We start from the raw sequence: 113,961 nt of genomic DNA on the forward strand, positions 1-113,961 counted from the left end.
TCAGTTCTCTGGTATCTATATTAGCAGACTAGCTTCAACTGCTATTTTCCCCTTTAAAATCATCATAGAATTTAGTATTTTATGAAAAGTGTCAGACAGGCCCTCCCTGAACACTGAACTTACCTATAGAACAGATGCCGCATAGTAGACAATAGTAGTACAGGCTTATCCCATGGCATCTTGGCAAAGGCCGCAGCCTTGTTCTTGTAGTCCAGTCTTTAGCCCCATTCATTTCTTGGTCTCTTAGATGCATCTGCTAATGAGGGGCCCAACTAGTGTCAACTATAATGTGGACAAACATTAAAATAATCCGTGGTTTCAATCTAGTTTAGTATCTTATATAACTATCAACAAAAGTGGTCAGGTGCTGCCAAGTTCTATTAAAACGTAGAGAAATCAAATGACTTCCCTCAGAAAAACTCGCTCAGCCCAAAACAGCCATATCCTCCCCTTCCCCCCCCATGTCAAAAACCATCCAAAAACTAATGGGACCTTGGTTAGATTTGACACAGTTACCTAAACATAAAAGACCCTAAGAGCCCGTACCAAGCCCACATTATCCTGTCTCAAGCCAAATGCTGCTATTTGAGTCACGGCAGGGAGAAGTTATATAAAATAGTTGGCTATTGCTCTGCACTAATAAAAATAGACTAGCAGACCTTTCAGAAAGAAGGACTCCTTTCCCTTTTTATGCTGATATTTTGATATATTATGATATCTATATGGCTAGTGATCATAGTTCTTCAAGAAGGTTTATTTGTTAAGTTTTGGATTGATTTGTTGAAACACTCCTCACTCCTTTCTATACCATTTGCAAAACCAACTCTGCAGCAGAACATTAGCGCATGGCATGAGACCCTGAAAGTGACTAAAAAGGTCAGGAAGGAGGCTGTTTCAGTAATCAATGTGGAATACAAAGAAGGCTCAAATAAGAGATTTGGCTGTGGGGATGAAAAGAAATGATGGATCTTGGTGATGTTGAGACGGAAGCAGCAGCAGGATTTGGTGACCTTCTGAACATGGTGCAGAAGACATCTCTTTCACAGGATGTTTGGAACGGGCTGATGGTTTTCTTCCCATAGTGACAGAGGGGTACAAAGGAGCTTTTTTCTTTTTTTGTAGGTGTTGGGAGCAGAGCTCCTTTTGAATTATCATTTGAATGCTGCTGGGTTTGATAGGGGGTGTTTGTTTGGATTTTTATTTTTTGTAATATTAATTATGTGTCAGAGTTTTGTATAGACATCTTTTCATTGTGTAAAACCAAAATAAGTAAGTCAAGATTTAGCGATAGCCTGGATTGTGGAGCAAAGGAGAAGGAGTCAAAGTTAACTCCCATATTGAGGGTTTGAACAACAGGGAGGACCATTGACAGAAGAGGGAGAAACAGAGAAGGTTTAGGAGGGATGATTACAAGTTCTGTTTTGGCCACGTTTAATGGAGCCCTGAACCTGATTCAATCTCTGGGTGCTATTGGCCTATATTAAAACACACACACTGCACAAGGGCCAAGTGGTATTCTCCCCTTATAGCAAACTCTCACTGGAAATTCTGGATTTTCAGAGCTGTCACTTTAGTTTGCTTTAAGACAGTGTCCCTCTTTTGGTAACATGAGGTCTGATTTTCAGAAGTGCTGAGCTTCTAACTGAAGTCAGCACCTCTAGACATCATTCCCCAATCTGCTTCAGAAGGTAACAAGTTGAGAGAGATCCCCTGTTTCCTTTCAGCCTGTAAGTCTGCTTGAGAGATTTAGGGGCCTCGTTTAATCAATCATCTTGCAAATTTAAAACCTCTGTGGTTTTAATCCTGGCAGCCCTCTCAATCCTCCCTTCCCCGGCAAATGAGACGCTCTTCCAGGAAAAGGAACCGTAGAGCTGGATGGATTTCAAGACCCTAACCTGAGTGTTTGAGCTTAAAGAATGTAAAAGCCTAACTTGGCCCTTAGAATGGAAGGCTACATTTCCTTCCAGGATGAGAAAGGATCATGTTCTGGCTGTTGCATTACACTCTAATGTCTCTTTGGCCTTTGCCTTAATCAAGTCACATTGGTCATCTTAGGAGGTCTGCAGACCCTGTCAGGTCCAAGTGATGAATGTTAACCTTCAACTTTTCAAGATTTTCCTTGCTGGCTGTTGAAATGCTTTCAAAGTTTAATATTTAAAAAAAACCCACAAGTACTCAGGTTTCTTAGACATGCTTCAGCTCATCTGCAGATATACTCAACATCTGTCCATGCGTTTATGCAATGCTCAGTGGCTCACATAAATTCAGAGTTAATTACCTGCTGTCCTAGGCTGAACTTAATTTTTCATATAGCAAGCTAAACTGGGTCTTTTGTGCCACGGATATGAAAGAATAGGTGACTATCTGTGCTTTATCAGCAACAATGAATGTGAACCGGACTGTGCAGTATAAAAGGATTGCGAATGCAGGCAACGATTTATTTATACACACACACATTTCTAAACATAACGGCTTTCACAGGATTGTCCCATCAAAAATGTGTGTGTGTGTTTTCCAGATGGGGCGATATGTGGTTACCTGGACATGACTGCTATTTATATTGCATTACTGTGTGATTAAAAACTGATTGTAGATATGTTTGGCCATTAGAGCTGTGCAAAGCATTTGAAACAAAACAGGAAACCATGTTGCTTGCATGGTTTCATATTGTTAGTCAGGCTGAGAAAACCTGAGCTGATTTATGATTTCCTATTAAAATCAGGTGAAACTCATTTTTAGAAATGGGCTTAAACTAGAAAGTTTAGAAAAGTCTGGGTTTGGATCTAAAGGTTGAGGTGTTTGGAATGGGGATTTTGGTTCATATCTGTCTCTACCCATTTGGCATGGTCTCACCTTGTAGGAGCTGGATTTTATAATGTACTATGAGAATTAATGTATGATTTGATTTCATCTTGTCAGCCACCCTTTTTGAATAGCAGAAAGGAATAACAGACCAGAACAATCCTTATGACTAATTATGGTCATCCTTTTGTTTTAGAATAAGTTATAAAGCTACTATGGTTTCCTATATGTATTACAAATTAGGAAGTAAGAGACAGATTCTCTATTGTGTCTATGTTAAGTAGATTAGAGGAACATTGCAGGACTGGGTCTCAATGTAAATTGTCTTGGTTATTGATTGTAAAACTTAGCAAGGTTTAATTTGCAATGCCCTTTTGCTCAATATAAAATACTACTGTTTGTATTCTCAATCTGTTTGTGTGAATGAGGAATGTATGCATCAGGAAAAGATAAGGTGTGAAGGCCATTGTTATAGCCAGAGTCAAGGAAGGAGGAGTAAAGAAACTTAAACATCAAAGAATCATCAACGCGCATCCATAATAAAGGGCAGATTGACGACCCTGAGGTAAAGGCTGGCACCCCTACGGACAATTGATTAAATCGGAACAAAGGACAGGATGACCCTCTCGGAGGTGTATTGGAATGTTTACACCAATTAAGAAGTAACCGGTCACAAAGCGACACAGCAAAATCCATAGGTTTCAACAGAGAAGAAAACGTATAAGAACAGGATGCTTTGCCATAGGACTTTGGGTTCGTCTTGCCACACTCCAGGAGCATCGGATCGTGACTGATAGAACCCCGCTCCCCTCTGCGACCAATCTGGCTGGCCACTAGATTGATCCAGACTCTGGACTGGTAACTATAAACATCACTGCAGGACTGTGTGTGTGTGTGTGTGTGTGTGTGTGTGTGTGTGTGTGTGTGTGTGTGTGTGTGTGTGTGTGTGTGTGTGTGTGTGTGTGTGTGTGTGTGTGTGTGTGTGTGTGTGTGTGTGTGTGTGTGTGTGTGTGTCTCTCTAAAAAGCATATGCTAACTGTGGTATTCTCAATAAACACTGTGTATTTACCTTCCTCTATAAAGATCCCGTGTGCTTTGTATGAGCGTAACATCCTTACCACTCAGATGTTTTGATAGAGTTTTTCTGTAAGTTTTTGTATTTATTCAAACACAGAAATTTAAAGCAAAATTCAAGGTGTTGAGCCCTCCAAACTGAATCAAAGGAAGTATTTCCACAAATTCATGTGAATGTAAAGTTTTGCATGGCTCTACTAATTACTGGTTGACTATAATCTAATTAGGGATTTCTATTGCTTTTGCCTTGTGTCACTGCTGTTTGCTTGCTTTAAAAATAACAGTGCAGGTGTCCAGATTAGGTATTATGTTGAACAAGAACACACAGATCGTATGTGACCAACTGCAGTACAAAAGGATTTTGAATGCAGGCAACACTTTGTTTACATCCAACAGTTTCTAAGGGCTGAAAGCGTGAATGTGCCTAGGGCATCTAAGCAATAGATTAATAGTGTTGGCCTGTCACACTGAAACATGAAATTGCTGCACTCTGGACAGTAGCCAACCTTTTCCTGAAGTTATTTTGTTTGCCAAGTTCAATGAGTATATTTGAAAGATCACACGGAAAGTAATCCCGGTTTATTATGCAAACCTTTCTGTCACAGGGGCCTAAGTTTGGTCACAGTAGCTGAAGTTCGTGCAGTAAAAGTCTTGTGGGTATTTCTCCCTTGGCCTGCACTGAGGGCCAGCCAAAGTGCTTTTCACCACATGGTGATGAAAAGGAGGATCAAACAGCTCTCAAAGCAAAGCCTCTATCTGACTGGACCTTTCTATATATAGGGTAGTGGAATAAAAACCCTTGTGAACAGTATGCAATCTGCCTGCCTGGGACTAGGGGGATACAATCAATACCTAAAAGTGAGGGTATATATATTATAAGCAATTATAAATCATATCAGCTGCTATCTGATAACAAATTACTTTAGTCAGCCTGAGATGGGAACTGTCCCAAAATAAAAAATCCCTGAGAAAGAACTTTAAACAAAAGCAAGAGTGAGATTTCTAAACTTAGTTGTAAAATGTGTTGTAAAGGTCAGGTTCACAAGGAGCTCATGCCAAATCTCTAATGATGTGACATTTTTATGAGGCTGAAAAATAATATCTTGGCAGAAGGTAACTGGGTAATGTGAGAGGGGGGATTTGTTTAAATTAGACTGCATATTCTTTTTAAATTTCAAATTTAGTTCTTGATCCTGCCACACCTCACTCTGATGCAAAGTCCTTGCTCCTGTAAGTCGTACCATGGTGATCAGTGGAACTACTCCGCTAAGTAAAGGCTACTCACGTGAATAAGGCATTGCATAACTGGATCCTTATTTTTTTAACTTTATTTTCAAAGCCTGGTAATTTTTCCTACGGTATAGATAAAAGCAACCATCACATTTTAAGATAAGGTCTTACACACAGTGTCTATATAATGCACTAAGCTATGCACAGACAGAACTTTCAAGCTGCACAGTTAACCTTTTTTAAGGACAGGAAATGCAAAAGGCCAAAAATCTGCATAGTCATCTAGTCCGTGGCCAAAATCAGATTTGAATGTAGGGCCCAAAAGATGAATGACTAGTGTATGAAACCATAGCTGCAACTAGCATCTCTTCATTCTGTCCCCTAAATAATTTCGGGCCTATCTTGCACCACTGAATTCTATGAAATGTTTTCCCCCCTTCACTTGGGGGTAGGCTTGGGCCATCTTTAAACATATATTTTAAAAATATGCCCCATGTTGACCCCATTCTTGATACCAATAAACGTTTCTCTTGTTCAGATGCAGATTTTCGTACTTGGTGTTTTCCCCCAAAATCCTTCCTCCCCACACCAATTAAACAGGCAAGTGAAGGTCTAAGGAGGTTGGTCAAAAAATATAGTTGCAGCTGTGGCACTGGCAGCATGCCATGCAACCTCCTTTTAAATCTAACATTTCAGCACAAGCAGCAGTATCAGGCCTTTGACTAATGAACCTAGTGTTTGTGGCTCTGAATAGGGCTTGGAATAAAAAGCTTTGAAAGGTGGCTGTACCATTCCAAGACACCCTTTCATCTCGTCATTGGCTGCGTGGTCAGCTTCATTGCTGCACTAACTTGGGAAAGGAAAAACAAGGTAGTTTCAATAAGGCCTTCCTTCTCAAATTGGTGGTATTCCACATATTGCACTTGCCTAGCCACTACCTATTGATACATCAAGGTAAGACTGGAACGAAGAAGAAAAACTGCTAACACAGTAATATTTTATTAGAGATGAAAAAAATCCAGTTATAAAAACTAGAGATAGATCTGAACCAAATCTCGATTCTGAATACCCCTGCACCCACATGCCAATCTAAACTCTCAAGTTCAAAAACCAGGGAACTGTAATTGTTTTCTTCCATTGCTGTTTAGTTCGAGACCTGACTTATTAGGAAGACCCCCTATGCGGTGACATTAGGCAACGGAGGCTGTGTTCGCATTCTGGATATGTCTATACACCCTGTGGAACACAGGTGCTGGAACTAGGGGTACTGTCTTATCCCTGGGCTTGAAGAAATTTCCATCATATACAAGGTTTACAGTTTGGTTCGATGGCTCTCAGCACCCCCACTATACAAATTGTTCCAATGCCCCTGCTGTGGAAGCAAGCCTATCCCCCTCCCTACGCTTCAGAGCCTAAGCCGCAACTTCAAAGCATCCTCTACAGAGCTATTTTTAGAGCACTAGTGTGAGCCCACTAGCCCAAGTCTGTCAACCCAGGCTGGGAGGCTCACTTCCATGGTCTGTGTAGACATGCTTACTGGCGGCCAGAGAGAAGCACAGGACAGTGTCAATGAAGAATCCCTTTTATAGTCATTACAATTTCTTCTGTACTGTGACATGCTAGAGAAGCATTTCTAATAAGAATCCATCCAAACCTCTTTCCCAACCTTCCATCCTTTGTTTAGAAATGGCAGTGGGGAAATGGGGAGAAAAAGTTTGGTCAATTTCCCTTTGAAATCATTTTTCATTTTTGTATCCTCTGCATTTTCTGATGCCAGCCAAAACTGGAGATATACATGGAAAGTATGTGGAAAAGAGAAAACAGGTGGTCTGTCTTTATAAAGCTTCCAGCCCAACTTCTGAGATACAAGAGTTTTAAAATAAGCTTTGCATAAGAATCTGCCCATTTGGATGCTGGTCTGCCTAAGCTTTTGGAAGTTCACCAACCACAAAGTTTTAGGAATGTTGACTTCCAGAGCATTATTCAGGGAGGGATAGTGATCAACTTCCTGAGGAAGTGACTGATAAAACAGCTGCCCTGTTTTCTATTTACAAAGAAAATAAAAAAGTTTCAGAGGGATTCCCTACCCGATCCTTAGTAATTTTTTACACTTTTGCAGAGATAAACGAAGTACTGCAGCAGGACTGGAAATCCCTGTGAAGCCTGTCCAGAAAGCGTTAAGCATCCTGCAGGATAAATGTCCAGAACCAACTATTAGAGACATGTTAGAAAAGTGTGTGAATGGTAATTAGGGCCACTCCATGATAGATAGGCTAGAACTTTGAAATGCAAACCTGTATTGTTAGAGAATTGGAGGGGATACTAATTGTATGTGTGTACTTGTATCTTGTCAGATGTTAGCCATGTAAACAGACAGTTCCTGTCTGTCACTACAGCTATTGATTCAGAGATCAAAAGGAAATATTAACATTTAGATGAACTGTAAATATAGTAATATCACTGTATTCATCTCTCTCTGAAATGTATAGCAAATCACCTGAGAATGGTGGAAAACGGGCAATTGCCTTATGTTAATCTGTATAGCTAATTACCGGTGATGCTTAGGAAATAGACTTCCTTCAAAGTCTCCATAATTGCCTATTGTTCACCTGATAACTCTGAGCTGTCAAAGGAGGCCTGGAACTGTATAAAGATGCCTGGGGTCCCAATCCGTTTTATCTCAGACCTGCTTGATGCTTCATGCAGGGGAAGCTTAAGTCGTAAGGCTGAACTCTCCAGTGCTGAGCTGGATCACCCTGAATATGGACATTGGACTATAACTTGTGGACTAAATCTGAAAGAACTCTTTGCACCTACAAAGCTCACCATCTCTACTGTGAATCTGATCTCAGAAACTGTACTCATGTCTGATCTTTTAACCAATACTCACTTTCTCTCGCTTTTTTCTTTTTAAAGAAATTTTAGTTTAGTTAATAAGGATTGGCTGTAAGCGTATATTTGGATAAGATCTGAAATATTCATTAACCTGGGAGGTAATGTGTCTGAGCCTTTGGGATTGGTAGAACTTTTTGATACGATGAATAAGGTTTTCAGTAATCCTAATCATATTTGACCTGGGTGTCTGGGTGGAGGCCTGAGGCTGGGTTGCTTTAAGGGAACTGTGTTGTTGGCTTCTGGGTAACCAGTGAGGTATTGCAGAAGCTGTTTTGTGCTGGTTTGGTAAATCTAAGTATTGAACTATCCATCAGCTTTGGGGATTGTCTGCCCCATTCTTTGCAGTTCACCCTAATTAAGTAACTCCAATGTGGCTCCCTGGGACCCCGGTTACACCCCCATATCTGGTAAAAGAAATATCTGCAAAATAGAGAGAGTGAGGATCCCTGTTAGGGCAGAGTTACCTAAGAAAACATTACAGCTGCTTAAAGAAATGTTAAATGCAAGTCTGTCTGTCCTTCAGGCTGCTTTTATGAATGACAGTAAATCCTATTAAAACGTTAGAATGATTCTGTATGGAAAAGTGCAGTCAGATAAGAGCTTAATGTCTAATACCTCCTCCTACACTCTAATGCTATATTTAGCTTGAAAGAGGTTCCCAAAAGTAATTTAACTGCTTATACATGGCAGTGCTCCAGTGAAAAATTATTATTTTACAAGTGTTCCTCTGTTGCACATAATTGCCTCATTACACAAGGCTTCTTCAGTAAAGGCCTGATTCTGGAAGGTGCAAAGTCAATAGGAAATGAGGGTGTTCAGAACCCCTAAGCAAGTTGATTTTTGAATCTGGCAAAACAAAACAAAAAAATTTACATAATAGAAATGTACAGAAATTTCCCAACGATAGCCAGTCAAAGCTGGTTTCTGTCCACAGGAAATGCAAATCACTGTTATTAAATATCACCGCCACACTGAGCTAATATCCCTGTACATCTACTGCAACCATGTTGGAGGTGAATATGGGGAGGTGGCAATGATAACATGATCTTGAATAAAATGAAGCAGGTAGCAGGCAAGGTAGCAGGTAGCTAACAGTATATCCAGGGCTAGCTCCAGGTTTTTTGCCGCCCCAAGCAAAAAAACCCAAAAAACAACAAACCCCCCCCACACACACACCTCTGATAGTGCAACTGCCGAAGTAAAAAAAAAAAAAAAAAAACCCTCCCGGAATGCCGCCCCTGGAATTGTGCCGCCCCAAACACGTGCTTGGTTTGCTGGCACCTAGAGCAGGTCCTGAGTATATCCTCTTGTTTAGGCTGCATGGTCTAAGGAGCAGATGCAAAGGGAATATGACAGAGGAGAATGGTGTCACATCTTTTTTTCATTACAGATCAGAAGAGAATAAAAAATTATTATTATAAAAGTGGAGACAACCTGAAAGCAGTCCCTATTTTCATAAAATAACCATATAAGGGTAGGGAGACAATATATCCTATCAAATGCTTTTTAAAAATAGTGACAATTAATCAGATGGAACAGACAGGGAATCAAGTAACTCCAGCCACTAATATAAACGAACAGCTTCTCAAGTTAGATGATTTAGCCATATCAGATCTTATCATTTAGCTAGGCTAACATAACAAGTAGTCTGCATGTAGGAGAAACCTGGGACTTATCAACTATAAGATTAAATTCTCTCCCTTTACCTAGAAAGGGTGGTCATTCAAGGTTACAACAGAGGTAACTGAAGGAGCAGTGTGCAAAAACTTTCATAGCAGCTGCCTTAGTCTGTTAGGCAGGCTTTCTACTCCAGAGCAGATGGCTCTGACGCTGGCACAAAAGCCAACCAAACAAAACAAACATATGTACAAACATGGTCTCTCCCTCCCCCACCCCCCTGCCCTTCCACCCCAAATACATTAATGTTCTCTCAGCACATAAAAAACTAGACTTTCACAGAGACTTCTTTGGGTACTAGCATAGGGGAGGTTTTTCACATTCTGTCTTTTAGAGGATTTTGTTCCAAAGCTGTTACACTCAGGAATGACTTAATAAATGAACCTCTAAAAATTCTGTACCATCATGACATAGCTCAAAAAGAATTTAGGCATTTGTATACACAGAGCAGCCAGTTTTCACCATATTTTGCACAGGCTTTATTTCCAGATATTGTAACTTAGTATTATGGGACACAAAGTATTAGAGTAACTATTCCATTACAAACATTTACATTAAAAGAGCATTAAAACTGCAAATCAAAGCACACAAAAAATCAGGCAACAAAGTTAAAGTTGTCTTCAATCTGTCCCTTTACATACATACATATATGTACAATACTAGCCCCTCCATATATATATATAGTATTGTACATATATGTATGTATGTAAAGGGACAGATTGAAGACAACTTTAACTTTGTTGCCTGATTTTTTGTGTGCTTTGATTTGCAGTTTTAATGCTCTTTTAATGTAAATGTTTGTAATGGAATAGTTACTCTAATACTTTGTGTCCCATAATACTAAGTTACAATATCTGGAAATAAAGCCTGTGCAAAATATGGTGAAAACTGGCTGCTCTGTGTATACAAATGCCTAAATTCTTTTTGAGCTATGTCATGATGGTACAGAATTTTTAGAGGTTCATTTATTAAGTCATTCCTGAGTGTAACAGCTTTGGAACAAAATCCTCTAAAAGACAGAATGTGAAAAACCTCCCCTATGCTAGTACCATATATATATATATGGAGGGGCTAGTATTGTTTGAATGGGAAATTATTCCATTTTGATATTGCATTTATTCGCAGAACACAGTCATGTTTGCTAGAAGTTTTCTCCATCAATATAAGTCTGCTGCTGTTCTAGTGCTTCACCACCCTCCTAGCAAAATCTCCCAGACATGAATATTAACAACAGCTGACGTCGTATGGCGAACCACTTCTTGACTGGCCAGCTGGATATGTTAACTCATCACAATATGGATTATCTAATCTTTCATAAGGAAGTAGAATGACACAAATGAGACAAAGAATGTTTTGTGTCAAGAAAGCATAACAGTGTACCAGATGGGTTATTATAAATGTAACTAGGTTGTTTGTTATGTGTAAATGTAGCTAGGCTGTTTATTATGTGTATAGAAGTTCAACATTTTAACTTTTTGATGTGTCAGAGAAAGAGAAGGTAGGATTTAAAAAAAGTTAACATGCTCACTTTCTGATGTAAAATATAGGACAAAATTTTCAAAGCTGGATTCCTAAAATCATTCATATTCATATTTAGGCATCTAAATGCTAGTGGCCAGACTCTGAAGTGCTGAGCACCCACAAATCTCATTGAAGTCATGATGGGGCTATGCCCATTTACTGCAGTGGAGGATCTAACTCATTTACTTCAAGGGAGTTAGTTCTGATTTACCAATATGAAAGCAGAATCAGACCCCTAACATTCTGCTAAATATTTTGCTGACTAAGTGTGTCCAACTTTTTCTGTTATGAGTAAACAGGAGAAATGGGAGATAATATTCCTTTATAGACAAGCTGGCAATTCCCAAAAGCAAAGGAGAACTTCAGTTTCCAAACAATAAGAATGGAGAAACCCTTGGCAAGATTCACATTGACTGAGCAGTGTTAATACCAGTGAGCTGCTAAAAGTTCAGTACACGATCATAATTCCCCTCAATTGGAAACTGTGAGGACACCCCCATAAAACATGGGTAGGTAGAGTGAGAAGCTTGAAATTAAATACCCTCTAAAACCTGGTATCCTCCACATGGAAGTACATCATTGTTAATGTTGATGTGCTAGCTGGACTGGCTATATATAAAGGTATTATGTGGTGCTCAAACAGGTGTTTCTGGAAGGATAACATACATCTTTTATGGTACTTGGTGTAAATATCTATTACATAGTAAGTCAGAGCATTGGAAATAACTCTAATTAAGAAACTTGGGGGTAGAAAGAAAAGGGCAGAATTGTTGAGGTTCCCTATCAGTCCTAAAGCTAACTGCAGTTTTAAGTCACACAAAGCGTAGCACTTTGATCACATACATTTAAAAGACGAGGGTGGTGTGGTGCAGAGAATTTCATGTTAGCACATCACGCATTGTGGACTCTCTTAGGTACATGTTACAGTCTTGACCTTATGGTTAACAGTACTGCCAATGCCAAGCATTTAAAAATCATGTGTCTGGCCCCTAAAGATCATGAGATTTTTTAAAAAATAATAGAGTGGGGGTCCTTTTAGTTGTTCTCTGATGTTTGAGCCTTGAGAGTTCAAATTTTCATCCCTTTCTCTGCAACTGTGAAGGATAGAAATATATTTTTTATATGAAAGCTGAGATTTGTATCTAGTCACAGATTCCAGGTGCTGCGGCTTTAAGAAAAACACCAGTTATGGTGAGATTCACTCAGAGTTGGCAATATCAGCTTATAACTCATCTATGTTGCTCATACAGTGGTCGCCATTAAAAAAAAAACAACGTTTACCTACAGTTAGAATGAAGTGATGTCTGAGATCCACAGGGCTATCCCTACCCTAAGTACAAATTTGACCAAAGGTCCAAGTTTTTGTGAAAATGTTTGTTTAGCTGCAAAATATTCACAAAGCAAGTATGGGTAATGACCATAGGTCTAGTCATTGGTAAGTTTTTTCTGCAAGGTGCTGACATTACACAGTCCTTTTAATGCCTGCAAGGATGCTGCAAACTGTTTGAGGGACTCTCCTGACTTTGAAGCTCACTAGCTGAAAGTAAATCCTGTGGTGACCGGGCTCAAAGTACCCAGTTTTTCCCCTTATGCTGTTAGTCTATTCATATTTGCTGGCTGAGGTTCCTACATTGCATATACATCCTGAATCTCCTGATTATGACACACAACAGCTCGCACAGATATTTGTAACATCCTGTGGCCTGACCACCAGCAAAACGCTGCTAAGCGACACCCACCAGGACTAAGGTACTATACAAGGTCCCTTAGCACTACCAAGAAGTGGGACTGTAGCTGCAGAATTAAGTCTACTGTGCCGTTTCCACCTATATAACTGCCACCTGAGACTTGATCCTCATGTCACTAGATTGTGATATCACATTGTGCCCTCGTGTAGTGATTCAGTGTTACAGCATGATGACATTATGCCAATCCTCAAATGCATTTTTCACGGCTTTTTCAATCGCCTGCCCTGCTTGCAGTGATACATTCTTATCAAAGCAGAGCTATTGTCACATTAAAATAAGGTGGGGGGACAAAAACTATCCTCTTCTGGCAAACGTTACTCAAAACTAATAAAAATCATAGGATCATAGAAGATTAGGGTTGGAAGAGACCTCAGGAGGTCATCTAGTCCAATCCCCTGCTCAAAGCAGGGCCAACCCCAATTAAATCATCCCAGCCAGGGCTTTGTCAAGCTGGGCCTTAAAAACCAATAAGGATGGAGATTCCACCACCTCCCTACGTAACCTATTCCAGTGCTTCACTACCCTCCGAGTGAAATAGTGTTTCCTAATATCCAACCTAGACCTCCCCCACTGCAACTTGAGACCATTGCTGCTTGTTCTGTCATCTGCCACCACTGAGAACAGCCTAGCTTCATCCTCTTTGGAACCCCCTTCAGGTAGTTGAAGGCTGCTATCAAATCCCCCCTCACTTTTCTCTTCTGCAGACTAAATAAGCCCAGTTCCCTCAGCCTCTCCTCATAAGTCATGTGCCCCAGCCCCCTAATCATTTTCGTTGCCCTCTGCTGGACTCGCTCCAATTTATTCACATCCTTTCTGTAGTGGGGAACCCAAAACTGGATGCAGTACTCCAGATTTGGCCTCACCAGTGATGAATAAAGGAGAATAATCACTTCCCTCAATCTGCTGGCAATGCTTCTACTAATGCAGCCCAATATGCTGTTAGCCTTCTTGTCAACAAGGGTACACTGTTGACTCATATCCAGCTTCTTGTCCACTGTAATCCCCAGGTCCTTTTCTGCAGAACTACCGCTTAGCCAGTCGGCCCCCAGTCTGTAGCAGTGCATGGGATTCTTCCATCCTAAGTGCGGGACTCTGCACTTGTCCTTGTTGAACCTCAGATTTATTTTACCCCAATCCTCCAATTTGAGTAGGTCACTCTGGACTCTGTCCCTGCTCTCCAGCATATCTACGTCTCCCACCAGCTTAGTATCATCTGCAAACTTGCTGAGGGTGCAATCCATCCCATCATCCAGATCATTAATGAAGATGTTGAACAAAATCAACCCCAGGACTGACCCCTGGGGCACGCCGCTTAATACCAGCTGCCAACTAGACATGGAGCCATTGATCACTACCCGTTGAGCCAGAAGATGTAGCCAGCTTTCTATCCACCTTATAGTCCATTCATCCAATCCATACTTCTTTAACTTGCTGGCAAGATTACTGTGGAAGATCATATCAAAAGCTTTGCTAAAGTCAAGGTATATCCTGTCCACCCCTTCCCCATATCTACAGAGCCAGTTATCTCATCATAGAAGCCAATATAGCAGTGCACAGACAATCCAGGAAGTTTTTGGAGAGTGTTGGGGACAACTTCCTGGTGCAAGTGCTGGAGAAACCAACTAGGGGCCGTGCTCCTCTTGACCTGCTGCTCACAAACAGGGAAGAATTGGTAGGGGAAATAGAAGTGGGTGGCAACCTGGGCAGCAGTGACCATGAGAAGGTCGAGTTCAGGATCCTGACAAAAGGAAGGAAGGAGAGCAGCAGAATCCAGACTCTGAACTTCAGAAAAGCAGACTGACTCCCTCAGTGAACTGATGGGCAGGATCCCCTGGAAGGTTAATACGAAGGGGAAAGGAGTCCAGGAGAGCTGGCTGTATTTTAAAGAAGCCTTATTGAGGGCACAGGAACAAACCATCACCATGTGCAAAAAGAATAACAAATATGGCGGGTGACCAGCTTGGCTTAACAGAGAAATCTTCAGTGAGCTTAAACACAAAAAGGAAGCTTACAAGAAGTGGAAACTTGGACAGATGACTACGGAAGAGTATACAAATATTGCTCAAGCATGCAGGAGTGTAATCAGGAAGGCCAAAGCACAATTGAAGTTGCAGCTAGCAGGGGATGTGAAGGGTAACAAGAAGGGTTTCTGCAGGTATGTGAGCAACACATAGGTGGTCAGGGAAAGTGTGGGACCCCTACCGAATGGGGGAGGCATCTTAGTCACAGCTGATGTGGAAAAAGCTGAAGTACTCAATGCTTTTTTTAAGCTCTGTCTTCACAGACAAGGTCAGCTCCCAGACTGCTGCACTGGGCAGAACTGTATGGGGAGGAGGTGAGCAGCCCTTAGTGGTGAAAGAACAGGTTAAGGGCTATTTAGAAAAGCTGGACATGCACAAGTCCCTGGGGCCGGATGAGGGTGCTGAGGGAGTTGGCTGATGTGATTGCAGAACCATTGGCCATTATCTTTGAAAACTTGTGGTGATAGGGGGAGGCCCCGGACAATTGGAAAAAGGCAAATATAGTGCCCATCTTTAAAAAAAGGAAGAAGGAGAACCTTGAGAACTACAGATGGGTCAGCCTCATCTAAGTCCCCGGAAAAATCATGGAGCAGGTCCATTTTGGAATCCATTTTGAAGCACTTGGAGGAGAGAGAGGATCAGGAACAGTCACGTGGATGTGTCCACTTTCCTTTAGAACACACAGGACAACTTGCTCTTGCTTTGCTTCAACCAATGGGAACTGACTGACATAATTGTGATCTTACAAACATTTCTGTTTCTGCTAATAGGAGCTATATGCTAAACTTCCTGAGTAACTCCAGGATCGGTCTCATCTCTGAGTAATGCCCTCTTCCCTGAGGTGAGAAGTCTAACGGGAATTGCACTGTAGCAAGACACAGCCTCAAAAGCAGGCAACAATGGTCGTGGAGAGGGCCTGAGTAGGAAAACCAAGCAATGTGCTGATTCAATGCATCCCTCAGGCAGCCTCTGCAGACAGGATTCCTATGGAGCCACACACGCCTTGAAAATCTTCCCTAGTTCAGCATTGAAAATAGCCACCGCCCTCCTCTGGGGGTGAATACTTACTGGGGCACAACTGGCTCCTTGTGGCAGCAGATATGAATCAAGCCTAGAACAGGTGCTGAGCTCCCTCTCCATATATTAAAAAAGAGAATATTGCCCTTGGACAAAGCTGTTCTTAAAGAAAGAGAAGAAAAGATTTCTTGATGAGAAAGACATCTTTTCCTGGAGAGTACATTGGTACTGTATAATTGGAAAGCTATTTTAATTTATTTAAGCCCAGTTTAATCTCACATGCTATGTTAATACTGAATCATATGTACCATAGCCATAAAGCATTGTACAGTGTCCAGGTTTTGTCGTATGACTAGGATCAAAGAGTACAAAATTAACAGCATTAACACCACTGAAGAAGCATGAAGAACTTAACGTAGTCACATGACAGACCTTTCAGGAAGGATGTCAAAATGAAGTAATAAACCCTAATACGTGTGAAGCTTATAGATCTTTTTATACAGAGATATAGATCTCTTCACAATATAGCCATCAAAGACTCTTACGACTTTCACAGGAGAAGAAATGCTTAGCCTGAAAACTTTCACTGCTCATGATTTAATTTTTGTGCTAAATAAAACCCATGCTGTGATGCTACGCGCCATATTCTTCATAGAGATATGCTTATGGCGTAACTAAGAACTGTTTTATGCAAGTTGGGTCATGTGAGGTATCATTGGAAAGATTATGATTTGCTGAATGTGATTATCCAATTTGTATGCATATATGATTTCTGTATTTGAAGTTAGGAATATTGACTATGTAACAATTACAACTGTGTTTGCACCTGGGGAACACCCACCAGATAGTATGCAATCAGCCTGGAATGGGCCATTAGGGAGAACAATAGGACTTTGAAAATACTCCTTCCTGAGACATTTCCTGGGATGCTGCTTTGACACTGCAGGGTCATGTGATCATGTCACCTGGTACTGGACACCATCTTGGACTGCTGGTATTTTTCCATTAGGACGGGGTGGGGGTCAAACTGGGAAACAAAGGATTCCCACCATATGCAAATCCTATTTAAGGCTGGGGAGTCAATTAATCTAGGTTCTTCTCAACTGCCTCCCCACCCAAGGAAGACGACTACTGAAAACACCTGAAGAAATAAAAGAACTAAGCTGGAGTGGGGAGGGAGGAGAGACAGGGGTTGAACGCAGGCGAGAAAGGTCAGCCTGTGAAAGGAATACCTGGAGATTTAAGCTGCAAGCAGTATAGTTTCACTTCAAGAAACTCTGCAACCTGCACAAAACAACATTTAGGGTGAGAATTTGTTTTAACCAGTTAATTTAGTACAATAAGCTTAGTATAATAAGTATAATGCATGTTTTGTTTGATTTGCTCAGTAATCTGCCTTGATCTGTTTGCTGTCCCTTATGATCACTTAAAATCTACCTTTTGCAGTCAATAAACTTGTTTGTTTATTCTAAAACCAGTTTGTGTAATTCATAACTGGGGGGGTAGCAAAAAGCTGTGCATAGCTTCCTCCACATTGAGGGAGGGGGTGAATTTCATGAGCTTACGCTGTCTAGATTTCTATGCAGTGCAAGACAATATGATTTTGGGTTTGCATTCCAAAGGAGGTGCGCACTTGACTGCTGAGCAATCCCCAAGCTGAGTCTTCCCACACAGAGCAGATCACAGTGTCTGTGAATCTTTATGCAGCTGGGTGTTTCCCTACCTGTGTGTGTGTGCTGGAGTAGGCTTGAGGGCCATGCATAACAGGGCAGAGTGAGGGAGCCCAGGCTGGTGGAATGAGTGGGCTCAGTGGGACCCCAGTATATCAGGTGGCACCCAGTGGGGGGCAATCCATCACAGATGCATTCACTAAACTTTTACCCTTTCATCAGGTCTCACACGCAGCATATATATTTAGGGGTCTACCAAATTCATGGCCACAAGAGTGGGAGTTTTTCTATCCCAGACATGGGAATACACAGCGGCCTCTTGAAGAAGCATGCCCAGATACCAAATTCAAGTAAAAGCCGAGGGTAAACACAAAGGGTGAACCACAAAGCTCGGCCACCTGTCTGAGTTTTCACTCCTCTGAATTCATCATCCCTCTGACTGCTTGTGTACTGCATCCTATCAAACTTCTGCCCCCTCTGACTGCTGGGCTGCTAATTTAAAGCTCTTGTAACATTATTCAACAAGTGTGGAAGCTGTTCCCAATTCAGTATTTCTTCTCTCAAATCACAGAACCCCAGGACAGCTGGGACTATCACAAACATCCCCTGGAGTGTAAAACACTGCTGCTACTGAGTGTGTAAAAGCGGTCACAGTCCCCTTCATCTTACCATTATTTTCACTTGAAAACCACTTCCATACCTAACACAAATACGAACCAATAAGTGTCTAGGTGATGGAACCAATATACTGTATTGCAGTCAGTGAAAGGTGGTTGTTCAGACCAATCAGCTTCTCTTACTGGGTTCTGTACAGCCCACATCCATCTTCCTCACCTCTGCCATTCTGCTTATCTGCATTCAGTGGCCAAAATTCTTCCCTCAAATGCCAAGATGCTATTAAAGTCAATGGGATCCATTGATTGATTCAAGGGTTCATTTGGTCCCGACTGTCATACGAGCAATCAAGATTAAATCAAATCTACATTGATTAAAACAAGAGGCTTAGAAAAAGACTGGTGAAAATAGCATTTATAAGGAAGCAAACAGAGAGGCTACCAGCATGAACACTTACATTAAATACCAAGGCAAAACAATACTAGGTTTTGCAAGATTTCCTCAATAAAACTTTTCAGTCTTGTGGCACATGTAACAGAATGACAAGTTATCAGTCTTCCTCATGTTTCCTCCCTGGGACGGCTGCATAGCTGCACTTTGCTGCATCTGATCCTCAAGTCTTTCTAAAAATAAGTGCATCATTATTCAGTGCAGGATATTACAAAGTGCAGGATATTACAAAGCTTTTGCTTTTCTTGCTAAATATTACTGTTTTTCCACAATTGCACACACAACCTCCTCACCTCCTGGAAAAAAATAAGAAGGGCACTGAGTTCACTTTGTACAATATCATGGACTGCTCCAGGGGGAGGGATAGCTCAGTGGTTTGAGCATTGGCCTGCTAAACCCAGGGTTGTGAATTCAATCCTTGAGGGGACCACTTAGGGATCTGGGGCAAAATCAGTACTTGGTCCTGCTAGTGAAGGCAGGGGGCTAGACTCGATGACCTTTCAAGGTCCATTCTAGGAGATAGGATATCTACTTTAATTTAATTTATATACATTCTGGAGGATTTAGCTGCAAAAACAATGAACACACACCTCCACAGGTAGCTAAAGGCCCTTTGCACTCCAAGCTCCAGTTTACCTGAAGGCAGATTGGGGTTTGAGAAAAAGGACCTCCTGGCATTGTTTTGGTTTACCCAATTGTTTTGGATTTTAAAAAGTAAATGTCTCATCAAATCGTCTTCTCATCTAATGCTTACCCACCTTTGTAAAGTGCATTGAGATCTTCGTAGGAAAGTCATTATAATCATTTCCACAAGCACAGTAGGCAAACCCTTCAACATGCAAGTTTGTATTCTAACCCTTAATTTTACTCCTTTGTTCATCAGCTATTTCATGTACAGAGAATTCCAAATGGGGGACACAGGGCTTCAGGGCTCAGATTCCTCTGGGTATGATATCACCCTCTTCATGCCAATGTATAGCTATCAACTGCTGTCTGTGCCTTTCTAGTCTGAACTCCATGGAAAAATGATACACTGCTCTTTAAATATCATGCAAATTCCACCCTTGCAAAATTAAGCGAGACCATGGTCTAGAGGAATGAATGCATGGAACTGGGAACTCCTGAATTATAATCCTGTCTCTGCTACTGATTTGCTCTGTGGTCTTGGGCAAGCTTCTTCACCTCCCTTCCTCAGTTTCCCCATCTGGGGAAATGGGGATAATACTTACTAACTTCCCTTCCAGGGGGTATTATAAGCATTAGTTAGGTCCCACCTACATTAAGAGAAATCCATATTTAGTAATTTCTGAAATGTGGACATGCCCTTAAGGCTACTGTTTGCACAGCCAACATCACCATCAACTTTTGTCTCCTCCTTAGTCTTTTGGCTTCTTTCCTTGAGCTCACCCACTGCATCCTGATTGTAACGTAACTCCTTGGGACTGGACACCGTCACGCAAGCTCCTTGACTAAGACTGCATAGGAGGTGTATGTTTCAGAAACTCTTTACCCTTCTACACCTCCTGTTAGAGGTTAGAGTGTTTTCCTTCTCTGAGGGCAGGCTGTGTAAAATAACCCAGAAAACAAAAACAAGAGTTATTAGGAATACAGAAAAAATGGAATTAAAACCAAAGAAATGGTTAGCTTAAAAATCTCTAGATTTACCCTTTTCCTAAGGGAAACCAGATTAGCCTTTTTGATCTAAACTACCAAGAAAAAAAAGATAAGTCAATAGCTTTCATCCCTTGAAAGTAATCCCCACTGACCATGGCATTGCTAATCTGAGTGCCGCCCTCACTCAACCTACCTATCAAGCCTGCCCACCATCCCTTGCTTTCCAAATACATTTTCTCCAGCTCCCTCCACACACAAATGTTTGGGCTCAGGCAGGAGCCTGGGTTCTGGCAGGACCCTGTGAGGTGGGAGGGTCCCAGAGCACAGGCTGCAGCTCGCGCCCAAACATCTACACCGCAGCTAAACAGCCCCTTACCCCGAGTCCTACAAGCCTGAGTCAGCTGGCACAGGCCAGCCTTGGGTGTCTAATTGCAGTGTAGACATACCCATATATGGTCAATAAAAAGGGAAGTCCTTATTTTCCTTCTAGAAATGGTGAGTATTGTAGAGCCCCACTCCACATCAGAAACAAATACACCTGATATTTTAAATGTACGAATTGTATTTGGAACCCACAGATTTACATGTGTTTATAATTTTTATGAAATATATGTTGTCTTTGCTGATTTTACAGCTGAGATGGAGCAGCTCTTCCATGAGCCACAAATATTGAGTGCTATTTAAATATAGTCTGGACAAAGTACTAGATGGGACTAATGCAAGACTCGAAGTTCGCCCTTTTCCTGTCTGCCTCTAACCCCTCAACTCCATCCCTTGCCATCTCCATTCATTCCTCATTCAGTTTTCTGGCTTCTTTACACTCCTTTATTTACTTGCTCTCTACCAGATCTGACTTCTAAGTATCTGCCACATGTGTCTAAGTATCTGCAGCATGCCTTTGTATCCCTATGTTGGGGTGTGTGGGGGGAAATGAACAAGTTTTCCCTCAATCTTATTGGCCTCTCCAGCTATGTACCTGTCTCCCGCCTTTCATTAGCCTCTAAAATCCTGGAATGAGCTGGGCTATATATTCCAGCTGCTAGTTGTTTTCTCCTTCAGCATTCCTTGCTCGTCTGACTAGAGCCAGCTGAATATAATTTTTTTTCTTTGCTGAAAAATGGAGTTTTAATGACAGCAAAAATGTTCATGGAAAAATTTCAATATCATTACAATTTTTCATTTTTTGAAGATATTTCAACAATTTCTTTTTAAAAAGATGTTTTGTTTGAAATGGCCAACAAACAAACAAAAAAGGTGTCACTCAATTCTTTTTTAAATCTTTTGTTTTAACTTTTATTTCCTCTTTTTCAAATGAGAAAAAGTTAATAAAATAAAATAAAGGGGCAGGGGGAATTAAAAAGTGAGAGAAAGGAAGGGAACCCCCCCAAATTCTATTTTTTTCTAAATGTAATGAAAACTTCCATTTCATTTAAAAATTAGTTTAGAATTTTGTGGGGTTTTTTTTATGAATGTGGTCTTGGGAGCTCTGGATTGCTTGCTATAGAGGAGTGACTTATATTGGACTGGTCCAACCATCCAGACACCACAAAGTTTTATAATGCAACAGGGATCACATACAAGAACAGACCGTTATAGCCAGAGTTCATTGTATTATTTTAAAAGACAAAATAACAGTCACCATCTAATTCACCAAACAAGACAGAAAATTCTCCTTCTCCCTACTCCTAGTCATGTCTCATCACCTTACACAGCTCTGAATGCATGTGAAGTTTTTTGGAAGCTCAGAGCAATACAGTACACAAACCACAGATGTGAAATCAATAATAGGTTTGACAAATGTTTATATATGCTAGATTTTTTATATTGATTTTTTTCCCAGTTCACTGGACAGCAGGATGGGGAAACCTAGCTGCCTTATCATAACTCTGTAGGGTGACCAGACAGCAAGTGTGAAAATTCAGGACAGGAGGTGGGGGGGTAATAGGCACCTATATAAGACAAAAAAAAAACAAAATTGGGACTGCCCCATCTGGTCACCCTATAACTCTGCTCAGAGCACAACTGATAGCTGAAAACCTGTCTGTGTTTCTTCCACTCTAATATATATATATCCCAGTGGCAAGAAAAAGGAGGTGGCTTCATGCCAGTCAGACAAAAGTGTTGCCAAGAAAGACAATTCCTTCCCCCACACCCCCTCTGGCCTCAGATATCATGTGGTATCCCCAGTTGTAGTAGTATAAATCTTATCTTTAAATTTAGGTGATGGGCCATCCCAGCAACTTATCTAGGCAGCCTTCAAGAATTTCGCACGTGGGAGACAGGGGGTTCAGGATTTTCACTCAGCAGACTAGTCTTTAAGCAGAGCCTGGGACAGTTTGCAATTTTCTTTCACATCCTCCATAGCAACCAGCTGCAGATGGTCACCTGCTGTCTCAAAAGTAGTTTCTCTACCCACCTTCTTTAAAGTTATTGAATAAATCAAGCCAAATTTTCAAAATGACCTTCAAAGTTGCTCCAGAAAGTGTTTCATTTGTGCACACAAAATTTGCCTTTGTGGGTGCAAACCAACATGAGAGAGCTCAGAATTTATCATTAGAAATGCATTTGCTCAACTTGTCTGGGCAGAATTCTCTTTGCAAACAACGAGGACATAGGCAACATTTGTGCCTGCACTTTTGGAGGACGTTTCAAAATTGGGAGTATATATCTTTTTAATAATTAACTTTGCTAAAAAATAACACCAACTCCTTTGTTACATTGAGTAATTGTTCACTAAACTATTAAGAACAAAAACCCAACAGAACCTTGCGTGCTTAGTGATAGTGGAGGACAGCATTTCAGTTTTTTACCCAAGTCATTAAAGGAAATAATGAAACCTCCGGAATTCTCATGTTTGACAGTTTGAGTGTTTAAACTTTCACAAAACAACACTTGAGTCTTTAGTATTTATTTCCTTTGGGGACATACACCTCTACCCCGATATAACGCTGTCCTCGGGAGCCAAAAAATCTTATCGCGTTATAGGTGAAACCGCGTTATATCGAACTTGCTTTGATCCGCTGGAATGCGCAGCCCCGCCCTCCTGGAGTAAAAATTTGTGTTATATCGGTCGCATTATATTGGGGTAGAGGTAAATATATTGAGAACCCTGAAGCAGATATTTAACCAAAACCTTTACCAATAGAAAGTATAAGGGATCGTGGGGCATGGGGAGAGTTTGGGTTTTTCTTCAGTTGTATTATAAATTTTACATAACGCACATGCTGACTCCTAAGCCAGGGGTTCTCATAAGAACATAAGAACAACTGTACCAGGATAGACCAAAGGTCCATCTAGCCCAGTATCCCGTCTACCGACAGTGGCCAATGCCAAGTGCCCCAGAGGGAGTGGACCAACAGGCAATGATCAAGTGATCTCTCTCCTGCCATCCATCTCCATCCTCTGACAAACAGAGACTAGGGACACCATTCCTTACCCATCCTGGCTAATAGCCATTAATGGACTTAACCACCATGAATTTATCCAGTTCTCTTTTAAACGCTGTTATAGTCCTAGCCTTCACAACCTCCTCAGGTAAGGAGTTCCACAAGTTGACTGTGCGCTGCATGAAGAAGGACTTCCTTGTATTTGTTTTAAACCTGCTGCCTATTAATTTCATTTGGTGACCCCGAGTTCTTGTATTATGGGAATAAGTAAATAACTTTTCCTTATCCACTTTCTCCACATCACTCATGATTTTATATACCTCTATCATATCCCCCCTTAGTCTCCTCTTTTCCAAGCTGAAGAGTCCTAGCCTCTTTAATCTCTCCTCATATGACCCGTTCCAAACCCTTAATCATTTTAGTTGCCCTTTTCTGAACCTTTTCTAGTGCCAGTATATCTTTTTTTAGATGAGGAGACCACATCTGTATGCAGTATTCAAGATGTGGGCGTACCATCAATTTATATAAGGGCAATAATATATTCCCCGTCTTCTTCTCTATCCCCTTTTTAATGATCCCTAACATCCTGTTTGCTTTTTTGACCACCTCTGCACACTGCGTGGACATCTTCAGAGAACTATCCACGATGACTCCAAGATCTTTTTCCTGACTTCTTGTAGCTAAATTAGCCCCCATCATATTGTATGTATGGTTGGGGTTATTTTTTCCAATGTGCATTACTTGAAATTTAATGTGGATAAATGTAATTTGCCATTTTGTTGCCCAGTCACTTAGTTTTGTGAGATTTTTTTTGAAGTTCATCACAGTCTGCTTTGGTCTTAACTATCTTGAGCAGTTTAGTATCATCTGCAAACTTTGCCACCTCACTGTTTATCCCTTTCTCCAGATCATTTATAAATAAGTTGAATAGGATTGGTCCAAGCACTGACCCTTGGGGAACACTACTAGTTACCCCTCTCCATTCTGAGAATTTACCATTAATTCCTACCCTTTGTTCCCGGTCTTTTAACCAGTTCTCAGTCCATGAAAGGACCTTTCCTTTTATCCCTTGACAACTTAGTTTACATAAGAGCCTTTGGTGAGGGACCTTGTCAAAGGCTTTCTGGAAATCTAAGTACACTATGTCCACTGGATCCCCCTTGTCCACATGTTTGTTGACCCCTTCAAAGAACTCTAATAGATTAGTAAGACACGATTTCCCTTTACAGAAACCATATTGACTATTGCTCAACAGTTTATGTTTTTCTATGTGTCTGACAATTTTATTCTTAACTATTGTTTCGACTAATTTGCCCGGTACCGACGTTAGACTTACCGGTCTGTAATTGCCGGGATCACCTCTAGAGCCCTTTTTAAATATTGGCGTTACATTAGCTAACTTCCAGTCATTGGGTACAGAAGCCGATTTAAAGGACAGGTTACAAACCTTAGTTAACAGTTCCGCAACTTCACATTTGAGTTCTTTCAGAACTCTTGGGTGAATGCCATCTGGTCCCGGTGACTTGTTAATGTTAAGTTTATCAATTAATTCCAAAACCACCTCTAGTGACACTTCAATCTGTGACAGTTCCTCAGATTTGTCACCTACAAAAGCCGGCTCAGGCTTGGGAATCTCCCTAACATCCTCAGCCGTGAAGACTGAAGCAAAGAATCCATTTAGTTTCTCCGCAATGACTTTATCGTCTTTAAGCGCTCCTTTTGTATCTCGAGCATCAAGACAAATTTTTTGGTGGCCTCACAGTATGGCCACCAACTCTTGCTGGTGGCCATTCTAAATATTTTAGGAAAAATTTTCAAATAAATACATGTCAAAATCCTTGTCATTTATTTATTGCTAGTTTGTAAGTCTGCTGCTGTGAAAAATGATTTTTGTACGTTTGTTACTATCATTTTTCATAGCCTCCCAGGTAGCTAACAAGTCTCTGCTGTGAAAAGGGATATTAACTCTTTTCACAGCAGAATTACTCAGCCCCGGCAAGCCTGGGGACAAATTAAGCCCTCGATGGGGAGGTGGATGGATAGGCAGCAGGGGCCGGGGTGGTGATGAGCGATGGGGGAGGCAGCGGGGAGCCAGAGCCTGAAGCCTGAGGGATGGGGCCCCAGGAAGGAGCTTGAAGCCCCGGGGCTGTAGTCTGAACCCAGGAGATGGGGCCTTGCAGCCACGGGATGGGGCCAGAGCCTGAAGCCTGAAGCCCCATCAGCGGAGCCTACCACCCCACCATCCCAGGGCTGAAGCCCGAGCCCCACCACTCCTGGGAAGGTGGGGAACTCACAGGTTGCCTGCTCCTCCAGGGTTGTGCAAGATGTCTCCAGAGGGGGACAGGGCCCAACCCCTGCTGGCAGCCCCAGCAACCAACACCAAGGTGGCACATCCAGAAGCAACACGGAGGGGCAGCTGCTTTGCTCCCCCAATAACTGCCCAGGAGGCTGTGGCCACAAGAAAAGCCCCCGGTGGCCGCACTTGAGAAACGCTGTGCAGCTATATTAGCATTCAAGGACTTCTAAGCATTTAAAAAATATCAGTTCCAAGTCCCAGACATGAAACTACAGAATGCATAAATGATAAAGAACTCTGCAGAAATTAGTGGGCCACAAAATTCCTGTCTGACCATGGCTCTATCACTTAATCACCCTGCACTTCAGTTTCCCAATTTGTGAGGGGAAAGATAGTTTTGAGGCTAGAGCACAGGGTCTGGAGGTCAGGAGTTGGGTTTTGTGGACTTGACGCTAACTGGCTTTGAGTTCTTGACTACATAATTTAATCTCTCTCTATATCTCAACTTCCCTGTCTGGAACCCATCCCTCATGGACTGTTGTGGGGGTTCATTCATGTTTATAAAGCCCTTTGTCATTCTTGGGTTTACGGAGCTACTTGAGTGCAAAGTATTGTTATCAGTTGAGTCTATTAGACTGTTGCTGTGAGCAATGCTACAGCTAAAAGGACCGATTCAGCCCAAGTTTATCCTATCTTTCTTCAATGTAAACCTAGACACAAAGACCCAAGACAGGAAGTTCAGCAGGGGAAGAAATTGCAATTGCAGGAAACAGAGCTCCCCAGAAGAGGGGAGGTTGTGGCTTCTGTCCAATCATACTTACACTACATTCAGATATTTCAGTGAAGAATGTGCTCTATAATCTAGACAAACACGCTCATCGTTATAGTGTCTAGCGAGCATAATACATTTAGGCAGACAGATAGCCAGGGACAGGGGCGGCTCTATGTTTTTGCCGCCCCAAGCACAGCAGTCAGGCAGCTTTCAGCGACGCGGTCTGCTGGTCACGCGGATTCGGCGGCATGCCTGAGGGTGGTCCGCTGGTGCCATGCCTTCGGCGTCCCCGCCGCTGAATTGCCGCTGAAACCGCGGCACTGGCGGACCTGCCACAGGCATGCCACTGAGGGCGGCCTGACTGCTACCCTCACAGCGATCGGCAGGCTGCCCCCCGCGGCTTGCCATCCCAGGCATGCTCTTGGGGTGCTGGTGCCTGGAGCCGCCCCTGGCCAGAGAAGCCCAAAGAGCGAGCAGAGTTGCCAGGAAGGGCAAGTGGTCAAAGTAGCTGAGGAATGTGCTGATTCAGTGCATCCCTTTCAGCAGCGCCAAGAGTGGGGCTTCTATAGAGCTCAGGCCTAAAACTAAAGCTGCCCTTCCCACCCCACCAGAAACAGACAGGCAGAAGGGCTGGGGGCAACAGCACATTTCATCCACTGAGGCAAATCTATCTTGAGGCAGAAGTAGCCAAAGCTTCCGAGACTCTGGCTCCAGGTTGAGAAGGGCACACAAGTCTAAAATCCTCCTTTCAGACATTCAGCACCCACTGGAAATATTTTTTCTTTTAAGCTGAAACATCTCATACAGTAGAACCTCAGAGTTACAAAATGTAAACTACTAAAAAAAAAAAAAACACAAGGGGAAAGCAGCATTTTCCTTCTGCATAGTAAAGTTTCAAAGCTGCATTAAGTCAATGTTCAGTTATAATCTTTTGAAACAAACACCATAACGTTTTGTTCAGAGTTAACAAACAACCTCCATTCCAAGGTATTTGTAACTCTGAGGTTCTACTGCACTTGGTTTGGGCCCAAAGTTATTTATTTACCTAACATTTGAACAAACCTGGATCGTAACTTTTTGAATTACTATCTAAAATATAATACAAACCTATATAATAGGCACTTATATAAATGCATGTCTTATATAGTGATTTTCATCCACAGAGCTGTACAAACAAAGTAGATATTGCAATCCCCTTCTTACAGATGGGGAAACTCAGGCATGCAGAGGCAAAGTGACTTGCCCAAGGTCACCCAGTAATTAAAGATGGAATTAAAATCCAAGCCAATGCTCTGTCCACTAGGTCACACTGCTTTTCATACAAGATCTCAAGGTGCTTTAAAAAGGTGGGTAAGTATCATTACCCCATTTTAGATGGGGAAACTGAGGCATAGAAAGCTGAGGTGGTTTACACAGGAGTCCACCGGGAGCTGATGACAGAGCCCAGGAATAGAACCCAGCTCTCCAACTCCCACTAAAGTGCCCTGTCCACCACACTACGCTGCCTCCCAAAGGGCCTCATCCAACACCCACTGAAGTCAACAAGGGTCTTTCCACTGATTTTGGATTGGCCCTACATATTGAAGTTAGTGGTAGTTTGAAAGAAGCTGAACCTACAGTCCAGACTCCTTTCACTCCCATAGACAAATGACCATTTTCTTATCACCAGACTTTGAAGGAAACCATGAACATGAAAACATTCAAGAAAGAAAGGTCTGCAAGTCAGCTGCTACTCTGGTTTTTCATTTTTATTTGAAGGGAATAGAAGATTCAAAATAGATTAACAAGAAACTCCTCTCCAAATAGGATAATTTTAGTTGAGGTCATTGGGACCTGCAGGCCTGTCTAGACATGAACACGTACTAAGAGATCAGTTACCTTTGGTTACTGTAGGGAGCAGATGTCTAAACAAGACCGCTGTTAGTCAAACTGATTTAGATTGACTATCATTCTATCCAGCCTGCTTGGGTTTTGTAGGCATGTAACAGGCATAAGAGAACCTTCCTTCCAGCTGGTTTAGTGACACTTGAATTTGAGTAAAGGTCTTTGCCAATGGAGATTCTTTTAGTAATTTTCTCTCTTTTAGAATATTTGTTGGAGGAAAACAAATGGTGGATATGAAAATCATCTGAATTGCTGTAATTTTGCTGAGAAGCTTCACTCTGGATCTCTTCAGAACTATATAATCCCTACATACTCTGTTTCAATAGTACTTCAGTGTGGCAGACTAAAAATTCTGTAGCAGTTTTGGGTCATGTTCTCAAGGTTATTTTTCACAGTCTGGGGAGTTGGATTGTTTATTTGTAAATGAAGGCTTAGATTTTGGAGCACACTTTTGCAACAAGGGTGAGATTTTGTGGCCATGGAATTGATGAGGACATGGGCCTACTTACTGAACAAAACCTGCTTTAGTATTAATTATTATTATTAATAATCATTAGACAAGTTTAGGCCCTGTCTGCATTTCAAAAATAACCATGTTTAAACATAGCTGTGGCCAGTGTTATAATTAATGTTGATTTTCTTTGTAGATGGACAAAGATATGTTATAATCATATTTTAAACACTGCTACATACTTACATGCTGAAACATGGTTCTCCAACACAGTTATAACATGGGTTAATTTCTTCTGCTGCTCAAAGGAGGCAAAATTACACCAAGTTATAAAATAAAATAATAATAAAAAAAAAATAATGGAGATATCCTATCTCCTAGAACTGGAAGGGACCTTGAAAGGTCGTTGAGTCCAGCCTCCTGCCTTCACTAGCAGGACCAAGTACTGATTTTGCCCCAGATCCCTAAGTGGCCCCCCACAAGGATTGAACTCACAACCCTAGGATTAGCAAGCCAATGCTCAAACCACTGAGTTATCCCTCCCCCCCCAGCACAGTCTGGCCACAAATATGATTCCTAATCATGTTTAAACATTTTTTCATAGTGCAGTCAAGGCTGACTTAGATAAAGAGAGGGTGCAGTATTGCTTTTAAATCCAACAGAGCACTTTAGGCTGGATACTGTGACCAGCTGAGAATCTGACTCCCAGCAGGATTCTAACGGAAGGCCTGCGAATGTGAGAGCACTCAGCAACTCACAAGGAATGGAACATTGACTCTACTGACACTTGGGATAGACTCTCAAAGCTATGCAGGCCTTTAAGGCAGTACACATTGGCCTGGCTCATACAATAGTTTTGTGAGGACTCACTCTCTGTTAATTTGGGTGAACATTATTCACAACTGGTTTATTGGTACAGCACTGGGGTAAGCTCCAATAGGGGCTGGTTTTGTATATATATTCTTTTACTTGTTTGTATGTAAAAGCTGCTGCCTGTTCAAAGGATTCATTACGACACAAGTCTGAAGTTTTAGATCTAAGGAGACAACCTGTCCACAGTCACAGTTAGCTCTTGACTGATCCTTTTCACACTCGATTGCGCTTTCCAAATTGTTCTGCAGATACAAGAGCTCTATCCATAATTTCTTATTGAAGGCAACACACAATATGTTCCCTCAACTTTGCAACAGATTTCAATGTAACTAACTGGTAATTTTGATAGATGTTCCACTGTAAAATGCCAACACTGGCAAAATTTCTCTTTAAAGAAAAATGTATGTCCACTAAAGAAATATCTTGCTGGGCTTACTGAGCTGAGCATCAGAAATAAAATACTGAGACTCCTGAAACCACTGGTTCAGATCATCAGAGGGTTGATTCAGCCTTCATCCTTCTCAGGTGGCTGGACAGAGTTCTCTGCAATTTACCCTATGTGGATTCCTACAGATGAGACCTTAAAGTCCAAGGTTCTATCTGCTCTCTGTGAACTTTAAAGACCCCAGTGTGCTTTTTGTAACAGCAGTGTGCAAACTCCTCTTGGATAAATTTTCCCTTCTCTTTCCTCCCCCATTACCATTGTTCACCAGTTGCCTGCTTCTCTGCCACTCTCTCTCACACATCTATACAATTTTAAAGAATTATGCAATGCTGAGGCATTGAAAGGTTCTACAGATATGATAAGGTATTTCCTGAAGTCAAAGAGCTGTGTTTGCCAGCAGAAGAGCTAACATTCTCCCTGAATCTGATCCAAAAGTGTTCAGGAAAATATAATATTTTATGAATATGTATATTGTGGTAGCACGGGGAGGCCAACCAAATAGGGACCCCATTTTACTCGGTGATGCACAATCATGTAGTAAATGACAGTCCTTGCTGTGAAGAGCAGTTTTCACCCTTGCTCGCCCCCACAAAGTGAAACCTGATGGTTGTTTTACAGAGAACTGGCAAAGCCTGGAGGCTGGGTTGCTTCTTGAACTCGTTATAGCACACTGACAAAGCATCAGAGTCAAGCTGACATTTTCATCTTTGGCATTAAACAGAAAGCACACCCTAATCCAACTACACTCAATTTCTTCAGGCGCTTCTGAGAGTGCATCCCTACTTATGCACCAGCAAGCCACCTCCAACTCATTTTAGATTTGCACGTCTCTTTTTTCACAAACATGTTTAAAAATATATATTTACTATTTAAACAGCTTAATATCACCTGTGAAATATTTCACATATTAAATGCTGCCCAACTCCTACGGGCCCATGCTGTTTGTTACATCCAGATTGGATTACTGTAAATTTTTCATTTGTGGCTTTGCCAGGAACACTCTTACATGACTTGGGATCCATCCAGAATGTGACAGCCAGAATGACCTCTGCCACCTGAAGCAAACAGAAAATTTTACTGTATCCCCAGTTCCTTACAGTGGGTCTCCACTTCAGCTCAAAGTGATTGTAAAACTAGACTTTTAATTTACAAGGCTTCAATTTATTCAAATCCTTCTCAAAATTCCTACTAAATCAATGTCAAAACTGCCCTATATTTCAACAGTATAGGATCAGATCTAACCAGTTCACTGAGCTCACTTTGAGATTCAGATTTATGCTGAAGTATAAAAAGTTCCTAAATCACAATAATAGTTTTCATTCCTGTAGGACATTTTTTCTGAGACTCAAAGTACTGGGCAAATTACTTAATTAAACCTCATGACACCTCTGAGGCAGGTAGGAATCATAAGGGAGACAGATTAGTCTTGTGAGTAGAGAAGGGAATTAGCAAGTAAAATTCTATTCTTAGCTAGGCTACTTACTATTTGACTTTGGACAAATCACTCATCCTCACTGTGCTTGAGTTCATCCATCTCTAAAAATGCATATAACATTCACCCACCTCACCAGCACCTTGTGCAAACTAGTTAATGTCTGTAAAACGTTTTGAGATCCTGAGCTGAGACACATTATACCCAAATAAAACAAGGTGGACAGCATAGATTCTACAGGTATGTCCTGAAGAGCCAAGAGTCATCTCTGCTATCCTAAATGTGACTCGCCTCTACAGAGAGTGAGTGTGTGTGTGTTCGTTCGTGTTCATTACTAGTGCCCTGTTCCCAAGACTTTAGGGGTGATGAGATATTAGCAGGATCCTATGTTACTTACAGGAATGTTTGTCAAGGAATGTTTGTGCATGAAGCTCTTACAATATTTGAAATAAACGTATCTATGCACGGTGTCTAGTTTATACACCAGCTGACAAAATTTGCTTGGCTATGGGTATAACATCAGGACTTGTACAGATAGCAAACTCTCCTGGCTAATACATACACAAATCCATTCGGAGTCTCAGAAAAGCAACCCTTAATTCCCTGAAGCCAAATCAGGATACACCACCGTGATACACCAAATCAGGATACACCCAGGTCCCCTTAGAAAAACATGTTTGTTTGTGTCTAGAATCTTCCGTTTCTCAATCCTTCCGTATCCTTCAGCTCCAACCCTCAGAGCTTTATTCTAATCACATACGGATGAAGGAATACTTCACTGGTGAATCTATAGGGCTGGGGAATAGTCCTCTTTAAAGTCAATTTTATTGCTTATTGCACAGGAATACTTCTAGCTGAGCCATGATGAAGACTTTGTCTACACTGAGGATTTCAGTTATTAGCATTGCTGTATACAGTCATGGTTTAGAGCAGCTTTGCCTATCTACACTACTGGTTGCACCAAGGCAATTACACTAATTGCCGTAACTTGAGCAAACCCACTGTGTAGACACAAACTTGTAAACTGTTTTAAACAGAACAAGGAGATAAAACCCACTCCATTTTAGTTAATATAACCATGACTGCTACATTGCAAGTAGAATTAACTATATTCATCCCTTGTGAACTAAGTGACTTTAATTCCATTCCCAGGGATGAACTCTGGGACCATAAAATGGAGCCATTACAAAAAGCAGCATTGTCACTAACCAAAGCAGAGCTACTCTGCTATGTCACAGCAATGGTGACAAGGGCACATCAAAACCAAGTCTCCTGAGCTATCACGGTCTCATTTGAATCAGTTTGGGGATTTGTAAAATTGGATTTTTGTTTATCTGAACTGGTTTTGAAGGTCTAATTATAACTTTTGTGAAGAGGAGCAAGATTGCTACTATGAAAGGCGCTATATAAAAATAAAGGACTTGATGGACTGACATGCTGGCAGAGACCCAACATGTATATCACATGGGATTTGAGTGCAGCTGTTGTAGTCTGTGTTACAATAAATAACCATGAGAAGGTGCTTGGTCACAATAGATTTTCTGGGGGGAATACCACCTGCTGTGCCACTTGGTTACACAAATGTCTACAAATTGGTGTAGGAAAAGCGAAAAGTTGCAACAATCACATACTTTCAGTTTAAAACGTGAAGATGACACTATTAGCAGCATATATAGCTCATGTGCTAAGAAAGAATTGGATCAGTATATGTCACGATTGCCTACCTCTCCCACTCCACCAGCTATTCAAATAATGCCTCTGAGGTTGCTTAAATGTGTCCCTCTGCTCAACAAAAAGCAGTGCACTTGCTTCCTTCATTTATTGGGAGTTTTAATATTAACTGGCAAAGCACATTGTACACAGTAACGAAATGCATACTTCCTGCCTCTTCTCTTCAAAAGCAAAATCAATAGCAACTGCCAAGTAATAGACATGCAAGGATCATGCCGTGTAATTCTCACAGATGGCTGTCCTATTTAAGACTATACCTCTAGAGAGGATCTCTATTTATAACTAGCAGCCTGATAGGTGGTCAGTACAGGGTGTTAATGTGACAAAATACTGGTTTTTAGAGTCACCAAAATGCCTCAACTCAAATGGAAGATGAAACTGCCAATGGCTTGTAAATACATCACTCATATCATTTGCTGCTGAAGGACAGAGAGAAAAGGATCAATCAAAATACACGGCATGCAATGCATTAAACACAAATTGAGTTGAATAAAGTCTATGAAATATTTACAGTGAAACATTTGCATGCTGTATAAGATTAGGATCTTTTTCTTTTTAGAAGACTTTCATGCCAGAGGGCATTTGTACCTTTAAATAAGCAACTGGCAATGAACCGAGCTGTCAACACCACTTTGGAAAATGCCTTGTGTCCATAAATCTTGCTTGGTGCCTTCTGGGTTTCAATTACACAGATGTAAGCAGCACATTAACCCATGTCCCTCCAGAAGTGAGGAGGCATTTAAGCCAATATCATTGTCTTCGGAAATAAATTTACATCCTTTTTTTTTTTTAAACTCAGTTTATGAACAGTACTCTTTGATATAACATTGTAATTAATGTAAACCATTGAATGTTGCGGGATGTTACATTTGTTGACTAACCATAACTTTATTTAGGAAAAACAATCAGTCAGCACCTATTGCTCATGCAATTTGTCCCAGAGTTAAAAGTTCAATAAGCCAATGTTGCATAAAAAATAGGCCATGAAGTTTGATAACTTAAGTATATATTCTCTATGCTATTTGAACCTAGCCTTTGAAGTTGGAGAAAGGTAAGATCTGTCAGACTTCTCATGGATTTACAGATATGAGAATCTAGACTATGCCAATGAAACACAAGAGCCAAATTCTGCCTTCAGTTACATCCATGCAGCCATATGGACAGTACCTATTGAGCCTCTGGGGAGGGGTGGGCACAAGCCCAACCACATCTAAAGGCCCCCGCCAGCCTCAGGGGAGGAGCCACTGGACCCAAGCATCAAAACATTACAGGGGATAACAAATGAAAAACAGGGACAAGAGCGAGGGTCACAGGTTCAAAAGCAGGGATCCAGAGGGGGATACCGAGCACAGAATCCCAGTCAGCACCCACTGCCAGGGCCGGCTTTAGGCCGATTCAGCCGATTCGGCTGAATTGGGCCCCGCGCCAAGAGGGCCCCGCGCTGCAGCTGTTCACCCCGCCCACTTCCCCCTCCTCCCCTGCCCTGCACGCCCCACCCCCTCCCCTGCTTCCCGCGAATCAGAGATTCGCGGGAAGTCTGAGACTAAGCAGCAGGGGCGGGCCGGCCGGCAGCATGAGGTAAGCTGGGGTGGGGGCGGGAGAAGGGCTCCGGGGAGGCGCGGCCCGTTCCCGCAGGCCCCAGCACGGCCCCCGTGGCCCGGCTCCGGCCCGGTCCCCGCGGCTCGGGCCCCCCCATCCCCCCCCGTGGCGCGGCTCGGGGCCCCCTGGCCGCGCCGCGCGGCTCGGGGCCCCCCCGGTGGCGCGGTTCGGCTCGGGGCCCCCCCGGCGGCGCGGCTCGGGGCCCCCCCGGCGGCGCGGCTCGGCTCGGGGTCCCCTGCAGCGCGGCGCGGCTGGGCTCGGGGCCCCCCCGGCCCCCCTGCGGTGCGGCTGGGCTCGGGGCCCCCCGGCTCGGCTCGGGGCCCCCCCGGCCCCCCTGCGGCGTGGCTGGGCTCGGGGCCCCCCCGGCGGCTCGGGGCCCCCGGCGGCTCGGCTCGGGTCCCCCCCGGCCCCCCTGCGGCTCGGCTCGGGCCCCCCCCGGCGGCGCAGCTCGGCTCGGCTCGGGGCCCCCCCCCGGCGGCGCGGCTCGGCTCGGGTCCTGGGGGCGGGGCTTGCTGCAAGCCCCGCCCCCAGGAATCGGGCCCCGCTCTTGCTAAAGCCGGCCCTGCCCACTGCTCCTTGAAGGTATCCGGGGAACCAGTGGACACGGCCCAGATAGAACTCCATCCAGAGACATGACTTCAGGGAGGAGCAGAAATAGGCTCGGAAATAGAAGTTGCAGAGCACCTTCATGTCCCGCTTCTTTCTCCTGGTATGGTGGCTTGCCACCTTGGCCAATTCCAGGTGGAGATTAACAAGGATCTCATGACTTTGTGGGGCCATGGATAGGGTGTGCATAGATCAGGAGGTGTGGGGAAAAGTGCAGCCAGAAGGAGAAGGTTTTGGAGGAGCTGGAAAAGGGGCTGCAACCTGGTCACTCAATGTAGATGTGTGCCAGAGTCTCCCTCTCCACACAGAAGGGGCAGGTGTTGGGAGAGGTGATGAACCATGCCCCTTACACACCCATGCTCACAGCTCCATGAAGGAGCCACCAACTAATGTCCACGGCAGGCTGTAGGACCAGGGTGGAATATGGACTGGCCCACTGGGGCTCCTCTCCCTCCATCGGTGGTAGGAGGCTCCCACCATGGGGTGTCGGGGCAGGACACAAGGGTGAGGAAGCGAAGGGTGTGGCGCATGAGCACGTATGGATGTTTCCTAGGTGCGGTTCAGAGGTGGACCAGCTACATGTTGTGCTGCCGGCTCAGGTGATGTGAAGGGGGCAGCCGGGAAGGCCTGTGGGGCGGGGGCCTGATGATAAGGTCTGGAGAGCTGGGGCCATATGGATGGTAACTGCAGTAGCAGAGTTAATTAACCTACACATAAGATGAGCATCCCCATGCTAGAGACAATTACACATTTACTAAACTATTCTGCTACTAAAGAGAAGCTTCCTTTTACCTTATTTATCTTTAGGTCCCTCAGAATGCTCCACTTAATGTACTTATTTTAGGATTATGGTCTGATTCTGCAGCTGTTCCACATGGGTGACTCCTATTGACTTAATGGGAATTGCTCATGTAAGGGGGCTGCAGAATCAGATCCCAAGACTCTAATTTGTTCTTTTGGCAAAACTAAAGAAAGTTTCTCAAGCAGGCGTGAAACTGTTCAGAGCTTTACTTGTTTTCTATTTTAACAGTTTTACTCCATGATTTGAAATACTCTCAGAGCTAGTCTATAGAGACACTAAGTTCGCAGCAAGATGGGATGTAAATATTACCCTGCACTAACCTGCTGTGTACTATGTGGACCCTGCTGCTGTGCACTATAAGTTACCTGGTCAGTGTGCTTTAATCTACTCCTGTATCAAACCATTTTGAAGTCTAAACATGCATTTTATTTTCCTAGCAATTTTGTCTCTTTTTATCTTGCAAACAGACTTTTCCACTCAGTAATGCTGCTGGAGCTTGACATTAACAACCCATTTTTGTTTACTTTCTCAGGGGCTGGAGGGTGAGTGCCTTAACGCTGGCTTGGCAAAATTCAGTCTTTTTATATAATTTTGACAGATAAGAGTTTATTTTTTAATCAATTTAAATTTCCACAATTACAGGAAATTATGGGGGGGGGGGGTCAGACAATTATTCAATGTCAGTAGACATTAAGATTAGAAAAAGTTAAAGCTTTATAACTAATAAAACACAAATTGGTAGCATCCCATATCAAAATATACAAAGTAAATAACCTTAAAGCAAGCTCTAATAAGTTCTAAAGCAGCATTTTCTTATTTTGCCTATCAATTATCATTGATGGAAACATTTTTTTCCCATTGGTTTGTGTATGTACAGTGAAAGTGATGTTTACCAACATTTACCCATAAATATCTAATCTTTCTAAGCCTTGCTTAAGGTCTAATCCCTCTGTTGTATGCTCATCAGCATGATAAGAGGTGGTTAGTTAACCGTTTCAGAGCCAGTAGAGGGCACACAAAACTCCCATTAGCTTGTCTTCAACTATGTCTTAGATGTGCCAGAGACATTTCTCTTCAGCAGAATGATGGATTTGGGGAAAAAACAAACATCAAATCACCACCATGAGTGATCAGACCAGATTCTGTCCTCAGTTACACCCAGACAACCCTATTGAACTAATCAAGATTGCACAAGGATAGAGTTATATATTTAGAAGATATAGAATACTCACAAGTTATGGCAACTTCAGTGTATTTAAAACCTCAAATTTGATCTGACAGGGACAAATCTAGAGATGCAAAATTTTCAGATTTTGGCTCAGCCCCTATTTGAGCAAAACTTTCATAGACTGAGTAAAAACTGAGCAAGGACCTCATGACTCAGAAATATTTTTTTTATGTCAAGAAGTTTGTCTGGATGAAAACATTCCCTTTTGGTGTTTACAACCCAAATATTACTGCATTGTGCTAGTACAAGTGATCTTGAACCTGATGAGTCTACTTACATTGCTTAAGAGGAGTGAAATGAAAAAATAAACCAGCATAAATGGTGATAAGTACATTAGAGTTTTCAAATTCTCTCAGTTTCAATTATCTAAAGCATTATTAATAAGAGGCAATAAGTGGTTTTAAATGAGATTTTTAAATTGATAGTATCCCTTTAACATGTTTATTAGGTTAACAACTATATAAAGCAGATTCTACGTTGTATTACAGTCATAAGTCTACTGCAACTGAAGCCCACCTTTACAGCAGTATAAATGGGAGCAGAATGTATCTCCTAATTATTTCCTATTACATCCGTGAATGTTGATAAACTTCTATTATATATGTTTAATAATTAGTTGTTGTTCATTCTAAAGTTAACTGAAATTATTCCAAACAACTTTAAACAACTGTTTCATAAACTTTAAGGCCAGAAGGGACCATTATAATTGTCTAGTCTGAATTCCTGCATAACACAAGCCATAGACCCTCACCTAGTTAGCATACTTTTTAGAAAGACATCCAATCTTGAGGCAAAGACTTCAGGAGTCTATGGACCATGGGAGCTTCTAATTAGAGAGTATCTATCGGGATTTAAAGCCTGCCATAATTAGAGTCCCCTACTGCTGCATGGAATAACAATAAAAATACTTAAGACAGGAAACAAAGGGCACTGCTACTATGTTTATGGGGTGCATGATTCTCCCCTCCCCCCAATTTGCAGGCCAGCAGACTTTAAGTTTTGTTTTTCTTATGAGGTGAATGTGAAATATGCAAGTTCTACTCTGAGACAGAGGTTGTGTTGGGGGGTAGGGGAAAGTGTTTAAATTTCCATGGCTATAATTTCCATGGCTATTTGAGTATCAAAGGGGGAATTATTTAAGGGATCATTTCTGAGGAAAAAGAAACACTTATGAAGCTGAGCATATAGTGGGGACAGGGGAAAGAGGAGGGATGCAACCAAACTATGCCTTCATCATCAAAACAGTACCTTCTTTGGTTGTTTCTGTTGATGATGTTCATATGTTTGAACTATGCTTCAGGCTGACCAGTGAGCTAGAACATTACCCTTTCCTACCAGTCTTCTCCATACACTAATTGGTGAGTGGCAGCAGCTTATGTATCTGGGAATGAGGAATGAACCCTGACCCTAGAGCCTGTGGTATTCTGGGAAATGTAGTTTAGCAGTCACATGGCCTTTCAGTTCCTGGTGTGTCTGTAATTGGTTCAAGTGAAGAATGTGATTTTAAGAATTATTAGATGTAGTTGATTAGAGTGACAACCAATAGGCACTACATGCAAGTTTGTTTGTTTTTTCTGTATGAAGAGAAATTTACATGCCAAGTAGGAGGAAGCAACTTCTCTAAAATGAGCTGAGCTTGACAGCTAGGGAACATTCACCTACCAAGAGTAGGGTTACCATATGTCCGGATTTTCCCGGACATGTCCGGCTTTTTGGTGCTCAAATCCCCGTCTGGGGGGAATTGCCAAAAAGCCAAACATGTCCGGGAAAATGCCGGCATCCCTGCCCCAGTCCCCTGCTTACCTGAGTGGCTCCGGCAGGCTGCGAGCTGAGGTGTCGCGGGAGAATCCGCCTGCAGCTCCCCCCAGACATCTCAGCTGTGCAGCTGAAGAGCGGAGCTGCCCCAGTGCTACCGGCTTCACGGTTTGCCGGGCAGCCCCCAGATCCTACGCCTCCAGCTGGGCGCTTCCCCTCCCAGGCTCTGGCTGCGCTGGGAAAGCGCCCGGCCCGAGGCGCAGGGTCTGGAGGTCTGGGGGCTGCCCGGCAAACCGTGAAGCTGGTAGCACTCGGGCAGCCTTTTTCGCGTGGCTGGGAGGGAGGAGGAGGGGGAATGCGGGGCGCTCAGGGGAGGGGGCGGAGTTGGGGTGGGGACTTTGGGGAAGGGGCAGAGTTGGGGCGGGGCCAGGGGCGGGAAGGGGCAGGGCCAGGGTCCCATGGAGTGTCCTCTTTTTAAAAACCTTTAATATGGTAACCCTAACCAAGAGGCATTGCTGCATAGAACACAAGAGCTTATAAAAGCCTGTCTCAAGCTATGAGCATTGAGCTATGAGCTTTTATGCTGATTTGTGATACAGTTGGTAAAGCCCTTTAAAAGGCTTGTGATGGTTTGTTGTTTGGATTTTATTAAATTTCTTCTTTTAGTCTTTTTTCAACTAAAGAGAAATTTTTATTTGCACCTTTCTTTTTCTCAAAATGAGATAACCCAGCCATGGAGAAAAAAAGAAAAAAAAAAGAAATAAAAAGGTCATTTCAACCATCTCTGCAAACTTTGATAGAAGTAAGGAAGCTGGTAGGACAGGAAAGAAAAAAAATCAAGTTCAAAAGGACAATGAAGATGTCAAAAATATCTATGATTGCCTGAAAGAAATGTATGGATTACAGTTCCAGGCTCCCAAAGGAAATGTTATCTAGTGAACTTTTTAGTGGATAAAAAAGCTACAAAGATGTGCTGGGAAAAAGCATCTCCCACTATGACCAATATCAACCTATGGAAAGCTAACAAGCAAGCTCATTTGAACCAGCCAAAATGGTATCTGGGGCAGAATTTGTTTTGATATGAGATGTACAGTCAATGAGAGAAGGTGGCACATTGCAGGCAGAGAGAGCAAGAGTTATAGGTACAACCAGCAAACAATTCCTGCCTAACCCGTGGAAAATATTTCAGAGCATTAGCCATCACTGAGGTCACGAAAGTTCTTTCCTTCTAAAATGATTAATCTGTAACACAAAGAGCAACAAAGAAGTAGGCCTTCATTGCAAATCAAATAAATTGTTCTATACTAGTTTCATTTTAGTGCATATTTTATTTTTGAGAAATCAGTGCCAAGACAAAGAGCATGACCTTTTCATACACATGATATTTTGCTTTCACACGCAAATAGCAACCGTTGGGAGGATGTTTGCATATCTTTAATGTACAGCTTCTTAATATGGCAAAGCAAGCCCTGATGTGAAACGAAAGGAAGGTTGACAGAAGATGTAAGGATAAAGTCCCAAATCAACAAATGAGCAAGGCAGTCTAAAGGTAGGACACAGAGTGGGGCTCTGCAGAACCACCACTCAAAAATACAAAGGTCTGGTGAGTTTAACCAGGATACACTGGTAAATTCATAAGTTCAGGAACTGTTTGAGTTTGATGGGGGGGAGAAGAGGAAGGAAGTGTGGTGATCTCTAGAGTCACTGAATATGTAAATAGGCATAGTTGTCAACATTACGTATTTTTTTCCAAGGGATAATCCTCCAAATAAAATGGGATTCTGGGGGGGATTTGCAACTATTGGATGGTTGTGCCTGAATATATTCTGAATTTTTGGTTATATGCAACATAATATTAATAGGTTCACTTTTAAAATCAAGACTGGATGTTTTTCTGAAAGATCTGCTCTGGAATGAATTCAGGGAAGTTCTCTGGCCTGTGTTATAGAAGAGGACACAGTGTTCCCTTGTGGCCTATAATCTATGAATCTTTAGTTAGCAGGGCACCAAGCTGATCTTGCCAACCTTTCATGTTTGACCAATACACAGTAACAGCATGTGCTATTCACGTTACTGTGTATATCAGAAAAGTACATACCAGTTCTGCTCACTCTTTTAAGTATATACCACTCACTCAACAATGGGTATAAGGTGCAAATTTCAGACTGAGTGTATTACATTGAAGTATTTGCTACAAGCAATTTTTGGTTCGGTTGTGCATTTGAAATCTGTGTTAAACTTGTAAACTATCACTTAAAATTCTCTGGGGATTTCCTAGTCCTGCTTGTAGACTAAGGGGCTCTGCAGAGAAGTGTACAATCTGAGTCTATCAGCAGTCAGTTTGAAAGGAGCCAGCCTGCAGCAAGGTGGGTTAAGTTATGCCTCTCTGCCTTAAGAAGCAGCTTATTTTCTCTCTCTCTCTGTTTTTGATTCTTGTATGTAAAAGTTCTGTATTTTAAGAAATAAAGTACTACTACAATTCAGCCTCCCAGAAAGAGTATTTTATGCTTTTTGCTATTTTCTCTGTTTCTATATCATGAACATAACAGGTTCATTGAAAGATTTTCACATTAACAAAGTGGCGTAACAAAGACAAGAATTTGTCAGCATCTGCATATTCAAAGTGTATAAAATATAAGTGCATGAATAAAAACAGTTTAAAAAGCACTGAAAAAATACATAACACCCAGAAAATTCAGCAGAAACATTGCCTTAAACACATAAAAAGATGCACACGGTGCAGCCACTACACTGTAAAAATCATAAGAACATCCACGAAAACTAACAGCAGCTTTGAAAAACTGAACAAACATCAGCAATGGAGAAATGTTAAAGGTTCTTGGGCTTGATTAAACATCGGGTAGTTGATTTTCTGAAGCTATGAAAACCACATCCCATGAGGCTCAGTCCTCACACAACTCCCCTCACTCTGTGGCTCTCACTACTTGATATCGTCAATTTATCCAGCTACACACTCAACCCAGCAGAAGAGTCTGTCCTATCTCGGGGCCTCTCTTTTTGCCCCAGCACCCCCACGAACATGATACAGTTCTGCGGTGATCTGGAAGCCTACTTTCACCGCCTCCGCCTCAAAGAATACTTGATATTATCTTCTTGAGATGGAGGAGGCCTGATAATCTACTAAACCCACAGGGCCATTGACATCTTCAGGAGGCAATCAGCAGGCCTGCCCCTTTCTCTGCAGACTTCAGAGGATAAATCCCAAGACAAATCTGCTAACAGGTAGATGTGGAATTGTGTGTGGAGGAGAGACTTCAGGATAGCCCTGAGAAGATATATTGGTGATGGGTATGAATGGGGAAGGTAAGGAGGTAGCAGTAACAGGAAAAAAGACTGTTCCCTTTGTGCATCGCTGGGGATACACATCACGCAAATGTAGCAGTAATGATGGGCCGGAAGGAGATGAATCCAGACTATTTCCATCTCCCACCTCTCCCCAGAAACCACCTGACAGGACTTATTTACATTAGGAAATGTAAACTTGTAATTCATCACTGGACCAAAATAAGAACAGCCACACTGGGTCAGACGAAATGTCCGTCTAGCCAGTATCCTGTCTTCCCACAGTGGCCAATGCCAGATGCCCCAGAGGAAATGAATAGAACAGGTAATCATCAAGTCTCCTGTCGGCCGCCCATTCTCCACGGGTGGTAGTAACATTAGAAGATGTAGCATAGAGAGGCCTCAGGTGTTTTTACCACCACATCATACGTCCAAGCTCTGAGTGACATGATGGCTGGCATTACCCCCTGTGGAGCCACACTGGTAGTGAATTACATGTTCTAATTCCCTAATAAGCAGCCAGAGTGGGTCAGGTGCAGGTTATCAAGCTGTACCATTTGTAGTAAGTGAAGGCAACATAGTAAAGGCCTAATGAAGGCCCAGTATGAGGCCTGAACCAAACTAAAGTAATGGTCAAGGCTTTGCTAGCATAGAAAGCAAAGTTAAGCTGTGAGCAAAAGGCAGGCCCTGCTCACAGAAGTTGGCAAGGAAAGGGCTGATGTTGCAGAAATACATATTCATTTAGCATAGTTACAGTATAAACATGGTACCAAGACATACCATACCGGAACATTCCACAGATAACATGGAACAGGCCGACCCATCCCAATGACAGGGGCAAAAGGGTAAAATGATGGATAGAGTTGTTTTGATCGAACCAACAGGTACAAGGTGCGAGGCGGCACCTTACTGCATAGAGGGGTTGTACCTTGCTACGTAGAGGGGTTGCACCTCAATACGTCAGGAGTGATGTGTAACTTGTTTGTACCTGTGTATAAGAATGTGTCCCTTGGGTGGTGTCTTTGTCCGGCCACGGGGGCAGTGGAAAGTCCCGCCACTGAGCCGGGTCCTTGCCAAGAGGCATCTATTAGTAGTATGCCCGGTAGACTAAGTAATCTACGGGGAACTGCAATTGTGTCCGAGATTGCAATAAACCTGGCCGAGGTGCCTTTGTATCTTAGTAGACTCTGTGGTTATTGGGGATTCTCGTCGGGTCTGCTGTGTCAGCTATCTGCGCAGAGCTGGGGCAGCACACAGAGGGAACACACGCACGCAGCCGAGTGATATCAACAGGAGAAAACAGAAGCACCACACCGGTAGCCTCTCACAACACCATTGTCAAGGATAGTGCAGCCTGCATACATCCCCTGCACACTTGTCACTCACGGAAGGATTGTGTTTCTGAGGCACAGCCGCTTTGGGACCTCCCCCTGAAGCAGGGTGACTGTGTCCCACCCTCAGGGCAGCACTTAATTGGCACACTCTCTAAATCTAGACATTCTCTGAGCATGGATTCAAAACACTAATACACAGGCTAAGAAAGTAGCTAGCAATCTTATCATCGGATCTGCAAATGCTATCATTGGCATGTTACACTCATGTAAAAAAGGCATATTTACAGAGGAATTTAACTGTTGGTTTATTAAGCCTTAGATTTGCTGTCTGTGAATTTACCATCCCCTATAAAAGGCCAACCCCTTTTTTCACTGCAGAAAAAAAGTGTAATGCTTTTAAAACCAGTTTAAGGGCAACTGTAATTTATGCAGCAGTGTCAATCACAGCTGCTATGGGTAAGGAAAAGTGTGTCATTTTGTTATCAACATTTACATTAGCATGTTAAATAAAAGACTATTATGTGTAAACCAAGATTTTAACTCATTTTTATGACATCTGCAAACATTTATGTAATGTTTACAGATTATTATATGACACACTTACAAGTCAGATAAACATTGGGAAGCATGAGCTTACATTCACAATAGGAAAAAAAAATGTCAGGAAGGGCTGCATAATACAATAAGCCTGAATCTTTTCAGATGCATTTTTTTATATTTTGTTTCCAGTGGGAATGACACAATCACAAAAAGTTATAATTAAGTCGTGCAAAAATTTGGGACAGGATATTAAACTTTATGCTTTACGATTAAGCCAATCTCTATTAGAGACTGGAATGACACCTTAATATGCCATAATAATGGGGGGAGGGAAGAAGGAGGAGGCGAAATTACCCCCCATCTACCTACTGCAGGGTTCTTACATCTTCCTCTGAAACATCCAGGTACTGGCCACCTGTCAGAGATGGCCCTCAGGCCTGACCCAGTCTTGCAATTCCGCTGTCCTAAGAGCACAGTTTATAGAAAGCAGCCGAGCTGGGCCTAGGGTGACCAGATGTCCCGATTTTATAGGGACAGTCCCGATATTTGGGGCTTTTTCTGGTATAGGCTCCTATTACCCTCCACCCCCTGTCCCGATTTTTCACACTTGCTGTCTGGTCACCCTAGCTGGGCCACTGCCCATCCAAACCACAAACTATCTGAAAAATGATCTGTTCCATCAGGGAGACAACTCATTGGAGTCAGGGGAAGATCAATACTCCCTTTCCCAAACACAATGATTGCAACCGAGATCTACACGCTGAGCTAGGTAAACTGCACAATTGACAAGTACTGGACGTGTGTCTGTCACGTTAACTCAGCCTAGGACCAGCCTACCGCTTACTCGGTTCCTGGAGTGCGGAAGGGCCACTCCAGGTCTCCGACGGGGCGGTGTCACAGAAAATTAGGAGGCAGAGAAAAGGCTGTTTAGAGGCGGGGAGTTGCCTAGGCTTGCTCCTTAGCCACAAGCCTTCCTCCGCCTCCTCGGCTAGAGGCACAACACCTTCCACACAGGGCAGCGCAGCGCAGCGCAGCGCGCGCTGGCCGGGCCAGCTGCATTCCCCGGGCTCTTCCTTCTCTGCCCGCGCCTCGCAGGCGGCTTGGCAGGGTGGTTAGGTGCAGGGAGGGACCCGCTCTCACTTCCTCATTCGGCTCGCTCGCCCTGCAGCAGCAGGTTGCTGCTCTTGGGGAGCGTCTCCGCTGCCGCTGCCCGGGGAGCGGGAGCCGGGGCAGGGAGTCCCCTGTCTCTGCCTTCCCTTCCCGCGCGCGGCGGGGCGCGAGCAGCAGGTGGTGCGGATGGGAAAAGCAGAGCCGGGAGGAGGCGCGAAGATGAGCCGAGGCATGAGGGTCCTCCCTGAGGAGCAAGAAGAAGTGCTAGAGGAGCTGCAGAGCCTAGGGTAAGGGGCGGCACGGCCCTGGGCTTTCCCTGCACCCCGCGCCGTGGGGTCAAGCCAGTGTTTGAAGCCCTCCCCCCAGAAATCGCATTGCTGGCCCAGCTGGTACCTAGCTGCAGGTCACTCCTCCCTCCTGCTGGCATGTCGCCTCCCTTCCCTCTCGGCTTGGAAGCCGGAGGGAAAGCAGGAATCGCTCTGCATTGTGTGGATGGTGAGCAATCACAGGAATGCCCTGGGCTGCTTCTACGGTGGCAGCTGCAGGAGGGCGGATGGGTTTGGGACCTCCAGCCCAAAAAAACGGCTGTGATGGTTGTCCTCCTCCTTCCCCACCAGGAATGAGGAAGTTGTTGTCACCAGCTCTGGGTCTCTGCCTGTGTGCGGATCTCAGTGCAGCTGGGTGTATGTGTGTAGCGTCAGCCTGAAGGGATCATTGCAAGTGTCTCTTTGAGAATTTGCTGTTGTTTTTTAAAGAGGATGATCTGTTAAATCACCCAAAATGTGAATGAACAAAAAATGCAGAAAAGCCTGCAGGAAGCTTTATAGATTAAAGAGGGACGTTTCAGCAGCTGCTAGGATTTGAGTTTGTCTGCTGCTGCTGAATAGTCTTTGAGAGTTAGCATTTTTTCAGAACATTTTAACAGAATTATGATTTATTTATTTTGAATGCACAGTTGAAAAAAATAGGGCTTCCCTGACGTGAGGAGAGAAAAAAAACAACCCAATAATATGAGGGTTCTGAATTACTATTTGCTTGTGTTTGGTACCTTTGCTATTATCATTATGAACTGGGAGATAATAAAGAGTTAAAATGTGTCCTTATACCTGATCAGAAATGAGAAATATGACTGTACTAAAATGGTAGTAGCTGGCAAATTACACAGACCAAATGCTTGTTCTGCAACTACACCTGAGCCTCTAGTTAACTTTAAAGGAAGCTGTATGTATGCATCCCAGAGCAGAATTTGGCCTCCCTTGATATGGCCAAATTCTGTGCTGAGTTACACCCTTTGCAATTCCTTTAATTTCTAATAAGGTTGCATGGGGTGCCATTGACCACAGCATTTGGAGCAATGGTTCCTAGTGATTCTCAGTTCAGATTTGGTCTAATGTATGTGAAGGCTTAGAACTACGTTAGAGTCTAGATTTTGTAATATGTTTCTAGATTGTAATTCTTCAGGGAATTAGCATCCTTCATGTGTATCTTGGACTGCAGCAAATTCATTCTTGCACTTTGAATAACGTATTTCATAATTACGTATTTCTGTTGAAATCAGTTGCCACACAATGGTAAAAAGATATCTATCTAGATTCTTCCGCTGACTCCATCCATCATCATGGCCTAGATCCACTGCAATGCTGAGGCAGTTATGTTTGTAAATATAATGTTCAAAGGTCAAGAAATTAAAATTTAGTGGGATTCAAGGCTGGCTGAAGATTGCAAGTATCCCATTGATACCCAATATAGTCTATTCACAATTTAAATATTCTCCTACAGCACAATCCCAAAGGCAGTGTTTGTGCTGGCATTGCTGCCCCTACACACACGTCCCCACACTGACAACAGAAGGAGCAGCAGCAGAACAAAAGTGATGGAAACATGTTTTCAGTAGCTTCAGCAGGTCAAAACTTTACCCATCTTCCTGCAGTGTGGTTTATTCACCCAAATAACTCCTGCTGAAACACAAAATCCAGCCAAAGCCTTTTTCACCAGGCTCCCCAAGTTCCTATCCAAGGACTGCATAGCCCACCTCATCTCTAGAGTGTCACTCTTCTCTCCTTAATACCTGATTGAGTTAGCAAAATATCTGCAACAGGGAGTTCAGCAAAACAAGCATAACATTTTCCCCACTAGATCATCATCTGCTGATAGTGTTTGATTTCAGTCTTGTTACACAGTACTTCTGAAAACTTGTCAAATTGGGTGTCCAGAAATGGAGTCACTCAAAATTAACCACTGTTGAAAATGTTAGCTATACATACACATACACACACGAAAGTTTAAACTATGGGCCAGTTCCTTAAGCACTGCTGGTAATTAGTTGAGTGCATTTTGCAAGATCTGCCTACAGTGCTTTCATCATGCCAAGAAAGTGAAACTGACTAGGCTTGTGTCAGTTTCAGGCTGGCAGTATTGTTCTAGGCAAAAGCTGTGGATGGGAGCAACAGCATAGATGGGAGTGAGGAGGGGGAGAGAAGTCATGAAATTGAAGCAGAAGAGGCAAAGAAGGAAGGAGAAAATCACCAATAAAATCCCAGAAGCAGAAAGGCTGGGAGGGCATCTATAATTTCTGAGGAAGTTGGTGAAGATTAGAAGACCCACAAAGGAAAAAAATGCTTAATGTAAGGGTGGAGATTGTGTGTATTTCTTTTGATGACCAGTTTAATTAATGAAGTAAGTAAATTGGACACTCTGCAGAAACTCAGAATTAAAACCTCCTCCCAATAGATATTCCCCCCCATCCCCATTTGAAAGTGTATAGGCTGGAAGATTTGCTCATAGCAAAAGTGAAATGAAAGCACTGAGTAATGGTTCCCACAGCAACTGTAACTTATTTCTCTTTTTCATTTGTAATATTACTGGTCATGATGTTAAAGGTACACTTTAGCCATGTGCAGATAGGCTGAGTTGTAGCTACTGTGCGAATCATAACTTCTTATTACCTGACTTATTCATTTAGATCCCCATCCAGTAAGTTAGTCTGAGTAGGCAGAGACCTCTGCCCACGTGGGAATCCATCCTCAGAGACAATCTTGCAGAATCACAGCTGTAAATTTTCAACCATGACATAGCACATCAGGACATGCAGGTGAATGAAACATAGATGCAGGGATGGATTGAAAAGGAGAAGGGCTGCAACTTTATTTATTTTACTTTTAATTTTAATGGAAGGGGCTCTACCCCACCTACCCCCAAATACCAGGCATCTACTTGAGCGCAGTGCAATGTTAAAAGGCCCCTTGCCAAATAACCAATATTCAGGGATGGTCCCCTTCAGCCTAACTGCTAGGATTCAGCCCATCTCTGAATGCTCTCACCCTTCCCTTATGAGGGTGAACGAGGGTATACAGGAAGGGTACCTCAGTCTGAGAAGACAAAGTCTCCCCTTTTTTCTCCCGGTTAATAGGATTCACTAGTTATCTCTTGGGTCTGAGAGCTGGCTCCTTGAAGCCTCTCACCTACACTGGACATGGGGATCCATCCACATAGATCATCTTGCAAGCTCACATCCTTAAATTCTCACCTATAATGCAGGCTTTTTCGGTTAACATCAGTCTTTAGGACAAGGACAAATTACTACCCATACATTTGTGCAGTCCCTTGTGCAACAAAACTTGGAACCTTTTCGGGGCCTCTCAGCATTACTTTAATATAAGTAATGTAATTTTTTTAAATTGAAATTCTTTAAAGAAAAAATAGATAATGAGTGATCATACACTGAAAGAAATGCCTGTGCATTTACTCCAATGTGTAATATGAGAATCAAATGGGAAAATAACTAAAGGAAAAAATAAAAGGAAAGATGCTGGGACTTTTGTAATACGTTGGATTAGACCTGGCCTATATTAGAAGAGTTGGACCAGTGTAACAATTTAAAAATCAATCTAGTTACACCAGTGCAAACTCCTACTATAGATACATCTAAACAAGTTTAAGACTTGGTTTAGTTTAAATTCCATAACCCTTTTTTGTTTCCTTAGGGTGTATAAAGGAGGCCTGAATGGTTGGTTGTCTTTTTGTTCATTTACTTGAAATGTTTTTGTCTGCTTGTTGTTATTTATATCAAAAATGTCAATTCTGGTCTTCCCTTGATTTGCTGGAGGCCTTGTTGGGGTACTATGAGATGTTTATTGTGAGTTCTGTCACACCTTAATTGAAGAGGTGGAAGGGTTAGATTGAATTGAAACAAAAAGGAGGAAGGTCAAGAGGAGAAAAAGTGAAGTTTTAACTGTTCCTTTCGATCAAGTGCCAGTCTGCTCTTTAAGCAATGGTTTGTGGCCTTTCAGCTATTTTTAACCCATTTTCTACTATAAAAGCTAAAACTGAGTTGTTCATTATTCCACTTGTTTTTTTAATAGAAGAAAGTGAGTGGAAACTGGCTTTTAGGCCATAAACTGCTGTTGAAAAGGCAGCTAGACATTTGGGCCACAGGACAGGGGAGCTAGGAACACAAATACCCCAGGAACTTTGGAAAAATAAGTTAATGTTAGAAGAAAATTAAAAAATATATATATAATTAGAATAGTTTAGAACAGGTGTTTATAACCTTTTCCCTACTATTTTGTATCAGCTTTTGAGTAGAAACTAGTTTTCATAGTAGAAGGATACACACTGCATAAACACCACTTAAGTAATGTGTTTTTTAAATTAACTGTAAAGTCAATGAGCCTCAGCTAATAGCACAAAATCATTATAGGTTACTGGCAAACTTTTGGGGTTGTTGAAGGCACCTGGATGCACTTGGGACCAAGCAATAGTGGCTCATTGCTAAACTGAAAGCCATTAGACATAAGGCACACTACACCTCCAAAAGAGGTGTGCAATTCATGTGCCAGTGAAGAAACTGCACCAGACATACATTCTGCTTCACTGTACAGAAACAAAGAAGTTAGAGAGGCTTTGAAGAAGTAGCCATCAGAAATGGGAAACCATGTCAATTGAAGTGTGAGGAAAAAATTTCTTCATGTTTGAGACAAAGGAGAGAGAGGCTACAGGAAATGCCTTATGTGTCACCCTGCCATCAAATCAGAAGCGGACAGGAACGTAAAATGACTGCAATAACTAGAACCCATGCAATCCATGGTGAAATCCTTCTCTAGACACTCAGAATAATGCCGTAACTTCAAGTACTCTGTGCACTAATTTTGACAACACTTGTTTGTATTGCTGTTGTGTCAAAACATTGAAACCAATGTTTGCAAAAAGCACCTTTTCCCTCCCACCTCTGACATAACTCAAAAACATATATCACTCAAAATGTCAACAATCAGGAGGTAACATTTTTTCCCTGAAAATTTTAAACAGATAATCTCAAGCAATGTAAATCTAGTTCTTTGGGGTCTGACTGCAGATTTTCCTCAGATTGGGTTATTTTTCTCCAGAATCTCAGTTTTCTTTCTAGAGACATATTTTTACTCTTTCTAATTGGGAAGTTTTCAAATCAAAACCAGAAACTAGCCATGCCTCACTCTTCTTTCTTTTGTTTAGCCACTATACAGTCTTGGAGAACCCCACCACCACAAGAAGTTTTTCCTCTTCGCATTCTCTTCCCTTTGGCCACCCAGTCTTGGGGGTGGGAGTGGGGGTGGAAGGATGATGGCCAGTGTAGGCAGTAAATGTTTGGAGCTCTTTTGATAGCCAAGAGTTTTTGGGGGTCAGATAATTATGAATCAAGTGTGAAAACTCAAATGTTGCTAACGCCACAAGGAAGGCGTTTGGTGCACTGAGAAGGTGTCTGGCAAAAGGAGCGAAAAGGAAAAAGCTGGAACATCCTGAATAGCCTAAGAGATTGGAGTCATCAGTTAAAACACTCTTCCCTGAAATTACTAAAAAGATTAAAATTGAAATTCACTGAGAGATACACAGAGGTGCCTGCAAAAGATTGTTAGTGAGACTTCTTACTGACAAAGGGGCGAAAAAAGGCAATTTTTAAAAATTCTGTATTTGGTTGCTCCTAGGATCTACTTAGTTATAGTGTTTATAGCTGTTTCTGTTCATATATGCTAACTTCTATTTGTGTTGCGATTAGAAACACGTTTGATGCAATCATGGGGCATAGGGGAATTCCATCCTCTTGTAATCCACAGATTTGCGCAAGAGAGTAGAATGTGGATCAGCTTGTCATCTGAGAAGCAAGAGGCCAGTTCTGCAATGTAATTTCAATAAGTATTAATTGCAGTGCTACTGGTTCATTTTCTGTTCTTTCTGATATGGAGGTGACAGCAATATTGTGTAATATTTTGAAGTGTTTTTCTGTACATGCCAAGAGTTTCTTTTTTGTAATGTGTATACAGTTCATCTCTTGTTTTTCCACACTGATGGGTTTTGTACATACTTAAGTAGTACGCTATGTTATATTGAACAACATATTTCTTTAGGTAGAAGGAGGGAGGAAACTAGACCATATTCAGGCCTTTATACTGTAGTGATACATTTTTATTATGTACTCTGACAGAGTGATGAGCACAGGTTAAATGCTTAGGGTCCTGTTCTAGCCTCCTGTATCTGTTTAACCAAGGTCAGAATTAGACCCTTAGGGAAATAGATTATTATATTAGAAAGCAGATGAGGATCTAAAGATGAAGGAAAGGAAATTGGAGACACACAGAAATAGCTAGTCAGTTGAGAGAAGGGGAAGAGAAAACGGAAGTGAGAGTGGAAGAGAATAAAGAAGCGGAAGGAGAAAAAGAATACAGCTAGAAAAGACGTAAGCCTTTAAGGTTGGATAAATTAGTTTCAATTACTCATGTTCCTACATTTTATTTTTTCTCGAGCAGAACAAAATAATGGAGGAGGATCTGACCTTAAAGCCTGGTTTTGTTTTGCAAAGTAGGCCCCTTCTTACTCAGTAGTTCTGCTCCCTGTGGATATTTGTTTCTGTTTACTGACTAAAATAATCTTCTGCTATCCTTTACTCATTTTAGCCCTAGAGAGGGAGAGGGAGTTTGATGTTATTTCTGTTCACACTCCGTCAGCAGAATTATTAGCTATGTGGTGATTGCAGAATCCTTACTGTTAGTGACATGTGAGGCAGAAAGAACCCAGTTTGACTCTGAGGGCTGGTCCAAACTAACCCCCCAGTTCGAACTAAGATATGCAACGTGAGTAACGTAGCTGAAGTTGAAGTATCTTAGCTCGAACTACAAGGTACTTACTGTGGGTCCACATACGGCAGGCAGGCTCCCCCGTCGACTCCGCATACTCCTCTCGGGGAGCAGGAGTACCGGTGTCGAGCACTTCCGGGATCGATTTAGCGTGTCTAGACGAGATGCGATAAATCGATCCCAGAAGATCAATTGCTTACCGCCAAACCCGGAGATAAGTATAGACGTACCCTCAGATACCAGATGGAGTTTCCAGGGCTGGTGGGTAGAAAAAGATTTTTTTTTTTTTTTAAATTAGTAACACAGCATAATTGATCTGGAAATTAATGAGACAAATATAGGAACCAGTGATGCCATATTGCAAAGTCACTTTTCAGAGTAGTGGTCCACTTTGTGTTTGATCCAATGCCCACTGAAGTCATAAAAGGCTTTCTTATTGACTTCAGTGGGCTTTAGATCTGGCTCTGTCTGGGAACATGCATAATTCCATGGGCAATAGAAAGGTAAGAGGTGTCATTTGATTTGCAAAACGTCTACAGAATCATAATTGGGTATGATTCAAAATCCTTTTATCTCACAAGGGCAATGGTACCAAACATGACAAACCTAGTACAATTACGCAGGTTAAGAAGAGGTTAGACAAACACCTGTCAGGAATGGTCTAGATAATCTTAGTCCTGCCACGAGCGCAGGGAACTGAACTAGGTGACATCTTGAGGTCCTTTCCAGTTTGATGATTCTATGCAGATATATATTCAAGAAAATGTTTTAAAATAGGCATGTCAAACATGCAGTCCTCACACAGTTAAAATGTGACCCTTGACTGACAGTACTGTGTTACCAGTTAATACTCAGAACCCGATAGCCAATTAATTTTTTGATGTTACAAATAAGTGGAAGCAGTGCTTCAAATTGATTTACGATCATTGTCAAAAAAAAAAAAAGTAGTAGTTCAGTGGTATTAATTTTCAGCTTTGTTTATTACGTCAAAAGAGTCGTAATGAGGCACTAGTTAAGACGTCAGCATCTCCAGAAATACTGGAATCCATCCGCAAATGGCATGCACATTGGTTAGTTTGTAACTCTGGTGTTCATAACTCTGAGGTTCTACGGTACATAAGTACAGTAGAACCTCAGAGTTATGAACACCAGAGTTACAAACTAACCAATCACAAACCTCATTTGGAACCAGACATACACAATCAGGCAGCAGCAGAGAAACCCCCCCCCCCCAAACAAACAGTACAGTACTGTGTTAATTGTAAACTACTAAAAAAAAAAAAAAATAAAGAGAAAGGAGCATTTTTCTTCTACATAGTAAAGTTTCAAAGCTGTATTAAGTCACTGTTCAGTTGTAAACTTTTGAAAGAACAACCATAATGTATTGTTCAGATTTACAAACAACCTCTATTCCAGAGGTGTTTGTAACGCTGAGGTTCTACTGTACATTACATAATATTATTCTAAGTCTTCTGTGAAAAGCAGACTGATGTGTTTGAAGTCATTTTCCAAAGTGTACAGGACTTGCCAAACCAGTTCCACACACCCGGCCTACATTCCACTCCCCATGACCTATTGAGCACCCTGGAGAGCTGCAACATCACAGAATGGATCGAGCAATTTCATCAGGTTGAATTGGTGACAAAGTCAACTTTTGGGATGGTGCAGCAATACCTGAAGATGGTTGAGCCTTTGTTGCTTTTTATTCAACTTGTCAGGACTGCTAATTGGAATTTGCACCTTGCGGCATTGGAAGACTTCATGAAATACTTTTTTGCTTTAGATGAACTATTCTGCGATGATTGCCTGGTACCTCACTGAAATAAGAGGTGTAGAGGAGTCTGACCTGGACATATGGGAAGAATTTAAAAAAGGAACTCCATTGAATTTGGAATGAAACATTAATCATGGCTGGGATGACTTACCCAGAAGTAACCAAACTCCATCTAGACTCATTGAGTGTTTAAAATTGCCCCTTCTTGGCATTAAAACTACAGGTTGAGCTTAGTCACATATGATGAACCGGAGCTCATTAATATAATGAGAAAAGCAGTCTTCAGTGATGAGCTAGCTAAAGATGGTAGTTGAATGGATACTTTGGATCATTATATGTATGTAACCTTCAAAACCCAAAGAATTATCCAAGGCTCTGTCAATGGATGGGCTCCAATCAAGAAGAACAGACAAAAGCTGTACTCGAATGAAAAGAAGAAAGTCAAAGTGAAGGTAGCAGATCCTATTACAGAGCTCACTGCAGACAGGTAATAGTTTGCTTGTCTCCTGGTCATGTCCAGACCCCATCATGATGTTGATCTACGTGAGTCTTTGGGAAAGTACCCCGATTGATGTTTGAATGCAACAGAACAACGTATATGTGCCAGACAAAAAGCTAACTAATGCACATCTTGCATGGCGTTCCTAAGCCAGCACCTGCTGTCAACACAACTGGTACTTTATGCCAGAGGGCTTTCATTGGAGCAATTATAGATAAGGCACAAGTTAGTGACAAACCAGAAACTGTTAATGCAGTGACCCAGGCTTTGGCTAGGTTATCCCTACTATGAGGAGAGGCAGAGGCAAACCAATACAATGGATATAACCTTAAATTTTAAACTTTATAAAGGGAAAACGCCCAGAAATTTGACAGGAACAATATAAATAATAGAACAAGAATGTAATATAAAATAATATCAAATGCTTGCTTAGGAAAATAATAAACTGTAAATAACTGTCACAATAAAAAGTTCTCAACAAAATGCTGTTGTCAGCTGAAGGTGGAATCAATTCTTCCTTTCCCTGGCTGCAAACTCCAGCTTCACCCCTGCTGTCTGGCCTTCACCTCTCTCCAGCTTATGATGCTCCTTTGTTTTGAGGCTGCAATAACTGCACCTCTTTCCAACAGGTCCATCAGTGAACAACTCCTCCTCACCTGGAGGACTACACCCAAGCGCCCAAACGGTCAGTGTCCCAAATACCAATCTCGCTGGTCTCACGCTCTGTACACTCTGCGCCCGGGCTCCTTGCATATGGAGCTTCACCATCCAGCTTCCTCTAACACAGCTTCCTCTGGCCAATCCCCTTGTCACCCCGACACAGTCACTTTTCACCCATTCTTCTCAAACCACTTTCCAACTGCCCACTGCAGGCAGATTCCGAGCTTGAGCTGCCCTCTCCTGGTCTCTCTCTCTCCCCTCCCACCCCCAGGACAGCGTTCTGTGCTGCTACACCACAGCTGCCAGTGCCAGGGCCCGAGTTACTATGGTAACGCCTGCCAAGATTTGGCTGAACACTTTGGAGGCTGAAAAGAAAATACTAGACCTATGACAAAGTCCATCTCATGTAGGACACGTATGCAGAGGAATCAATTAAAAATATTACCAGAAAGAAGAGACTCCTTGATTTTGCACCTCTCCACTACAAAATCATTGACTCCACAAACGCCTGTGGTGTCACAATGAAGAAGCTACCGTCTCGTGCTCACACAAAGGATGAGTTAACTATCTTGCAGGAAAAATGCTCCAGCATGTGAAGAATTTCCCAGAGAATTGTCATCGCATGGCATAATGAAGTTGCTGCCTCTTACTGTTCAATGGGGTTTCTTCATAGTTCCCATGAGGAGGCCGACACTAAAGTTATGTTGCATGCCATCAATGCCACAGAGAGAGATGTTACTAAATTCCAGATTTTTGCACAAGACACAGATGTTCTAGTGCTCTCTGTGAGACACTACCCAAGACTTCTGCCAGATTTTTTGTGTGCCTGCTGTTGGGGGACAGCATTGCTGTTTATCCCTCAGAGATGTGTTCCTTTCACTTGAACTATTAAAAGCTGCCACACTGCCAAGTTTCCATGCCCTTTCAGGACATGACACTACTGGAAGGTTGGCTAGAAAGACCAAATTATCCTAATGGAAGGCATTTGATTCAGTCTCTAAAAAGGCTTTCCTCACTCTGAAGGTGCTCAGAATGGCTGAGACAGTTGCTGATGAGGTCATAAATGCAGTGGAGGCATTCATATGTTGAGTTTAAGTTTATGAAGACTGATATTATGATACTTGCAGAGCTACCTTGGTGAATGGTTTCCAACAAGCAGGCATATAGAGGAAAAATTACCACCGACAAGGGATGAATTTATACCAGCTATCAAGAGGGCAAATTATCAAGCAATGGAATGGCTCCAGAATGATCAAGCACATCCAAAGCTGTCCTGCCCTATCAGGAATGGATGGGTCTTGGAGGATGGTCTGACTGCACCAGTTGTGTGTGAAATACCATGCTCTCCCCAATCAATCCTTCAGCTAGTCAAATGCTCATGTGCAAAGACCAGATGTTCACTCTGCAAATATTGGGCCAACAGCCTGCCTTATATGGAGACGTGCAAGTGTGGAGGAGAGGAAAGTGATCAGGAACAGTCAGCATGGATTCACCAAGGGCAAGTCATGCCTGACTAACTTAATTGCCTTCTATGACGAGATAACTGGCTCTGTGGATGAGGGGAAAGCAGTGGACGTGTTATTCCTTGACTTTAGCAAAGCTTTAGATACTGTCTCCCACAGTATTCTTGCCGGAAAGTTAAAGAAGTACGGGCTGGATGAATGGACTATAAGGTGGATAGAAAGCTGGCTAGATCATCGGGCTCAACAGGTAGATCAATGGCTCCATGTCTAGTTGGCAGCCGGTATCAAGCGGAGTGCCCCAAGGGTCGGTCCTGGGGCTGGTTTTGTTCAATATCTTCATTAATAATCTGGAGGATGGTGTGGACTGCACTCAGCACGTTTGCAGATGACACTAAATTGGGAGGAGTGGTAGATATGCTGGAGGGTAGGGATAGGATACAGCGGGACCTAGACAAATTAAAGGATTGGGCCAAAAGAAATATGACGAGGTTCAACAAGTACAAGTGCAGAGTCCTGCACTTAGGACGGAAGAATCCCATGCACTGCTACAGACTAGGGACGGAATGGCTAGGCAGCAGTTCTGCAGAAAAGGACCTAGGGGTTACAGTGGACAAGAAGCTGGATATGAGTCGACAGTGCCCTTGTTGCCAAGAAGGCAAACGGCATTTTGGGCTGTATAAGTAGGGGCATTGCCAGCAGATTGAGGGATGTGATCATTCCCCTCTATTCTACATTGGGGGGGGGCCTCATCTGGAGTACTGTGTCCAGTTTTGGGTTCCACACTACAAGAAGGATGTGGAAAAAATTGGAAAGAGTCCAGCGGAGGGCAACAAAAATGATTAGGGGGCTGGAGCACATGACTTGTGAGGAGAGGCTGAGGGAACTGGGATTGTTTAGTCTGCAGAAGAGAAGAATGAGGGGGGATTTGATAGCTGCTTTCAACTACCTGAAAGGGGGTTCCAAAGAGGATGGATCTAGACTGTTCTCAGTGGTAGCAGATGACAGAACAAGGAGTAATGGTCTCAAGTTGCAGTGGGGGAGGTTTAGGTTGGATATTAGGAAACACTTTCACTAGGAGGGTGGTGAAGCACTGGAATGGGTTACCTAGGGAGGTAGTGGAATCTCCATCCTTAGAGGTTTTTAAGGCCCTGGCTGGGATGATTTAGTTGGTGTTGATCCTGCTTTGAGCAGGGGGTTGGACTAGATGACCTCCTGAGGTCCCTTCCAACCGTGATATTCTATGATTCTATGTGATAATGTGTCTAGCAGTGGTGCCCTAGATGGAAATGACACAGATGATGGCTTTGATGAATAAATGTTTTCAGTCCTACATGTCAAGGCTAGCTTCCCTAGGATTAGCTAAGGTCAATGTCTTTTTGGTGTAAGCGGTGCATCTCTATGTTAAAGTACAATTTAAAAATATTCATTTTAAAATCATTTTCTCAAATATACATCTACATAATTGTTCTAGGTTTGTCATATTTGGTACCATTGTGCTTGTGGGAGAAAGGGCTTTTGAATGATACCTAACTGGACCCATTTCCGATGACATTGTATTATCAAAATTTCCATCAACTGGAGGACCTGGGAGCCAGAGGATGGGTGGGTGGGACAGTGAGTCCCCCCCACCATGTTGCAGAGGGTGACACCATTGAAATGATGGTTCTGTAGATCTTTACAAATCAAATGACAGCCCTCTTACCTTTCTGTCACTAACTTGCCAGAGAATGAGATTTTACTACACTATTGTAAGGGATTGGACTCACCCCTGTGGCGCCTCCTGCTGGTCGTCTGGGGAATCAGCTCAATCCTGCTCGGAGTGCCCCTTGCAGGCTGGTGATCTGCCTTGTCCTCTGCTGGCTCCCGTGTCCCTCCCAGAACCCCGGTGCCCCTTGCTCTGGGTGGTGCCCCCTCACAGTACCCACACACACTGGGTCTCCCCTCCCAGGGGAACCCCCACCCAGTAATCCCACTTCGCCACAGTGTAATGCTTCTACCAGTCATAGTCTAGCCCCACGCCTGGGTCGGACTGCAGTATCAGCCACTCATCACTGGCAAGGAAGGTTTGGACCTGCTGCCTTGGCCTACCTTTGGGCTGCCCTCTGCAACCCCCAGTACCCCTTGGCCCAATGCTAGGCCGCAGCCTGGGGCTTTCCAGGCTGGAGCTCCCCAGCCCTGCTCCACTCAGGTACCCTATCTTAGCTCCCTGCAGCCTGGCCTTTCTCTCTCTGAGTGCAGAGAGAGACAGACACTGTCTGAGCTCCTGGCTCCCCAGCCTTTATAGGGCCAGCTGAGTCTGTTTGGGGCGTGGCCCCAGCTGCAGCCACTTCACCCGAATCAGCTCAGCCTTCCCTGCCCCAGCCTTCTCCCAGGGCTGTTTCAGGCCCTTTCAGGCAGGAGCGAGTGTCCACCCCACTACACACACACACACCTCCCTCCCCCAAGATCACCACCCCTGGGGGTAGAGGTGTCTTCTGGCCTGGACCAATCGCCCATGCGCCTCCAGAGCCGCCCACTTCTTCTCGCTCTCTTCTAGCCGCTTCCGCAAGTGGGTCTCTTCTCGACGATGGCCTCATACTCCTTAGCGAGGTCCAAGGCTCTCGCTTCGGCCTCGCAGAGGGCCCGCTCTGCAGCCTCCAGCTGTACACGCAAGCTCGACTCTTCCCTCAGGGTCTGGGTTCCCACAGTGACCTGCCCCACTACAGACTAGGTCCCAGCCTCGTGCTGGGCCCCGTCAGTCTGGGTCTCCTCACTGGAGGCCGGCCCAGCGACCTCTGGGTCCCGACCTCCCGGCTTCTGCCTCGGCCTCCAGCCCTGACCCTGCTGGGCCTACCGGCACCTCCTCCGTGCTCTCCTCAGTTCTTCTGAGGGGGCAGTACCTCCTTATATGCCCGGGCTCCCTGCAGCCCCAGCTGGCATCCCACCTCTGTGCTGCCCTGGGCCTCGGCATCCTTTTGTCCTTCGTCGGGCCAACCCTCCCTGGGTTGCTCTGGGCCGTATTCCTGAGGCTGGGGCACTCCCGCTCCAGGTGCCCCCTGCGCCCACATGCCCAACATGCCCACAGCCACCAAGGTTCCCTCCCCCCGTGGCCTACTTGAGAGATCGGGCACCGTCGCCTTGCGGGGTGAGGTCCTCTGCCTCGAGCCCCGTCGGGACAGTCCCGTTTTAAATGTCCATCCTGACCACAGGCATAGCAAGCCTTCGCCACGGGCCTCTTGGCCCTGGCTCTCTGTGGCCCACGCCCTCCGCAGTCTCTTTTATACTCCCTCCTCAGGAGTGTTCGCACTGCCTACTGCTCCTCCGCCAGCTGGCCAATCTGTGCCTGGAGGCCCCACAGTACCTCCCACAGTCCGTCCCGGGTCTCCCTGGCCCCCTTCAGGCCATCGGCTCCCTTCCACTGGGCCGCTGACGCCAGGCCCCACCCAGGGACAACCCCCAGGGTCTCTGCATAATATACCCCAGTGTATACAGGACCCATTGTCCTGTTCCTCAGTTTCCCCAGTCCAGGCAATAGTCCTGCTGTCCTCACCCTGCCCCTTGTGTCAGGGACAGACTGCCTATGCCTGCATTCTCCCCCATTTTGTAAGGGGTCGGACTCACCCCTGCGGTGCCTCCTGCTGGTCAGCTGGGGAATCAGCTCAATCCTGCCTGGAGCGCCCTCTGCAGGCCGGTGATCCGCCTTGTCCTCTGCTGGCTCCCGTGTCCCTCCCAGGACCCCGGTGCCCCTTGCTCTGGGTGCTGCCCCCTGGCAGTACCCACACACACTCTGTCTCCCCTCCCAAGGGAACCCCCACCCAGTAATCCCACCGCCTCAGTGTAAGGCTACTGCCAGTCATTGTCTAGCCCCATGCCTGGGGCAGACTGCAGTATCAGCCTACTCATCACTGGCAAGAAGAGTTTGGACCTGCTGCCTTGGCCTACCTCTGGGCTGCCCTCTGCAACCCCCAGTACCCCTTGGCCCAATGCTAGGCCACAGCCTGGGGCTTTCCAGGCTGGAGCTCCCCAGCCTTTCTCCAGCCCTGCTCCACTCAGGTACCCTATCTTAGCTCCCTACAGCCAGGCCCTTCTCTCACTGAGTGGAGAGAGAGAGAGACTGTCTGAGCTCCTGGCTCCCCAGCCTTTATAGGGCCAGCTGAGTCTGTTTGGGGCGTGGCCCCAGCTACAGCCACTTCACCGGAATCAGCTCAGCCTTCCCTGCCCCAGCCTTCTCTCAGGGCTGTTTCAGGCCCTTTCAGGCAGGAGCGGGTGTCCACCCCGCTACAACTATGCTGCCAGACTCTTTACTCTTTACACTGGGGATGTGTTGCTGTTGCAAAAAAAGCAAACATGATTCTGGGATGTATTAACAGGTGTGTTGTGAGCAAGACATGAGAAGTCATTCTTCCACTCTACTCTGCGCTGGTTAGGCCTCAACTGGAGTATTGTGTCCAGTTTTGGGCACCGCATTTCAAGAAAGAGGTGGAGAAATTGGAGGGGGTCCAGAGAAGAGCAACAAGAATGATTAAAGGTCTTGAGAACATGACCTATGAAGGAAGGCTGAAAGAATTGGGTTTGTTTAGTTTGGAAAAGAGAAGACCGAGATAGCAGTTTTCAGGTATCTAAAAGGGTGTCACAAAGAGGAGGGAGAAAACTTGTTCACCTTAGCCTCTAAGGATAGAACAAGAAGCAATGGGCTTAAATTGCAGCAAGGGAGGTTTAGGTTGGACATTAGGAAAAAGTTCCTAACTGTCAGGGTGGTTAACAATTGCCTAGGGAGGTTGTGGAATCTCCATCTCTGGAGATATTTAAGAGTAGGTTAGATAAATGCCTATCAGGGATGGTCTAGACAGTATTTGGTCCTGCCATGAGGGCAGGGGACTGGACTCGATGACCTCTCAAGGTCCCTTCCAGTCCTAGAATCTATGAATCTATGAAAGAATCTTCAGGCTGGCAATATCTTGGGGACAGGAGAGAATCTTTGGTCAGTCTTGGTGTAGGTGGGGGCTAGGAGGAGGACACCTCCACACAATGTCGTTTTCAATTAAAATTCTGTTTTATAGAGTATATCTGTGAAAATTCACCTGATGAGGGGAAAAAAAAAGATCCCTGATGGGGAGCCATGTGTAACCCACATCCACTCAATGCAGTGCTCTGTCCCCTTCACATGGCGGCTGGGCCACATATAGAGATTCAGAAGCCTCAACTAACAAAGCAGGCTCTTTTAGTTTAGGGAAGAGGCTCATGCATTAAGATCTAGAGGTCCCAGGTTCACTCCCGGCTGCCAATCATGGGCAGCTTCACTCACCAGCGCACCAAGCGCATGCCTGGGGCGGCAAGCCCCGGGAGGTGGCCTGCCGGTCGCTGGGGGGAAGGGGGAGCAGTCAGGCTGCCTTCAGCGGCATGCCTGTGGGAGGTCTGCCGGTCCTGTGGCTTCGGCAGCGGGTACGCCGCGGGACCGGCGGACCTCCCACAGGCGCGCCACCCAAAGCCACCTGGCTGCCGTGCTTGGGGCGGCAAAATACATAGAGCCGCCCCTGCTGCCAATGACCCATCTATAAGTGCAATATTACATTCACTTGCTGCTTCATAAAATGAAGTGGGGAAGCGACCCAAGTGAATAGTGATTGGTGTCGCTAAGAAGACACTGAAGGTAGCCTAAATTCTTATTATGTGGAACTATGTGGATGTTCTGATTTACCACTAGTTTCTCTCCATTAAGTCTTATTACTGGGTAGATATTCTGCTCAAGACACAAAAATGTGATAGGGGTACAGACAAGTCTGTTCTTGCAAAAAATGTTATCTGATTTTCAGATAACACTTGCTGAGCCAAGTATCATTGCTGAGAGTTAAAAAAAAATTGGAAGAAAAGCTTCTTCTCATATTTGTCTGTACAATGCCTGTCACCATGCTAAGTACATCTGAATATTGTAAAATAAGAGGCTATACGACTAACACATTGTCTACACTGGGATTTTAACCACCACTGTAGTTGCACCAATGCACACTCCTAGCATAGACACAATTTGTGCTGTTGCAGAGCTTACCTTGTTCTACAGCAGGCGTTTGCACTGGCGGCTAAAAGCCAAGTGTAGATAAGGCTTTAGAACAAGGCTGAGCTCTGTTCTTGCCTTTCAGGGGAGCTATCTCTTGTGATCTTTTCTGTGAACAGCAGCTCCAGTAAAGCCTATTCTATCACTCATTTAATCTGTCAATAAAACAGTAGGCTAGCAGAAGGTGACCTTAATTTCTGAAAGTTATTCTCCTCTGAAGCAAGAGAAGTCAGTGCTCATTATTACTATGTATGTAAAAAAAAAAAAAAAAAAAAAGCCAGCATCAGACCAGCACCATCTTTGACCAGAATCAGAAAGAAATGTTGTTCCCTCCCTGAATGAGCAGGGAAAATACCCTATCAGAGGATGAGCCTCCAATAGTAAATTCATTAGAAGTGCTCTTAGACACTCACATACTGTACCATGGTTACGAGCCTGGGATAAAGAGATGAGGTTATCCAGGGTAACAAGTAATTGAAGCAACAAACAGATGAAAACAAGAATGTCCTCTGGCAGAGGTGAAAAAATGAAGTTCTGTATCACAGAAGCTGTGAGTGGAGCTGTGAGAAGTGGAGAGCCCAGACAAAAAAATAAAGCAGGAATCTAGAAATTGAAAATTAACTGAAGAGTTGAGGTTTTGCTGGGAGAAATGAGAACTTCTGGAGAAACAGTTACAACCAATAATGTACATCTTTTAGACCTACTGGAAGACTTCCAAAGCCAAAGAGTCAGGGTGAATGTACCCAGGAAAGGCACTGATTCAGCACAAGGGGAGGGTATGTGTAGAAAAAGTTGTAATTTAAAGTGGCCTTCCCCAAATGGAGGATGGTGATGGGACTGTTACTTGGGTTTCCTTGGGGATCATGCCCTGGTCGGACACAGCAATCCCATGAGAGCATATGTGTTTGTGTATGCACATGCCAATTAAGCCTAAAATAAATTTCTTGAGCAAAGTATTAACATTACCAGGACTCAGTATAAGTTTGATTGTCTGAGAGCATCACCTGTCTCTTTGATTATGTTTCCAAGAAATGACTTTTGTGGAAATGATGATACAAATAAATAAGATTACATGGTCCCTCATTCCTCCTCTCTGCAAACAACCTTCCTTCTCTCCTCATATTGTATGTAGGAGTTAGCACAGACAAAGAGGAGCTCTTTGTAAAAATATTAGCACCACATAAATGAATGGCAGTGGAGATAGCTATGGCACTAGAATGCCTTAATCTCTCCTTTCACACAAAGCCCTCCCAAGAACCCAAAGCAGGCTGTGTGTCCCTGGGTGACCTTCAGTACAATACGTCTGCAGTGTGTAGAGCTCTGTTTTTGGAACATTACTCATAGAAGCAAACTATTTATTCTGAGTAAAGTAGGGGAGTTATTTTTGGAGGGACCTTCCCAAAATCCCTTTGATGAATCTTAGAGGTGTACAGAATCCAAACCATGGTGCAAATTCAAACAAATATTATATAAGATGGCTTTCAGTGTATTCAAAGAAAGCAAAGAATTGGAATTACACGTGGCTGATCTTAGTGATGCATTCAAAGAGACAGATACTTTAACAGTGAACAGTCCTTTCATTTTATATGATACTAGCAGCAATATTAATTTCCTCCTCATAACATTAGCAATACTTGTTTTAAATTACCAGTGAAGACTATAAATTGCCTTCTCCACCTGCCCATTGTTTCCCTCTCATCTTGGCCCAATCCCTTCTGTATTTAAGAAGCTACTGAGCTAGATGGGATTCCCTAATCCAAACAGCTGTCTGCTTCAGGCATCACATAGAATGAAAACAGAGATTAAGTTAAAGTTGACCACCCAGTGTAAAGTTCTTTTGATCGAGGTCTCCTAGCTGGATGTACTATATTCACACCCAGAAGTTTTATTTATCGTCAATGTGTGAATAACAAGTGTACTGTAGTATGCAGACATGTTTAGAATGGATTGTTTATTCACATAAGAATGGCTATACTGGGTCATCAGTGATCTACCTAACCCAGTATCCCGTCTTCTGACAGTGGCCAGAGCAAGCTGCTTCAGAGGGAATGAACAGAACAGGTAAATTATAGAGTGAGCCATCCCCTGAAATCCAGTCCCAGCTTCTAGAAGTCAGACGTTTAGGGACACCGAGAGCATAGGGTTCCATCCCTGCCCATCTTGGCTGATAGCCATTGATAGAGCTATCCTCCATGAACTTATCTAATTCTTTTTTGAACCCAGTTATACAGAATATGACTATTTTATACTGCTTTTCTTCAGTCAAATTTATGGGGGTTGGTTAACAGTTTATTTCCAAATGGGGTTTTCCTGAAGATGCATAAATCGAGCTGACAGTTATTTGTATTGTCAATAAATAAGGCTCTGGGTGGCTCCTTGAGTTAATCTAGGATGCTTTAATGAGTTTTGTATGTGGTTAAAATTGTGTAGAAGTAGAGGAGTTCACTGTGAGAGACAGTAAAAAGATGTCTGGATCTTGTTTCACTACTGTATCAACAACTATTATTGACTATGTTTGCACAGTGCCTAGCACAATGGGACAAGTGAGGCTCCTAGGCAGTACTGCAGTAGAACTAAATTAAGAACAATATAAAAATGTGACATGTCAATGGGTTTAATACGTCTTAGTTATATATTCAACATTAAAATATTTCTACAGACTGTAAAACCAAGGCTAGTACAGGCCGGAAACTGATCTGTAAGCCTTTTACAGGGGGACAGCCCCACCGTTTGTGTCACACATGAACTCCCTTTGCAAACAGATGACCCTCACTAGCAGCAATGCCAAGTGTAATTAAAAACTTGTTTGCCAAGTACATTTCATAGCAGATTTGTACTGAGATGAATTCTGACCTTTTGAACATCCACACTGCTGACTTGAGGAAAACTGTTACTATGACTGAGAGCAAACCATCTATTTATATGTATAAATAGCCATTTACAGACTTTCCTGGTGATATTTACATGAAAATATTTGATTTGTCTGCAGGCTTTAACCAAATTAAAATAAAAAAGGTTGTCCCTAAATATATATAGTAGGTGAAAGAAAATAGATTTTGAGTGACCATCTCAAGGATCAGTCAATAATAAAAATGTCCAGATTACTGAGACCTTTAATTGTGTCAGAGAGCAAAAAGAAGAAAGAATGTAATTCTACTAAGTTTGACACAGTTGCTTTGGTAGCAACAGCTAATTGATATTGCCACATCCATTTATACTTTATAAACTGATCAGGATTTCAGGGATTTTTGTTTGTGTGTGGGCTTTCTTGGCATACAAACACTTCCCAAAATAACCCCTCAACCTAAAAGCCAAAATACAGTACATCCAATCAAAGGTGTGAGAACATTTTGAACAAAAACTAGAGCCCCCATTTTATGAATGTTAAGTTTTCCCATTTAATTTTCAATTTGTTAAAAAGGTCCCATTTCATCAAAACTATTTTAATTTTTGTGCTTGAAAAGAAACTGTATTTGAAAGTGAAAATGGCTTTTTATTCAAAATACTTCTTTCTGAGATTTAAAAATAAAAGGCCTTCTGAAACCTCTCATTTCTTTTGACAGAACAATAGTGTACATGAACAACTTCAAGTTTAACATGCCTTCAATGTGAAAATAAATATTTTCTGGAAATGTTAGGGGGAAAACCTTTGTTTCTTGATCACAGAATGAAGTGAGGAAACATTTTATATGAAATTTCACAAAAAAAACCATGTTGCCCTTTCTTCTAGCTCTAGAACTGGCTACATGTTGATACTGGTCTCATCACCATGGTATTGGAACAACACAGATCTGACCTTTGACTGTTAGTTATTCTGGGGCTTGGTTACAAAGCCCATTTTGGCTAACAGGTGTTTTAAAAGATGATGCTTTGATCTTTAAATGTGCATTATGTTTTATTGCATACTGTGTAGGTGGTTCTCTGAGCAGGTCTTAAACCCAAACAATCTTGGTAGTGTTAAGTTTCTATCTGCATTAGGTTTCATTGGGGTCTTGTCTTTCATAGAGCTTAAAATTGTGAAGTCTTTTTTAATAAGGAGATATACAGACTAACTGGCCTTTGTTTCTTAAATAGGCTTCAAGCAGCAATCTTAAATGATCATTAAAACTTCATAGGAAGTATCCATTTAAATACTGAATTGCAATGAGGAATGAGGAGAAAAGGGGGACACACTGTTACCAAGTGTCAGTTTAGTGACTGCTGTATCATGAATGCCAGGAAATGCTGTGGTCCAACTTCTGCTTTCAGTTACATTGGTCTAAATTCAAACTGTTTGCATTGCTGGTGTAGTGGAGAGCAGAATTTGTCCTAATAACTTTTCTTATATATATACAGACCAAAGAAAGGAAAACAAAAAACAAGAGCCCTGCTATACTCAGATTTCCTTAGGTTTCAAAACAAAATGCTAACTCAAGTCATGCCTAGCATGTCCTCTAAATCACAATTGTCTTTTAAGACACGCACAGTATCATTAGTAATTTATTTATTAGCAAGAGTACAGTTTCACTTGCCAGAGTATATGGACTAGCTACCTCCTGAGGGCCCCCTGGTGGCTAGGGTGGCTCTGCAGCACCCTGCTTCATTCCCCCTCATCAGGGATCCTCAATAAACTCCACAGACTTCTCTCTCTTCGACACCTCTCCTTAGGGTCTGGGTTTATTAATATCCAAGTTCAGAACAAAACTCGAAGTCTACAAAGTTCAACTCAATTCCCTGCTTTTAGCAGACCACTCCCAGACCTTCCAAGCTGGGGGGTTCTTTTCTTCTCCCCTGGAATCTGCTGTTGGCAATTCTTCCCAAATCCCAGGCTTCTGTCTTGCCTGGTGCTTCCAGCCCTCCCTCGCTGGTCAAGAGTCTTCTGCAGGTGGCTCCTGCTCAGTGCCACCCTACAGTCCCTGTCACAGCTTCCTCTCTCTGTTTCGCTATGTTTATAGAGATCAGCTGTCCTCTATCAGATGCCAGGTGAAGCTGTTAATGAGGCACAGGTGGTTTGGACCAGTTCCTTCTTACAGGGCCCAGTCAACCATGTGACTGCCAGATATTGTATTCTCTCCTCTCCCTCCCACTCATTTTTAGACTTTTTATATAGGGACAGGGCCTTTAACAGGGTTTGGTAGTCTGGCCTGTGTGGTCTGTGCCCTTTCTGGTGTCCAGTCTACCCTTAAGTTGTACCAGGACAATTTCTGTGAGAGCTTCCCATTTATTCAATGCCCCTTTTTATTCTGATTTATTCTATTCTATGTTACCTTCCTCTAGAAATTAAGCAAGGTAACCTACGTCCCACAAATAGTGCTCAGAACTTTGCAGGATGGAGTCCTGGCTATAAGGGACTACTTAACATTTTTAAATGACAGAATAATTTCACTCACTTTCCCTCGGCTGCAAAAAGTTATACTTTCTCCACTGAAGATTCTAATCGAGACAGATTTATTTGTCTGCAGTTTGTTTAGTGATATGGATGAACTGTGTTGCTGAGCTGATACGTTAATGTACAGGGTTTTTCTTAACACCATTATCTTTTTGGTTACAATAGTATGTGCTGCATGAGACATTTGCCAAAAAGAGGAAGTGTACCAGAGAAAAAACATTTCAGGAAATACAGCTTTAGAAGATAGTAGACAGAGCTTGAAAAGGGTAAAGAAATTTCCTCCATGTAAATCAATGTCTCTTGCAGGACGAAAGGAAAAAAATTATAGAAAGCTAAACTCAGATTGTTGTAGAAACTACAACAACCAATGAGCTGTGAATAAGTATTTAGAGGGACATTGTCAACCTGAGGTTTTTTTTTTTTTTTTTTTTTTTTAATTAAAATTCATTTTCTGAAAGAGCACCTTTTAAACAGTCTACCTGGATTTTTTTAAATGGGTTTTTCTGCTTGCCTATTGACGTCTGAAAGGGTCTTTTCACTTAGTTTCTATACACAAAGTGCTGTCAAATACATAAAGTGCACAAACTGAAAAAATATAATAGAGTCATTTGTGGTTCCCTTTCAGTTTAAATAATCTTCAGCATTACCTGAGTCAAAAGAGCGAGAGGCACACAATACTATTATTCCAGGAGAATACACCTCTACCCCGATATAACAGGAATTCGGATATAACACGGTAAAGCAGTTCTCCGGGGGGGTGGGGGGGACGGGGCGGCGCACGCCGGTGGATCAAAGCAAGTTCGATATAACGCAGTTTCACCTATAACTCGGTAAGATTTTTTGGCTCCCGAGGACAGCGTTATATCGGGGTAGAGGTGTACTACTATTAGCTTTTCCATCGTAGGATCTTCCCTCTTTAATATCCATGCTGAAAGGCTGTTTTTCATAATGTATCTAATATAAACCTGTGATTTACATAATCAAATGCATTAAATGTTGTCTGGCTCCACACTTCCTTTATTCCTCTATGGCCCTGGAGGGAAATTTTGTGAAAAATGTAGTTGCTCCCACTGGTTCAGCCCCACCAGAGTGATATTGGGAGTCCCAGCATAGAACAGCTGCCACTGAGCTTTTTAAGTGAACAAGATACTGAGCAGAATTGTATGACATAGTGCTTAAAATTCTAGCAGCTCATCACATCGGGCTCCCAACGTTGTGAACACCAGTGGAGCTGAACAGGTGGCAGATTGGCTTGTGACTTTATATACTATTTGCATTGCATTTGTGTATCCAGCCTTAACCCCTTGTTAATGTAAATAAATCCAGTCAGGGTGCACATCTCACCACCTGTGTTTTCATTGTCCAGTTCTGAATGCTTATTGATGCCGTTAGAGTACAAGCATTGCTTTTATGAGAGTAGACTTGTCTTGTTTAGCCTAGCAAAAAGAAGGCTGAGAGGGGATATGATTACTTTTTATAGATAGATCAAAGGGTACACATCAGAGAGGTGAAGAGGTATTTAAGCTAAAGGATAATGTTGCACAAGAAGCACTGGAATGGTTCTGTTATGGTACAGTGGCTTAAAGCGACACATCACTACAATCCCCCTTTCTGAAGGTGGAAGTTCACAGTCCTGGAGAGACTGTAACTATTGGTGAAAACAGCAGTAACTCATGGGTGAATTTCCAATCAGAAATCGACCTAGACTTGAAGGAAGCATACTGCAGAAACCAGGGTGCTCACGAGCTCCTGCCCTGCCCTGCTTTGGGTCTGTCCCCCACAACGCTCCTGTTCACTGTGGTGTCTGGAGGCCCAGTTTGCAGTAGTATCAGGAGACTAAGTTGAGAGAACTTGGATTTTTTCCCATAATATGCCACAATTTGCTACCCCCTGCATCATTCAATGGAAGGAAACAAGCGGCTTTATAGTCATAACATTTGGGGTTTTCAATCAAAGTCTGAACTAGTTCCTTAGAAGATCTAACTGAAGGAGAAGTTTGGATATTTAAAACCATCCACTTTTTGAGATATAAATAAACTGAGATATAAATATAACTGAACAAAATAGCTGGCCTCCACCCCTCTCCCCCCCAAGTCAGAATTGTGTTAATTTTTGACTGAGCCAGTTTCTTTCAAACTTCCCAAAAAGAGTCTCCTCTTGAAAATTTCCAGGCCAAAAGGAGTTGTCCTGCTAAATGTGTGCGTGTGTGTGTGCAAGAGAGAACGTGCATGTGCGAATATTCAGGATTATAATAGAGAGCTGGTTGCAGCCCCAACTATGGAGTTATTACTGCTTCACAACTCACTACATGTCAACCAAAATTGAGTGAAGCTTTAACCTTTATGTCTTGCTAGGTGGTACCACGATAATCTCACCCGCCATGCAGCAGAGGCTCTTCTTCTTTCCAATGGATGTGATGGAAGCTATCTCTTAAGGAAGAGTAATGAAAGGAATGACTTATATTCTCTCTCAGTAAGGTACAATATGGGGGGGAAACTGATTTAACTTACATGACTTTATGTTACTACCAATTATAAGAATCCTTCACTTACTGCCATGTTTATTTGCAATAGTAATGCGCTTTAATTTATAAAAATCACATTAATAGTTTCTGTGATCTAGTAATTAAAAAACAGTTTTGACCAGCAAGCTGTGACAGAGTGAAATACTGTTGAATGTCATACCAGGAAGAAACAAACATACCAACACCTAATATTTGTGTCCAACTTCAGAGGTCCATAAGAGTTCATCTTGCTGAGAGATGCTTCATTTCATGAACTGCTTTAAAATTAAAACATTGTACAGTCACTCAAAACCCTCTATAATGGTAAATCCAATTAGATTAGCAGCCATAATAATAAAGGGAGGCAGACTGAAGTGAGCAGAAAGACTCCATGGTGAGAAGTTTATGGTAGTAAACACAACAGTTAACTCTAGTAGCCTGGAGATAACTTCTCCTGATTGCATCCTGACCACAGCTTAGGGAAACCTAAGAGTGCCCCCTGAGACCCATCCCAGGTTTTTACAGCATGCTAGGCCAGTACTTTAGTCAGCAATGCGTGACTGCTCAAAAAGCCAGAGATCCTCAGTTCGTGTAAATCAGTGTAGCTCCACTGACATCATTGGAGTTATGATTTATACCAGCTGAGGATGTAACCCATACAGTGCAAACATGCTCAAAGTTTACATACTTGACTGTTGAGTCAGTGTCTTGAGTTAAGGAGCTTTAGTTCCCAATAACCAGGACACAAAAGGATTTTAAAGGGGACGTATTCAGGACATTGCATGAACTGCTATGAATAACTTGCAGACAAGAACATTTGACACGCCCTTTAAATTAATAACTTGCCATTTATGCATTGTCTGGGGTCACTGTAATATATTGCACTTTGAAACCAAGGTCAGCTGCACTTGTGAAGTCCAGTTTCACACTGGTGCAGAGCATCAACACCAGTGGTTTTCATCAGTGTATAGACACCAGCATAAATCTCTTCAGTACAGACATGTTCCCAGACCATGAGCTCTGTGGGTCAGGAAATGCCTTATGAACAAACACACAAACCCTCATCTATGTGCCTAGCACAGTGGGGCCTCTAGAAAGTACAGCAACACAAACAATAAGTATCGATGACAGGTGCCTAGTGTAAAAAACATGAAAAGGAAAACTCGTAGAAACAAACATTTATTTCTTAGTTTTTAAAGAGTATAATTTCTCAGTGGCCTGAATATTTTTACACTAGCAGGAAAAATTAAGCACTGTTTGAACTAACCCTCTGCCACTGGCAATTTCTCAAACAAAACCCAGGCCAGTTTTGCATGGCAATCTGAAAGTTATATAGAGTAAACCAGAAAATGTATTTAAAAGAGTTGCTTCTTGCAATAACTTAAGAATAAATTAAATATTTGTAAACAACTGATAAAAAGAGAATTGTTCCCTAAGTGTCAGTTTATAATATCTGCAAGACTAAGGTTCATGCTGGAAGGGTTTGTTCATCCTTGACAACTGTGTAGTGAATATTGATACAATGTCATTGGTTTGTTACTTTGTTAGCTGAAATAAAAATCACAGGTCGGGATCCTTGGCCCTGATTCTTTACTCGGTTACATCACTTTTAGGCTGGTTTATCTCTATTGAAGTCAGGGGAGTTACTCCAGCACAAGACTGTTGAGTGGAGTAGAGAATATTAAGTTTCACTGACAGCTCAGACTGTCCAGATCTTTTAGATGCCCAGTGATAGTTCCTTCAGAGATGCATATAATAATAACTTATTATGAAGGGACATGGTGCATATCAGCCAGAGTAAATGCTTTCCTAGTTACCCAACTGTTGTGGGGTAGCTGATTGCATTGTGAAGGAGAGGAAGAAAGGCACAAAACAAACATCTAGCAAATTCCCTCTGAGGGAATGTATCTCCTGTTATTTAAAAGATGAAATCAGAGTAAGTCTTTGAGTGATAGATTCTATTTTCTTAATTACTCAGCTTTTTAAAATTCTTATATACAGCATCCAAAGATGACACTTTGGATGTATGAAAATAGGTTTCATGTGAAAAATTAGTATCCAAAACTCAGGGTCAATGAGTGTAATTAAATGTAGTCCTCAGAGTGCTTTACAGTCTGGTATAAATGTTTGCTTCCATCATTTGATGCTGTGGATCAGAAAATACCTCAGTAGAATTGGTCAAAATGTTTTAATCATAACTTTTTTAATACAAAAAATGGCTTGTCAAAGGAAATGAAAGTTTTTAGCAAAAATATATTCCCCTTGACTATTTTTTTTATTTTTCAGCAAAATGAATTGAAAAAGTTTGATTCAAATGAAAATTTTCATTTCATTCCATTATACTGCCCCCTTCTCATTTCCCCACAGAAATAAAGGGCGGGAGACGGAAAAGGGAGGAAAAGTGAATTTTTTTCATTTTGAAACAAAAATTTGGTTAATTGAAAGAACCCATGAATATTTTCAAACAAAATGAAAAATGCTTCTTTCATTCTAAATTATTCCCTGGATTTTTTGATGAAACTAATAAAAATGTTCATTACAAAATGAAAAGTTTTAATTTTGTTCAGATAGTTTTCATGGAACATACATAACATTTTTTGGCCAGCTCTATATCTTAGTGTATAGCTAATCTACTCTCCCGAATACCTTCTATCTGTCCTTTATTATACACACACACACACACAGTCACATACACACACACACAGTCACACACACATACACACAGTCACACACTTTATCAATCATCATTAGTGGCTTGCTTCAGTATGAAACTATGCTCAGATATCCCTTGATATTTTGATGGACATTTGCAGTCTGAAGCCAGTGAGTAGTTAAATTCACTAACTTTGAAGAGGAACTAAGCAATGAATAGATCCTAATCTCATTGCCACACTTTATTTCCTGTGAAATTAGATGAAGAGATGAAAACATGACCTCACTGTACCAAGAAGCCATGACAACATGCATCCTAGTATGCTATTGGCACATGTCTTGCCTGCATTATGTGATGGGAGGCTGAAGGAAGGTGGTGTTTTCAGCCACAAGAGTGGTGCTCTAAAGCTTATGAATGCACACTCTGGAGTGGCCAGCTGTGCTTAGAACATGGCTCTTTAACATAATTAAATATAATTAATAAAACCCATTAAAATATATCAGGGATTGTAAGCATCCACTATGAAAAGTAGTTCCTACTAAATGATGAGAAAATAATGGGAGTTCATAACCTCTTCCCTTTCTCCACTATATTTGTTTCTTGTTTTTTCCTAACCTTTTCTTTTAAAGATTCTCTGGACTACCTTACTGCTATTGTTAACAGGATCCACTTTAACAGAAGAGAAATGCCTGCTCCAATGCTCTTATATGAATTGCTTCACTGCCTTATGGATGAATAACATCCAGCAAGGAAGTCAGGACTTGTATAACTCTTTGTATATCCACAAGTTCTCCTGAATGGCATTGTACTGATAAAGATAAGATTCTCTTCCTGTGTGAATTTGTTTAGTGCCTACCACAAGGGACCCCCTATCTTGATTGGAACCTTTGTTGGTGATAGTAAATAGTAGGCCAAAAATTCTCAAACCCAGATGCCTAAAATTAAGCTCTAAATATATATTTAGACACTTACACTATAGGCACTTTTAAAGGAGGCCTGATTTTGAAAAGGTACTGAGCACCTGTAACACAACGTGATTTAGATTAGGGAGATTTAAGATTAGGGAGACTTCTTAAAAAAAAAAAAATCAGGCCATCTTTAAAAGTGCCTAATTTTGAAAATGTTATCCAATAATAAATAAAATGTGTACACTGAACGGAGGGATTATATTTTAAGAATTAGCAGTACGGACGCCCCCTGGGTTACGCAAACCTGATTTATGCAAATCCGCACTTACGGAAAAAGTTCCGTAAACTAGAAATAGGAGGTTTTTTTGTTTGTTTTTTGCGCGTAATTGTTGGGTATATGTTTCCGACTTACGCAAAATTCGAGCTACGCAAGGCGTTCCGGAATGGAATGCTTGTGTACATCGGGGAGCGTCTGTATTGTTGCTAACTGGACAGGCATCCTCATGGATACAGGAGGAGAAAGGACTCTTGGTTTCTAATCTTGACTCTGTCATTGACTCCCAATGTGACCTTGGACAAGTCACTTAAGCTTTCTGTGCTTTCATTACTCCATCTGTAAAATAGTGATAATACTTACTCTACCTCACAGTGGTGTTGCAACTTTTAATTAATAGGCCTGGCTTTCAGAGTTGTCAAGCACCTACAACTCCAACTGGAGTGAATGGGAGCTCTGAACATGCTGTATCTTTGAAAAATCAATCCCAATGAAGCTCCAAAATCTAAACATGGTTGGTGCTGTGTAAGCACAAAGTAATAAGTGTAAAAAATAAGTGTTTACATTTTCCTCCAGAGACATTTCTTAATTTGCAAACTTTACATATTTGGTTTTCTTTTTCCTTTTAGAGCAAGAGATTCTGTGAAACATTTCCATGTGGAATACATGGGGTCTTCATTCAAGTTTGGCTTTAATGAATTTCCCAGCTTGAAGGAGTTAGTCATGCATTTTGCAAACCAGCCTTTAATTGGAAGTGAGACAGGTAAACAATGTGTGTCATGTGTGTGTGTGTGGAGATAGTTTTAGGGAACCCACTTCATATTTACACCAGATAGCCATTTTTACTCAAAACCTACCCAGATGTACCTCTTCAGATATTATTTTGTGTATGCCAATGTTAAACGTACCAGAGGTTTAGGTTAGGGATGCCTTTTGCTTAATCTAAACACAAACCAAAGTAAGCAGGTTGTGATTTTACCAGCCTGGGACACAAGCCCATTTTGGTGTCAGGGTAGAGCCAGTAACAGGATCTTGTCTCCAATCCCTGAGGCAGAGGCCTTTGCTTGGATCCACCCTGGATAAAGGAGGGAACCGTAGCTGTTTCAGGGAGCCACGTGGTAGAACTTTGTCTCTATTACAGTCAACTGGTGCCTGAAACAGGTTAGAGCAGTTTGATGTGGCACAGAACTATAGAAATTGCTCTCAGCAGTGTAGTCAATAGAGTTAGTTTTGATTTATTCCATTGTTACTGAGAACAGAATTGATTGCTGAGAACAGAGGATGGTCACATGATGTTTACCAGTGAAATACCTGTGCTCATTATGCACTTGTCTAACAAGATGATAGGTTAAAACAATCACACACTATAAGAAGCTTCTGTTGCTGCCTCGTCTTTGCTGCTAACACAATCTTAGCCCAGAAGAAGCATTTCAGAATGTGCATATGCTGAGAAGAGTAGGCCCCTTAAACGCCTCTCCTGCCAGTTTTTTATTTTACTAGGTTAAGAAATACAGGGTTAAAAACTACAATTTGATGACTGTCCCAAAATAACATTTAAACATCTTCTCAGAAGAGGAGGCGTGGAGGGAGGGGGCTAAGAGTAGAGGAAAGAGAGAGCTATGAAAGAGTTTATTTCCACTACTTTCCATCCCAGCAATCCACAATGGTTTCCTCACTTCATCTGCAGCTTACATGCCCTATACCTCACCATTAACAAGTAATCTCCTTTGCCTTTCCTTTTTTTTTTTTAAATATTTGCTTAATCAGTGTTATTTAAAACAAGAGGGGCACAGACCATTTCAACAGACAGCTGCTGCTTGAATGGGGTCAAGGAGAAGGAGAAAGACTCTTCCTACCAGCAGATCACTTGTAGGAATGAAATTTAAAACCCTGAGTTCAAATTTCTAGTACTAATTCTGAGAAAGAGGGGTATATATTCTAGTGCTAAAAGTATAGGTTAGGTGTAGGTGCCAGGCACTCCTGAGTTCTAATTCTAGATTTGGCACTATTGCTTCTGTGGCTTTGGGCCAGTCTTTCTTGTTGTGGTTTTCTTATCTCTAAGATAAGGTTAAGACTTACCTACCTCCACATTGGAAATTGCTAGAATTAATGAACATTTGTAAGGCAGAAAACTGCTAATAATTTGTGCGTGCAAAAAATATGCAAATAATTTGTATGTGCAGTAGTGGTATTTGTACATGCAAATGATCAGATAGATGCCTAAATGATTATCTGCAGGTGCAATTGTTGTGATGGCATATACATCAATAAATATGCACTCAAGCACTTCTGTATATTTGGGACACAAGTATTAATCCAATCACATCGTTAACAAGGTTTATTTTAAAAATGCAACTATACTATGAACCATGCTTCAAAGTACTAGTTTGTAGAACTGTTTTGGTTTAAAGCAGGGTTTCTCAAATGGGGTTGCCGCTTGTGTAGAGAAAGCCCCTGGCAGGAGGGGCTGGTTTGTTTACCTGCTCCGTCCGCAGGACCGGCTGATCGTGGCTCCCACTGGCCGCGGATCGCTGCTCTGGGCCAATGGGAGTTGCTGGAAGCGGCAACCAGTAAGTCCCTCGGCCCGCGCCGCTTCCTGCAGCTCCCATCGGCCCGGAGCAGTGAACCGCGGCCACTGGGAGCTGCAATCAGCCGGACCTGCGGATGGGGCAGGAAAACAAACCGGCCCAGCCCACCAGGGGCATTCCCTACACAAGCCGCGACCCCTGTTTGAGAAACCCTGGTTTAAAGTGTAAGATGAAAATGTTTCAATCTAAATATCCATTTTGGGTTATGAGAAGATTCTTATCTGAAGTCAGAAATATACCAGCAAGTTTAACCTTTCAAATATTTCAGATGACATGTAGAAAATTATGATTTTTCCTTCCTTCACTCCATGTGTGACATCCATTAGTAACTAAGGATTTGGTGCTATATGATCTCTGCAAGCTAGATCCCTAGAGCTGAATGATGTGCATGGCAGTTTGCTTATGGCCCCCTAATCAGATTCTGCTAGCTCAGTGAAACCCCTCTCATCTGTCTAAATCAGACAGAGCTATAGGCTGGAAATGGGTATTAAAGTATCTCGCCAACAAGCTTGTTCCCTTTCCACTTTACTTTCCTATATGCAGCAATATACAGGAAGAGAGCACCAATGCTGATGTCAAACCCCTCCAGCACTACTGTAATAAACATGATTAATAATAATAGCTGCCTGTGGGGTAATGGCTAATTTAATGGAGCAGGAGCAGTAAGTTGTCTGTTGAAGCAGAGCCTTTTAAAAGAATTATAATACTTAGCTGTTATCCATTAGAAGGTAAATGTCATTAGGTCAAAAGAGGTAAAATATCTGGCCCAAGGTCAGAAAACATATCAGTGGCAGAGCTGGGAACAGAATCCGGTTCTGGCTCCCAGTCCATGCTCTCACTCAATGACAGATAAAGTGAGAACTTTGTCTCAGGCACTAGTGGACAGTAATTGTATAATCAATGTTTGTTTGTTTGTTTTTTTAAATACTGGCACGGAATGTTATATGGTAAAACTGGCAGCTCAGCCATATGACGGAATAAACAAGGAACCTAATTATTTTATTCTCTGGCTGGTTTATAAACAAAGGACTTCACAAGCACATACTATCACCAACAGAGAAATAGAAATCATCTCTAAAGGCTCCCCCCATCCAATTTTCATTTTGCTACATTTAAAAGTACAGTTAGTGTGGGCTCTGAAAGGCTGTAGAGGTGCAGGAAAAAAATTCAAACGAGTTCATGGTTCTCAAGCCTAAGTTCCATGTTACTGGGAAAGGAAGGTATAACTTAGTGCAGCTGGTCAACATTTTTTAACAAAAAGTTTATTTATTTAAAAATAGACGACTTCTGAAAATGTAAACTTTTGTGATCAATTGTCATTATCAGAAATTTTCACAAAAAAGTCTTTTTAATTCAAAAATTTCCATTTACCAAAACTCAGGTTTTCAGTAAATGAAAATGTTTTCATTTATTAAAAAAATTAAAATCACTAAATGAAAATGATGTTTTAGACAAACATTTTGAAAAAAGTTGTGAAAAATATTTTTTTAAAATGAAAAATGGGTTAAAATTTCAACCTATTTAAATGGAAATGTGAAATATTTGATTGTACTAATTTTTTGACCAGCTCTAGTAACTTGTCTACAACACTAATGATTGTTTTGTGCTCACTTTTAAACATTGTGTGTTTTTTAGTGTAGTTCCAGGGATTAGGGTATCACACTGAGTCAGGAGAGTTTATTTCTCCTCCCACTCTATCACTGTATCTCTGTGAAACCTTAGCTAAGTCATTTAGGTGCTCTCGGTCTCAGTTACCCATCTGTCAGATGAGGAGACTATGCACCCAAGCTTTGTAAAGCGCTTGGAGATCTATGGCTGAAAAGTTGCATAAGGCCCAGAGATAGAGTTTGAGGTGTGGGCTCTGGGTGGGGCCAGAAATGAGGGCTTCAGGGTGAGGAAGAGGGTTTCCGGGCTAGGGCAGGGGGTTAGGGTACGGGGGTGGGTGCCGACTCCAGCTGGCAATGCAGGCTCTGGGATGGGGCCGGGGGGTTTGGAGTGTGGGAGGGAGTGAGTGAGGGGGCTCCGAGGTTTGGGGTACAGGAGGGGGCTCAGGGCTGGGGCAGGGTGTTGGGTGTGTGAGGGGTACAGGCTCTGCGAGAGAGTTTGGGTGTGGGAGGGGACTCCAGGATGGGGCAGAGGCCGGGGTGCGGGATGGGGTTTGGGAACTGGGGTCCTGGCGGCACTTACCATGGCTCCCAGGAAGTGGCTGACAAGTCCTAGCGGCCCCTCGGCGCATGGGTGGCCAGGGAAGTGCCGCGGGCTGCCCTCGCACCTGCAGGCGCCGCCTTTGCAGCTCCCATTGCTCGTGGTTCCCGGCCAATTGGAGCTGCAGAACTGGCACTGGGGTGGGGGCAGCGCACGGAGCCTCCTTGGCCACCCATGTGCTTAGGGGCCACAAGGACCTGGTGGCCGCTTCCAGGAGCCGCGCAGAGCCAGGGCAGGTAGGGAGCCTGCCTTAGCCCAGGCCCTCGCTGCACTGCCGACTGGACTTTTAACGGCCCGGTCAGCAGTGCTGACTGAAGCCACCAGGGCCTAGAAATTGACGCCTGGCAACCCTACCCTGAGATCCTGCGAAGTGATGCATATGGGTACAGGGATACTTTTGTGCTGGATTGGGGCCTAAGCATTAGAATTCTAACTAGTCCTCTTTCTGTCTATAGCTTTATTAGTCATTGCAAATACACATTAATGCTGATTTTACTTCAGTGTTCCAATGTGCGCACTTCTTCCCTTACTTCAGATAATGCAAAAAATTAAAACAAACAAAAGTGTGACTCAGGCTAGTATTTGCTGTGAGGCAGTTTCTTGAATAGACAACTGACTGTTATAAAAGCTCACTTCAGTAACAAGGGTAGAAGCAATATACGGTCATATTTCTGTCTTTTTGCCAAACTAACACAGCCAAAAGGTTATTTTTTTCTATTTGTTTTTTTGTTTTTACGAGTTCTCAGCTAATGTTTTTAAAAGCTATGTGTAAGCTTTGAGTCATTAACCAGACATAAAAACCAAATTGTGGCTTTAATCATATTAAATTTCCAAGAATACAGTCACATACTGATATTTTCCTGTTCTGTTAGTTTTCAGACAGACTATCCCTATTAATTGGAAAACAGAAATATATACCAATCCCCTCCGCCCTCTCCCACCCCCAAAAAACTAAAACCACACAACAAAATCTTGGAACAGATTAAACTGGACATTTCTATTTCTTATGTATTTACTGAATGACTCTACATAAAATATTCCTTATGGAAAAATCCTACAGAAATTAATAGAAAATAATATCATTTTTATAGAATGTTTAAACTAGTGTATGCAATTCTGCAGTAAGTATATAATTGTCTACAGAACCTAATACACAGGATATCACTCTGTTCAGTTCTATAGGCATATTTCGAGTAATTGCTAATAGAGGCCTCTTAGTTCCATCCTTATTAAATGCAAAAGAAATTTTCCATAGAGCTAGGGAGAATTAAACTGACTATGACCCTTGATCTACACCACATAGCTCAAGTTAAGCATATCACATTTGCATGCTTCCCTGTTTCTGTGATCAGATGTCAGCTATTTATTTCAAATATTCTTTTCCCCCCATCCCCTCTTGCAAAATATAACTCATCTGCAGAATTTAATACGTTATTAACAATCATTTTGAAAGTTTATTTTGTATTGTCTCTTTGATCTCCTCTTTCAACTAGGCTTGTGAGCTTTGTAGTATTAGAAAATGCATATGGGTAGTGAGGAAGGTTGGATCTGAAGCACCAATCTAATTTTAGAGATCTCCTTTGCTAGTGTTTTGCTGCAAACATAAACTCTCTGCTGTTTAGTCAGAGCTTCATGAAGGTTAGTCTGAATGACATGCGGAGAACATACTGGATGACACTTGTATAAAACATCCTCTTACCAAGCAATGTCATAGTGAGCAAGAATATTAATAGCTTGGTTCAGAAAAGGTGTTGCTTCTACCCAAAAAACAAAGTTAAATGTTATGACATTTTAACCAAGTCATAGTGCTAACTGGAACAAACTGACCAAGTAGAATAATATGTTCTTGTTTTAATAAGGTAATGTGACCCACCAGATTACCAAACTGGGAGTCAAGGAACCTGGTTTCTCTTCCTGACTTTATATTGATTCAGTGTGTGATGGTGCTTCAGTTTCCCTATCTGTACAATCGGGATAATAATGCTTACTCACCTTTATGAAATGCTTTGAGATATACATATAGATAAAAATTCTAAATATATTATTGTCTTACTTTTATATAGCAGAATGAGGTTGTGCCACCTACTCAGGAGTAGGAGAAGAGAATGGAGGCTCCTTTTCTTATTACCAAAGGTTGCTCGTCCCTTTGGCTGAGCTCAGTAAATTCTTTAGATACAGGGGTTCCTATAGCCTACTGGAATAAGCTCAGACAAATAGAGGCATGTTTGATTCATCAATCATGGACCCTGCTCTATCTTAGTCTTTTCATTACTTTGAGGGAAAGGTGGCAGGTTCTATCTGGGATACCTGCAGCCTTATTAACTACCAGATCAGCTACTTGATGAGGGGGTTTAATTAATTATGTGAGCTGAGTCTGTGTGAGAAGCTTGGAGTGTGGCTTAAAAATTGCCCAGAAAGGCATTTCTCTGCCTGGAAAAGAAAGGAAAAAACCAAGAAAAACTAAACATGAGCCAAATACTTACCAGCTGGAAGGGACTTGTTTTTGTTTCATCACTGGTTTCCTGGTTTTTTTAGTTTTACTTTAGCACTTTGCAAGTGGACAGACTGTAGCTGAGTCAGAATATTGCTAAAACAACACCCTTAACACCCTTCTTCTTTAACACCACACCCACAAACACAGACCTCATCAGCTGATCACAACTGCTCAGGGCTGCAACTGTACCGCTTGTAGGATGGCTCTCTTAAGCCTTGATCCTGCAAAGATTTAATTATATGGTTAACTTTATATACCAAGTAAACCTATTGATTTAAATGGGACCAACTGCAGTGCATAAAAGTTAGGCCAGGTCTATTCTTATAAACATTGCCAGTTTAGTATTGTTAGGCAAGGGTTTAATTTTTGTACACAATATTTGTGCCACCAAAGTAGACACAGTTATACTAGCAAAAAAAGGGCTTTTTCTGGTACAGCTTGTTTTGCTTGGGAACTGGTACAACCTATGATAAAATACTCTGTTGCCAGAATAAGATGCAGCTATGTTAGGAGGCTTTGCCTATATAGGTATACCACTAAACCTTTTCTAGTGTAGATGGGACCTTGTGGTATCAGGGATTGTGTCTTTAAGGGCTGAACTTCCTAGATAGTCTGGGTGCTGTGAAGCTCTTGTTGTTATGCCCAGACAGCTAGAACTGGACATAGAATAAAGAGATCTTTTGAAAGCATCTTAAGCACTGAGTGACCCCTGTCCCCCCAGACCTTAAGCATGTGCATAAGTGTCTGCAGGATTGGGGCCTTAGGTAGCAGCAGTGTCCCTTAGTACTCTATCCAAGTCACTGGTTCAGCTGACAGCAGTACCTCTTCCTGCAGCGCTCTGGATTTTCCTTGTGGATCTCCAATCCAAGTACTTATTAGTCTTAACATTGCTTAGCTTGTGAGAACTGATGATCACAAGCTCAAGAGGACATAACTAGTCAAGTTTCAATCATGGAATTTAAATAACAGATATTTTAACATATGCTAAATGGAGGGAAGGCCTCAAAAAGGTCATTTTCATGTTTGTTTCTCTTTCACAAACAGAAAATGAGTGTTTAAAAAAAAAGAAGAAGACACCCTGCCTTTTAGGTACTACCTCATACATTCTACAGCCAAGATTGTATTTACTGAGGAAGTTCTATAAAAATAGAATTTGTAAATCTTCTCTAATAGCAAACATGAAGCATTTACAGTAGAAAGCACTTTTCATCCATAGATTAATTATCAAAGGTGGGTCAGCTTTATTATTCTGAGCTTTATTATTGCAGATGGGAAAATGAAAGCCCAGGGAGATGAAGTGATTTGACCAATGTCACACAGTTGATCTGTGACAGAACCAGGCAGATAATTACAGTCTCCTGGTGCCTGATCATGGGTCCCATCTACTGGACCATTCTGTCCCCTCTCTTCATTGTGCATAAAAGACTGAAGTGAACATCTCTCCATCTTTGCACTAGACTTAAAAACTTTGGGTCCTTATATCCACTACTCTGAGTTTAGATGCTTAAAAAAGGCACAATGTATTTATATACAACTATGAAAACTCGAGGATACTATAGATATATAGTTCTAATGAGAAGGATGTTTATCCATGGCAGAGATTTTTGTGAGGCAAGAAATGGCTTCCAATTGTGAAACACGAAAGCCATATGTTGTGTGTCTAATCCTGTTACCTTAATAATAACTGATGATTCCATGAGCAAAAGCAGATTCAAACTACTTCAAAGGGAACAAAGAAAACACATTTCTCTTGCCTCATGCAGGTGTGAAAGTTCTGTGGCGCTGCCTTCTTGGCTTTTCCACTCATATCACAGGAGGAGATTTACATGAATATCTGCTTGAAGGCAGATTCAGAAAGTCAGGCCTGGTCTGCACTTAAAACGTATAGCTATGTCAGTCAGGGATGTGAAAAAAAACACCACCAGCTAACATCATAGCTGTGCTGACAAAACCCCCATGTAGACTCAGCTATGCCAAGAGAAAGGCTTCTTAGCTGATGTCATTTGGAGAGGGGGTGTTTGTAAACCAGCAGAACTCCTCCTTCTGTTGGTGCTGCAGCTATATGAGGGGGCTATGTTGGTATTGCTGTATCAACATAGCTATGCCGGCATCAGCTCTATAGAGTAGACACAACCGTAGCACCTGCTTGAAGGAATAGAAGAGGTGCAGTTGGGCATGCATAGGAGAGCAGAGGTTTTCAGACACAGCAGAGGGGCAGGATTTGGGTAAACCATACAGGAGATCCTGACTCCACACGCACAGTGGAACAGAGGTCCAGGACTTCTTGGGAGTAGGGCAGGGTAGAGTCAAGGGTGAAGGATCCACTCTAGTCAGGTGGAACTGCCACTACCCAGATCCATTAGTCACTGCCCATAGCCGCTCTGCAGTTTGTGGGGAAGGATTCTTGTCCCCTGTGGAAAACCTTATGTACAGTCCAGTTACTTAGGTTGTGCACTTTGAAAATGATTTGCCTTATTTCATCAATCATTTGTCATTTATGACATGATAATGTCTGATTGTTCTCTGACCTGTGTGTGGCCAAAATCCCACTCTTGTCTTAGGAACCTGAGAACACAGGAGTGCTCCAGAACTCCATGGGATATTGTTCATGACTCCTATGCATTCTTAGATTTAAAAGGGAAATGTGTCTTAAAATCACACACACAGACAGCTGGGACAATCATTTTGTATTACCCACTTAGCACTAGTGAGTGACCTGGCAATCTTTTATTCAGGCACCCTAATTGTACTGAAACATCCGTATCCCCGGAAAGTGGAAGAACCTTCTATTTATGAGTCTGTCCGAGTTCACACTGCAATGCAGACAGGAAAAACTGAAAATGATCTTGTCCCAAATGCGCCTTCGGTAAGTTACTTTTCTGTTATTAAGGGTCTGAGTGTAACACAGCTAGCCAAGTGAGCCCTGGAGCGTGCACTGATGATCTACCCTTTTAAAAATGGTTATAGCCAAGAAAATAATCCTACCGGTACAGTCATGTGATGAATAAGAACCTTTCCACCATTCTCCTCAGGAGATCAGCAATGCTGAGCATTAGAAAATCTTAATAAGAGAGGTGTCATATGCAACTCTTTCCATCTGAACTAAAATTATTTTTGACTATAGATGAACCAAAGACCTCCACCGCTATCCCCGTAGAATATTAACTTTAAAAAGTTTTGAAACTAATTAGTTTTTACAAAAAAATCACAGCCAGAATAATTTAATGATTAAATACAATCCTAGAATACTCAAGGAGCTGACTGAGGAGATATCTGAGCCATTAGCGATTATCTTTGAAAACTCATGGAAAATGGGAGAGATTCCAGAGAACTGGAAGAAGGCAAATATAGCACCCATCTATAAAGAGGGGAATAAGGATAACCCAGGGAATTACAGACCAGTCAGTTTAACTTCAGTATCCAGAAAGACAAAGGAGCAAATAATCAGGCAATCAATTTGCAAACACCTAGAAGATAATAAAGTGATAAGTAACAGTCAGCATGGATTTGTCAATAACAGATCATGTCAAACCAACCTAATAGCTTTCTTTGACAGAGTAACAAGACTTGTAGATAGGGAGAAGTGGTAGATTAAGGCTTTTGACATTGTCTCGCGTGACCCTCTCATAAACAAACTTGGGAAATGTAGCCTAGATGGAGCTACTGTAAGGTGGGTGCATAACTGGTTGGAAAACCATTCCCAGAGAAGCTATGTCTTCACTACAACCTACGTCGGCATAACTTATGTCACTCAGTGGTGTGAAAAAAACACCTTGAGTGACATAAATTACACTGACATAAGTGCTCATGCGCACAGAGCTATGTCAGTGGGAGAGCTTTTCCCGGTGACAGAACTTCTGCTGCTCATGGAGGTGTTTTATTATACTGATGGGAGAGCTCTCCCATGTCAGCTTAGAGTGTCTTCAGCAGACGTGTTGCAGTGGCACAGCTGTATCAGTATAGCTGTGCCGCTACAGTGCTGTAAGTATAGACGTGGCCAGAGTAGTTATCAATGGTTCACAGTTAACCGGGAAAGGCATATTGGGTGGGGTCCTGCAGGGATGGTTCCTAGGTCCAGTTCTGTTCAGTATCTTCATAAATGATTTAGATAATGGCATACAGAGTACACTTATAAAGTCTGCGGGCGATACAAAGCTGGGAGGGTTTGCAAGTGGTTTGGAGGATAGGATTAAAATTCAAAATGATCAGGACAAACTGCAAAAATGGTCTGAAGTAAATAGGATGAAATTCAATAATGACAAATGCAAAGTACTCCACTTAGGCAGGAAGAATCAGTTGCACACATACAAAATGGGAAATGACTCCTAAGAAGGAGCACTAAAGAAATGGATCTGGGGATCATAGTGGATCACATGGTAAATATGAGTCAACAGTGTAACACTGTTGCAAAAAAAGCAAATATCATTCTGGGATGCATCAGCAGAAGTGTTGTAAGCAAGACATGTGAAATAATTCTTCCACTCTACTCCACACTGATACTGCCTCAACTGGAATATTGTGTCCAGTTCTGGGCACCACTTTTCAGGAAAGATGTGGACAAATTGGAAAAAGTCTAGAGGAGAGTAACAAAAATGATTAAAGGACTAGAAAACATGATCTATGATGAAAGATTGAAAAAATTGGGTTTGTTTAGTCTGGAAAAGAGACGACTGAGAGGGGACATGATAATAGTTTTCACTACATAAAAGGTTGTTACAACGAGGAGGGTGAAAAATTGTTCTTGTTAACCTCTGAGGCTAGAACAAGAAGCAATGGGCTTAAATTGCAGCAAGGGTGGTTTAGGTTGGACATTAGGAAAAACTTCCTAACTGTCAGGATAGTTAAGCACAGGAACAAATTGCCTGGGGGGCTGTGGAATCTCTGTCATTGGAGATTTTTAAGAACAGGTTAGACAAATACCTGTCAGGAATGGTCTGGTTATTACTTAGTCCTGCCTTGAGTGCAGGGGACTGAAGTAGATGACCTATTGAGGTCCCTCCAAGTTCTGCACTTCTATGATTCAGTAATTTCCAGATGTGTCTTGTGAAGATGATGAAAAGTCAGGCCCTTCTTGAAGTTTCAAGGGGCGCACTCAAGAATTTTAAGCACCCAAATCATTAATCATTTTTAAAAATCAAGGCCAAAATTGTGCATCCAACATTCCGACTGTAGTCAAATAGGTGTTTTTGCCTAACTGGATCAAAAATTCCCTAGTACATGCTTTTGTGTTACATAATGTTCTGTTCGTACTCTGCTCATCTGTAGTTGGAAGGGCTTTTGTCACAGAGAGAGAGTACTTAACCAAAGCAAATTAAAATATGTCCCAGGTCTTTGGGTTTTTTTTAGTGTTTACAGAACAGTTTACATGGATAATCCCATTGGCTGGTAAAATCTATTACAGTACTTAAGTATTATGACAAGTGGCATCTAGGTAAATTAAGTAAAATGACTTAATTGCTGTGTATATGTTACTGAATTTGGGTCATTATATACTTGGAGAACTCTGTGATTCTAGCCTATCCTGGTGTAAGAGGGTACCACTCCTTTGAAGTCAATGGAATGACTTTTGGGGGAATTTGGCCCACACCGTGGGGACAGTACAGAAGCTGCACGAGCATAAGGATAAAATGAGTGGTTGTGGGAGGTATCTGGAGGAGAATGAGCTATAGTTTGATTTTGTTTTGCTCATAATAAAAAGGAACAAAATATAAACACAGCTGAGCCTTTAATTTTGATCCCTTTCCTTGTTCTTTGCAGCTGGGTACAAAAGAAGGATACTTGATAAAACAAGGCAAAATAGTAAAGGTAAGAAAAACTTCAGAGCTTTCATACTCCTCTCTTCCATCCCATGCCTATAGAAAGAAATGAAAGTTGAGGAGGAAGAGAAAAGCCCAGGTTTAACTTAGCATCTCTGTGGTTTAATATCCTATATCTAGTGAAATGAGAAATAAATCATTACCGAGAAAAATAGAAACATAAACTCTGGCGAGTGAAGTGTAAAAGTATAATTAGGCCAGCCAAAAAAGAATATGAAGAGCAGCTAGTAAATGACACAAAAATTAACAGCAAATTTTGTATTAAGTACATCAAGAGCAGGAGGCCTGCCAAACAGTTGGTGGGGCCACTGGACAACTGAGGTGCTAAAAGAGCACTCAAAAAAGACAAGGCTGTTGTGGAGAAGCTAAATGAATTCTTTGCATTGGTCTTCACTGAAGAGGATGTGTGTGAGATTTCTACACCTGAGCCATTTCTTTTTTACAAGACAAATCTGAGGAACTGTCCCAGATAGAAGTGTAAATAGAGGAGGTTTTTTTTTTAACAAATTGATAAATTAAACAGTAATAAGTCTCCAGAACCAGATGGTATTCACCCAAGAGTTCTGAAGGAACTCATATATGAAATTGTAGAACTACTAACAGTGGTATGTATTGCTTAATTCAGCCTCTGTACCTGATGATTGGTGGATAACTAATGTAACAACAATTTTTAAAAAAAGGCTCCAGAAGCCATCTTGGCAGTTATAGGCCAGTAAGCCTGACTTCAGTAAAGAACAGAATTAGCAACACATAGATGAACACGATATGTTGGGGAAGAGTCAACATGGCTTTTGTAGAGGGAAATCATGCCTCATCAATCTATTAGATTTCTTTGAGGGGGGTCAACAAACATGTGGACAAGTGTGATCCAGTGAATATAGTGTACTTTGACAAGGTCCCTCACCAGAGGCTCTTAAGCAAACTAAATAGTCATGGGATAAGAGGGAAAGTCCTCTCATGGCTCAGTAACTGGTTAAAAGAAGGCTAGGAATAAATGGTTTTCACAGTGCAGAGAGGTAAAGAAGCAGGGCCATCAAGGATCTTTACTGGGACCAGTGCTGTTCAACATACTCATAAATGATCTGGAAAAAGAGGGTAAATAGTGAGGTGGGAAAGTTTGCAGATGATACAAAATTACTCAGGATAGTTAAGCAGACTCTGAAGAGTTACAGAGGAATCTCACAAAACTGGATGAGTGAGCAAGAAAATGGCAGATGAAATTCAATGTTGGTAAGTGCAAAGTAATGCACATTGGAAAACATAATCCCTACTCTACATAAAAATTATGAGGTCTAAATTAGCTATCACTCAAGAAAGAGATGTTGGCTTCATCGTGGATAGTTCTCTGAAAACATCTGCTCAATGTACAGTGGCAGTCAAAAAAGCTAATAGAATGTTAGAAACTATTAGGAAAGAAATAGACCGAAAATATCATAATGCTACTATATAAAGCCATGGTAAACCCAGACCTTGAACATTGCATGCAGTTCTGGACATACCAGCTCAAAAAAAGATATGTTAGAACTGGAAAAAGTACAGTGAAGGGCAACAAATATGATTAGGGATATGGAACAGTTTCCATATGAGGAGAGATTAAAAAGATTGGGACTGTTCAGTTTGGAAAAGAGATGACAGAGGGGGGATATGATATTGGTCAGTAAAATCAGGAATGGTGTGGGGACAATGAATAAGGATGTGTTATCTACCTTCACATAACACAGAAACCAGGGGTCACACAATGAAATTAATAGGCCACGGTTTAAAACAAACATAAGGAAGTACTTCTTCACACAATGAACCATCAACCTTTGGAACTCATTGCCAGGGGATGTTGTGAAGGCCAAAAGTATAACTGGGTTAAAAAAAGAATTAGATAAGTTCATGGAGGATAGGTCCCTAGCCAAGATGGTCAGGGATGCAACCCCATCCTCTGGGTGTCCCTAGCCTCTGACTGCTAGAAGCTTGGGTTGGATGATGAGGAATGGATCACTTGATAAATTGCCCTGTTCTGATCACTCCTGTTGAAGCATCTGGCACAGGCCATTGTCAGAAACAGGATTCTGAGCTAGATGGACCATTGGTCTGCCCAGTATGGCCGTTCTTATGTCTTTGATCTCTTTATGTTAGGCAGTTGCACAAAGATCCATTTAATTGGTTTGACATTAAATGCTGTAATATATACACATTTGTTTCATTGATTTTTTTAAAGCTCTCTGTCAGTCTGATCCTCTGTATCTCATGACTTCAGTCCTACTCATGTAAGGTGCTGAGTGCTCTCAGCTTCCATTCTTGAGGCTGTTCAGAGAACCTCACAATAGAAGGTCCTTTAATATAATATACCAATCTGGACCCTAACGTCTATCAGTACAAGGCAACCTGTGACTTGAAGTCTCAAGGTATGGGCTTCCCTAGGAGCTTTGATCTGAAAGGCAGATACTATGACTTTTCAGGCCAGGGGCAAGTCATCTAATCTCTCTGAACCTCAATTTTCCCATCTGTAAAATGGTGATAAAACTTATTCTTCTTTGTAAAGATCCTTAGGCAGAAAGTGTTGTTAAAGGAAAGTGTTCTTCTGATTATACATAGAACCTCTTATCTATAAGAAACAAAATAGTTTCAAGGAAAAGGTTGTTTGATTTTGACTGCTGTATTTTTTTACTTTGTTTTAAAATTCTCAAACCATTTGCTTGCTTTCTTGATTTCTCAGAATTGGAAAATGAGGTGGTTTACATTGCATAGGAATGAACTTAAATATTTCAAAGACCAGATGGTGAGTAGCAAATTGTAATTTGACCTGGTTTAAAATGATCAGATCTCAAGTAGGGCCTGATCCTGAGAGCATTCAAATCCTTTGGAATTTGAGTGGGAGCTGTAGGTGCCCTAGCATTTCTCAGGCTGAGTCCAATAGACATCAATTCCAGTATTTAAATCCCTGCAATGCCATGCTCCTCTGACCTCATGTTTTTCACAGATGCCATGGTTCCACTTGTGGAATTCATGCATGTTTTTAGCCATCGCATGCCAGGTGATGACAGGTTGATCCTGCTCCCAGTGAAGTCAACGGTAGTTTATCATTGACTTTAGAGAATAATTATAAATATTATAACCTAGTAGGTGTTTACTATTTTGGCTATAACCCAATACAAAGCTGTTCTTTACAGTATATTTTAAATTGCTTTATTAAATCTAATTTAAATGACAGAAGTGATGTGTGGTATTGGGGACTGTGCCTTCAAGGGCTGAGTTTATGAGAGAGAGAGAGAGAGAGAGAGAGAGTCTGGGCAGCAGGCTGTGAAGTTCTTGTTCTTATGCACAGCCAGTTGGAACCAGACACAGAATAAAGCAGATCTTTTACAAGCCCTTAATCACTGAGTGATCACTGAACACCACAGTGGAACTTTCACTTGAGGATGCTGTTCCACAACCTAACTGAATTATTATTGGGATATTTTTTCTGATATTCAGGGTTTATTTTCCTTTCCTCAGTTCACCCCATTATTCTGAGTTACACAATGCCTTTCTCCCCCTTTTGGCATTCCTTTCCAAGCATTTACTCTCTGTTGCTCTGTTTTACATTACTTTGCCCCAGATGTAACAGCTTGGATAACCTTTTTCCTGCCATCTTGGGATATATAGCCACCAACACACCCTCTTCACCGGAAGTCCCACTTTAGTGGGAAGCTATATGAAAAGCCTTGCTATTTTGGTAGCAGAGTCATTCATCAGCTATATCATATCCTTGTAAGTCTGCCCCTAATCTGTTATCTTCCAGCTAGCAGTACACGTCTACCCTGATATAACGCTGTCCTTGGGAGCCAAAAAATCTTACTGCGTTATAGGTGAAACCGCGTTATATCAAAATTGCTTTCATCTACCGGAGTGCGCAGCCCCGCCACCCCGGAGCACTGCTTTACCGCGTTATATCCGAATTCGTGTTATATCGAGTCGCGTTATATAGGGGTAGATGTGTACCATGCTGTCATCAGCCCAACTCTAAATTTAAAGATATTTTTCTGTTTTTTGTATTCAGCCAAATTCTGCTCCCAGATATATCGCTGTAAATTTGGATAGACTCCACTGGTGTCAATGTAAAGTTTCAGAGTAACAGCCGTGTTAGTCTGTATCCGCAAAAAGAAGAACAGGAGTACTTGTGGCACCTTAGAGACTAACAAATTTATTAGAGCATAAGCTTTCGTGGACTACAGCCCACTTCTTCGGATGCATATAGAATGGAACATATAATGAGGAGATATATATACACACATACAGAGAGCATAAACAGGTGGGAGTTGTCTTACTAACTCTGAGAGGCCAATTAATTAAGAGAAAAAAAAAAAAAAAAAAAAAAACTTTTGAAGTGATAATCAAGCTAGCCGAGTACAGACAGTGTGATAAGAAGTGTGAGAGTACTTACAAGGGGAGATAGTCAACGTTTGTAATGGCTCAGCCATTCCCAGTGTCAATGTAGTTACTCTGCATTTACTACTCCAACATAATTGGGAGCAGAATCTGGCCCCTTGTCCCTGTTAGCGCATGGAAAGAAAGTGAAACCGTGGGAGTGAGGTCAGCTACTGTCTTTCTTCCAGTTTCATACACTCTCATTTTAAAAATATGTTATTTTGAAGTCCACAGAGCCAATCCGGGCATTAGACTTAACAGAATGCTCAGCAGTGCAATTTGATTACTCACAGGAACGGGTCAACTGTTTCTGGTAAGTTGCAGTCCAAATGAACCCTTAATTCTTTTGCCTGGCTTTTCTGAAAGCCCTAATATACTCAAGAAACAACATTGATTTGTTATTGCCAGCCACTCCTGCCAGACACCTGATGATAATGGGTGAGCATTATAGAGTCTCCCCCACTCTTTATTTTATCCATGTATCTCAACCAGCTCTCTTAATCAGTTCCACAAAGCTCTGTAAGAGTCAATGCTGGAGATAGAACTCTTGCTTGGGCTACGGGGTTTATTCATTACTGATTCCCACTTCCACTCAGAAAACTGAATTCAGTCCCAGGGGTAAGTAGGTATAACTCATACTGAGGTGAGACCACTACGAGTGAATTTAAACATGGTTATTTTTGTGGTGTGCACTAAAGCCAATCCCAGCACAATTCTGCAAAACACAATTCATTTGCCTATACTGGCTAGGCACAATGTATTAACAAGACTCTCACTATCAAGAGCTGAACAGCTTAGACCGGACTGTAGGCAGGACCCGAGACATTAGCCACACAAATGTAGCATCACTCTAACACCTGAAGTCTGAACAAAAATTGGTCAGTGCCAGTGTGGGAAGCAGCACAGCTATGGGAGGAAATACTGATTATTCGAATGGATTAAGATTCTGTTTTCTTTACAGTTTAGTATTCCCACTAAGGACATATTACCTGTGTGCAAAGACTGGCATTGAAGCCGATGAGTGGATTAAGATACTGCGATGGAAATTGGTAAGGAAATGGTGTGTTAAATGGCAGTGTGGGCAGAAGGCTAATCCCTAGGATTTAGCACACCAAAAAAAAATCAGACAAGCATTTGTTGGTTCTTTCCTCTATTTACATGTATAACGAATAGATGCATTTACCATAACAATGCATTAATGCCAGGTATGATTGCATTGCCATGCCCTTGTTGAAACTATATAGTATTCTCCATTTTGAACTACCATAGACCAAGTTGTCATCCTAGATATTTTTTTTTAATTCTTAAATGATGGATTTATTTCCAGTGCTACAGCAATATCATTGTGGAGTTGGTTTGAGATTCTCTGCACAATGAGGTATTCTCCTTCCTAATGTGTGTATGCCATCCATATGTACACTTAGCAATTTTTTATATGTAAAAATGCTCCAAAAAGGGCTCTGCGTGCATATATAAAATACATTAAACAGTAATCTCCAACAGAGTGTTGTCAACTTTCATGGTTTTATCATTACTCTCATGATTCTTGGTGTTTTTCTTAAACATCTAGCATCATGTTGTTATGTGAAAAAATCTGTTTTCATGAGGGGGAAAAGTGACTTTCTAGCCATCATGGCAGGGCATAGAAAAGCTTGAAAACATGAAACCTAAAGGCTCAAAAAATTAGAAGGAACATAAAAAGAACCCAAATTCTTATTTTTTTTTAATTGATGATTTTAGGGACCCAACTCATGATCATTTTTGACTGTCTGGGGTTGGCAATGCTGTGAACAAAATGAGAAAGTATTGCTCCCACTCAGTTAAAATTTCAGTGAGCCAGTCTGAACCTTCAAAGATTACCATGCAACTTCTATTGACTTCAGTGAGAATTGCAGGCTTCGAATCTATTCCACTACATGTATAACACATTATGAAACCTATACATATGTACTTTGTGAGGCCTATAAAGTGAATAAGACTGCTTTTTATGAGGTATACATTCAGGGGTGAAAGTAAGGCAGTACGGTGTACGGATAAAAAGTGCCCGCCAGTACCGGCCCGTACAGCTGACTTTAAAGTGCTGCTGCGGCAAAGGGCCTTCTTTAAAGCGCTACCAGGGCAGCGCTTTAACGTCGTTGCCCCTTTTACCCCCACAGGCCACAGTAGTGGCAGCCAGCGCCCCAGGCCCTTTTACATTGCCGGCTTCGGGGCAGCTACCACTACTGCGTCAGCAGCCGGAGCCCTGGGCCTTTTAAATCGCTGCCCGGGCCAGGCAGCACACATGGGCTGGCTGGGGGATGCTGAGCCCCAGCCCACCCCCCCCTTCCGGGGGGGGGGGAGAAGAGTCGGCCCCTGTACCAGTAGGAGTTATTTTATTTTTACCCCTGTATACATTCCATAATGGTAAGTACATTACATGACATTTGTCACCACCACGTTGATCTCTCTGCTCACATGTTCAGCCCCTTACTACTATCCTTTTTCTGTCTTGCCTATTTAGACTGTAAACGCTTTAGTCAGGGCCTATTTACTACTCTGTTTTGTGCAGTGCCTGGCACAATGTGGCTCACTGTTCTTGGTTGGTCCCTAGGCACTATTGTAATAAACAGGATTAATAATAAGATATTAAGGCATATATACAGCCTCGTTCCTTTAAAAGTGCATCTGCCATATAGGAAGGGCGTGTTAGGTTTTTCCCCAGGATCTTGTTTGTTGGAATTCCCCTGCATGTCTGTAAATCCCCAACAGGGAAGACTAACTAGACTTGATCTACAGTTGAAAAGCATTGCATTAAGAGAGGCACACACAAAACTGGTTAAGCATTTTGAATGTGCATATTCTACAGTACTGTTGTCTTGAGTGCCCTCCGTGTTCATAATCTTGTACAGAACACAGAAAGACATGGCCAGTGCACTAAGAGAATTTTTTACCGAGATTGTAGATAATACAGGACCGCACAGACAGCATACTTTGGGTGATCAGGTGAGAGTCAAGAAGGCAGGGCAATGTGTTATAAATCTAACTTGCTCAAAAATCAGCAGCTAGTATTTTATCTAAGTGCCCAATTTTTATTTTCTTTGATATTTCTTTTTAACTTTTAATATATGAATAAGTAATGGATTGTCTTTTGTTTCAGTCACAAATAAGAAAACAACAGGACCAGCGTGATGCTACCTCTACTCTGTAGTTATTCCTCCAAATAATTTCCTCACCGAGATTCAGCCTTCAACATTGAATGTGTCACTTCACACAAGGGCAGTTTCAGCACATTGCATTACCTACAGTGTACAGCTATGTACTTGCATATATAGGATTAATGCTAGATGGACACTTTCAGAATGTGAAATGTTATCAATGAAAACTGTTGCATCCTAACAATGCTGGTTCCCTACCCAATCACATATTCTTAATGCACATTTAATTCAACCACCTATTCTGTTCACTTATGGATCACAAAAGTGTTCAGTAGTTGAAACTTTCGGTACAGTAGTAAAGTACTCATGTTAGCTTCATTAAGCTTCTGTAATAAATACATAACTAACTACTAGCAACAGCTGTACTGCAAGGGTTAGCCCACATTTGAAATCAGCTATATTCTGGAAACCTTAAATATTTGTTTTGCATTGTGGCTTAAGGGTTTAAATCCTAGAGGAAAATTATGGCTCCAGAGTGGATTTTTTTCAATGTGAAACTGACTAGAGTATATTTTTGTAATTAATGTGAGTCCCTATTACATGGAAAATATAAACTTAATATTTTTAAAGTCCGGTGTCAAAGTGGGTGATGAATAATACTTGGTTTTGATGAAAGCTATTAGCGTGTGGTCTGATCCTACATTTTGGCAGTGGTAGTTGTAACTGCGTAGATTGCTGCTCTCTCTTGCTGTTAAATAGACGTACCATATTGAAAGCATCCTTGCTTATACATTGGCGTGATAAGGGCACAGGGCAGTTGGACCCCAGCTTCTCCATTCCCAGTACGCCCATGAAGGAGTAGCCATAGGTGGCCATGGAACGAGGACAGAATGCTCTACAGCCAGCGAAGTCCTTGGTCCCCATTGGGTGGGTAGTGGAATTCTAGCACAGTCGTGTGCCCTTCACTTACCCACATGAAGATGATCGTTAAATTTTATGCATTTCTGCTAGCAGCATCTGCTTGTAATGATCTTTTCGTTGGTTAGTATTGAGAGTTTACAAGAAGAAGCTATTAATTTTAGTTGATTAGGTTTGTGTGTCTTAGGGGACAGGGGCAAGGGGATAAGTTATATTCTAGAAATGAATTGTAAAGAATGTGGCAGCTATCCAATCAAAGAAAGCAGGGATCATGAGTTTGTTTTTAAATATCAAATTAGCTTGAATTGTACCTGCTCAAAAATGTTTTACATGAGAAGGCCATTTTATGTTCTCCCGCCATATAAACTGCTGTGGCATTTTTAAAATAAAGCTTACACACCAACCAGTTTAATTTTCCACAGCTGCCTTTACTGTGTGACGAGAGGCACCTGAGCCTGGAAAAACAAGAGACTCCATTATGATAGAATTCAGAGTTGTAATTACAGGAATAGTATTTTGTTTTAACTTAGATGTTCACAGTATTTGATTAATGTTTTTTGTATAGACTAAATATTTTAAAATGTCTGAGTAAATACAGTTTCACCATACTATTAAAAGGTACTCTTTCAAACCTTAGATTGTGATGCCTGTAGTCAAGGAAGTTAGCAGAATGGTAGTTCATATGCAACAAAATTTTATACAATAATGATTTCCATCTCCTTTTTCCCCGCCCAAAGAAACTACAAGATAACTGTAATAGAGTAGAAATATTTGTTACAACCCTGTTGGTAAGCCAACAGTAGTCATGCCTCTCTACTAACAGATGGGAAATCCTGTGTGAAGTCAAATCATCTCACAATCAGAGCTTCTTCCCATGAGAACAGGCCAGGTTACAGAATATTGGAAACAAAATGTAGTATACACTACCTCTCTCAAACAAGCAAACAATGACAAACTGAAGCCAGGTTAGAATATAGCTTGCGGGTTTTCAAATAGAGCTTCACACAGACAGGATGTTACATTGGTTGATCAGGGGTCTACATTGGTTGATTAGTTTCTAGATGGAATTTAAAGTGTTTGCCTTATTGTATTAAAAATGCAGATGTTTTGGATCTAGATTATCTGAAAAACGTATCTTCTTATCTTAAAAAAAGACAATATACAGCCCCAAGTGTTTTTACTTATAGAAAGCAAACATGTGTAGAGACTGACATTTGACAGCAAATGATGCAAGTTTTTATAAAAATGTAGGAATTCAAAAATGATGAGACCTAAATGAGATCCACACACGTTTTTCAGCCCATAAATTATCCAAGTTGTACATGTATAAAGCAACAAGGGAGACTTATCTGCATGGAAAATTAGGTTTACCAGCAATATTTTAGGGCAGTTATAAAAATGGATCAGGTTACAACATTTTTAAAAATATTGTTTTATTTAGACATTTACTTAGGAAAACCTAAATATAAATGAGCAGATCAAGTGTTACCACTAACATAGCCACAAATACCAGAACAAAAGACAAACATGGGTATCACACCTACACTGTACAAAAGAAATACAAGAAAGTGCAACACTGATTGGGAACTTGTACCCAGTAATAAGGAAAACGCTTGAAGCCGTAATTTATATAGAAATAGCAGCATCCTTCTCCTATACCAAGGAAGCTCACATTCAGATTAGTAGTATTCCTTTACCGAAGCATCACAAAAATAAAAAAAATATGGGATTGTTATTGATTGTACTGCTAGGACTGCCAGCATATTTTCTCTTTTTCCTAGTGCATGCAAAGAAGCAATGAAGACAATGAAAATTAATTCTACTTCCCCACTATGTAGTAGAGGGTAAACCTTACTCAATGCTTCATTTCCTGTACAGCAAGGGAGCTGTGGGTCACTTATCTGGACTGACAGTATGCGGATACCGGTCAACTCTGTTAAACCTGATCCTTAGTAAGGGCTCCACTGGAGCCATTTGCTCGTCTCTCCAGTACTGCACAATACAAGACATGTGGCCAAAGAGTCTATCTACAACACACTAGTAGCTCATTTCCGATTCAGCACTATGTACAAATTTAATCTTAGTTAGTACAATGGGGGAAGTGATATTTCCTCTCAAACATTGGTTATTTTGTGGGCTCAGAATTATTGAATCTTTATGTCCCATTGTGTAGTGAAGAGATGCAGCACTTTGATGACACCATCAGGTTAAGAAACCTCTACAACCTGCCTCAACTCTTCAAACAAGGGAGCAAGCTCCTTCTCTAAGCTGACGATCAGTCCTGTAACAATAAGAAGAGAAGAGATACAAAATAGTTACACTACACAGCATCCATTAAGCCTCTCTCCAAAGCAGTCAATAATAATGAAAGTGTTTATGAAAACTAAACTGATTTCACTTCAGCTTATCACTCTGCAAGGAAGCAGCATATGAGAGCTAATCACAGCAGTGACCAGCAATTGCCACTGTAATTAAGTGCCCTCTGGTCTCTTCCTCTTTGAATCACAAATGGGGTATCAAATAAGAGCAAAACAGGGCAGGAAAGTCCCCAGAACAGGAACAGAGCCAATGCAAGCAGTCTCTCTCTTCACTGGCACTTGCAGCATCGCTTCCACGCCATGCAGGCTCTGAGGAGTAGTGGGAGAATGTGTATGTTGGAAAGTCAGAGAACAATGACTCTATAAAAGAGGATTTCCTGTGGAACAAGCAGAGAGTCAAGTGGACACATTGGAGTGCCAAACTCAGAGTCCTGCAATCACTGAAGGGCATAATTCTGAGACCAGGTGTTGCACAGGTCAAGAGAGGGCAAAATCTGACCTGCAGAATCGTTGTTACATCATCCTTATCACTAGCAAAAAGTATTAAGCACTAATGTGCTAAGCTATTCAAGACATAAGACAAGACAGTACATTCCCTGCAGACCTTAGCATCTAACAAACAAAAATGAAGACTAAACATTGTGAAGCCTGGAGGATGGAATAATGTAGAGGCTTTTGTTAGTTTTTGTTTTCATGTTTGTGGGCATTGAGGGAGAAGAAAGATTGTCAACTGTTTATATTGTGGGATCATTACCAGTGCATTTTCCAAATAAGTGAGGTTCACATCCTGTTTAAGGTAATGCATTATTAGAACATGCGGGAAAATGAATTGCTTCTAAGAAAGATCATAGGTATTTTTGAAAATTTTGCCTAACTCCTATTTTCAAATATTAGCCTCCCATTGGGACTTATGCAGTTTTGAAAAACTTACTGAAAATACTTTTTTCCAATCAACCATGCCACCCTTTTTAATCAGATTCCATGCTGGTGACAAGTTAATATGCAGTTGTGTAATGAATACTGACCTAAGTTTATGTAACTCATTTTTCAAATGAATTATTTTAAGTCTTTTATTGAAAATATATCACTCTAGTCATAACAGGTTAGGAAATTACTGATAATGAAAACGTACCGGTATTGGCATTGCTGCTAGCAATGAAACTTACTACCAAAGGTAACCGATTGAACTGGACCACCTTAAAAACATAAAAACAAAAAGTTCCTCAAAAATCAATATGCTGCTTGTCAGAAAAACAGTGTGAAATTTGCTATACTCATTCCCTAATCCTGCAGTCCTTACTCATGCAACTGGGCCCATTAATTTAAATTATAAATAGGAAAAAGGACTGGGTTTTATGTATATGTTTTAAAGATTCAGAGTTTAAAGGTGCTAGCAGAGATAGACAGCAATCCCATTTTGTGGCTCAGATATGTACAGTATGCTACACATTGTGAAATCTAACCAAATTTAAAAGCTGCAGCATAGTGTGTATGTTATTTCCTCCCTCTTGTTACATGATTAAAAAAACCACAACTATTCAGAGGAAGGAGGAACGAAGAATAATTCAGAAATGCTGAACATATGCTAGTAGTGTCAAAAGAATGTCAGGCCAATGCAGTCAGGGTCAAACAGCTACTTTTTTGCATTTATTTTACATCAAAGCTGAATATAGCAAGTCTAAACAGTTAGACTTTTTTCATTTGTTTGCATCAACGCCCTTCTGTAAAATTCTGCTCATCAATCTACTGTGAACTGAGCAGGCGTATGAATCTGTTGAAGGATGATGGATGTCAGCAGACATGAAAAAAAAAAATCAAGTTTATAAATGGTGAACTGTTTTATGTAAATTTCCTTGCCCAGACACTATTCCTGAAGCAGGATTTAACGGTTACACAGTTTAAAGTGGACAGAAGCCCCAGCTTGTTCAGCAGTATCACTGATTACATGTATAGAAATATGAACATTTTGTTTTTCAAGATAAATATTTTTAAATTGACTCTGCAATAAACACAAATTTAGAATGGTAGATACTAGAGATTTGCAACCGGCACCATCTGCTGGAGAACACAGTGACCTTCAAGTACTGCCCTGAACCAGTAACTCATTATTGATGCTGGGAAACAAAAGCTAATTTCAATGAATATTGCAAACATTCAGCACGATCAGCTCTTACATATTTTAGGAAATAACACACACATTTAAATAGAATCGAACCCCAGTGGAAAGCCAGCACAGAGTTTAAAAAAAAGTCATGTAGGACTAGCTCTGGCCCATAGACCCTTACCTGGTATGTGTTGTAGTAACAGATGATACTCTTGTTTTTTGAAAGTCCTAGTTTGCTGCCCTGGTCTGTCGCAAGTGCAAAGGTGGACAAGAAACCAGGTCTAAGTGCATGCTCTGGAGCATTATCATTGGCAACTGGAACAAAACATATTTTACATTCCTACATGATCTTTGTACATATGGGTCAGGCATCCTGCATCTGAGGCAACAGTAAACTAGATCAGATCTCATACATATCAAATTGCCCCTACCTGCTTCCCAACTTCCCTCAATAACGAATACCTACTGATGTGCTTTGGAAGATGCATGTAAATGTTTTACTCTGTATATCTTTATCACCACTTCAGCAGCCAGCTTTCCTAATGTTCTGAGATGGCTTATTTTCTATATGCTTGTTTGTTGCACCATGATCTGTGCTGATGCTGTTTTGTTTTATTGTGTCACTTGCAGTAGCATGCCAGACCCATCACATTTCACCCATATCATGCTTATGCCATATATCTTCCTTCAGATTCACACATACATGCAACTCCTACTGAGCATCATTAAATGAGATGGACATAAAAACCATCTGCAGATGCCTGAATCTTCAGATTCTTAACTTACGCCTTTGTGCCTGTAGCACTAGATGTCTCACACTACTACCGGAAAGTAAGGTAAGGATAGCACAACCCTGATGCAAACAAATTCAGAATTAAGTCAACCGCAATTGGTGCATCTCTCTGTGGGTAGCATTTGGTCATATCAATCTGAGGGTAAGACTTCTGCTAAACCAATCCTGGCGTTGTCTACCAATCTTAAAGCAGCTTTAAGGTATAAACTCGTTACATGATTCCAACTCTCTTCACCGATGACATGGTAAGGTGCCTACAGACTATGGTTTTAAACACGCTGCATGTACCTAGATAGAGGGGGCTCCCTTTAAGAGATAATTTAGTGTTCAATAAATCCTTGTTAAAATGTCCCAAATTTGAGCATTTCTGACTAAATGCTTAGATCAACCTCCAATATTTACAATAAACTAAAAGCCAGACAGGAGGAAGAGTCCTCTCTCCATTAGGAAGCCAGTTTTTTGTCTTTCAATTAAAGATGTCCATTAGGGATCAGATGTTATGATTTACCTTTGATAACAGGCACACCATCTCTGTCTGACACTAAAATAGCATGAAGACCTTCAACACTAGAGAAAACAAAATAAAACTGTTGTTTTTACCAAGTTTAAATGTTGGCAGGGAGATTCATTTTTATTCAGCAAACACGTACCAAAGTGAAAACAGAAGAAGTAGCAAGGAGAGAGATGATAGTGCAAGGAGTGCCCACCATTAAACTAGCTTTCATTATGTGATCACCCAAGGGACCACTGCCAGACTTCTACTAGAAGTTCAAACAGAATGGAATTGGAAATTGTGGAGGTCCTTCAGCTTCAGTAAGGGGACTGCTATTGGAGGTAGTCCTTAGTGCAGGTTTCACTATATTTGCACACAGTGCCAGAGTATGACTATTTAGTGCTGCTAATGACTGACCTAGCCTAGCTACTTGCAGTTACCAGAAACTGTAAGTTACCAAGATGAACTAATTCTTCAAAAAGCCAGTACGAAGTGTTGCTTGAATTTGAGAAGAATTATTCCAGTAACAGGAGCTTTTAACACTATTATTTAACACTTAAAATGAAATGAAGAGTACTGTATTTCTTTTGGAGTGGACAGATGGAAAAGTTTGAGTTATTTCCACTTGAACTGACTTAACTCATTCAAAAATAACAGTGTACTCAGTTTCAAGATAAGTGTCTCTTTAATATTAAGCTGGGTTAGCAAAAGATAGGTTTTTGCAGCCAAATAAATATTATTCAGAGTACAGGAACCTGCAATGTAAACTTTAATAGATTCTTTTAAAAAAGTGTTCAGACAGTCTGGACAGTCTGTTGGATTACTTTCACTAGAGCCCACTAAAATCCAGGTAACTATGAACATATATTACTTGCGAAGCAGCACAGAGTGTAAAGTGAACACTTTACTGTAGCATGATGTCTATGTTACCTTGGTAATTTTTTGTACAGAAACCTTTTCAGGTCCTATAAAGAAAAATAAGAGTATGAAATATGATTATTTTGAAAAATAAAGCATATGTATGAAACTTTCACAATTTTATCACAGTAGAAACCATTTGCGTCATTTTTTTAAAACTTCCTCTTTCATTCTACCACAAAACACTTCTTTTAAATTGCATTGTGTGAAGTATTTTGAATTATAACTGATCAAACCCTCCTCTCCCCCCCCTTTCGGGCTTGTATATAAAAATAGTCTGAGTTCCAGAATTTGCATATGTATAGTACTTATATTACTTATTCCTTTAATTCTGTAATCATTTCAGTGGCTCTGAACTATTTGTTAACTAATCAAAATGCATCCAATACATTTAGTGAAGTGGCAGCAAGCATTTCTCTGTCCTCCCAAAGTGTTTTAAATATAATGTTTCATGTTAACACACTAAATACATAGCGCTTGAACATTTTAATATAGTCACTGCTACAAATGCATATCCCAGACACATGTGAACTTTGTTTTAGTGTCTTCCAAATATAATCACCTTACAAGTTACTGAACAAAGCAGATTCTCCCTCTTTTTGCATAATCATGTCATTCTCAATCAATCAAGGCCTGTTCCCCTTTCAAAGTGTTTACAGTCTTCTAAGGCCTTAGTTCTGCAAATACTTTAGCTCATGCATAACTTTACTGACATCAGTAGTCCCACTGAACTGAATGAGGCTTCATAAGGGTGTGTCCACATGGATCAGTTTATAGGATTGGGGCCGTAAAGTAAGCTTTTTTGGACAGGGCTTATAGTTTCTTCCTGTTTTGTAGGTTTCACAAATAGTGAAACAAAACCCCCCAAAACAAACAAACAAAACCATATAATTACAAAGACAAAATATTTTCAAACAGAAAATGTGTATTTTCAAAATACTTACGTCAGCCATGTTTAGAAACTTTTGGAAAAAAAGTAATCAGATGTACTGTCAAGGTTCCTGAAAAATAAGAGTCAACATTAGTCATGCACATAAGCTTTTATGACCTCCCTCTCTCTCTTTTGCTTACTCTCACACAAAATTAAGAAAGAGGGAGAAGCGTCCCTATTAATTTCCAGCATCCCACAGCTCTCCTTCTGGTGCCAATGTGAAGAGGATAATGCTCACGCTACCCTGCCCAACAAAATGAATTATTGGCATTAAACTACTCTTAAAAGAAACTGACTTACCACAAGCTACACACAAGCTGTTCCCCAGAGGGCCTTCCCCCACAAGCAGCCCTGTTGTAACTGTCCCCCCGATCTCAGTAGGAAACATGGGTCAAAAGCTGCATAAACTAGGTAAAGAGCATCTCAGGTACAGATCTACACTTAAAAAGCTGCAGCAGCACAGCTGTGCTTGTGTAGTGCTTCTCCTGTCCACGTAGTTCAACCACCTCCATGAGAAGGGGTAGCTATGTCGACAGGAGAAGCTCTTGACACAGCACTATTTACACTGGGGGTTAGGTTGGTATAACTGCATCACTCAGGGATGTGGATTTTTCACACCCTTGAGCAACGTATTATACCAATGTAAGTTTGTAGTGTAGACTTGGCCTCAGTGATGGGGTGCTAAAGAGAGGAATGACTGTAAGGTGAGGGTAGGTACACATGTTATTCCTGAATACTCTCCACGATAAAACTGCCTGACAGCCACTCTGCCAGCAAGTTTGTATGTTTCAATGGGACAACACTAGGCAGCTGTTAGCTCTCAGAAAACACCTAGACTCTCTCTTTCCTGCCTCTGCTATAATCACTGAACCACATCAGACAGACTGGGGTCTATGGATAAGTCAGTCAGCTTTAACTCAATCCAGATAAGAGAGATGTAATACTAGCACAGCAGGGGAAGTAACTAAAAGCACTGTCTGTGCCTCCCAGTGGTTTGTTACCAGAGCTTGCCATTTGGAATCTGTGTTCGTTTCTGGATGTTCAGACAGCAGGAGCGTCAGTGTTGCAAACCCTGCCCACTGACTCTTCAGTTGCCTACGTACACTGTTCCTTTGGTCACGAAGACAGTCAGTCATCTCTGTCTTTGTCACCTTCCCACTGGAAACACCCTCCACATCGACTATTTCCAAAAGGCAGTTTCAACTAGTATTGACTGCTGTCAGCATCATGCGCAAGACAGGGGTGGTAACTGTCCCAGTCAACTCTGCACTGGTGAGGCCTCTGCTGGAGTACTGGGTCCAGTTTTGGGTACCACATTTTAGGAAATACGTGAACAAAATGGAGTGAGTCCAAAGAAGAGCAACAAAAACAACAGAAGGGTTAAAAAAAACTGATCTATGAGGAAAGGTTAAAAAAAACTAGGGATGTTTAGTCTGAAGAAGAGACTGAGGTGGGAGCTAACAGTCTCAAATATGTAAAAGGCTGTTAGAAGGAGAGGGATCAATTGTTCTCTGTGTCTATTTAAGAGTAGAATAAGAAGTAATGGGCCTAATCTGCAGCAAGTGGGATTTAGGTTAAATACCAGGAAAAACTTCCTAGCTATCAGGATAGCTGAGAACTGGACCAGCTTTCCAAGGGAGACTGTGGAATCCCCCTCACTACAGGTTTTTAGAACAGGTTGGATAAACACCTGTCATGGCTAATCTAGGTTTGCTTGCTCCTGCGGGTGGGTGGGGTAGTGTGTGTGTGTTGCTCAAATCCTGCCTTTCCCTGACTCCACGAGGGAAGCGAGCCGGCAAGGGAGCAGATTGCACGTGCTCCAAAGACAGACAGGTCAAGGAGCGGGGCTAGCTACCCGAGAACCCTGGCCCCTCCTTGGGTTGTGCCTGGCACCCGACAGGCCACAGGGCTCCCACAGCTGTGCACGGGGTGGGCAAGGACAGGCTGGGCTGCTCCCTGGCCCAAGGAGCAGAGGTGCTGGAACTAGCGGTGCAGCCGCACCCCCCTGACTTGAAGGGTTTCCATCATCTCCAGGGGTTGCAGTTTGGTTCTAAGGCGCTCAGCACCCCCTCCCCTCCCCCTGCTCCCTACAAAGAGTCCCACCAGCCCTGCCAAGGAGCTGGGGTTTGCGGAGCTCCGAGTCCCCCAGCCCCTGGACAGAGGGTTGGGGGGGGGGGGGGAACCTGGAGGGCGGTCCCAGGACCCCTCCAGCTCGACTCCCCGCAGTACCGGGTGTGTGTGTGTGTCAATATAGTAGGCCCTATAATAATAATTACCACAACACATTACCTCTGCTTTAGGGGGGTCCGCCCATCCACCCTCCCCCGAAAGCCGAACTCCCCCCTTACCCCAGGGTCCAACAGGCCGCCCGCTTCCTCCGGAATCCCTCACCAAAATACCCAGCTGCCAGCGGCCGCTTCCCTTTAACCCTCGATCACATGATTCCCCACCCAAGAAACGATCGCTGCCGCCCCCCCCCCCCCCGCGCGCCGTCCTCACTTCCGGTGTAGCGTCAGATCGGTCTCCCTTGTAGCTAATGAGCATGCTCACCCGTTGGCGCCTGTTCAGTGAGCGCAGCGAAAGGGCTGCGCTAGTGGGAGCGGGAGGGGACAAGCCGAGGGCGAAGCCACGGCAGCGTCTCTGCCTCCTTCCGCCCCAAAGCAACTGCTACAGAGGTCATGTGACTGCATTGCCGCGGCACGGGAGGTGACAGGAGGGGCTCGCGGTTGCGCCCAGGGCCCGTCTCAGGAGCCGCGCGCCCCAGTGTAGTGCTCGTGCTCTAGGGGCGCCTGCCCAAGGGCACGGGGTGGGGTGCTGGGCAGTGAGGCCCAGCACTCATTCGCAGGGGGATCTGGAAGCAGGTGCTGCTGGCTCTGGCTTGGCAGGAATCCTGCAAAGGGCCCTGGGGCTGTCCGTGCATTGCCTGCCCTAACCCATTGTTGGGGGGTTTCAGTGCGCACCCTGCCACCCTTTGTAACACTTAGTAACCCTGAACCACACACAGAATTAGAGACCCTAGTGCACGATGCAGTTTATGGACAGCCCTTCTCATAGTGACACCGACCTAGGCCAGTTGCAATTCAAAGGGAAATTTTCAAATGTCTTATCCATTATTCCTGTTGGAGGTGTTTCCACTTGCAGTGGGGCTGACCACGTAAGTTGTAGTTTCTTAAAGATATTGTATAGTTCAGTAAAAAATAGTGACAGAGGCTCACCTGCTTTGTTTGCCATTAGGTACGTAGAGGAGGGAAGCAGCATTTGTTCTAGTAAGTCCCATTGCTGTATTTTTAAAAACAGTTGTTAGAGTGAAGTTAAATGCTGTACTTGATGATTTTTATATAATTAAACAGGACAAGAGTTGAAGTTTAGTATTTTATGAATTTCTCTCCAAGATTTAAAAATCATTTTCTTCTTTTAGTACTAGAAGACAGATTATCCAAATGGGGTTTGTGTTCAAGTATGTCATTTTCAATAAGTTTAGACTTTTGCTGTTTATATGCTCCTTCCCAGGAATGAAATGTCCAGTCATCGTTTGAAAAATCTCCCCCAAAATGATGAATTTTAATTTTACACCACTTTTTTGAGTAGCTTATTTCCTTTATCACTGCAGTTTACTTATTTTTATATAAGGCAGTTTATGTGCCATTTAATTATATAAGCTGTAGACATGCAATTATATTAGATCCCCACCTGGCTTTACTACATTGTGAGGGATAAGGCTGATTCCCACCTCCACACCCGGATGTGTATGTGTATGTGCTGTAATTTTGCTACTCAATTTCTTTTCAATTTGAAGAGGAACTTTATTACTTAAAAAGTCATCATACTTCTATAAACATAGTAAATCTTATGCCCATTTTTAATATTAATCTCAGATACGTGTGTAACAAATACATAAACCCAAATAATTGTAATCTTGGCCCCATTAAAATCAATAGGTGTTTTGCCACTGATTGCAGTGTGGAGCATGGATTTCACCTTAGGTTTAGGGTTGCAGATATAAATCACAGAACCTGTTTCAGGTCTGCCAAAGTCCAGAGCTCTTAATGTTTGCGTGCATCACCATCACCCAATGTCTCAACTACATTTAAACTAACCACAAACTAATAGATGGTACGATCTTATTCCTTTCACCTTCTAAGTCATTTGGTTAAAGGGAGTTAGTTGCACAAGAATATTGCTTCTGATTAGTAGTTGTTTTTCCCCAGTGGAAATGAAAAATTGTTTACTGCAAGTTGGCAGTCTTCCTTTTGGTAATTAATGGCTGTGTAGAAAAGTCAATTTATAAAACAATTCAGTATTTTCAAAATATATAAGAATAATTTAAGATTAGATACCATTTTAGTAGCTAAAATACTTTGCCTTAAAAAGGAATAATTGATCTTAGATAAACTATGTTCCTGTTCTTAGTTCTCAATATCTACATGAGCTGAGCATACAAGGAAATAGTTGTTCCTTTTAAATGCAAGCCACTGAATTTAAAACAGAACTGCAATGAATAGTCAACAAGGGGTTTTCTTTAACATGTAAAAAAGTAAGATTTTTGCACATTTTCACACTGAAAATAATTTTATTTTGATATGTCTAATATTACATTAGATATAAATCAGACAAGTCTTTTTTTTTTTAAACTTAACCTTTAAATCTTGAAAATGCTATAGAGTTAGACAAAATAAAATAAGATCTTCTTTGTTAAGATACTACCTTCATTTCACCAGATTTCTTTTGCAAGGCTTCCATTAAATTTATTAGGTGTCTTGAACATGATTTGCAAAGACTGTATAACCTCTCCTGCACTGCTTTTTTAAAAGTCTGAAGAACAAGCATTTAAATTCCTTCAGATTTTTAAAGCAGGTGAGGGACTTTACATTCTCCAACACACACTTGTAAAATATCAGTCAGAACTGAGTAAAACAGCCAATGCCAGCAGCAGGTTCAGAAATGTCATTTGAAATGTAAGTGATTTCCAACCACATTTCACAATTTATTCACGTTGAGAAATGCTTTTTACCTGGTCAGATTTCAGATTGCTGAGCAGAGCAAAAGGATATAATTTTCTAAGAATGGACCCTGTAATGCAGGGGTGGGCAAACTATGGCCCTGGGGCTGCATCCGGCCCTCCAGACGTTTTAATCTGGCCCTTGAGCTCCCGCTGTGGAGTGGTGTCTGGGGCTCGTCCCACTCCATGCAACTCCCAGAAGCAGTGGCATGTGCCCCCTCTGGCTCCTATGTGTAGGGGCAGCCAGGGGGCTCCACACACTGCCCCCGCCAAGCGCCGCCCCCGCAGCTCCTATTGGCCAGGAACCACAGCCAATGGGAGCTGCAGAGGCGGCTCTTGCGGACAGGGCAGAGCTGCCTAGCTGCGCTTCTGCATAAGAGCTGGAGGGGGGGGGATGTGCCGCTGCTTCTGGGAGCTACTTGAGCTTAGCGCCACTTAGGGCCCGCACTCCTGACCCCCTCCTGTGCCCCAGGCCTAATCCCGCTCCCGCCCTCTGAACCCCCCAAGTCCCAGCCCGGAGCACCCTCCTGCACCCCAACCCCTCATCCCCAGCCCCATCTGAGCCTCCTCATTTCTGGCCCCACCCTAGAGCCCGCACCCCCAACTGGACCTCTCACGCCCCCTACACCCCACCCCCCCAATTTCGTGAGCATTCATGACCCGCCCTACAATTTCCATACCCAAATGTGGCCCTCAGGCCAAAAAGTTTGCCCACCCCGGCTGTAATGGGAATGTTTACCCACATACTGGAAAAAAAAATCATTTAAAGATCAGTGACACCAGAATCCTCAAAATTGGATGGATAATTTTAATTCCTAATGGAAGCTCTGCTCTGTGCAAACTTACAGTGGCACAATATTAAACTATCACAAGTTTGAGGTATTAACTGGAAAAGAAATATATACACCTATACACACATGCACACACAGTATTCACAAGTCTAGTGATCCCAAGACCAGCAAACCTTGGTATTGAGTGAAAAGAAATCACGTACTTGTCAGGGAAATTATACATGCAAAGAAGCTTTAAAAACCACATTTCACATAACCCTTAATATAAGGAATATTTATGTTTCTGTTCAACATGCTTAAAAGGAAATTATTTAAACACATTGGAAAAAATTCATATCTTTAATAGTGAGAACTAAACTGAAAAGGGAGCCTGAAACCTGAAGCTTTCCTTCAAGATTACAAAGTCATCCAAAAGATTATACCAAGAGGCCTCATTCCACCTACTTTCCCTTAAACACACAGACTAGATCTGCATGAAGGTTAAAGGATGGGTTTCTTTTTCCTTCTCCAAGTTTTTCCTATCAGTTCCCCCCCCCCCCCCTCCTTCCTCCTTGCCTTCTACAGCTAAAACTAATGGGATTAGAAATGTAGATGCAGCCATCTATTCTGTTAAGTGCCCAAAACTGGACACACTGATCACTGTGTTCATTCATTCCTCTATCCCACTATATGGAGGAAAAAAATGCATCTCCATGGCTCATGCAGATTTAATGGACGAAAGGGACTCTTGTGTTGGTTCATGATCATGAACCTAAATTTACCACATGGTTACTCAGTGGATTACAATCCACACAGTTCAAGTGGTAGGCTGACTCGGTTAGGAAAAAGGTGAAGATTCTGAAAGATCAAAATTGAAAATTTGTCAATTAACTATCAAGCATTGTGGGAATTTTTTCCATTTTCAGAAGATTATAAATGTTTCTGCTATGATGGTTAATACCCAAAAAGCAAATGGATTAAAAAATTTTTTTTTAACTGAATGCCAACTCTCAAAGGTAACAGTAGAAGGTGACAAGTATCAGAGGGGTAGCCGTGTTAGTCTGGATCTATAAAAAGCAACAGGGTCCTGTGGCACCTTATAGACTAACAGATGTATTGGAGCATAAGCTTTCGTGGGATGCTCAGAGACCTCAAAGATAGTTCATGACTTACCTGCCCCTCCCCATTGAGGCCCATTTCCTGTAAATGCATTTTTATAGATATACGTGTATGCATATATTAGTATTTGCATGTGCATGGATCATATGACAATGGATCTGCAGGATACTATATATGTATTACATAACTTCATTTCCCCTTTTGAATATGGTGTCACATAATGCAAGATTGCCTATATTTTTATAACATACAAATAGTGGTTGTAAATATTCAGTATTTAGCTTGTTCAGATGGTTGTAACATAAAGAACAATTTCAAAACCCCCAAGACCACAGGGGCAGATTTTCAAAGGAGCTCAACACCCAACAGCTCTTATTGTATTGTGGGTGTTGGGAACTTTTGAAAATCTGACTGCTTTAATTGCCTAAATAGGAGCTAAGCTCTTTTGAAAAATCCCGCTCCACAACGAATTCTGAATACTTTTGAGTATTTGGCCTTGTGTTAAAAACAAACCAACCACCAGGTCAGGCATAAAGAGATACAAATCATTCTTGTGAAATGGAAGTTGAGGACCCACCATCTCCTACCAAAAATACGAATAGGAACATAGGATAAGATAATGGATTTGGTGCTACTAAGATAACTCCTAAAGAGATTCCCAATGAAATAAGATCCCTGTAAAATCTTCAACTGCAATCAACAGCCTCATTAACAGATCATGGGAGCTTCTGGAATAATTAAAATGGCTACATGGGTGGGGTGGGGGTGTGTGAATGGTAAACAGAGGTTTAAGATTACACTGTTCCTTACTGTACACCAAGAATGATTTAAAGTAAAATGCAATGGCTTTGCCAAGGGCTATGGGCCTGATCCTGCAATTGGTTAATTCCACTTTTTTGTTCCTCCCTCCACCCCCCCCCCCCCCCACACACACAGTCCCACTGGAAGTCCCCAAAGAGCAACTGCATCACTGTCACCTACTAAACTCAAACACACTCACTCTACAGGCATCATGTACCCTGTATCCCACAGCTTCAGGAAGTCCCTTAATTTGTCAGCATGGATACATAGAACGTAAATACTCAGTCCACGGAATTAAATTATACTGAATTGCATTTAATAAATGGTATGTTTGCCATTGATTTCAATTAAAAATTTTTTAATTAAATGGAATTTTGCTACTGATTTCAATGAAAGCAGCTTCACGGTGTTTGTGTACAGGAGTCTGCTTGCAAACTCAGATCCTAAGAGGGAGGGGAAAGTATTTGGCTATGTAAAATGGTTATTAAGCACTGTATCTTCAGCAAAATTACTTCCAAGGGCCTGAGAAATCTGAGCTCCACATTTTCTGGTTTCTGCTAGAGTAACACTACAAGTACTACAGGGACAGGAAAATAGGGGGTTTAAATAATGAAATATTTCGATCACACCTACAATATATCTATGGAATGTGATGTTTGTTCTCTCTGGAACAGAAACCGAGAAGGCTGCAGTGCAGGCTCTTAAGCAGCGTAAGTGGTCATTGGATAAGAGGGAAGGTCCTCATTGATTAGTAACTGGTTAAAGGATCGGGAACAAAGGGTAGGAATAAATGGTCAGTTTCCAGAATGGAGAGTAGTAAATAGTGGTGTCCCCCAGGGTTCTGTACTGGGACCAGTCCTATTCAATATGTTATTAAATGATCCAGAAAAAGGGGTAAACAGTGAGGTGACAAAATTTGCAGATGATACAAAACTACTCAAGACAGTTAATTCCAAAGAGTTACAAGGGGATCTCACAAAAGTGGGTGACTGGACAATAACATGGCAGATGAAATTCAATGTTGATAAATGCAAAGTAATGCACGTTAGAAAATGTAATCTCAACATATAAAATGTCGGGGTCTAAATTAGCTGTTACCACTCAAAAAAGAGATCTTGGAGTCATTGTGAATAGTTCTCTGAAAACATCCACTCAATGTGCAGTGGCAAGCAAAAAAGCTAACAATGTTGGGAATCATTAGGAAAGGGATAGATAATAAGACAAAGCATCATATTGCCTCTATATAAATCCCTGGTATGCCAACATCTTGATTACTATATGCAGATCTGATCGTTCCATCTCAAGAAAGATATATTGGAATTAGAAAAGGTACATAAAAGGGCAACAAAAATGATTAGGGGTGTGGAACAGCTTCTATATGAGGAAAGATTAATAAGACTAGGACTTTTCAGCATGGAAAAGAGATGACTAATGAGGGGATATGATAGAAGTCTATAAAATCGTAACTGGTGTGGAGAAAGTAAATAAGGAAGTGTTATTTACTTCTCCTCATAACACAAGAACTAAGGGTCACTCAATGAAATTAAATAGGCAGATTTAAAACAAACAAAAGGAAGTATTTCTTCACACAACGCACAGTCAATCTGTGGAACTCTTTGCCAGAGGATGCTGTGAAGGCCAAGACTACAACAGAGTTCAAACAAGAACTAGATATGTTCATGGAGGATAGGTCCATCAATGGCCTTTAGCTGGGATGGGTAGGGATGGTGTCCCTAGCCTCTGTTTGCCAGAAGCTGGGAATGGGCAACAGGATGGATCACTTGATGATTATCTGTTCTGTTTATTCTCTCTGGGGTACCTGGAATTGGCCACTGTTGGAAGACAGGATACTGGGCTAGATAGACCTTTGGTCTGACCCAGTATGGCCATTCTTATGATCACTTTGGTGAATTAAATAAAAAGGGTGAAAGTTTCAGGTAATGATGCCTACCCTTGAGTTCCCCTGTCCGTTTTTGGTTTTACTATCACATTTTCCTATGTATTTCTCTGCTTGTTGCTGTGTGAAAGATCCACACAGAGGA

General features: G+C 41.9%; 2 protein-coding genes across 2 annotated transcripts; one reads left to right on the plus strand and one right to left on the minus strand.

Moving 5' to 3' along the window:
- The first annotated feature begins 45,738 nt into the window (after positions 1-45,738).
- DAPP1 (dual adaptor of phosphotyrosine and 3-phosphoinositides 1) lies at positions 45,739-97,789 on the plus strand. The gene is made up of 9 exons (XM_054030614.1): positions 45,739-46,168; positions 71,137-71,259; positions 75,750-75,883; positions 85,143-85,273; positions 88,165-88,212; positions 90,931-90,993; positions 92,849-92,934; positions 93,583-93,670; positions 95,758-97,789. The coding sequence occupies exons 1-9, from the start codon at positions 46,068-46,070 to the stop codon at positions 95,806-95,808; spliced, it is 825 nt and encodes a 274-aa protein (XP_053886589.1). The 5' UTR covers positions 45,739-46,067; the 3' UTR covers positions 95,809-97,789.
- A 296-nt stretch (positions 97,790-98,085) lies between these two features.
- On the minus strand, positions 98,086-106,684 carry LAMTOR3 (late endosomal/lysosomal adaptor, MAPK and MTOR activator 3). Its single transcript, XM_054030616.1, has 7 exons — positions 106,579-106,684; positions 104,244-104,300; positions 103,312-103,346; positions 102,397-102,455; positions 101,277-101,410; positions 100,124-100,187; positions 98,086-98,954 (listed from the first exon to the last, which is right to left on the minus strand). The coding sequence occupies exons 2-7, from the start codon at positions 104,250-104,252 to the stop codon at positions 98,881-98,883; spliced, it is 375 nt and encodes a 124-aa protein (XP_053886591.1). The 5' UTR covers positions 104,253-104,300; positions 106,579-106,684; the 3' UTR covers positions 98,086-98,880.
- Positions 106,685-113,961: the final 7,277 nt, after the last annotated feature.

The sequence above is a fragment of the Malaclemys terrapin genome, chromosome 5 (assembly GCF_027887155.1).
Source record: "Malaclemys terrapin pileata isolate rMalTer1 chromosome 5, rMalTer1.hap1, whole genome shotgun sequence".
In the NCBI taxonomy this organism is placed as follows: Eukaryota; Metazoa; Chordata; order Testudines; family Emydidae; genus Malaclemys; species Malaclemys terrapin.

What these genes read in the sequence shown, in the direction of transcription:
- DAPP1 (XM_054030614.1), top strand. Translation starts at nt 46,068, where the DNA reads ATGGGAAAAGCAGAGCCGGGAGGAGGCGCGAAGATGAGCCGAGGCATG. An exon ending in GAGGAGCTGCAGAGCCTAGG is followed by an intron (nt 46,169 to 71,136) that starts GTAAGGGGCGGC and finishes ATGTCTTGCTAG; the next exon opens with GTGGTACCACGATAATCTCA. An exon ending in TTGTCCCAAATGCGCCTTCG is followed by an intron (nt 85,274 to 88,164) that starts GTAAGTTACTTT and finishes TGTTCTTTGCAG; the next exon opens with CTGGGTACAAAAGAAGGATA.
- LAMTOR3 (XM_054030616.1), bottom strand. An exon ending in CTGTACAAAAAATTACCAAG is followed by an intron (nt 102,456 to 103,311) that starts GTAACATAGACA and finishes TGTTTTCTCTAG; the next exon opens with TGTTGAAGGTCTTCATGCTA. An exon ending in GTTACTACAACACATACCAG is followed by an intron (nt 100,188 to 101,276) that starts GTAAGGGTCTAT and finishes TATGTTTTTAAG; the next exon opens with GTGGTCCAGTTCAATCGGTT.